The 121112-nt window shown below is 37.0% G+C and overlaps 1 protein-coding gene and 1 long non-coding RNA gene across 9 annotated transcripts; both read right to left on the bottom strand.

The window, feature by feature from the left end:
- Positions 1-30640: 30640 nt before the first annotated feature.
- On the bottom strand, positions 30641-37581 carry LOC135153501 (uncharacterized). The gene is made up of 2 exons (XR_010292879.1): positions 37245-37581; positions 30641-34522 (listed from the first exon to the last, which is right to left on the bottom strand). It is a non-coding gene; the product is annotated as an uncharacterized LOC135153501 (long non-coding RNA).
- A 2587-nt stretch (positions 37582-40168) lies between these two features.
- On the bottom strand, positions 40169-107288 carry LOC129255982 (cilia- and flagella-associated protein 54-like). 8 transcript variants are annotated; one of them, XM_064096206.1, is made up of 65 exons: positions 107219-107288; positions 105886-105935; positions 96808-96913; positions 95933-96076; positions 95099-95270; positions 94121-94179; positions 93115-93258; positions 91129-91242; positions 90577-90675; positions 89955-90059; positions 86029-86230; positions 85217-85428; positions 84622-84781; positions 83729-83802; positions 83118-83252; positions 82438-82579; positions 81903-81971; positions 80372-80583; positions 79653-79985; positions 79055-79207; positions 78366-78545; positions 77689-77781; positions 76474-76656; positions 74866-75008; positions 74177-74324; positions 73248-73403; positions 72602-72802; positions 71646-71838; positions 70727-70819; positions 69546-69672; positions 68830-68944; positions 68317-68469; positions 67124-67228; positions 66482-66579; positions 65896-66113; positions 64952-65142; positions 64205-64432; positions 63731-63951; positions 62825-63078; positions 62348-62503; positions 61300-61488; positions 60799-60886; positions 60342-60521; positions 59695-59962; positions 58952-59038; positions 58315-58437; positions 57959-58012; positions 56159-56310; positions 55690-55808; positions 54739-54807; positions 53854-53945; positions 53236-53299; positions 52301-52481; positions 51619-51830; positions 50635-50804; positions 49539-49730; positions 48858-49036; positions 48097-48345; positions 47410-47554; positions 46631-46907; positions 45837-46078; positions 44447-44963; positions 43689-43966; positions 42998-43078; positions 40169-42442 (listed from the first exon to the last, which is right to left on the bottom strand). In XM_064096206.1, exons 3-65 carry the CDS (start codon positions 96832-96834, stop codon positions 42296-42298), a joined length of 10167 nt encoding a protein of 3388 aa, XP_063952276.1. In that variant the 5' UTR covers positions 96835-96913; positions 105886-105935; positions 107219-107288; the 3' UTR covers positions 40169-42295. The 8 variants fall into 8 exon arrangements, with proteins under 8 accessions (XP_063952276.1, XP_063952275.1, XP_063952273.1 ...); XM_064096205.1 differs by having other exon boundaries at positions 55690-55805; positions 63731-63954; XM_064096203.1 differs by having other exon boundaries at positions 63731-63954.
- Between the last annotated feature and the right edge of the window lie 13824 nt (positions 107289-121112).

A 121112-nucleotide genomic window follows, 5' to 3' on the forward strand; every position in this document is an offset into this window, starting at 1 on the left:
TATTGTTCTTTTATACACCAAACACTCATTATCTAAATTTGAAGACATTTTTTGAGACCTTCTATTGGTGGAAAGTGAAAAATGTAGCCAACAAACTCTAGAAAACTATACTTCAATTTATATTTCAAAATTTATTGTACCCTCATGTAAACAAGGCATTTTATTCCATTTGCAGTTCATAAGGAACATGAGAGTGAAGATGAAGGGAGCAAAAAGGGGATAAGAAGATGAAGAAGTGGAGCACCGCGGTCCGCCCTGGAAGACAAGATATTCAGATGTGGACTGTCTATTCAGAAACGTAAGATGATGGCTCTGGATCAAACCCTGAGACAGTACAAGGTAAAGTGGCTGTCATAGACTGTAGTTCCATGATAGTTACCCTTTGATGGACGTCTTCCTGTGCTCACCAGTGTGCTTAATTATTGATATGTAGATTGACAATAAAGCACACTGGACACCAGGGGCCTGTTGCATAAATCTTTTGCCATAAAAAAAATATGGCAAATATAATTATGCCATTGACACTTTAACACATGAAAAAACTGTGGCGAAAAAATATGCCAGAGGTTCTCATTTAGGCCCAGCACACACTTTGTGACATGATGTGAAGCAATTTGTGAAATTTCCAAGAAGTAAAATGATTTTATTGGAATTCGGCATAATGTTAGGAATAATAAAATTGTAAATTTGCTTTGCAGCACGCCCTGTGGTCAGAGTAATGTCCAAAGGGGCTGCAAGTTGCAGGGGATGATGATGATGATGATGATGACATTACGATTTGGAATTAAATGTTCTTTTATTCCTACAGTGAGGCCCGAAGTAGACTGAATTTCGATTTCAGTATAGTCCTTTCACTATTTTGAACTTTTTATTTTATTGGTTGGAATGTTCATGTCAAATGTAAATGCAATTTCTTTGAAATTGGGATCGCAACGAATTTCATAGTGTGCACTGGGCTTATGCAACTTTCTCCAGGCCAGGATCTAATGATATTTTAGATTTCAGTCATTGTCGAAAGTAAGCCTGCGTGCCCATTGACTTTCATCACACATAGTTTTGAATGTTTTGCTGAAGCTGCCATGTAGTTCAAGAACATCAATTTAAATAGCAAGTGTAGAGATTGAAATTCTATCCAAGGATGATGTAGTTCTCTTCATAGCAATAATTTTGTAGTATGTTTCGAAGGGCATGTCATGAATGATGTTTTTTTCTTTACAGGAGGAATCAGGACATACCAGCTTAGCCCCTTTTTCCTATTGATGAAGAAACCTTCAAATGCTGCAGTCACATTTCCCTTGCGGTGCCCGCACAGGGAGTTGTAAATGGTCGTTTCATGTATTTCTATACGAACCATGTATATGTAAACTGGTATGAAACATATTTAAAAGGCCATTTTCAACTCACTGTACGGCCACCGGAGGGGAAATGTGACTGCGCCATAAGGAGTATCCAGAGTAGACTTCATCACTGAACCAATCGATATGGAGACTATCGATAGCAACATCAAGAATGACAAGGTGAGTACAATAATAATATTGTGAATATATACAAATCTGATCGAATTATCTTTTTTCTGATCATCATCCCAAACTGAAGTAGGGCTGAGTCATTTTGTTTATTTAAAAAAAATGTTTTAATTTAGATAAACAGGCAGTTGCGTTTAACCTTTGTGGAAAAAGGGGGAAGTTCAAAAAATAAATCACTGAAAAACTCCCTTAAAATTGCCCTGGACCCCACGCCATACAAGGCGAGCCGTACGCTCGCTTTGCTCGCCATACTTCACAAAGAATTCAGGATTTTTTTCCTCACCCAGTGGTATATCTGTTAGATATTATATAGTGAAAAAAAATTATAATTTCATTTTTAAAGTAAAGTTTGACATTGAATGGATAGATGTCAGATTCAAGATGGCTGCTCGCATGAAAAAAAAGTTGATTTCATGTGACGTTTTTGGATAATTTTTTTCTTTATTTGGGTAAAACTTAATATGTTCATCAACTGTCAAAAAAATAAGGAAATATTGACAGGTTATCAAATTTATCCCCTTTCATGACAGGATGTAGAGTGCTCCAAGGCCCAAACCATGTTACTTCTATTTTTCCCCTTGTGCTCACATTGTTGTTAGATCTAGACTTGCAAATGCGAGTCTTTCCTCTTTTTGGACAGAAATATTTCATCAATTCACTTCATTTTTCATTAACCCTAACCAGACCAACTTTTTTGGGTGTTAGATGACCAGGTGGGGGTTGAATCACTCCCCCCCCCCCTTGAGATCTTGGCCACCGATCGTGTAAACGCTGTGAAAATTGGCATGATAATAGTATGGGATGTAATATACAAGGCTGCATGGTCAATTTTTCTGAAATCATCTAATTTTTTTATATGAATTAATTATGCGTAAATCATACTTTTTGCTCTAATTCACTATAAAAAGTTCATAGAATGCTAACTTTTGGTGTAAAAATTCTTTTTACCATTGCTAACAATTACAAATGAAAAAAATCCTGGTTTAAAAATGAATTTCTTATTTATTCAATTGTTTTATAATTTTTTTATGTATTTTTTTTGTCTTTCCTTGTTTTTTCACCAAATTTATAGCAGAATCTTTTTGAAGCATAATTATGCTAAAATCAATTAATTCCAGCTGATGAAAGTTAAAATATTCATTATCTTTATGAATAAGATGAGCAAAGTCAAGTTACATTGATTTTGTACACAAAATCACGATTTTGGGTCTGGCATGCACTAAGGTAATGTAGCGAAATTTTCGAACCGCATACCCGGGCATCGTAATTATGGTCTCAATGCGCAAGACTTCAAAGTAAAAAGTCAGCGGGTAGCGTGGTCGAAAATTTCGCGCAGCGGAATGGTCACAGAAAATATCAATGGGGGTGATTCAACCTCCCCCCCCCCCCCCCCCCGGTGGTTTTAGAGTTATAATAGTGAAATATACATTCTTAATTCATTTCAAAGCAGTAAGATATAAATTAAGGGAATATTTGGTCAGTTTTAAGGTAGTTTGGGTCACTTTTTCCAAACAGTTTAAATTGAATAACTTCATAAAAAAATATGTATTCCAATATGAATCTGCAAACTTTTATATTTTGTGTTGATATATTCATTATAGCATCAATCTTAGGAAGCTTTGATGAAGGTTCCGGAAGTTTCCCGTCATTACAGCAAGGAAGGCTTTACGGTCTATGAGGATGCTGATCTGTTTGGAAGTACTTCTGAAAGACGAGTGATGAAATTAGTCTGTCTTCAAAGTTCAGGGCCAGGTAAGGAGAGAAAGTCACTGGCATACATAATTTGGTTTGTTACCTCGTAATGCAGAGTTCAGACTAATAGGGAACCAACCCATCAGGGAAATCAGGCAAAATTATCTTACTTATTTAAGTCAGGGAAATGTAAGAATTTTTTACAGGCCCAAAAACAAAAGTAGTTAGTCAAACTCTGTCATATTTTGTTGCAAATCAAAACATTCATCCGATGACTGGCCATGGTGGGTTTTTTAGCATAGCTTCTTTAGCTGCATTGTAAGTAGCTGTAATGCATGGCCAGGATAAGGCCTCTAAATTTGAAAATAACTGTGTACTCTTAAAAAAAATTAGTTGAAATAATTAGCATGGAATTTTTAGACTTCATCAGGGAATTTTGTTTTTTCTTGAAATCCTTGGAACCCTGTTCAATTTTTCTGTCTTTTTTCTCACTCAAGATTAGAACTCAGGGTTGCCTCAGAGAAGTTTGAGGGCTTCTACATTGTCAAAAAACAAATAGGTTTTTGAATTCCTCTTTAAGATTTTGCACAGGCATAGCTTTTGTGTATGTATTTAATATTATATACATCCGCCTACTCATATCAAAGTCAATTTTGAATAAAATTATAACCAAATGTGCATGGTATTTTAAAGATTCCCTCCCTTATTTTACATTTTTTTGTATAAAATTATAACCAAATGTGCATGGTATTTTAAAGATTCCCTCCCTTATTTTAAATTTTTTTGTATAAAATTATAACCAAATGTGCATGGTATTTTAAAGATTCCCTCCCTTATTCTACATTTGATAAATAGTAGTGTTGATATACTAATTGTTTTCCTTTGTTTCTATGTTATTGAACAGTCGGCGGTGGTTTTGGTACGCCTAAATCACTTGGACAGAAGAGGACCCCAGTGAAACGATCTCCAGCCAAGACGTTGAGTGCTCTATCCCAGAAACTGGATCAGCTCTTTAATGCTATTAAGAGCCACACTGACCAACATGGAAGAGAGCTTTCACCTTAATTTGTCAAACTCCCATCTAAGAATGTGAGTAACTATGATTAGAGATGAAGTCTGATGCTTTAGTTTCATGGTAGGGTACTCAGTAACATGCACTTTTATGACATTCAGTTTGCTGCAGTTGGGTGGGTTTTTTAAAACTGTTTTAAGGACGTTCCACAGTTAAAATGAAGTCCATGTCATTTTCACCAAATTTTGCAGAGAGTTTGGTATCTATGCATTATGACAATGCAAAAAATTATATAGGTTCATGTGCTTATTTTTTTTTCTACGGGACTTCAAAGTCGCTGTATTTGAATGATATGAAATATTGCGCAATCAAGAGAATTATGCCTCTCTTAGACCTCATGAATTCACCAAGTGAGTTTAAATCATCTTTACTCTGTCGATATCGTATCAAACTTCATCAAACTTTCAGGATATGTAACTAAGTGGATACCAAAGTAGGAGAATATCTTTTAATTGGCAAACCTATATCTATTTGGAGTCAGAAGCACCCTCATTTGACAAGAATGGTGCGTAAACTTTCAAAAACAAATCTTCAAAAGACGCGAATCTACTCGAAAATTAAAAAAAGTAAAGTTTAAGCTGCACTTAATTCAAAATCCATGTCATTTTCATCAAATTCGGCATAATTGTAGAGGAATGCATAGCGAAGGTGTAGGGAAGTTAAAGATATGGGGTCCATCTGCTCGATTTTAAACTATCAGTGTCCAAATTGTTGCGAGTTGGCTTGAAAATCGCCTAAAATGCACCAAAAATATGCCAGTATAATAACACCGTCTAAAATGCGAATGGTTCCGTAGTTCCGCTCCCAAACACTCTAAATCCATGTCATTTTCATCCTACTCTCTAGATTTGTAGAGGACTTTATTCTGAAGACGTTAAAACATTAAAAATATGGGTGCCATGTGCTCGTTTTTAAACTCTCAGTGTCTAAATTGTTGCGAGTTGGCTTGAAACAGCCACAAAATCCACCAAAAACGTGCAAAAGTCTGATAATACCATCCAAAATGTCTAAAATATGAATGGTTCCATATTTCTGCTCCCAAACATTCCTACTCCATGTCATTTTCATCCTACTCTCTAGATTTGTAGAGGACTTTATTCTGAAAACATTAAAAATATGGGGTTCATGTGCTCATTTTTGTCTCACCTGCATAGCAGAGTGAGACTATAGGCGCCGCTTTTCCGACGGCGACGGCGACGGCGGCGGCGGCGGCGACGGCGGCGGCGGCGGCGACGGCGGCGGCGGCGGCGGCGTCAACACCAAATCTTAACCTGAGGTTAAGTTTTTGAAATGACAGCATAACTTAGAAAGTATATGGACCTAGTTCATGAAACTTGGCCATAAGGTTAATCAAGTATTACTGAACATCCTGCCTGAGTTTCATGTCACATGATCAAGGTCAAAGGTCATTTAGGGTCAATGAACTTAGACCATGTTGGGGGAATCAACATCAAAATCTTAACCTAAGGTTAAGTTTTTGAAATGTCATCATAACTTAGAAAATATATGGACCTAGTTCATGAAACTTATACATAAGGTTAATCAAGTATCACTGAACATCCTGCATGAGTTTCACATCACATGACCAAGGTCAAAGGTCATTTAGGGTCAATGAACTTTGGCCGAATTGGGGGTATCTGTTGAATTACCATCATAACTTTGAAAGTTTATGGATCTGATTCATGAAACTTGGACATAATAGTAATCAAGTATTACTGAACATCCTGTGCAAGTTTCAGGTCACATGATCAAGGTCAAAGGTCATTTAGGGTCAATGAACTTTGGCCAAATTGGGGTATTTGTTGAATTACAGCCATAAATTTGAAAGTGTGTTGGTCTAGTTCATAAAACTTGAACATAATAGTAATCAAGTATCACTGAACATCCTGTGCGAGTTTCAGGTCACATGATCAAGGTCAAAGGTCATGTAAGGTCAAAGAACTTTGGCCACGTTGGGGGTATTTGTTGAATTGCCATCATATCTCTATAAGTGTATTGGTCTAGTTCATAAAACGTGGAAATAAGAGTAACCAAGTATCACTGAACATCTTGTGCGAGTTATAGTAGTTTTCAAAATCAGCACTGCTGCTATATTGAATCGCGTGATGCAGGTGAGACGGCCAGAGGCATTCCACTTGTTTAACTCTCAGTGTCTAAATTGTTGCGAGTTGGCTTGAAACAGCCACAAAATTACAAATATTACCAAATATGGGTTAATGTGCTTGTTTTCAAACTATCAGCACTTTTATTAGAGCAAATGTGCTTTTTAAAACACCCCCAAAACACGCCAAAAGCTTTATATCTATGTGAGGAAAGTTCCAAACAACTCTACCATTTATTAAGACTCGGGGTCATATTTGTCATACTTTGCAGCACTACAGAGTAAAGTAGTTTTAATTTGTAGAGGAATAAAAAAAATGATCCATGGAATAATTCCAGTTTATTAGGTTCATAAAATAACACATCGGATCTGCAGTTAGTGCAGATAAGGAGAAAAATCAGCTCATACATACAGCTGATTAATGTCCTGTTCATCCATTGTGACGTCAGCGCACAGAGTGTAAAATATGCGCAGATCATGATGGAACATGGTGGAACGTCCTTAAATGATCTTTGCAGATTGTGAACGGGAAGAGTGTAATTTTTATATCATTCACTCTTTTTTTTTACAAAATCGTAATGTATTGAGAAAAATCATCTCTATATGTATCTATTTCATAAATATTACACAAATATGTTTATTAGATCAATGTAATTTCAGGTAACTTGTTTTTTTTTTCAATCATTTTGTTAAGACCGGGGTGAGATATACACAAGTTTCAATGTTTTTTTTTTCATCTGCAAGAGCAGTGTGCATTTTAGCTTGCATGCAGCTTGAGCACCGCGATGAGCGAGTGCGCCACGCATTTTATTATGAAATACAGTTTTTTTTATCACAGAATACAATTTTTCATTTCCAGAGGTTGGCAGGTCTGTATATTGTCTCGCCTGCATAGCAGAGGGAGACTATAGGCGCCGCTTTTCCGACGGCGGCATCGTCAACATTGAAATCTTAACCAAGGTTAAGTTTTTGAAATGTCATTATAACTTAGAAAGTATATGGACCTAGTTCATGAAACTTGGACATAAGGGTAATCAAGTATTACTGAATATCCTGCATGAGTTTCAGGTCACATGACCAAGGTCAAAGGTCATTTATGGTCAATGAACTTAGACCATGTTGGAGGAATCAATATCGAAATCTTAACCAAGGTTAAGTTTTTGAAATGTTGTCATAACTTAGAAAGTATATGGACCTAGTTCATGAAACTTAGACCCAAGGGTAATAGTGTATCGCTGAAGATCCTGCCTGAGTTTCAGGTCACATGATTAAGGTCAAAGGTCACTTAGGGTCAACAAACTTTGGCCATGTTGGGGTAATTTGAGGAATTGTCATCATAACGTTAAAATTGTATGGATCTAGTTCATGAAACTTGGACATAAGAGCAATCAAGTATCCTTGAACATCCTGTGCTAGTTTCAGGTCACATGACCAAGGTCAAAGGTCATTTAAAGGTCAATTAACACTGGCCGTGTTGGGAGTATGCATTGAATTGGCATCACAACTTAAGAAGTTTATGGATCTAGCTCATGAAACATCGTTATAAGGGTAATCAAGTATGAATGGTTGTTTTGCACATGTCTTAAGTCACATGATCATGGTCAAAGATCATTTGGGGGTCAATTGATATAATATTTTATTATCATATTAGTGTTTTCTTCTGTGAATAATTATTCATTGGCTGTTTTCAAAGGAAGCACTACTGCTATATCGAATTGCGTAATGCAGGCGAGACTGCCAGAGGCGTTCCACTTGTATATTGTTGAGTTTGCTAGTTGTGAAGCATTAAGATTACCTCTGACCCATTCAATTTTTCAATATAGAATTGGGCAGTACCTACAAGCTTAACGAAGATCATCAATCGTGATGAACGTTATCTACAGTGAGAGTGGAAGCAGTGTTTGCTGGATCACCACAAGATATTCTCATGATACATTTGGTTCATCAGTAAACATACCAGAATTTGACAAGGAAAGTGGGGTAAGGAAGCTTTTTGATTAATTTGTTCAGGTATCATCAAACAGACTGAAGATTGTATGGTTCCATTTTCAGTTGTAGCCCATTAAAGGAGAATGAAACCCTTGAAACCAGCTGAATCCATATCAAAGAGAAAAATCAAAGAAACATATTGTTGAAAGTTTGAGGAAGATTGAATAAATAATAAGAAAGTTATGAGCATTTGAATATTGAGATCACTAATGCCATGTAGATCCTCCCATTGGCAATGCGACCAAGATCTGTGATGTCACACACGTACAACTCCCTCATTACTTTAGTACTTATTTCACTTATATTCTCACTTTTATAGAGTTTATCACGAGGTGAGGTGTTCTCTTTATGAGAGGACAAGTACAGAGGTTTCACAACATTATATCATTGATGAATCGTTTGTCATATATGATTAGAATGAGCAAAAAGAGATGTTTTGGGGTATATTTTCAGTGTCCAAAAGGGGAGAGTTGTTCATCTGTGACATCATAGATCTTGGTCGCATTGCCAATGGGAGGATCTCCATAGCATTAGTGATCTCGACATTCAAATGCTCATAACTCTTCTATTGCTAGTCCTATTTTACTCAAACTTTTGTTGATCTTATTCTTTGATTTTTCTGCTTTCACAAAAGCTAACTTGCTCCAAGAGTTTCATTCTCCTTTAAAGGTTTTTTTTCAGGCAGTTTCATAACTTTATTTTATACATGTAAATTCATACTAGAGTGGCTGTGATAGTCGTTGATTTCAGAGCCTTATTTATATCACAAATTTTTAGATTGTCGTTTAAACTTACATCTTTGATTGCATAGTAGGCCAACTTTCCTAATTAAATTTTTTCTAAAGTCAAAATAAAGAAATCGTTTAGATTTATTTCAGGGAAGTTAAAAAATAAACTTGTCCCAGTCGGCTGTGATATCTAGTCTTTAGTAAAGTTTATCAAAAACATATGATTGATATTTTGCACCTGTTTTTTAGATGTACTTCGCAATCACCTTCAATGTTCATGCTTGCAGTGTTTGAATTTAATTACTGGCAAGCTGATGTTTACTTGACACACTTAAGTATAGTTTTTACTGTGATTTGTTTGGATACAGGATGTATTACAAGAAGGAGCTGGTGATGGATTCCTGGTGTACTATGAACAGATCTGTTGGAATGGAGTATGGTATAAACTAGGTGATGCTGTCTACATCAAGACTATCAAAGGAAGACCTCATATCTGCAGGATAGATATGGATGATTGCAAGGTATGTAATGTGTGCATCACTCACTTATCAAAAAGATCTCTTGGTTCTTAGCTGTACACTGTACAGAGATGTTCTACTGAAATATTTTTTTTTATTCTCAAATATTTATACAGAGTAGTCTGATCACCATAAAAACAATTAAACATACATATCCAAACAAATATATGAAAACGTAGAAAAGGAGGACTTAATGAATATGTTACGAGATATGAAAGGCATCGGCAAGTTATGCAAGATATATGTATATATACAAAATATGGTGACATTATTAAAAACAAGCTGGTATTCCTCAGGGCCTCTGTCTAGTTCATTAAAGCTTGTAAAAAAATTGAAAATATCTCTAAAATAAAAATCATATGAAAATGGATGAATTATATGTAGGATGAGTTGTTCAAATATTAAGCAATGCACTACTAGGGACAGTGATTTTCCATTTCAAAAAATTGCCTTTTCCGTTTCAGAAAATCTCAAATTCCGTTTCAGCATGTCAGAAAACGGAAATTCCGTTTCCCCATAGACTTTGTACACACGGAAAAGTGACAATTCCGTTTACACATTGAATAGCAAAATCACAACACGTACACTCGCACTGGTCAAAATTTGTATCTGCTACTGTACCAACAACGCAATAGAATCCGTTCTAATCGGATCTACATGTATGCGGGTGCATAAAATATTTTTACAAACCCATTTAGCATGCATACATCCTCACCTTTCACATTATTAGCATTATTTCACGGTGAAATTGATATTTCATCGATAATTTTGGGTTTTTTTGGACATCGTTATCATCAGTCAACGGCTTTTGCCAATCCGCCATCTTGGATTTTAAGACCATGATATCGTGCTGTTACATCTTCAAACGTAGAGGGCAGCAACACACGACCGTGTAGTTGAACGATATGTGTGCATGTGAAGCCCAACCCGGCCGGCAGGGAACGGGTGCGGGGTACAATCGAGTGTGCTGATGTCAAGTGCAGTCACGACGTGTGAATTGTCATGATAGTAGCGAAGTGAGATCGTGTTTTCTGGGGTTTTGTGGCCATTTAATATTCTCATTTTGTTGTGATTTTGGAGTAATTTCTGTTGCTATTCTGTGTATTTTGAGGGAAAATACGTTTTCCGTGATTTTCCGTTTGAAATGCCACTTTCCGTTTCAAAAGGCCCTTTCCGTGAATTCCGTCCGTTTTCCGCGATCGCGGAAAATCACTGTTCCTACACTACACATTGATAATCAATTTAATTTAGATATAAAAATCAAAGCAAAAGACATCGCGTCAGCTGGCATTATTACTAACATACATCAGGATAAAAAGTAGTGAATGATAGTATCATAATAGGCCTAATGATTAAGAGGGATGATCTGATTTGTCTACATGCACTTAAGTAGGTATCTGAAAGAGTGGAGAAATTTTGAAAACCATACATGGTCTGGCAACTGGTTCCGATTTGTTAACGCACTTATTCATTAGAACACAGGAGGCCCTATGAAGAACTTTATTTAGTGAGGGCCAATTCAGTTCTTTAAAAATGATTTCAGACGGTGTCTAGATCTGCCATGTTCGATTTGATACAAAGAACGCTGCCCTTATATGGAATATGTTCAGCGTATCATGATTTCTTTCTGGGGGGCGTTTCATGAAAGGACTTGTCAGACGTTTTATCCGACAAGTCCCATTTTATCCGACAGTTACCATAGGAACAGTGCCTCTCAGCCAATCAAAATCATGGAAAGATGTCAGATCTGACAACTTGTCGGATGAAAATATTGATGAAACACTCCCCTGATCTGCCAAACCATATATTATAAGGATAAAAAAATATGTGCAAATGTTGCATTCCCTATAAAGTTTGGAAAGTTAAGATTTATCGAAGTAATGGTTATTTCTGCTAATAATTCATGCTTACATTTCAAACGGTTTTACATCGAATCGACTAATGACATGTCAATTTTTGTCTTGCCTGCATAGCAGAACGAGACTATAGGCGCCGCTTTTCCGACGGCGACGACAGCATCGTCAACATTGAAATCTTAACCAAGGTTAAGTTTTTGAAATGTCATCATAACTTAAAAGTGTGTGGACCTAGTTCATGAAACTTGGACATAAGGGTAATCAAGTATAACTAAACATCCTGCATGAGTTTCAGGTCACATGACCAAGGTCAAAGGTCATTTAGGGTCAATGAACTTAGACCATGTTGGGGGAATCAATATAAAAATCTTAACCAAGGTTAAGTTTTTGAAATATTGTCATAACTTCGAAAGTATGTGGACCTAGTTCATAAAAATTAGACATAAGGGTAATAGTGTATCGCTGAAGATCCTGCCTGAGTTTCAGGTCACATGATTAAGGTCAAAGGTCACTTAGGGTCAACGAACTTTGGCCATGTTGGGGTAATTTGAAGAATTGTCATCATAACTTTGAAATTTTATGGATCTAGTTCATGAAACTTAGACATAAGAGCAATCATGTATTCCTGAATATTATGTGTGAGTTTCAGGTCAAATGACCAAGGTCAAGGTCACTTAGGGTCAACGAACTTTGGCCATATTGGGGAAATTTGAAGAATTGTCATCATAACTTTGAAATTTTATGGATCTAGTTCATGAAACTTGGACATAAGAGCAATCAAGTATCCTTAAACATTCTGTGCTAGTTTCAGGTCACATGACCAAGGTCAAAGGTCATTTAGGGTCAACGAACTTTGGCCATATTGGGGAAATTTGAAGAATTGTCATCATAACTTTGAAATTTTATGGATCTAGTTCATGAAACTTGGACATAAGAGCAGCAATGTATCCCTGAATACCCTGTGTGCTTTTCAGGAACATGGCCAAGATCAAAGGTCATTTAAAGGTCAATGAACTCTGGCCATGTTGGGAGTATGCTTTGGCATCACAACTTAAGAAATTTATGGATCTAGCTGATCATGGTCAAAGATCATTTTGGGGTCAATGGATATAATATTTTGTTATCATATTTATTGTTTTCTTCTGTGAATAATTATTCATTGGCTGTTTTCAAAGGAAGCACTGCTGCTATATCGAATTGTGTAATGCAGGCGAGACTGCCAGAGGCGTTCCACTTGTTTATTGTTAAAGCTAAATTCAAGTAATGACCGAGGATTCTTTTGAAGAGAAAGACTACTATTGTGATCAAACAATTACATAGACAAAGATAGAGGAATTTCTGTCATAGTTTATGTAAAGTGAATGCTGTAAAATTATGGAATCTAAACTGGAGCCCCACTGAACATGCACACATGCACTGTTATAACCTAAAAAAAGATCTGCCGACCCGACAAAATTCTAAGTTATTTTACTGAGCAAATTATTTTCTTCAAGAACAATATTGTAAATGTATTTTAGATATTTATACAAAAACTTGGGTGATCTTTTGTTCCTTTCTGGTTGAACTACTTTTATGATCGTTAACATAATGTCAAGTTACATTTGATTGATAATATTTGTGTAACAAGTAAAGAAGCTTTGTCACTGTTAAAATTTGTATTCTTGTGGTCCTCGCATGGACTGTAATATAAATTGATAACGTACTTTCAATTATGAAATACAGGATGTGATGTTCATTTGTTTCATTTTTACATTCAATTCGTGATTAGCGAAGGGAGAACTAAAACAAAAATTAAGATGACCTTAGAGAGTAATTATAATTCTTGAACTCATCACATCCTTAATTTATCCTTTCGATTACTTTCAATTAGCCGTTCTCTTTTTCTCCAATACTCTGATAGCGGTGAGATCTCCTACTTTGGACCTGTGTTCATCCCTCCCTCTGAGACTGTTCATCCTCCTACCAAGATGTTTTATCAAAGTGAAGTATTCGTAAGCTGTGTGGGGGAATCTTCTGGCATGGACCGTACCTTTGGAAAATGTCCTCTTTATGCTCTTTAAAGACTACATCTCTGGTGAGTAATAATTGTACTTTTTGTCTCGCCTGCATAGCAGAGCGAGACTATAGGCGCCGCTTTTCCGACGGCGGCGGCGGCGTCAACATCAAATCTTAACCTAAGGTTAAGTTTTTGAAATGACATCATAACTTAGAAAGTATATGGACCTAGTTCATGAAACTTGGACATAAGGTTAATCAAGTATTACTGAACATCCTGCTTGAGTTTCAGGTCACATGACTAAGGTCAAAGGTCATTTAGGGTCAATGAACTTAGACCATGTTGGGAGAATTATTTTCAAAATCTTAACCGAAGGTTAAGTTTTTGAAATGACATCATAACTTAGAAAGTATATAGACCTAGTTCATGAAACTTGGGCATAAGGTTAATCAAGTATTAGTGAACATCCTGCTTGAGTTTCAGGTCACATGACCAAGGTCAAAGGTCATTTAGGGTCAATGAACTTTGGTCAAGTTGGGGGTATTTGTTGAATTACTATCATAACTTTGAAAATTTATGGATCTAGTTCATGAAACTTGGACATAAGGTTAATCAAGTATTAGTGAACATCCTGCCTGAGTTTCAGGTCACATGGCCAAGGTCAAAGGTCATTTAAGGTCAATGAACTTTGGCCAAGTTGGGGGTATTTGTTGAATTACCTTCATAACTTTGAAAATGTATGGATCTTGTTCATGAAACTTGGACATTAGGTTAATCAAGTACCACTGAATATCCTGTGCAAGTTTCAGGTCACATGACCATGGTCAATGGTCATTTAAGGTCAATGAACTTTAGCCGTGTTGGGAGTCTTTGTTAAATTACCATCCTAACTCTGAAGGTTTATGGATCTAGTTCATAAAACTTGGACATAAGAGTAATCGAGTATCACTGAACATCTTGTACGAGTTTCAGGTCACATGACCATGGTCAAAGGTCATTTAAGGTCAATGAACTTTGGCCGTGTTGGGGGTATTTGTTGAATTACCATCCTAACTCTGAAGTTTATGGATCTATTTCATAAAACTTGGGATATAAGAGTAATTAAGTATCACTAAACATCCCCTGTGAGTATCAGGTCACAAAACCAAGGTCAAATGTCAGTTAAGGTCAATAAACTTAGGCCATGTTGGGGTAATTGTTGAATTGACATCATAACTTTGAAAGTTTATGGATAGAGTGAATGAAATGTGGACATGGGTGTATTTGACCATATGAATGGTGTTTTTGTGAATGATTATTTTATAGTTGTTTTCAAAGTTAGCACTGCTGCTATATTAAATTGCGTAATGCAGGCGAGACTGCCAGAGGCGTTCCACTTGTTAGTTATTGCGATTCCTTCGGCAAATAATTAATTTTAAAGGAGAATGAAACCTTTGAAGCAAGTTAGCCCATGCAAAAGCAGAAAAATTCAAAGAATAAGGTCAACAAAAGTTTGGGTGAAATGGCAGTAAGACAGTTATGAACTCTAATGCTATGGACATCCTTCTATTGGCAATGCGAACAAGATCTGGGATGTCACACATGTATGGCTTTCCCCTTTGGAAAAAAATATACCCCAAGACATAACTTTTTTGCTCATTCTAATGATATGACAATCAATTCATTCATGATATATTGTTGTGAAACCTCTGTTACATGTCTTCTCAAAAAGAGGAAAACCTGATCTTGCGATAGACTACATGTAGATAAAAGAGAAAATTAAAGTGAAATATGTACTAAAGTAATGGGGAAGTTGTATGTGTGTGACATCACAGATCTTGATCGCATTGCCGTTGGGAGGATCTACATAGCATTAGTGATCTCAATTTTCAAGTGCTCGTAGCTATCTTACGATTCTTGCAATTTTCCTCAAATTTTCATTGATCTGTTTCTTTGGATTTTCTCTTTTCTATGAATTCAACTGGTTTCAAGGATTCTATTCTCCTTTGAATTCAAGAATTGTCAGAAGGTACATACTTTTTTAAAAGATCATTGGTATTGTGTTTGATTGAAATGTAGAAATTTACACATTTATTTGAATTCCAGAGGTTTGTAAGTGGGACAATTGCCAAGAATTTCAACTGTTTTTCACGTCATCAATCAGATTTATTTACCTTTTATTCTAGTTCATTGATTTAACTTACTGCCCGAACAAAGTATTCAAACTTTTGTGCATAGTGCCCTCATACATTGGCTTCCCATCCATGTGATCAGTGCGAATCTGCCATTCCTCCTCTTCTTTGATTTTGCTCCCGTCAACACGTTGCAATGTTTTGCTGCTAGCACGTATGTACACTAGTACACTACGCGCGCTCATCTAGACCTTGCGCGATCGTCATTATATGTACGAGAATTATTGAGAATGAGTTGAAATTACCCCTTCATTTCGTACTCAAAATAATTCATAACGCGTTATGACCTGTTGGCTGAAACAATCAGTGAAACACAAAAGTTCCATCACGTGAGTGATGATTGATGGGGATCCTACCCTTTATCACATGACTGACTTCTGACCAGTCCTATATGTATTTATTTATTTATTTTTATGTTTTATTTATTTATTAACTTATTGCAACCATGACAATTGGATTATTGACAATGCAAAAATGAAAGTAGTACAATTAAATACACAATTACATATCATATAAATATTTAAAAACTAGTGAGAAATATGTAACAGTATACACTGTACATTAATATCAAAACAAACAGGGAAATAATCAGTATAAAAAGGAAAACGGAATATGAAGAATAAGCAGGGAATGAAAACAAGAATATCTATTCAAAGTTGAGAAAGTACTCACATGAAACAGAGGGGGGGGCAAACAACCTGCACTGCATTTCTTAAATCAGATGCATGAATGTTTTAAATGGTCAAACCAGATCGTTCAGTATAAATTAGTATAGTTAATAGGCAATTCGGATAGGAAGGAGGAAGAGATAGGGGAGAAAGTAATAAGGAATGTGAGGAAGAAAAAAAAGAGAAGAAGAAAAAGATGAAAAGGAATAAGAAAAAAAAACAAAGAAAAGGAAGAAGAAAAAGAAGATGAATATGAAGGAGAAGAAGAAGAAAAAGAAGAGAAAAAAAGGAAGTAGAAAAAAAAGAAGAAGAAAAAGAAAGAGGAGGGGGAGGGAGTATAAAAATGAGTAAGGGGTCAAAAAGGGAGAAGGATAAGGAAAGAAAGAAAGAAAGAAAGAAAAGGAAGAAAGAGAGAGAAGAGGAGGAAAAGGGGAAGGGAGCATAAAGAACGAACCTGGAAGATATTACACAGTGTATCACTTTCAAGTACACAGACTTAACATGATAGCAAATCTGGGAATACGCAATATGTAAATATAAAAATGTATGTATAACATCAAGAGACTGCTCGATCCTTTCAACTGGGTAATAAACAAACTCATTGTCTAAGGCGCTAGAGACTATTCTTGCTATTCAGTTATTGAAGGTTGTACAGACACCAGGGAATAAAACTCTGTTTGTACCTCTTTGTTTTACACATTGGCAAGGGAAATTGTTTTCTGTTCCTAAAATCATACTTATACTCTTTCTTTAATGGAAGGAGGTTATTCAAGATGTGATCTGACTTTTGCAGTTGGAGGAATAACTTTTCACACATGATTTTCCTGCGGAAAGATAACAATTCTAAGTTTAATTCTTTGAGTGCATCAGTATACGATAATTGTAGGATGATTATACGCACTGCTCGTTTTTGTACAGATTCCAGTAATTGTGATTGTTCGTTTGTTAACCCCCCATGAAATACTTGGCAGGCATACTCAAGAACAGAACGTATACAGGCTTTGTAGTACATACATGTAAATAATTCATTACTAGAAAGGCCTGCTCTGCGTAACTGAACCATGAGGAATAGCCGTCTTGCAGCTTTGGAGTAAATTGCATCAGTATGGGTATCCCACTTCAATCGGTCATTTATCCATAATCCTAATAACTTTGTTTCATTTAAACGATCCAGCATTACGCCAACAATAGTTAATGCGTGTGTCAAATCCATCTTAGTAAAGTTGATCACCATTTCTTTAGTTTTCTTTGAGTTTAGATGCATGTCATTCTTATTCAACCATAATACCGATTCATCTAACGCACTCTGGAGTGTATCTTGGTTCCTAACGTTACACACATCATAGATAGTAGTATCATCAACATATTTGACTAGGGGAAAATTCAGATTCAAATCAGACAACATAATAATAAACAGGAGGGGGCCAAGTTTGGTCCCCTGGGGTATACCTCCATTACAGCATGACTAATCAGATGTAATTTGACCTATATTTACTCTTTGTTGTCTTTGACACAAAAATGAACGAATCCATTTGACAATTTTGTGACTTATACCAATGTGAACAAGTTTATCGATAAGAACCTTGTGGTTAATTTGGTCAAAAGCTTTTTGGAAGTCTACTAGTAACACCCTAATGGCTTGTCTCTACGCATCCGTTTCCTGATACCAATGATGACAGAGATCAATAAATGCCAGGGTGGTCGAGGAGCTTGGAACGCTCCCGAACTGGTTCTTATCAAGATTAGGTGAATATTCTTTCCAAAGCCATTTATGAATAAAATTCTTAAGAACTTTTCTTAAAACCGGTGTTAATGAAATAGGCCGTAAATCATTTTCAATTGAGACTGGAGGGTTTACTTTTGGAATAGGTATGATATTAGCCGACTTCCAAATGGGGGGAACATACGCTTGGGCAAACGACGCATTAAAGATAGAACATACTGGACCAGCTAATATACTGGAGAAATCTTTAAGAATCCAGGAAGGAATTTGGTCAGGGCCGGTCGATTTACTCGAATCAATTAACCTTAATTGTTTCTCTACAGCTGATATATTAATAATGTACTTGTGACTAGGCAGATCTTCGTCATCGTTGAAGGGGTTGGTATCAAGATGATTTAATGGTGGCAGATCCGCTGAGACAAAGGCGAAAAAAGTATTAATCATGTCGGCAAGTTTTGACGATTCACCATGTATAATGTAATTGAATGTATTAACCTGTGTCCGACTCCTCTCCTTGTGAGGAAACATGTGCTAGCTCATATTAGTATGGCAAATTTGTGTTGATCACATGGATATAGAGGCAACGTATGAGGTGCTAAGCTCGAAAGTTTCAGTACTTCATATGTCATGGCTGAGTGGTCTGAGGCGCCTGACTATGGAAGTACGCGCTTCGATTCCTTCCCCTGCCTCGAGCAAGGCATTGTATCTACATTGCAATCAAGTAAATGAAAATGCTACATGCATTATTAAAAACCAACGTGTGGAAAAAAAATATTTTGGCAACAAGTTAAATCATTGAACTGGAATAAGAGGTAGATATATCCAATTATTTCAAATAATGAAATCAGTTATGATTGTGGCGGTTTAGTTGAGGTATTTGATATTTTCCTTAAAATTGAATTTACTGGTGCAATTTTTAGTTTAATTCATTCTTACATGTTTTATGTACCCTTGTCAAGACTCAAGTAAAGTCTTAAGGGGGTATAGTATATTTACATCTAGCAGGCTGTTGTCAAAAGGTAACATTTTTGAGAAATTTGTGTCTAAATTCATATATATAGATTTTGTGGAAACAGATATCATACCACAATATTGCAATATTCAGATATGTCTTTTCCAAAACATGTCCAAACTAAATAATCAAGTGAATTTGTTGGATGCTTTTGATGATAGAATTGTGCAAACCTTCCAAATTAGATTTCTTGAAAAGTGTTTTGGTGTATTCATCTGGTACTGCATTTGTCCCATTGCAAATTTGATTTTTTTTTTCCTATGTACATGCAATACAGTCAGATGAATGTTTGGGGTTGTCTTAAAGAAAAGTTGTTGAAAATAATATTTCATTTCTTCTTTTTACACCTGCAGGCATATGACTTAGTGTACAGCATGGATACATCCCCTATCTTGTGAGAACCATCTTCCAGGCATTAATGAGAGAGAATGTCTACTAGAGACAAGGACATGACACCAATCTTGAAATCATATCCATGGAATGTCTGGTAACATCTATTAGTATTTGTGTGGGATATGGGTTGCCCTTCGGAGTGGCATTTGAGACATGGGCACAATACCTTCTAAAAGAATTATTGGTTTGGTGGTACTCTTATCATGATATTTTACAAATCTTGATTAATAGCTGACCAGTTGGCTTATAAACCATTCCTGACTAACTTAAAGGATTGCAATTATGGTTGAATTACAGCTAAATAATTGATTTTGATTGTCAATCCTGGACAAAGTTAATGCCTTTGAATACCTCTGTGCTTTTGTTTAGTTAAGGGCTCTGTCACACAAATGTTTTGCAATCAATTACTAATTGCAATGGCCAATGAAGATCATTTCAGTAGGCATCAGGAACCAATCAGAATAGTTGTTTTATAATTGCAATCCATCTGTGTTACAGAACCCAGGTGTAGCAAACACCATTTTTGAGAAATCAAATTCAGGTTTTCTATTCATTATCAGAGATTTCTGTCATGTAATTCAATGAAGGAAATGTCAGTGTAAACTTGATGTCAAGTTTTCCAAAGTATTTTAGTATCAATCCAAGGAGCAGGTCCAAGCTATCGTTTGTTTTCTAATTTTTTACGCCTAAGAAGATGGGGTGAGTGGGGGGCTGATTCCGCCCCCCTTATTTCTCTGCTGTTGTCCATGTGATCTTGACAAAGATCGGCATGCACCTTATCCCTGGCATAATCTACAAAACACTTAAGTCATATTCTCAAAAAAAATCTCATAATTAATTAATAATGCTAACTTGTGCATTGAAAAAAAATCATGCTAATTTCTGCATAAAATCACAATTTTGCTCGAATCATTATTCACGCTTTGCAGGATTTTCTACAAATGTACTTTTTAAAAAAAAATTGCGATCACAATTTTTTCCTTTGTATTTTAATGTTTTTTAATTGAAATTGCAAGCGGCTTTATTATGATCATAAACAAAATGAAATTATTTGAGTTTATTCAAGAAAAGTAGATTGATACATTAATTACTTTTATCTAAAATTGCAATCTATATTAGCATTGTACACAAATTCATGTTTTTGAGAAATTTCGGGTCTAGCATGCATGTCGCATAAAATGTTGCATAATTTCAGAACGGCGCACTCGGGATAGGGGGTTCAAATTTGGTCTCAAAGTTACATGAGGCTTGAATGAACAAGTCATGGAAAAATGTGGCGCAGGCTTTTCATGTTCCAGATTTATAGGCCTAAGAGTATCCTATTTATAGTATTGTAAGTCTAAGGCTTCATTAGAATTAAGATGGTGTAGAAATTAGGCCATGGAGATATTTGTAGTGTTAACTTAGTTTGTATCTTTATCTTAATGAAGTTTGTATTTGTGTTTACATTGTGCTGACTATTCTGCAAAAGTGGATCCAAAGGTTTTCCAGAGTTTTTCCTTATGAGTTTTATCTCTGGTTTTTTACCCTGGACCTACTTGTCGTAGAATTGTTTAGCACCCCCCCCCCCCCCATTTTTTTAAAAATAATTTTATTGATAAATATTCACATGTAATAATTACATAAAATGTAAACGATATCATACAAAACATGAAGTATTTTCTTCAACAATACTGCTTTTAAAAATACACAAATTTTTACTTTTACAACGCTTCTCTATTTCTAAACGATTACAAATCAACATTTCTACTATCTGTTCGAATAAAAATTGAATAAAAAGCATATCTTGCATACATAATAAGAAGATTCAAAATTCTATTTTTTTTTTAAAACTCATATCATTTTATCAAAGTAGCAACATTTTGTGCATGATACCTATATAATACTTATTTTTCCATGAATTTTATTAATATATTCATGCCAATTTTGTCCATTATTACACCACTTGAGACAATTTGAGGTGAATATTTTCAATTTCATTTATTTATATCCCAATTGCTAAATTAGAGAAAACTGATCATTCATTTGATATTATTTATTTGTACCTTTAACCTATCTATATAGGCCTTTTTAGCAACAAAGTTCATTATAAGGTAATTCAATCAATGCATGTTCATTTTTATGTCTCAAAATAGTATTATCTGCAAACTAAAGGGCAAATATTCAACATCCGTAAGGCCATAGTTCCTAAGCTTGTAAGAGATCTGCTGCCAACTTGGTTGGTGTACATGTATTGGGAGTACAATGATAACATTTTGGGCCAGGATGTCAAAGGCTACATAAGTCATGCTGTATCTGAAATATCTTGTTCTTGTGATTTATAATCAAGGAACTGTTGAGGTTTTAACATTAATCTTGATTTATGCATGTATTTGGGTTATGAGGACAAAGTACAATTTCATATAGATCATTATGTACATTGAAATATCTAGTTCTCTAAATGAAGAACTGTTGGGAGAGATCATCTTCAATCTTGGGTCATGTATGCATATTTGGGAGAGGATGATCTGGTTACATTTAAGAGTCATGAGGTCAAATGTTAAAGGTCACAGGGATAATTATTTAAAAATTTTAGAAGTTGGATGTGTAGTTTATATTTTAGATCCGGCAAGAGCAGAGGCATAAATTTTAACTTTGTTAAAGTTATATATTTTGCCAGTCATGTAGGGGTTTGAAAAACCCACTGTATATAGAAACTGAAAAGTGTTTTCATATTATCAGATCATTTTTATTCCAGGAAAAGTTTAAGATTCCAGCAAAACAACTCTTTGGAGTGTTTCACAAATAGTTCAACCTACTTAAAGACATGCTTGAGTGTAATGGTTATGATATTTGATGCACATCCAGTCTCATTGACTCATACACAGTAGAGCGCATCCGCTGAGCATGATCCAACCAATATGGTGATGCATTATTTTGCCCATGTCACTGGGAATTTTAGACTGATTTTTAGTCACACTTATCTTTGTGAAACACCCCTCTGATTTGTCTCTTATGTTACATGTACATGTATGTCTGATAGCTTGGACCTGCCCTGTAGTGTATAATTGGTTCCATGACATGCTCCAACGACCATTGCTCCAATGGGAAATATGCATGTTAAGCGAAATGTAAAACCAAACCTCCAAAACTAAATTAACCCTAATCCTTTACATTATCTGAACCAAAACTGTATTACAATTTTAACTCTAACCCCATGCCGTCTGAGATATTAAGACAGAGCAAATGTCGCAGGAGCATATGTCTTGTCACTGTATAATTGTCTTTGTACTTTATATATACTTGCTTTGTGTGGATGATCTGATTTTTTTTCTTTCTTGAAAATAAATGTAAGACCGGCAGCCACGAAGATTCATTCAAGTTGAAGGACCATAGCAGCTGACCTCACACTGATCGATGGAGTAGGCCCTGAACCTCACAAACATGGCTTCCTGTCTGGTTTGAGCTGGGATCTTCCTGCCAGAATCACACAATAAGTGACGTCACTGCCAAGAGTTCTATTTTTGAGTGTGCAGAGTAGGGCAATGGACGCTGTTGAGCATGGTATACAGCTTCAATCATGTAAGTGCTTTATTGTCAATTTTAATGATATTTTGTGTAGCCTAGAGTATGCAAGACAATGCACTTGGTTTTCCAGCAATTGTTTTTCTGAGGGTAATAATTATTGTGGAAATATTTCCCCCACATCAGGGTATTCATCCACTTTTAACCTAATTTGCACTCTTCAGATTGATCACATTTTCTTAAACCTTTGGAATGAAATTCTTTTCATGAAAATCTTTCAAAACAATACCATTCCTTTGGGCAATTTTGATAAATTTGCAGGGACAAAATCCCCATCTTTCTTATCTCTCTCTTTTAAATGAGAAATAATCTTCTCTTTACTACTACTGTTCCTTTTCCCAATACCTAAATTCATATCCTTTTGTTTGCTACGTGTCTCAATCTGTTGATCTTTATTGTAGTATCTTTATTCTCCCTGGTAACCATTCCCTGTCTCACGACTCCTCCCTCCTCCCCTCATGTTTTTACATTCCTCTCTCCTCTCACCACAATACTGGCATTACCTGTCGATCCACTGATCTGCTCTGCGTCTTTACCTCCCTGTACTGTCTGCTCTAGCTGTCGCTCTAAATTCATCTTTGTTTCACACTGTTGCAACATGGTATTAAACATGACTGATAATTATAATGTAGTAGGAAGACATAAACAAAGTATTTTACATTATGTTTAGATTAGTTGTAGAGACATTTGAGAAAGTATTATCAGTATTTTGCAATATAGCTATTTACATTTTTGGTATAAGTTTATTTTTCGGACCAACTAATTTGAATGAATGATCATCCCCATTCCCCCTAAACCTCATGGTTGTGCGAGCGTGTATCCATCATGAAATCACTCAATGTGTAGAGATAATGGACTGCGTCAAATTGCAGGTTTTGTGATGGAAGGTGGATTCTCAATATCGGCCTGTCTGCCCAAAAATCTGCTATTCACCAAACTTCAAATATAAAGCTTTAACAAAGTTTTATGAGGATTGTGTGCTTTAATGATTTTTCCACAATGTTTAGCAATAAAAAATGTAAAAAGGCCCCATCAATCATAGCAATGCATGTTAGTCTTGAGTCTAGTTTCAGAAGTGCAATGTCAAATTTAGATTACTGTCTTGCCAGCATTTGGCCATTGTGTTTCTAGTTGATCCTTGAATTCATCAATGTTTGTAGTTGGACTTTTCATGTTGAATTTCATCAATGGAATGGTTTCGCCAAGAAGGCTTTGGGACTCGATGGCATTGATCATGATTGCTAAGAAACAGAGTTGTTTAAAGAGAGTGCTGCCGAATTCCGGAAATTTGTTTCAATTGCATGTGACATCTTTGTATTTGTTAAATGGAAATCTGTTAATGTATAATCCTCAACAGGGGGCGGATCCAGGGTTTTCCAAAAGGGGGGGGGGGCACATTTTCCCAAGGAAAATTTGACAAGAAAAAAAAGATAGGTAAATGAATATCAAAAATAAAAAAAAAGGTTTTCACTCTAAAATTTAAGACATTTCGTCCACACAAAAAATTTGACTAGCTAAAAAAAGAAAAAAGGTTTTCACCCCAAAATTCAGGACATTTTGTCAACAAATATGCAACAAAAAAAAGGTCTTTACTTTCAAGGGGGGTCACACTTTTTACATTACCAATTTTATTTTGCTTCTCTCAAAAGGGGAGCCACAGGCCGGCTGTGCCCCCCCCCCCCCTGGATCCGCCAGTGATCCTCAAGTAATGTCTGACTAAGAGGAGTTGTGTTATTTTCATCTCGTGTTTGATATCCAGCTAACACTATGCAAGTTGCTCATCATCTATTGGATGTTAAAATGCTGAGGTGTTTATGGTGCCATACATTTACAGTTGCAACACTGTCTTAATGGTAATCGTATCATTCTGATATGCATGGCTCTCATCATCTTTAACTTTTTGCCCGCTTGAATTGGCTTTCTCTGCATTTGTGGTGACAGAGGAATTCTCCAAGGATCTAGTTCCAGTTGATCATTTCCAGTCTTCTCCATCCATTTTTTGATGTCTTCCTGTGTTTATTGGGTTTCATCAGTTTCATTCGACTATGGAGACTATTCTATGATCCATCACGAACAGGGAAGCTACATCTGATACGTTTTTCTGGCTAACATGGCAGATTCTTGAAGCCTTTGTCAACATTCTTTTCTTATGGTACCTCTTGTTAGTTGGATTTGGAGAAAGGGGATATGGCCTTCACTCAAGTGATCCAGTTTGCTCGTTTCTGCCAAGTATCGCTGATGGAATGTTTCTTGGTGATTGATTGTTCATGAAGATATTGACTTCCCATGGATATGATCCAGTATGACAATGTTTGTATCGCTTCATCGTGTACCATCGTGATATCTTTCGTGGGAACATGCAGGTTTATCACTGTCCTTGTAACAACGTACAAAGCATCTGAGCAGGTCATCATAGAATGAGTTCCTTTGTTCCATTCATGGTTCCATTGATCATGTCTCAGGGTAATTGTAGTTCCTCAACCAGATCCTTGGGATGGGACGTGTGTTAGTGTCTGGCTGTTCATCCACCTACTGGGGCCCGTTTCACAAAGGACTTGCAACTGTTGTAACTTTGCCATTATGGCAACTACCATGGAAACCTTGATTATGATTGGCTGCTGAGCCCTGTTACCATGGTAGTTGCCATTATGGCAGAGTTACAACAGTTGCAAGTCCTTTATGAAACAGGCCCCTGGTCTTTGGGTCTGGCAGCGATTCACCACAATGTCAGCTTTCTGCAGTCTGCTTTACTTTCCCTCCAATCCCATGTTTTTCCAATCATTCAATTCTCTGCTATATTTTCTCAAGGAACAGTTTACAACATAGCCTGCGTGAATGAGAATTGCATTTATTCACTTGGCTGGTTTTATGCGAGAGGGCTTGATATATTTAGGAAGGCTTTGGTGGCATCCTCACATAGATTGATATTGGCATGGCAGGATTTAAGGGACACTTGAGCGTTTTGAGAGTTTATGTTTGAAGATAAGGAATGTACCTGAGTAATTGGATGTCTGCTTCTCAGAGATTGTTGCAACTGTAAATGACCCTTTGGCTAAAGAAATGGTTTCCTACATCCAGTCTGGAACGTGTTTGGGAGATTTTCCCATGTGCTTTCTGTGAAATTTGACACTGCGCTTCACGACTAGAATACATGCATTGTACTTTTAAGTTTCAAGTTTATTTTATTGATTTCAAATCCAAACAAAAATGGCAAAAGAATTATTAGACCAAATGTAATGATTGATGGAGGATTACAAACGATGGTTGGATATAAAGCGCACTTCTTCAGGACAAGCCTATGTTGAGGGTTTATCCTATTAGATATAGATTCGCAATTCTTGTCATCTGATTTGTCTGACTCCATATCTCTCAGTGTTGGGTGCCAAGAAGTGATGGATACAGTATGCTAACACAAACATTTGGTTCCCCCCTTGACCAAAAAATTTTAAAAAAGAAAAGAAAAAGAAAAACAAATTATTGTTTTCCCTGTTTTTTTTTTTCTTTTCACCAAAATGCAGTGTTTATTGAAAGTAATCGAAACACCAATTGCATTTTGTTCAGAACAGGGTATATATAATTGCAAAATTGTTGTGATATTTTCCACATGCTCATTTGAAAAGAAGCCCCCCCCAAAAAAAAAATATATATATAATAATAATTGATAAATTAGTAAATGAATAAATAATTAGATAAATAAATTATATATAAATGAATTAAAAAATGAATAAATAATAAATGAACAGCAAACAAATAAATGAATAAATAAACAAGTAGATAAATAAATGAATAAAGAAATAAGTGAATAAAGAGATAAGTGAATAAATAAATGAATGAAAAAATGAATATTTAATAAATGTAAAAATGAATAGATAATAAATGAATAAATAAATGAATGTAAATTATTATAATTTATCACTGATAAAACTCTATAAATTCAGAAACATGTTTTTTAATCAATAGATATCAATTTTAAAAAATGTATAATGAAATAATTAGAACATTGTAATATCAGTCATGGAAAGTATGTTGCAAGGGTGTGTAATGAAGACAGGTTGGCAGATATGGATGGATAGTACAGGAAGGTATGGAGAGACAGCATGATTAGTGGATCAACTGGTAAGCATGTAGGAAGGAGAAGAGGAGGAGGATAGCGTATAATCTAGGCAGGGGATGCGGTTATATCTTTGCTGTTACGCTAAACGTTTGCGTCTGATCCGTAAAATATCCCGAGGCCGCCAAATCTTAGTCGATGATAACAAAGTAACGACTAATGCAAAACAAGAGGCTATAGGCGGTGGGTGCTTCGCACGCACCATTTGTAGTCTTCGACATCAGACGTAGCGCATACATTTTGCGTGATCAGCAAAGATGTAGCTGCACTCTCTGCCTAGACTATTAGCTAAGGGGGAGGAGGTCATGAGGAAGATAAAGGAAATCAGGTGGTGGTTTTGTTCAAGGGTGAATAAAGAGATTACAAAGAGATTAACAGATTGATGCATATATTAAGGGGGGATGCACAATGTGGGTAAGTCACTCCCAATTACAATTGTTGCCAAGGGCAACACAACACAATTGCCTGGAAAACCAGTGTATTGTATTGCATACTATAGGCAACCCAAAGTGTCATTGAATTTGAAAATAAAGCACCTACATTAAAGATGCTGTATACCATGCTTGGCAGTGCCCCGTGCCCCGCCCTGGATACTTGAAAATAGGACAATTGGTAGTGGTGTCATATATTGTGTGATTTTGTCAAGAAGACCCCCCAGCTCAGATCAGGCTGCTGGTCATTTTGTGAGGTTTAGGGTCAGCTCCATTGAATCAGAGGTCGGTTGCTATGGTAACCTGTATACTTGAATGAATCTTCTTGGCTGCCGGTCATTTTTTTTTTTTTTCTTTTTTTTTTTGAAAAAAAATATTTAATAAATTACTTGGAAAATTAAAAATTCTTGCTTTTCAGTATGCTTATTTGTTTACTTTGACTAGCCCTCCCCCTTTTCTTTTATGATCCCTCCCCCTGCCCTTTTCTGTTACCCCTCATCCCTCCCCCTGCCCTTTTCTGTTATCCCTCATCCCTCCCCCCTGCCCTTTTCTGTTATCCCTCATCACTCCCCCCTGCCCTTTTCTGTTATCCCTCATCACTCCCCCCTGCCCTTTTCTGTTATCCCTCATCACTCCCCCCTGCCCTTTTCTGTTATCCCTCATCCCTCCCCCCTGCCCTTTTCTGTTATCCCTCATCACTCCCCCCTGCCCTTTTCTGTTATCCCTCATCACTCCCCCCTGCCCTTTTCTGTTATCCCTCATCCCTCCCCCCTGCCCTTTTCTGTTATCCCTCATCACTCCCCCCTGCCCTTTTCTGTTATCCCTCATCCCTCCCCCCTGCCCTTTTCTGTTATCCCTCATCACTCCCCCCTGCCCTTTTCTGTTATCCCTCATCACTCCCCCCTGCCCTTTTCTGTTATCCCTCATCACTCCCCCCTGCCCTTTTCTGTTATCCCTCATCCCTCCCCCTGCCCTTTTCTGTTATGATCCCTCTCCCCTACCCCTTTTTCTGTTATATCCCTTTTTTCAATAATGTGACATTTGCTCTTGCAACGATTACTCCTCTGATAGGATGTTTGGCTCAAAATGCGAGGATGGGAGTTAAATTTGGTTTTGAGGTTAGGGTTCATGTTGATATAATTGTTGCAGGAGCAAATGTCACAGAACCTTGTTTGCAAGCCAAAAATGACATATTTCCTAAAACCACAAGCTTTTATCTTTTTACCATGGGTACTGCACAATGTGCAGAAGGTAATCCAAATTTAGACAGCTTATTTTAATTTTTTCCCTGAAGTTTTGTCAAGTAAGGGATAGATAGAACTTTCACGAATGCCTTGAGTGATTTGTCACTGAATATTTTCTACATAATTTATTCAGTCATATTTTGTGGGGGGCTGGAGTTCGTTGGATTACCTTTTTGCACTTCGTAAACAGATATTTTTATAGAGGTAATTTCTAAGGTGATCGACTCACATAATTGATGAAATCCAAAAGATGGTAATTTCAGCTCATATAGTTCATTCAAGGGACATGTCATATTTTGGCTTGCAGAACGTCAGGTTTCCCCCCCCCCCCCCTCATATTGAGTATTGCACATTATTCACAATCACTTTGAAAGTTAAGCCTTTTGAATGAAATGCCATCAATTCTGTCCACAATATTGACATTTCTTTTGGTTTAGCTGAAAATACTGTTTGATAATGTGCAACTCTCAATAAGCCATCCAGGCAACCCCCACCCCCTTCAACACACACTCCTCACACCCAGATTCTAGACTTGGTTAAATGTTGAAAAGTGGATTGAAATTGATGGACTTTGAATAAAAATTATAGTTTATATATAACACCAAGCCGCCATGGCTCCAATATCTTGTTACGAGATGAATTATTCTAATATCCACCCAAATGTAAGTAAGCTTGAACAACCATCACCCCTCCCCCTTGATTTTTCCATTATCCAAACGAAGTCATGAAGGGTGTAAAAACATTTAGTTATTAGTGAATAGTTACCTCAATAACAATGCATTTTTCAACATTCCAAGTATGATGTCATTTTAAAATAGATGTTTCGTCTGGTTTGATTTTACTAGAGTGAACTTCACCAAAAACGATTTTGTTGAATAGGTTTTTCATTTTTTTATATTATACAGTATTGCAGATTAGTCTGAAGAATATTTTCTTAACATACGCTGCATAGTTTGTCTATTTTATTGCGCTCTCATCGAAAAATTTAACAATGCATTCAAAGATGCCATCCATACAAATTATACCATGGCACTCTCAAATCAAGAAGAAATGCTACTTTAAATAGACAATTCGAACGGTTATTAATCTGTGTTGGATGAATTTAAGTTATCCAAGGATAATTGATAGTTTTTTCCATTCTTTTGCTGAATTTTTGGATCAGGATTATTAATATAAACATGCATTTCATGAAGTTCACTCTATTTCAAAGGGCTGTATGAAAATAAGGTAAGAATAAACATACAGTGCGTCCCGCAAAAAAAGGAAATCTGTCTTTCAAGAATCTTTTCTTTGATTAGAGACCAAATACTTGAATCATAAAATCATTCTTTCAGACAACTGGGCATTTTAAAAAACGACTTGCGCAGAAACTTGGGTCTGAAGTTAAAAATCTAATCTGATTTAGAAAATCTAAAGAAAATTTAACCCCAAAAAACAAAAGATATGCTATGGAGTTATCCCTGTCTTACACAATGTCGATGTATCCTTCATAAAATCATCACACATTTTTCTGATCAACTATCATTTTAGACTGAAAGTTCAAGGTATTGTATGCGTGGACTATTTACAATTCTACGATGCATGAAATCAAAAATTGTGAAACCAATGAAAGACTGTTCAAATCATTTGCCAGGATTTGGATTCTAAAAAAAATGATTTTGTGGGACGCACTGTATAAAAGTTAGGAAAGAGAGGGGGTGAAAGGTAAGAGGGGAAAAAAGAGAGACAGTTTCATAAGAAACTGTTACGAGACAGGGGCCGCAGTTCAGGGGGGGTCCTCATACTTTAAAACCGTTATGCGGCCCCTGTACTGTGAGAATAAATACAAGTAGCCAAACAGAGGTGTAACACGATTATTTCATCCAGGCAACATAATAAATTCCTAAATTTAATCATGTGCCTACTATAATTCATACTTATCCAATGTATAGAGAGATACCAGCAATTAAAAGATTGCAATTATACATTTTCACTTTAAAAATTTATGCATAATTGCTCGATAAAAACTTATTTTGGCGACCATGTCAGATGAGAATTAATGAACTGTGAAACAAGAAATTATACTTGATTAATTCACATGAGAAATTAGACTTGATTAATTCACATGAGAATTCATATATTTAAAAGTTACTTTTTCAGGAAAGAATTCCATAAATGTTTTTAAAAAACCAGGTCTATTAAAAAAATCTTCCTTATGATTATCACATAGTTTTCATAATGCAAATTGCATCTGAGAGGGGGAAGGCCATGGGCTTACTATTGTTATATACTTTTGCACGTACTTCGACTATGTACTTCTACCGTACTTCTGGTTGCGAACCAACCGTGTCTAAATTTATGACTGAAGAGACCCACCACCCCACCCCCAAAAGTAAACTAAACAAATCAAAGCATTAAAAAAACAAAATATTGGTTGAAAAAAGAATCAGCTTTAGTGTATTCATGTATTAAAGGACAAGTCTACCCCATAAAAATGTTGATTTGAATCAATAGAGACAAATCCAACAAGTATTATATATATATATATGAAAATTTCATCAAAATAGGATGTAAAATAAGAAAGTAATGACGTTTTAAACTTTTGCTTATTTTCCACAAAATAGTTCACAACATGTACAAATCAGTGACATGAAAATGAGAGTGTCGATGGTGTCCCTCACTATTTCCTTTGTTTTATCGTTTGAATAACACAATATTTCAATTTTCACAAATATGACAAAGTGGACCAAGTTGACTGAAAGTGTTAAAACAATGGTAATTTCAAATGTTCAGGGCTGAATAAAATGTCCCTTCACATGAGAGGAAAATTATAATATTTCACATAATAATAATTTCACATACAAAAGAAACAGTGAGTGGGTGTCATCATCAGTTCCCTCATTTTACATATAGACCAGTATGTGCACATAACTGTTATGTGAACTTATGCGGAATTTAAAAATGTCATAACTTTCTTATTTCAAATCCGATCTTGATGAAATTTTCAGCTTTATGTTGTTGGATTTTTCACTTTTTATTCAAATCAACTTTTTGTTGGCGTGGACTTGTCCTTTAATATACACATAAAATATATCATTCTATATATCTATTGTTTGCTTATTCATTGCTTTATTTGAATAATTATTTAATTTACACTATTTATTTATTCATTCATTCAGTAGATGGCAAAACATTACAATGACTAAAGCAATAACATAAATAAACCGAAAAATGAAGAGTATTTTAATTTATCCATATGAATTTTGTTATATAATATATTGTGAATAATCCCTTTGCCATGGTTCCAATCAATGAAAAATTTACCAACGGACAAATAAATTGTATAAATCGCTAGACAATCATATACTGTTGTAAATAATAGAGAAACATTTATATGTATTTTTTATTGCAACGTACACCTTGGCATTCAAAATGAAAATTGCCATACAGCTGGTGAGAGTATATAACAGGGTTCCCAGCATGAAGGAAAAACTAATTTCCTTGGTTTTCCCCTCATTTTTCTCTGATGAAGTTTTAAAATTCCACGATAACTATTTTAGCCCATTTCCATTTTCTTATATCGAGAAGCAGTTCTGGATTCAAAGAGGAATCACTAAAATTTAAAAGAAATAACAAGAGCCAGTCATCCAATGGATCTTCGATTTTACGCAAATCGAAATTTCATTACTTTTCCCAATTTGAGGCATTTTTATCAAAACACGAGACTTTTACTGATTTGATTAGAAGAAGAGAAAATTCCTGATTTCCCTAATGGCTTGGGAACCCTGTATACTCAAACTTACTGCACGTAACTATTAAGTATGAAATTGTATTAACAATATCATCAAACAATTGTGTGGAATTATCTTTTGTAAGATAAAAGCGAATATCAAAATGCCTCTATTTAATGATGTAACCATAGAGTGTTCCCCAGCCAAAATTAAAGTGGGGCCACAACGCGTAATGACTCCGCATTCCAAGGGGGAGAAAAGAATGAGGAGATGTGATATATAGCTCATTTGTTGTTTTCATCGCTAGATTCGGTTGAAAGTTGCCATGCAGCATTGCATTTATTCAATTTCACTTTGACTCCTTGCTTTGCGGTTTCTTTTACAAAATATCACGCGTCTAGTCTGCATATGGCCTATAAGGTACTGCCCAAAATTGTGATATGAGTCTCTTGCTCTTTGGCATTAAAAAGTACACCCCTTCCAACATTTGAAGGGAGGGGCTGACACTAAAATACAATTCCAGTTGTAATTCGCCCAAAACGCAATTTCTTGCGCAGTTTTCTTATAGAACGAACAAGAAAAGCTGTTAGAAAATGTGATCAAGACGTTATTTCAATTAACTCCTTTTTTTCGTTTGCACAAGCGCGCGTGTTTTGTCAGTGTTTTGTTATGTTTTGTTTTTGTTTTAGCTTCACAGATTGGGAAGTGATATAATTAAAGCCTGAAACTGTTGGGGCCTTTCTGCGCTCAGATAACATTTCTTTTAAATTAATATTGAACCTTTAAGAATGCTGCAAAAACTGAACCCATGTACGACAAGGTGGTTTTATTTATAACAACTGAATGGGGCGCGAGAATATGATATTTTGAGAAGAATCATGCGAGGAAGCAAAGCGACCGAGATTGACGGAACATTGCCCCTAAAGTATCTGAAGACTAACTTTAATGCATTCACATTTAACAAGAATTCATTAGGGAATCGCCATGGACCAAAATAATGTGGTGTTTTTACCGAAATCCAAAATAAGTCTTAAACAATTAGAAGCTTCACGCGGAACTACAAATATATGATATTCCGCCTCCTTCTACTCCACCTCATCCTCCTTTCTAGTATCATGGTTATGGGACAGGAACATAAACGAGAACAAAAAATACTAAAGCACAATTCAGTCGTGCATCTACGCCGGAAAAGCAAATGGAGATTAACTTATCTCGTTCTTCACCTTTTACCTTATCTGTCTGAATATCCCCCTAAAACGGATCAAAGAGAAGACGGAACGTTAAGTTTCTCGGCATTTTGGGGGCCGGCAGAAGACAAAGTGGATCCTTGATCACTGGCATCACCCCTCATCATGATGAGACTGCATCTGGTCAACTTTCCAACACCATGGTATTACCTTCGTCGATCATTTTCTTGCTCATCGTCCACACCCACCTCCTGATGGTGAAACGGTAGGTCCTCTCGAATTGGTCGCTCAACAATGACGTCAGACCTCGTCTCACCCAGTCGAGTTTGGCTCTTGTGAGATGGAAGCTACTTTCCCCAAAGCCGAGAGGCCGCGGAACGGTTTTGAAAGTGTGTGTGTGTGGGGGGGGGGGGTGCTGATCATGCAATAAAATCAAAATCTGATGGTAATTTTTACGTTTTTGTACACGTTTATGGGAAAGAAAAAAAAAAACCTCCCCTGGTTCCAAGGCCTCTGTAGAGGGCTGCTACTGATGTTGATTTGGGTCTGAGGAGTAGGGGGGAGGGGTAGAGATAATTTGAACTTTGATAGGTTCCCTCTATAGCTTCCCTCTCACAAGGGCCAGACTTGACAACATCTCACCGTAAGATGACCAAGCAGTCACTAGCAAATCTGATCCAACATCACCTCCTCATAAAAATCTGCTCCAATTCTCGCTGACAAGACCGCCTGGATGGTGATGATTGTGTAGTCGACCGGGTAATCGCGGGGGTAATCGATTGTATTCCTTTTGGGTAGAAGTCGTAGTCAACATCGTGTTCATTCTTGTGCTGATGGAGAAAAACAAAAGGTAGTAAAGAACATGCGAAACAGGCATATATGATATAAATCTACATACATGTAGTCCGTAACAGTGTCATCAACAACAACAAAATAACAGACAAAGAGCGGGCCTAGGCCTACAACTATGGCAACTTATTCATTATGGCAACTTCCATGGTAACAGGGTTCCAACTTCCAACATTTGGGGGGGAGTAAAGGCGGACATGATTTGTTTTTCCTGGTTCGCAAAATCGAGTGCGAAGCGCAAGCTAATGTTTTACTTGCTTACTTTGCGTGATATTTTACCAAAGAAATCATTCGAGCGCGAAGCGTGAGCTGAAAATGTTGGATATACTAGATAAGTGGACGTTCAAGCATCTTTGTGACCATGAACAAGATGGGTATTTAACTAAACAATTAATGCGAGCGCGTAGCACGAGCTGAATTTTTTTTACATTCAGCACTTTCTTGTAATTATTAACATGCAGGATGCGTATCTCGCTAAAACAAATAATGGAAAGGATAATCATGAGAAAAATAATTTGTGTATATTGACTTGACAAATTTGTTTGTTATATAATCTAATTGATGTATGTTTATGTACTCATTTACGTTGTGTATATATCTATTTTGATTATGATGTGATGTTTTTGGTTTTGAATAAACTTGAACTTGAACTTGAACATTGGATTTTAAGCCCAATATTAACCTATGGAACAGATCACTTATTCATCTCAATCAACAAACAGTGCGAGCGGGATGCGCAAGCAAAATGTGAATTTTATATAATGACCTCAAAGATTTGTGTTAGTGACTAATATTGTAGGGAGCTAACCATGACTGGATGAGAAAATTTCAAAAGTAAGAAGTGCACTTTAGGATGTTCATGACAGCATTTACATTTTTTTTTTCAGTTTTCAAAAATTCGGGGGTGGGGGGGGGGGGGCAATTGGGTGAGCAACGAGCCAGACAGGGGGGAAATGCCCCCGTGCCCCCACTGGGTGCAGATCCATAAATAGGCCTTGCCCCCCACAAAAAAAAATACGAAGGAAAGAGAGCGAGAGAATAAAAAGGAAGATGTTATAGACAAAAGATAAAGGAAGAAAGAACGGGAAGGAAGATAAACTGAGAGGAAAAAGAAATGAAGGGAGAAAAGAGAGGAATATATAAGCAAAAGGGAAAGGGGTCAGGGAAGGAGGGGGTGGCAAAAAGTTGAAAGCGAATAGAATTAAGGGAGTAGGGAAATTAAATGAAGAGAGAGAGAAAGAGAGGGTAAATGGTAGAAAGGTAAAATGGAAATAGAATAAAGAGAGAAAAAATGAGTTAAGTGAAAGAAGAAAACATAATTGGTCGGAAGACAAAGCGTGTAGTAGGAAAGAAACTGGCAGATCCAAGAGCCGAAGAAAATGAGACTAGTGAGATAATTAGCCAATAGCAAACCTCTTGACCCCTTCAGTCCACTGGGCCTATATCACCATAAAAAAATTCCCCTTGCGCTGAGCGCTTGCATTACCCCCTGTTTAATGAGATAATATCTTATTCATAATAGTTATGGGCTTAAAATGTCTCGTTTTTAAGTCAATATATGAATAGAAATAGTTCTGTTAGCGCTTCGTATTCTTCTTTGTTTGTTCATGAATACTAAAACTAATCATTTAAAATATAACCAAAATTTGAATATAACAAATTTAGATAGCACTTCGCGCGGCGATCATATTTTATCTATTCATCTTTTTAACTGAGCACGAATTTTTGCAATAGTCCTCAAAATTTCCCTTTTTAGGATTGGTCTTTCTTTTTAGTAACAAACGTATCGCATTCTTCTTCTTCTTCTTCGTTGTTCTTCCCCCGGTATTCGAGGATCAGCGGCTATCCGCAGGTTGGCATTCACGAATACACAGGATGTTTAAAATAAATCGTCAGTAAATCAACTGAAATATCAGCGTGCTGTCCACATCTGCATTATAATTTGTTTGGTTACATACATAATACTTTTATGCTTACAATAAACTTTTTTCAAGTCAATGAATATAGTAAATGATTTTAGCATGCGCTTCGCGCTCATGTTACCTGTTTAAAGAGATATGCGCCTTTTTTGTTTAAATATCAACAAAAGCTCGCATCATATTTAGTATCACACTTATCCTCTTCATAATTCTTTTAAAAGAAATATCCTTCTGCCCGTCATATATCTAGGCCTAACCCTAAATCCCGCTGTTATTTTTAGTATTTAAACAATCGCATTTCAATTATCATTTCTGATTGGTTAAACAATGCCAACTGATTTCCAATAATAAAAATGTGTAGGCTCAAAAATTGAGGAGTAACAGGAATAGGACAGTAAATTTGGTCTAAAAATGTCATATGTAGTCAACGTCAACATTTGTGAAGTATGAACATTTATTTCTATTTCATTTTTTCAGTCCCTTTTATGATAGGTTGCATTGACAATGCCAATTATAGCTTGCCATCGAAGATTTGAGATTTCTGGTACAAATGTTTCTTTATTTACTGTGATTGTAAAACAACCCTTCCATGAAAAAATATCCATAATCTTGTGAGAGTTCCCTAAAGTTCGCATAAATTACTGGCATAATTACACTTTGAATTAATCTTAGCAAACACCAATATTTTTACGCTTTGACGTCACTGATACTAAGCTGGAAAACTTAAAGGTTCCAAAAGTCTTTAAAACTTTCATGTAGATAAATTACTTCACTTACGTCTTACCTTGTACCTCGTTCGTAGGATGAGTGGTACACTCATTAGAAATTTGGCTGAAGACACTTTGATACTGAAGTACGTACCTATCTTCTCTCATACGCAGTAATATCAGGAACAAAAAAATCTGTCAGATGTCCAGAAGGTCAAGTGAATCTCAAAATACCATAATAATCAACACGATGTTTATGGGCATTAACGGAAAAACAAGACAAGATTTGAGAACACCAATCCGCTGTTTAAATCAGCCATCTTTTGTTGTCGTTGCCCTATTCATGGCTTGCACTTCCTGTTTTTTGAAAATACATTCACTCTCGCCTGCACCAGATCAGCTATTCAAACCTTCACGCCATTGTGTCATCTTTTCGCCTCAGTGCTTATCACCAAGGTCCTATTGTAATGGGAGGACATTCAACGTTTTTGTGAATGGATTCATAGTGATTGTCTCCGTCAATGTCGTTTCAATAAAATTCCAAGGCTCTGCATGTTCGTTCACTTCGACTTGTCCATACAGGGGCGGTGGCGCGCGCGCTCAGGGGCCCTTTCCCTTCCCCCCCCCCCCCCCAAAAAAAAAAGAGAGAGAGAGAGAGAGACAAAGAAAAAAATCCCATAGGAAAGAATACTCTTTTTTTAATGAAATGTCCCCTTTGTGATATCGCCTTTTTTTAATCTACGCGTTTTCGTCCCTGAAGTGGATTTTTATTATTCACTTTCCCCCTTTTCACCCTTGAAGAGGCACGTATACAATAGTTACACTGAAGCTATAAATGGGAAAAACAAATTCCACTTTGAACAATATATTCAACAAACTTTTTATGCTTTAAAAGGGCATTAGGCATCTCGTGCAAATGACCTCACGGCAGTGGCGGATCCAGATAGGGGCCACTTTATCTGTGCACTATAATATTCAGATCAGCAGATTAGTGGTAGGGGCACATGCGATCCGTGCTCCCCCCCCCCCCCCCCCTTGAGAGGCACACAAAAACAGGGGAATATGTATCATGCGTCCTCAAGTGAGGACCTTTCTTTTTCCTTTTCTTTTTTTTTTACTTGTCAATTTTTTGCTGGAACGAAATGACCTCCATTGTGTAATGAAAACCTTTTCTTATTTTGTTTTTCTATTTTTTCCTGTACAAAAATGTTTCCCCTTTTAGAAAATCCTGGTTCCATCCCTGCCTCACGGGATAGCAAATTAGACCCTCATTCTGTTTGCCCCACTCCACCCCCCCCCCTTCCCTTGCCCCCTCCCTCATGTCACCTAAATTAAAATAATGACATTTTTCTCAGTAATTTCGTCACTGACGGGGATTTTCCTTTATATTTATGTAATATTTTTTAGTACTAGTATTTTCACGAAAGAAAGAAAATATCTTATTTGAATAAAGTTTTAGACGGTCTGTATAGTACAAAAAGTGATTGATAAAAACGGCAAAAATGTCGGAATGTCCATGATATCTTGCACATTTGCTCCAGGTTAGATATATTGAAATAATATGATAAATGAAACAAGTATTCCCATACCTTAGGGTGAAAAGGCATATTTAGGATATGAGGGTGGTTCTCTATCCGCGACTAGGAAACAAATTAATTATTGATCTTGTTTTAAATTGTAATTTGATATGGGGTTACTAAACATGGGACTAACTTTCGTATTATAATAGTGATGTCCACTTAAAAAAAACATATGCTGAAACGATACGCCTAGAAGAAAAATATAGACTTGTACTAAGATATGGAATTGAAAAGTTTGTTACAAAGATCAACGGATTTTGAAAGCTGAAGGAAGAATTGGTAGATAAAGATGATAAAAAGAATAGGAGCCTTTTTGACCGGGTATGAAATAATAAAAATACAAAGAAACAATAAAAAAACAGGCAAAATATAATTTACGAAAAGTGTATTCGTTATTACAAATCTTCTTCGCTCACCTTTTTACCATCAGCATCATGACCAATAACATCATGATGAAACGGGAACTTTAGATTTCTCATTCATGACGCAGTCTCTGGATTTGGTAAAATGAGGGCGTACTGCGCCTGAATAGGAGCTGTGGAGGGGGGTGGGATTAAGATAACGTGTCACGGGTAGGTTGAGTCTAAAGTTCCTTGTTATCACAACCGATTGCCTACATCGATCAACATCATCATCATAACCTTCATCACTGTCACCACCACCCCACCAACACAATCATCACCTTTATCATCTTCATCATTATCGTAATAAAACACATTATCATCTTCGCCATCACCTTCATCGTCATCATCCCCTCATCACATCTGTCAACAGGTCTCCATCACTTTCATCATCACCTCCATACCATCATCATATTGATCATCACCATCATTATCATCATCACCATCACTAACATCGTCATCATCATCATCATACTATCTCTTTTTCCTTTGTGTACTTCCCATCTCCCTTTAAATTTCTCTGCTTCTCTTTCCCTCCATTTTTCTTCCCTCTTCTTCTCCCTCTAATTTTCTATTCGATTGCTTCTTTTCCTACTCTTTTCTCTTCGTTCCTGTCCATTCTTTTCTTTCTCTCTTTCCTTCCTTTCTTTCATCTCTCCCTTTCCCTTCTTGTTTCCTTTTACCTTCTTTTCCTCTTCTTTCTCTTTCTTCATTCTCTCCTCTCTTTCACCTTTTCTATCATTTCCCCTTCCCTTTTTTTACCTCTCCTTTTCCCTTATTTTCCTTCTCTTTGTCTCCCTTTTCTTTTCCCTCTCTGTTTGCCTTGTTTCCTAATCCCTTATTTTTCCCGGGGGGGGGGGGGGCAAGATCCTACTTGCCCTCTCATGGATCCACGCCTGCATACATAAACAGCAGGATCAATTCCTTGAATGCAATGAGCACTGTAAGTGGCAACTCATTCAAAACTTTCAAAAACTTACTAGTGAACCTCGGAATAGATTACTTCTAGATAGATGGTGCTATATGAATGAATGTTTTTATTAGTATTAACACTAAATATACACATTTCTTTGAACTCATTAAAATAAAATTTAGAACACTTCAGATATACTATCACATCCAATAAAATCTCTCAATTCTTACATAGAATTTGTACAGATCTTAAGCAATTATATACATGTTCATGAGAAACTTATCTGGTAACCATTCTAATCTTTACAAAAATCATGTGGTCGCATATTTTGAATGCCATCATGCTGTAAAGAGGGATGAAACCACATGGGAGAACTGCTCCCCAGAAAATCAAGAATGTCCATATAATGCAACACTCCAAGCAGAGTAGTCTGGTAACATAGGTCCACTTGAATAATAACATATTATTTCACAACTCGATACATTCATAACAATAATTGTGTTAGCAAGTATCAACGCAAGAACTAGCTATTTATAAGACACATTCATTGAAAGATAATTCAAAGCGTTGGTCACTTTGTCTCCCTTTTAAGAGCCAAGTGAAAAGAATGAATAGAATGAAACATCATTAATCATTAATATCTATATAGATTGGTGAAGGAAAAATATTACCCCTTTAAGAATCTTGTCAATTTACTATGGTTCAGGGCATCGTAGCATAAAAGTTACTATTATGGTAACTTTGCCTTCCAATTGCCAATCAAAAGAAAGGATTCAATGAAAGTTACCATTGGATGGCAAAGTTACTCTAATAGTGACTCTCATGCAACTGCCCAGATTAAACAAATGCTCACGACAGTAGATGATTGTCATTTTCATATTGAAGGGGTGTATAAATATCAATCTTCAACTGTCTCAGTTGGAGCTGGTAGTAAAGAGAGTAACCGTGTGATAATATTGGTATCACTGATGCAATCGCCATGACTTCGATCAAACAACTGCTTAAGACTGAGAAAGATGGCCACTTTCATATGGAAGTGGTGTATAAACCTTACATGCTAGTTGTGGTAACGATATCAAAATTAGTTCGTACAGAATCCAATGAAATGACCACCAAAGTGTCTCCTTGTATAAATAAAACATATGTGCCAAAGGATTCTGGAAGAAATTGTGTAATTGCTGAGAAATCAGCAAATAAGCCCAGGTACTTCTCTTTAATCTTCACTTGTAAGGAGAGTTACTTCTTAAGATGATTTTGATATCACTGATGATTTTGATATCACTGATGCAGTCACCATGACTAATATCAAACAACCGCTCAAGACAGAGAATGATGGCCACTTTCATATTAATCTTCAACTGTATCAGTTGGAGCTGGTTGTAAGGAGGCTATGATTTTGGTATCACTGATGCAGTCACCGTGACTAATATCAAACAACTGCTCAAGACAGAGAATGATGGCCACTTTCATATTAATCTTCAACTGTATCAGTTGGAGCTGGTTGTAAGGAGGCTATGATTTTGGTATCACTGATGCAGTCACCGTGACTAATATCAAACAACTGCTCAAGACAGAGAATGATGGCCACTTTCATATTAATCTTCAACTGTATCAGTTGGAGCTGGTTGTAAGGAGGCTATGATTTTGGTATCACTGATGCAGTCACCGTGACTAATATCAAACAACTGCTCAAGACAGAGAATGATGGCCACTTTCATATTAATCTTCAACTGTATCAGTTGGAGCTGGTTGTAAGGAGGCTATGATTTTGGTATCACTGATGCAGTCACCGTGACTAATATCAAACAACTGCTCAAGACAGAGAATGATGGCCACTTTCATATTAATCTTCAACTGTATCAGTTGGAGCTGGTTGTAAGGAGGCTATGATTTTGGTATCACTGATGCAGTCACCGTGACTAATATCAAACAACTGCTCAAGACAGAGAATGATGGCCACTTTCATATTAATCTTCAACTGTATCAGTTGGAGCTGGTTGTAAGGAGGCTATGATTTTGGTATCACTGATGCAGTCACCGTGACTAATATCAAACAACTGCTCAAGACAGAGAATGATGGCCACTTTCATATTAATCTTCAACTGTATCAGTTGGAGCTGGTTGTAAGGAGGCTATGATTTTGGTATCACTAATGCAATTTTCCTGGCTTGGATCAAACAACTGCTCATGACAGTAAATGATGACCACTTTCATATTGAATGGGTATCTAAACTTTAATCTTCAACTATATCAGTTGGAGCTGGTTGTAGGAATGAGAGTAACCATGTAATGATTTTGGTATCACTGATGCAGTCGCCGTGACTTGGATCAAATAGCTGCTCAAGACAGTGAATGCTGGCTAGTTTCACATCAAAGGGGATCTAAAAAAGTAAACAAAAATGAAAGGTAAGAATTAGTCAAGTCAGTTGACTACTGGATTTAGAATTTCCATTACTCTATACATGGAAATTAGGCAGAGAGTTTCAATAATTTTATCATCATTATTTTAGAATCAGTATGCACAAATTAAAGATTACAATATCTGCCCCCCCAAAAAAAAAGCACTACATTATATTTGTTTTGTATGTTCCCCTCCTACCTCCCAATCATTAATAAATCATCTGGGGGGGGGGGCGGGGGGGGGGAGGTTCAAGGAGGAGGGGCGGCTAAAGTAGATATGCAAAATGCAAGTGACAGGGGAGAGTGGGTTGAATGCGCTGAATCACTGCCAGAGTGTGAAGTGAATCTGGACAACCCTAGCTTTTTAAAAGGGACCCCAAAAAAAAAATGATTTTAAAACTTTGGACTGATAAACTGATGAGCCTTGTAAGGGTTCTGCCTTTGGAACATTATTAATAGGATGGCGTAAGAGCAAAATAACCTGCCCATTTTTCTTGTCTTTTTTGTTATTATTATTAGAATCATTGTGTACTTACATTATATCCAGGTGTAGGTTCAAAGTCTTCTTTTCCTTGTAGTAGCTGCTCTACAATCAAGGAACATTGCTTCAACAAAGCCTAAAATTGGAAAAAAAATAACGGCCAGTAATAATAAAAACAACTGAATCATGTCGATGTCAAAGCAAAATCATGTGAAATAAATACATATACAACTATCTTGAACAGAAATGGAGCTCATACTACAGTGATTGATTGATATGACAAATCATTCAAACATATATCAGCTTGAAAATCTATTTTTGTCAGTTTCCTCTCATGTTGAAGACTTTACGCTTATATTGAAATAATGTATGAGGGTAAACAATAGAAACAACATTGTACATTTCAACTTAAATTTTGTCTCAAACACCAGATTATTGTTTAATAATGTACTTGTTATGGACTTAATACAATGAAAGGATAAATCGATCAAATGATGGATGGATGGATAGCTTGATCAATCAATGAATGAATGAATGAATACATGAATGAATGAAGACATGAAGAAATGAATGAATGAACGAATAAATGACTGAATGAATGAATGAATGAGTGAGTGAATGAATGAATGAATGCAAGAATGAATGAATGAATGAATGAAAGAACGAACGAACAAACGAACGAATGAACAAATGAATGAATGATGGGTAAAATGAACGACTGTATCAAGTCAAGGCTATATGCTTACCTCCAGGTCTTCATCTTTCTTAACCTTGGCTGAGAGCTGGGCGATGCGATGGGTGCGCTTGGACTTCCTGCTGGTAGGTTTGCTGCTGGAGCCACTGCCCGCCGAAGAAGGGGTGGCAGTGCCCCCATGAGAGCTCGCAGCCGGGGTGCTTGGAGGCTTGGGCTGCTCAGAGAGGGAGATCTCAGCCCGCTGACGAACCACAGCTAGCTTATCATGGAGATCGGTCAGTTGAGAGAGGGATAGAGTTAACTTGCCCAGTGTCGGTGGAGGGGGAGGGTCTGTGATAAACCAACAAAAAAATAAAAATAAATCACACCAAAAGGGTTAATTTACTTGCTATAGTAAATGATTGTAGAAACCCTGCATCATTCATAATTCAGCAAACATTCGTGAACACATTTTAATCATAAGTTGAGGTGAATCTGATTAACTTGTGGATATTATGTTGAATGCTCAGTAATAAGTGACAGTGTCCATCTTGATCAAGGTAATTGTGTCAGACAAAGGGGATACAATTTGCAACAATATTTTTTAACTGCATAGTGAAAGGTTGAATGTTATGAAATTCATACAGTATATCTGTCTTCTATATACAGTAATGATACAAACTCTCCAAGAATGATAATAAATTCGATATCATATATTTTTATAACTATTAAGAAAGAAAAAAGAGAAGATTGTTGAGCTTGTGACCTTATTTCTTTAGGCTTCCGAAGAGTCATGATTTCTCCAACCCTTATCTCCTTTTCATGACTTGCCTTTCTTTGACTTGGCTGATCCAGTAACAGGTGGCTGACTGAGTGCATAGAGAAGGAAGACACCACGTCCCTTTTCCCCACTACTTCCCTCTCCTACAGTGATGTTAACGTAGCTTGGTTGATACCACTGGAAGCAGAGCTCCGTCTCGTCGGCTCCCCCTGCAAGCTTCTCCAGGCTCCGTCCCTGGGCAGCCTGACCTGTGAGCACGCAGACCGGAGCAGTGTAGCTGTTGGCTGGGTAGGTAACCGTGGGTATGACCAACGGGGCATCATCGGAGGTTGGATCGGAGGATGAGGGTGAGGGGAGATGGAGGATGCTTGGAGGGGTGATAGCCAGACAGGATGAAGCGAAGATGGGGAGGTTGGTGGTCAGGAAGCTGACCATGGTCTGCAGGCGAAGGGAGGCATGGCTGTTCAAGAGAGGGGTTCGTACTATCTCATGGTTCACACCTGTGTCCTGTCCGCTGTGGTCCACAAAACCAAGATCAAAGTTGCCTCCAAGATTTCCTCCATTGACCTGCAGAAGTTGGGAAATTCATAGAATGAATATTTCATATGAAACTTGACATGGCAATATTTTCTTCAGGATTCTGTATAAGATCTTTAATCAAACTTTGATGAAGTTTCAAAGTTGTCCTCAAAGTTATGTACAAATATTTCAATTTAAATTCTACTTTTCCATCTTGATTTAATACTTATTTCATATTTAATAGCAGTATAAATAATTATGTAACGAGAAATTCAAACAAATTATATATACCGTTCTTTCGTTATACACTTTCTAAATCTACAATTCGTTATAAAGGACCAAACTTGTGGAATAATTTACCCGATACTTTAAAATTATTTGTTACATTCTTATCATTGAAAAGAAGATTGAAACAAAACCAACTGCCTACTTATAGTTAAGATATAATTCCAACTGCCTATCTAAGGGGGGGGGGGGTTGATGTTGATATGTTCGTGTCTGTTATTTTTTTGCCACTATTCTATTTGTTTTTTTAATCGTACCATAAAGTAGTAATCAAGGGAGTCGGCTTTGACAGGTCAATGGCCTTTCTGACTTCCTACATCTGCTACATTTTTTTTCATTTCTTTTATATTTCTACCATTTTTTATTGCTTATACTGTGATTTAAATTATTTTACTCCTTTGTTGTTGTATCATATTATACTTATGTCTGTATGTTTTTAAAGGATGTCAAGTAAATGAATTGAATTGACTTATCATCATCACCACCACCACCATCCTCATTATCCTCATCACCATCATTGACATCAACATCATCATCATAATTATCACCATTATTACCATCATCACCATCACAATCAGCAGCATCATCATAAATAGCTTGAACAGGTTAAATCACCTGAGAGAAGTTACTACTCACCGGTGACGGAGACCCAGTATCCCCCAGTGCCAAGGTATCCAAGTTGCACATCCTCTGCAGGATGGAGGTATACGCCAGGAGATGGATCCAAGTCAGCGAGACACGTACCTCCCTGCCCGCCGCGCCGGTGTTGCTGAAGCCCGAGACGCTGCGTCTGCCTCCGCTAAGAACCTCCTCAACCGGCTCCAGCTGTTGATTGGCGGTCAGAGCCGTGGGAGGCGGAGTCAGAACGACTAGGTCACCTGGATTCATATAAATGTTACAGAATTTATTTTTTTTCTTTCCAAATTGCAAATCTTATGAATCGATTCTTGATTATATTCAATGAATTTATTGGATTCTTTAGACATTAAGATATAATTTAGCAATAGCACAATAACACTTAAATATGAAACCTAACAGAAACAAAAGAAATATTTTTGGAGGGTGGGGGTGGGAGAGGGTTTTATCACTACTAGAATATCAAGCTAAGGATAATTCATATAATTCTGAACAAGATCAATAATATTCCTTATATATGTTTTTTGCAGGCTGAAAAATCTAGCAAGACAAATTGGTGAAAAACCAAATATAATAAATTAGGTATGAATCAGTTAAATACAGGGTAATAAAACTCTACAGCCAATAAAGGACTTACCATTATGGTAACTCTGTCATGTTTACTACCATGGTAACAGGCCTCAGCAGCCATTCAAAATAATAATTTCCATGGTAGTTACCATAATAGCAGAGTTACAAGAACATTGGGCCCCTAGTCATCAATAAGAAAATATCCAAACAAGTTGAAAGCATACCAATCATATCACCAAACAGATCCTGCTGAATCGGAGCCGACAGTTGATCCTTGACCTTCTCCGTCAGGGTCAAGGAGGTCACACTGGGGTCACCAATCAGCAGGGTCTGGGTACGCTGAGCAAGAGCAATAACTGTGGCACAACGCAGGGCAGTCCAAGCAGCTTGTCTCTCATTCTGTCTATCCCTGATGAAGTTCTGTCGTTCCTCCTCCTTCTTCGTGGGAGCCTTGCCGGATGCTGGAGTGCTGAGGGCAGACTTTTTCGCAGATGACGGAGTCTGGCAAGTGATAGTAAAATGAGTGGTAATAAGAAGTGAAAACACTGTGGTGTTGTAATTCCGAATCTTGCCATGTTGTCAGAGGGTCGTGTGTTCGAATCCCGCCCCGGCCTAGAGCATCCTTTGGCAAGGCATCAATCCACACTTTGCCACTCTCCAGCCAGGGGATAAATGGGTAACCGGTAGGGTGCAAATTTAATATGCCTAGAAATTGAGTCTTTAAACTCTAGTTGGAATGCTCCCCGGGGGTGGAGGAAGTGCACTAAAATAGGGGGTTACGTGTACATCCTTTATGGAATTGCCCCTTAGGAGCATTCCGGCAAGCCAGTATAAGAATTCATGATAACAATCCAGTCTTTACTTGTCCAGAAAAAGGGATTTCCATATAAATGAAAATCCAGCGTTTATGATAAATATACCTTTTTCTATCAAGTCCTATGATTTCCTCAAATGAAAGTATCCACATCATTATGTATTAAGAGATTAAAATAAGCATTCTTACCCTGACTTTCTTCTTGGTGCTTGATGGTTTTGAGAGGCTGACATTCTTCTCTGTAGCAGTGTCTGGCGGAGGCATTGGTGGCTCAGGCTGCTGGCTACTGCTGAAGTACACCACTGCCATCTCAAGATAAGCTTGTCGGATCAATCTATACAGTATGAAGTATGACGTTTGGTTAATGTCAATGTACAATGATGGGTATAAGCGATATGTGACCTTTCACCTGACCACTCACAATGAATTTTGAGATTTTTATTATCAAGTTTTGAAGAAGCATATCCTCAGTTTTAAAATGATATCCAGCTTGTCAAAATTAATCAAGAATTAACCATACAAGTACTTGATTTAACGATGAAGACATTCACCAATAGCTTCAAGGAAAACAAGGTTTGAAGTTTTAGCTCACTCACACATGACATATGCATACTGTGCAAGATTTAACAGACGTTTCAACTCTATATTCCTGTAAGTCACATACCCTGTAGTACACAGAAATGTGGGACTACTTCTAGGTATTTGACATGAACATTCCGGCCGGGATTATTTTGGCCGTTTGAATTTGAATGTTAGGGCATCTAAAGAGAAATCCTTTGAAGCTGAACTTCTTACTGTGTTATTCCTCCTAACCCACATGAAAAGAAATAGAAAGCTTGATGCAATTATTTCCATGTTTCCCATCAGTCCACTCACCCAAGGTCTTGATTAGCTCCGATGCTTGTAACGATGGCCTCCATGAGCGTGTTGCCGACCACCCTAACCTCGCAGGCACGTGGGCCACCCCTCTGGTGAAGCTGGCTCTGAACCTTGCCTAGCTGTAGAAGAACTTCAGCAAGGACTGCAGAATCCTTGATGACACAGACCCTGCAGAGCTCCAGGGCTGTACCTAGGACACCTGCACTTATGGCCCAAACCTTCAGAGGATCAACTTTCTCTGCATTCCTAATGTAAAAGGAGTAACATTGGTTTTTTTTTCTGGTGGTTGGTTTGTTTGTTTGATTTTGTTATAGTTTTTATTTATTTTTTATTTTTTAGTTCTGTTCTGTTCCTAGATAGTCGTTAAGTAAGTCAATGTGGTCATTTATTCCTTCAATCACATACCAAATGTGTTCTGCATATAACTGATGTGTTAAACTGTTTTCCATTCCCTCCTTATGAATAGTGTACATGCAGAATTGTGCTTGTTTAGCTTATCTCTAAAAATCCAATAATCTTGTTGTTGGATTTGACCCTGCCTTAAAGTTTATGTCTTACATACAGAAACTAATTGTGGCAAATTGATCGTCCCTAACTCAAGCAAAACTCTTAATGAATGAACGCAAATTTGTAATTTGCCTTCAATCGCATCTGAACATTCTTGCACTGCCAAATTACGCTCATTTCTGGACTTTATGTTGGATTTGCGATTTAATATAATTTTCTTACGATGCCCCATGAGCAGTAATATGACTCACTTCTTTGGCTTGACTTCCTGAGCCATCGTTGCCTGTCTAGCCAAGGTATGTCCTAGTCTCAGCTTGATCTTAGCCAAGTAGAGTAGGTGCGGTAGGTAGAGGTTCTGAAGTGGGCTGGTAGGGGCTGACAGTTCAGGATGGACGGTGTGCCGGGATGTAGAATCACCAAGCAACTTGATCTATGTCAAAGAGGACAGTGAAGGAGAGAAATTCAGATTTTACACAATGCTCTCATCAATTTATTTCATTTTGAGGAAAACTATGACTAGCAAATTGCAGGTAGCATTGTGTGGATTGAAACTCTGAAATCTTAAATCTCTTCTAATTGTGCTCAAAATGATGTTGTGTTGATAGTTGATAGAAACTCGTTGTGTAACAAGATCTTGCAAAAATCATTTTGGACCTTTTATGACCTTGGTGAAGAAGCACAAGTAATTTTGAGGGATGGCAGTCAGTATTACTCATTGGGCCTGAAAAGAAGCCACAATGTGCTGGACAATGAAAAACCACAAAAAGCTTGAAATGATGAGGTGTGTGGGGCTGAAATCAGGCAAATGCCTGAAGAATGACATCTTTTTTTGCAAAAAGGTTATTGTTTATCAAGAGAAAAATGTTGTTCTGACTAAGGTAGCCTAAACCTGATAATGAAAATAAGTCATGAAATAATAGAGCAGTCTTTACCTGCTGGAGGAGCATATCCTGCGCTTCCTGGTAAGCCTTCAGAAGGTGCTTCGTAACCGGGCAGCCACGCTTCTGCTGGTATGCTGTAGCAGTCAAGGCCTCGAGGTCAGCTAGCTGAACCTTGGCCAGGATGACCAGTAGATTGGCAGGAGGTGACAAGGTCTGCTGACCACTCAGTAAGGTGATAACTTCCTAAAAACCAGGTGGAGAAGAGAATTTCTAATTATATTTTCCACCTACTTTTTTACTTTTTATTCTGCTTCGTCAGAGAGCTGACATTATTTATTTTTCTATCTCAACATAAATATCTGTAGGGTGGCCCGGGGCTAGCATACATGAGTTTCTATGAATAAGATTTACTTTCACTAAAGGCTAACCATTCCGGATAAATCAACCGATCGATGGAATGAAAATGAAAAGAGGGACAATAGAACATTGCAAGTCAGGAAAAGCAGGAGATGAAGAAAGGGGATGGCAAATAGTAATGTAGAGCATGAGATAAGATTGTAAAGCATGTGATAGCTAAAGGAGGCAACTACAGGAGTAGAAGTGAGATCAAAGGATATGTAACATCAAAGGAAATACCAACATTCAATAGTTAAGTGTTCAAAATAAACTCCTACATATCTAAACACATTCTCTATTCACACCCCCCCCCCCCCTCAGTAACTGTTAAAAATCATAACTTGATGTGTCAAATCTGGCTATCCATAGTCGGTCCATAGTACATGTAAAATCCAATAATCCAACACATATTAGAGAATGCAGGGGAGTCTTTTGTAGGACAAAGAGTCATTGTGTGATTTTAAGTTCAGTGTTGACCTTTTGCTGTTGGTGTTAGGTCAATATTTACAAGAGTATAACACCAAACATAAAATGAAGATGGTCCTGAAAACTCAATGACTAGTTGTTGAGATAACAATAATGTGATCTGGATCAGTTTCACAAACTCAGAATAGATTTTGGAGCTAGGAGAAGCAATCCAAATTGTGCTTCCAACACCAATACCAGTGCCAACTTATAACAATAGTCAATGGAAATTCAGTGAATATTTGTTTCATGAAAGAACCCAAAGGCATGAGAATTGTGTTGATACCTTGAAGGTATGTTGAACATCCTCCAAGACTCTCCCATCGTGCATGTCAAGCAGAGCGCCTTGCATGAGGAATTCTGCTTGCATCTCAACGTCCCCGCATGCTTCAGCCTCAGTCAGACCCTGCATGCAGTACTGCCGACACTCACCGACATCTCCAACACCTCCAGCACCTGAAGGATAAACCATGGATACAGTTCAGAGGAAACTTGGAAAACAGTATCTATGGAACATCAACACATGTAACTATGCCTGAACCAAATCTCTTGGTGCCAAAGAAATATGATTGATACATGAGAAACAGGGGCGGATCCAGAATTTTCCGAAAGCGGGGGGCAAATTTTTTGGAGGAAAATTTTGACAAGCCCCCTCAAAAAAAGGTTTTCAACCACAAATTAAGGTTATTTCTTACCCGAAAAAATTTGACAAGCAAAAAAAAAAAAAAAAAAAGGTTTTCAACCACCCCTGGATCCGCGCCTGATGAGAAATATAACTTAGAAGTGGTAAATTAAGCATGACTTGCATGATCTGGTTTCAAAGAGTGCATTAAATGGCAACTATACAACTTATGGTGAGTCATGTTATGCAGACTACTGTAATAATTTGTAATGCATAGATATTGTCCTTGATACTTTTTCAAACAATGATTGGAGCAGAGTCAGAACACATAGATCACTTTGTTGTATACCCCTATTTCTTTTGGTAAGACACACTGTAAAAATCAAGAAACTATCTTACAATTATCTTTTCCAGGACGGATTCCCATTCCCCTACTTTTTTTCTGGGATACACTGTAAAATCAAGAACTATCAAACAGCTATACTTATCCTGGAAAGATCCCAATACCCCTTTTTTCTGGAACACAATGCCAAACCAAGAAACTACCATAAGTTATCTTTACCTGAAACAAATTTCATAACCCTAACATATTTGTTTTCTGGGGCACACTGAAAAAGCAAGAAATTTGTAGAAAACGGTCATCCTTACCTGGAAGGATCCCCATACCCCTGATCTGCATCATGAGACACTTGACCAGTGAGAGGCGACAATCGAGCCAGAGACGGGCGTCAAGTCGGGAGCGGCTCTGGAAGTTCTGGTACTGGTACTGAGGCTGGTTGATGATATCCTCGCTGCTCTCCATGTTTGAAGGAAAGATGTTGGATGAGAGTTTCATGCGACTGCCTTTCATTGACGAGGGTCTGTGGTGTAGAGTGATAGTAGCAAATATTCAATATATATAGTACGACTTGACAATATATGTTTGAATTCATATTTAATTCATAATTTCATTGTGATATATGTTGTGAGCATCTCTTGGGTTCATTGTGTTGCCATTGCCTTTTCCTTCTTTTCCCTCCTTCTCCTTCTTCTTCCTCCTCATTTTCCTCTTCCCTTCTGCTTCTCTTACTTCCCCTTCTTCCTTTTCCTCCTTCATTCCCCTGCTCCTTCTTCTTCTCCTCCCTTCTTCTTTTACTCTTTCCTCTTTTTTATTCCCTCCTCCTTTTCCTCCTTCCCCTACTTCTCCTTCCTCCCCCTTCCTCTGCTCCCTCATCTTCATTTAATATCCCCCTTCACTTTTCCCCTCCCCATCTACAATGTGTACACAAGAAGTTTATACACTGGTCTTGGTCCTGGCCGGACTGACTTTTGACACATCCCTGTCACTGACCTGCGAGGGGAGATGGACTTCCTGGTTTCCTTGAAGAGATCGCTGGCCTGGATGTCATGGAGAGCCGAGACTACCACTGCTGCTCCGGACTGAGACAGATGATACTCTCTCAAGATCGCTGCTTGCTCTAGTTTGGTCAGGGCCACCAGCTCTAGCTCAGATGCAGAAAGATTCTTTGGAGCTACAGAGTTCAAGATACATGAAATAGCTTGACCGTTTGGCTACAGGAACAGGTTAACCACTGCATTAAGCCAGTGAACGTGAGAAAATTCAGCGGTCAAAGTTTATAGCTGTATACTAGAGCCAAACCATTACCATTATACAATGCTATACATTTATCAAAGTTCCATATGTCCCTTTCGAACCTTGGTCTTTTTCAAAGAGGTGGCCTTATTGCAATCACATGCAAATGCACAAGATTAAATTGTACTGGGCCCAAAACACAAATATTTGCAATGATTCATAAAATGGCAACTGAATGGTCAATATTTTATCATTGCATATACTTATTATTAACCAATCGGAACCATTGTTTGAAATCGCAAAAACAAATCACAAGTCTTTGTGTAAAGGGGCCTCAAGGACTTATTTTGATATTCCTTTAGAAAGGATGTTCAATGCAGACCCCATGCAGACCAGTCACTGTTGTATTCAGAGGCTGCTATTCATAAATTAAGCTTAATAGTGTCATCATCAAAGTAACAAACACACACACCATCATAATACAGGGGTGTGAGTGGTCACAAATAAACAGATCTGAAAAAAGCTAGAGTATTGAAAAAGTCTGAAAAGGAAAGAGCTCCCATACTTTTTGTACAGAGGAAAGCCAAATATAAGCTGAATTTCAGCTGAAAATCAAAACAAAAAAATCTGAAATCAGATAAAAATCTGAACTCTCACACCCCTGATAATAACAAGAGCATAAGATTACTTACAATGTTCTTGAAGCACCTCCACCATGAGTTTCAACACCTGATCAGCAGTGTTCAACAGAGTACCCTAGAAAATGAGATGAAATACAAGTAAATCAAAATATACTAATTCTGTTTGAAGGAAAAAGGAAATTTCTTTATGATGGCAAACAATGAAATTGAAATTTCATTTCAAATATATTATTTATCATTATTTATCAAATAGGATACAACAGCCTATGTAGTATGCCTAGCAATTGAGTCTTGGAATTCTTGTTGTAATGCTCCCAGGGAGTGGAGAAGGTGCACACACTGTATGCGGGCATGCCAGGATCCAATGACCGGGGTAATAAAATATTTGTAAATCGCTTAGAGACGTCGTTCCGATGTATTAATGGGATATAAAAGCAGATTATCATTATTTATTATCATATTGTAATTTTGTCAATATAATAACACTTCATCCTGTACATTCTTTTGTTTAATTTGTGAAATCGCCGAGTTATCTAATACAGGTTACTCTCTACTTTTTGTAAAGCATTAAGAAGTATTATTTATCAAGTGCTCTAGAAATACAATAAATTGAGATTTTTATCATTATTTACTACATAGAGATAAGAATACTTTTGACAGAATGCTTACTTTTATCTTCTCGAGGGTGAGTAGATTAGATCCACTTGAAAACTTCTTCACTGTAACCTCGCTCAAGGGGATACTGTGTAACGAGTTTTCATCTGTATAACATCACAAAGAAAAAAAAAATAAAAGTCAACCCATAATAAACAAATTTAATAAAATACCCATACATTATAACATTGGTAAATAGTTATGTGTGCTAAACAGGATTTATGTAGTAATAGTGAGGATTAGATATGTAGTCTGAGGAAAAGGTTTCCCAACATGCAGAACTAGAGGGCCCATTTTATAAACCTTTTTGTTGGTGACATCATTAAAAGACATCAATACTGTTGAAAATGGCAAATAGGGACAAAAAATAATAGTTTTCTCAATTTTTTTGTTTACTTTGCACTGTGGAAACACCCCCCCCCCCCAACATTTTTTAAATTGAAGATCTTACAAAAGAAAGCACAAGTAAAATGAAAGGAAATATCTTTAATCAAATGCCTAACCAGAATAATCAGTAGACCATTCAACATCACGCATTCCCTTCTCTTAAAAAAGGCTACTGTAATAGCTATTAAAAGAAAAAAAATAAAGGTTGAATTTTTAAATACTATAAAGAGACAACTGCAAATCTAACTCTACAACAAGTGTAATATTCAAAATTCAACAAAAATTGGTTTGTATGCAGTAATTATTTTGATTAGGATCCCAATTAAATATTTGTTTATGTAAAATGGCAAAATACATCCACTAAAAACATTTTATTTTGTATCATCCACATCACAACATAGGGCACAGTATGAACACATTCATATCGCAATTAATCTAATGACAAACAATATTAATGACATGGTGAGTACAATTAAAGATAATAAAGAGGAACGGCCATGAGTATATTCCTACCAAATTTAACCCTTGAATCAGTATCAGTCTGAACACTGGGTGCAGGGTCAAAGGAAGTGGTGCGGGTGCCTGAATAGTGTAAACATGGTGCAGGTGAATAAAACAAACAACAGTTGAAGATAATGTTATAGGGTGAAGTGTAGAGGGAAAGTGATAGATAAGGGTTCAATACACAACATAAAAAGATGGTACTCTTGAATAAGATGAATATTTGTTGCATGAAAACAAAATTACAAATATCAATGTAAATGGGTGATAATGGTCATTTCACTGATGTACAAAAGAAGCTGTACAGATGCAGGTGATATTTATATCAATGTGCCTCGAAAACAAGTTCCAATAAAAACAGAAAATAAAAATAATTGTTCTTAATTTTTGTATGAATATATCTTTTTAAGCTAGAAGTGCATAATTTAGTCACATAGTATTTTATAAAAAATAAAAATTTTAAGAGTGAATATCTTCTTATATTGATTCTTTCATTCTATCATTCATCTCTGAATGCATTTTGATACTTTTGATTTTTTTTTATTTGACAAAACTGATCTTATGCATACTGTAGGCATTCAGTTAACCTTACCAATAGAAAGCGAATTTGAAGTAAATATAGCTCACAACACACCAAAACACACAAACAATATTTACACATTCAATTATATCACAAACATGAGCATATGTGAAACTGTCATATGGCTGATAAGAATGGAAAATGCTTTAGCAACAATGGAACTGATAGTTACAAGCACATTTTCAGGAACCATTTCATTAAAAAAATGTAATGATAACTAATAAAATTCCTGTGACAAAACTGCTATCAGATAATTAAATGTCACAATATCACTTAGCTTTTACCTCCGAATGCAATTTTGTTATTTTAAAATAGTTGCAACTGGCATTTTTATTTCAGTATACAAATATCTTTATGAACTGCCCCTGGTAGAGGTTTCTTACCTTCATCCTTAATCAACTTTTGGCCATTCTTGCCATCTTTCTTGGAGATGCTCGTCTTGCTAGGTCTGTTGACTGAGCTGACCGTTACAGGGGAAACACGCTGCGGAGGAGTCTGGCTGCTGAAACAAATCAAAATCTTGATGTTTTACATGTATCTTGACCTTTGTTGTCACCAGGAAATGGTGGCAAATTTATCATCCAACACCTTGTCACAGAGTTAGGAGGGGGCAATTGGTTTTTAGTACTTTATAACAATATCACTTTCTTCCTCAATGAGGTGAATCTAATAGATATTCATGATACTGTTGGTCCCCTCTTTTTTTTGGGGGGGGGATGTGATATTCATTTATTATAATGTGCTTGATAGTATGCACATTTAAACTGATTTAAGTATTTTATTTACTAATGAGGCAAGCCTATTTAGATGAAACATAATAAAATCCTATAATAAATGACTATTGATTCATACCTGGCCGTTTCCCTCTCTGGAATCACGTGTATCGTAGATGCTAGCGCCACCATGAGGTGAGCCTGAGCCAGTGAAAGGTGGCATGTCATATGAGGACCATAGAGAATCGCCAAAGCTGGAGAAACACGCTTGTCCATCAAGTACTCTAACATCTACAGATCAATATAAAAATACAATTAGTTAAACAATGAAGAAAATTACCATTACGAAAATACCCCATTTGAGGCGTCACCGCAATTCAGATCGCAAACTGCGGTTTTAGACCCCATTTTTCATTTGAACATTTCCAAGCCCCGATAAACCCATCTTGGCCAAGTAATCCCCGTTGTTTCAATTTCACCTCCACAGGCCAGTAAAGGACGAAATGATAAACAACAGCTGTGCTATTACGTAAGACTTCTCTGCCTGTAGAAGGACCTTCGGAATGAAATTATTGTATTCGATATTTAATCACGTTTTCAAAGGCATATTGTATTCAGACATCCAATAGAAAGAAAGAAAGAAAGAAAGAAAGAAAGAAAGAAAGAAAGAAAGAAAGAAAGAAAGAAAGAAAGAAAGAAAGAAAGAAAGAAAGAAAGAAAGAAAGAAAGAAAGAAAGAAAGAAAGAAAGAAAGAAAGAAAGAAAGAAAGAAAGAAAGAAAGAAAGAAAGAAAGAAAGAAAGAAAGAAAGAAAGAAAGAAAGAAAGAAAGAAAGAAAGAAAGAAAGAAAGAAAGAAAGAAAGAAAGAAAGAAAGAAAGAAAGAAAGAAAGAAAGAAAGAAAGAAAGAAAGAAAGAAAGAAAGAAAGAAAGAAAGAAAGAAAGAAAGAAAGAAAGAAAGAAAGAAAGAAAGAAAGAAAGAAAGAAAGAAAGAAAGAAAGAAAGAAAGAAAGAAAGAAAGAAAGAAAGAAAGAAAGAAAGAAAGAAAGAAAGAAAGAAAGAAAGAAAGAAAGAAAGAAAGAAAGAAAGAAAGAAAGAAAGAAAGAAAGAAAGAAAGAAAGAAAGAAAGAAAGAAAGAAAGAAAGAAAGAAAGAAAGAAAGAAAGAAAGAAAGAAAGAAAGAAAGAAAGAAAGAAAGAAAGAAAGAAAGAAAGAAAGAAAGAAAGAAAGAAAGAAAGAAAGAAAGAAAGAAAGAAAGAAAGAAAGAAAGAAAGAAAGAAAGAAAGAAAGAAAGAAAGAAAGAAAGAAAGAAAGAAAGAAAGAAAGAAAGAAAGAAAGAAAGAAAGAAAGAAAGAAAGAAAGAAAGAAAGAAAGAAAGAAAGAAAGAAAGAAAGAAAGAAAGAAAGAAAGAAAGAAAGAAAGAAAGAAAGAAAGAAAGAAAGAAAGAAAGAAAGAAAGAAAGAAAGAAGAAAAAAGTTGCACTTCACCACGTGTATACACGGAACTCCATAGCAGGCTCTTAGACACGTTGCAATCCATCGTGTGTGGCCCCCTGCTGTGACTGTATGTGCTGGGCTGTCGTGTTATCTTCGGACCGAGGTCAAGAAACAGGTGTTTTGATACTTAAATTGCTTTCATGCTTGGGGCAGTTCGGGCTTATAGTACTTGGAGAAGAGAATTGGTGAAGAAACTGGGGTATAGTGTTCTCAAATGGAGGTTTTTCGTCATGCCCATTAATGACACAATAATCAACATAATTCAATATTTAGATCATTTTAATGGCAAAAAACAATCAGATATTTCAATGTATATTTTAATATAATGCCATTTTTATATTGGCTTACTTGATCTGCATGACAAATAGGGGGAAGAAAGACATTTAAAATCTTTTTATCTAATCAAGCTACAGAAAGTTATCATCAAGCAATATTGTGTTGGATTTACCTTCAGATTTGATGCCTCTGTCAGTGGTTTTCCAGTGTCAAACCTCTGTGAAAGCTGTGTTAGATAGAAAGAGAAAAATCCCATCAAATAAACAATCTATATGATAAATATACAATTATCTAAGTTACCATATTTGGTTACCTTATAAGGTATGTTTTTGCAAAATAAAATAATAAAAATGGAAAAAGAGGGGGGAGGATTATTATTTTCTCTGATATTCCACCCACAAGGTAGCCAAAAATAGAAAAATACGACAAATTTTTTCTAATTTGAAGAATACAAGTAAAAGCTGATCAAATAGGGTGTCAGGTGATGCAGGGTCTCAAATGAAGATACAAACTGCCCCATTGACTTACCATCTTAGATTCTACTTGTCTGAAGTTCTTGTCAGCAGTCTGAGGAAGTCTCTCTCCATGCAATAACCGTCCAAGGACAATGTATGCTTCATTATACAGGCCAAGATCAGTCAAGATCCTCAACTGAAAGGTCAAAGGAGGTCAACAGATTTTAAGCAATATTATTTTTGAGAGTGTGATTTAAATAATGATGGTAATGATTTGCTCAGTCTCGAAGTGCTGCAGATATGCAGCACAACTACCCTGGCTTCAGCAGAGCAGCTCTCTTACAGGTTTCTGCATTACAGGGAATAAATTTCCTGCTAGGTCCCCATTTACCTCACCTGGGTTTGGCGCAACACAGTATGGATGAATTTTTTGCAGAATGCCTGGGGTAGGATTCAAACCGAAGACCGTCTGATTAAGAGACAAGAGTAAGAACCACTCCAACATGCTTTGCAATTCATATCTCAATTAAATTGAAATTCTCATCATTTCTTCATAAATGAGCACACTTACATCAAGCAAATGATATGTAATTTAAAACACATTTCAAAATTAATCACATCTGATAAGGTTTGGGTTATTATCAAATAAAACAGACGTTTATGCAAATGAGACACAAACATCTGTATCATTGTGATAAAGTAAAAATCACCTTCAAGATTCGGCCATCCACAGCTCTCTGAAGGTCACGGCACAAGAAGGTCACGATGTACTGATAGAGGGTCAGAAGTGGGAGAACCTGTTGAGAGAAAGAGGAGGAGCAAAACAACTATTCAAACACTAGTATCAGACTCAGTCTCAGATGGGGTCTGCTAGGATCTTTATGAATAAGACCAACTGATTACTCTTAAAATTAAGGGGAATATTATTCTAACACATGTTGGCATGAGAAAAGTTGTTCACCTCAAGGTTCTACATTAAACATGAACCTTCAATCAATCACAAACTAGCTAACAATGGTCAATATATTTTTCACATATTTTTCAACATATCCACAATCATTCAGTAAGTATCTTGTATTTTGTGTAAGGAACAGTGGTTGAAATTAGTGATCAATTGCAAAAACTTATCTTTGTTACAGGGACAAGAACTCATAAGAATCTAAATTAAAGACAAACCACTATGTTAGAAATGAAGATCCCGGAAACATCACCTACAACTATTGTAATATTTCACATTCCTATTTGTTTCATTTCTAAACTGCAAGAAACATTTGCTTATAAAATTCATGGCATAGTTAGAGGCCATAGTAATTCAATAACGGAAACATCACCTACAAATATTGTCATATTTTACATTCCCATTTTTTTCATTTCTAAACTGCTAGAAACATTTGCTTAAAAGATTCATGGCATAGTAATTCAATAACGCGAGGATAGAAATGAGACTACTTACCATGAGATTGTGTTTAGCTCTTGATAGTTCTTCTGCAACCCATCTCAAGGTCGCTATCAGGGTCCTTCCCTCGCAGCGGAACCTGTCAGACAGGAGATCCACTCCAGGAACCAGGTACTGGACCTCACATCCCTCGCCTATCTCATAGAGGGCGTAGTCCCGATCTGCGGTGGGGTGAGGCAGGGTGGTACGGAACAGGGCCTTGAAGAGGAACGCAGACAGGAAGCATGCTTCCAGCTTCATACCGAGGTCGGAGGTCAATACGTATCTGCAAAAAACAGTATGAGTTTGTTAATCGTTTTGCTATTTTTTAATGACTTCATGTGATCAAATGGTTGGAGGTAATATATTCCTTCTTTACACATTTATATTTTTGGCCAATATATGTTTATGATATTTTCTTATTAATGAGATGAATCTCTATCTGTTTACTGAGTCATTGAAATAAACCTAAAGCTAAGGAGGATTATAAAATAAAGGTTTTCATCTTTTTAAAGGAAGTGACTTCATTGAGAAAATAGGAGGACCATATATCTCAAATATCTAAACTTCTCAAATTTCATACCTTGTGGAGCAAGCTACATGTTTAAGAACAATTAAGTTTTTAATTTTGACTAAATCAATAGGCTGTGTTCGTTTCTACTCACTGGGCAATCTTAGCTGCCAGCATAGCCCCAAGAAGACATCCCCACATGCCACATCGGTCAAGCAGTTGACTGCTAACATTCTCTGCTTGTTGGTCACTTAGAAGTCTCCTCCACGTGGTCAAAGTGTCATTGGTTCCTAAGATCAGATCTAGAGCCTCACTCCACCACTTGTATGCTGCCCTGGTAACATGAAACACAATGTAGTGGGGTGTAAATATCATACATGAACAATTTATGAAAACTAATTCACATTCTTTCCATTCTTGTTTTGTCAAAAACCCGGCCACAACATATAGATAACCAAAGTATATATGCATTTGTATTTTTCATTCATTTATCTGGGTTTTCAAAAGATATCACTGTACTTTAATAATACATTCTACATTTAGCTTATATGAAAGAATTTGATTTTGGAAATTTGATGAAAATTTGAAAGTTAAACACCGTGGGTACTTACTTGATATTTGATGCGTGATAGTGGATGTTTCCAAGTTCATGCATGGCTTGTGCGGCTAAACCAGACTGCTTACGGGCCATCAACATTTCTTTAGAGAAACATGGGGGTAAAAAATCAGGTTTCGTCAAGAAATTCACATGTCATCTACAATCAAAGTTTATTCCTGACTAAAAAGTATCAACCAATGCCGGACCACCTACAGAATTATGCCTACTGGGAAGCCGCAACAGATTCAGCTCAATAGGCAATATCTCTACCTACATGTAACTTAGCAAAAAAAAAGCCTCAGATCAAAACAAAGAGTCACATTTACATATTCATTTATATAATTGAATTTGATTATGCCCAAAGAGATGTTTTCATTCCATACATGAAATTATTTATTTTTCCTTGCAATGAATCACACAAAGGCTGATTATCAAATAGTGTTGAAAGATTGCAACTTTGATTTTCATTGCAAAAATCCACTAAAATCCATGTCAAGAATATCACAGCCCTTACCTATGGTCTTGTCATAGGAGGACACGACCACTGCAAGTTGGGAGGTCGGCAGGGCAGCAGTCTCGACCTCTGACATTGACTTGAACTCTGACTTCATGAGGTCAGGAGGCGCTGTTGTCTGAGGCTTGTCATCGGTCTCAGAGAAGCCCACTCTACTCTGTTCTGAATGGGGGCTCATGCCTGGTTGTGCTACAAAGTCACACCAACAGATATATTTATTAGATTTCATCATAGATGAACAGTATTTTGCGAAGGTCAAACAAGCAATTGGTTAGTTTGAAAGGAAACTAAGTAGCCTAGAAGTATGAATACCATATGACGATATAACTTCTGAAAAAGGATTGGGGTAAATCAGAAATACCAACTATAAATAGCATTTCAGTATTTTGAGGAATTCACAAACATAATTTTGTGGAATATCTACATTTCAATTTTTGCTGAACATTGTTGGCATTTTTGGTGCAACAAAATTAATCATATTTTTCTTGGAACAAGCAAAATATTTTGAAGAAAACAGTATAATAAACAAATACTAAAATAAAGTAAAAGCCTTGACAAAAGTCAGAACCACAATCAGCTACGGCTCTTAGCAGACTCCAGCTTAACATGCTTTCCTTCCAATCCTTTAATATCTCCATAGACAAATAATGGGGATCTGGAAAGCCACTTTGTATTCCCAAATGCTGTGATGCTGTGGAAACATTTGTTACAAGACCTTTGATATGGAGCATTTATCAATGACCTGTTGTGATGGTAGTGATGAAACAAATGAAGCATGGGTAATGATCAAACAATTGAAGCATGATCATGACATACTTGGATACTCATCATATCTAAGTATTGTAAAGATCATAATAGATAAATCTAGGGATGCATTGCAAATAATTAGTGCAGGGGGCCGTTTCATGAAAGTTCTTAGCACTGACAAGATGTTATTGTCTGTCAGATGATAGTAATTAAACACCTGTACCACTCAGCCAATCAAACCCAAGGAAAACTTTAAGCTCTAACAACTTTTCAGAGAACAAATGTTGATGAAACACCTTACCATTCTGTTGAGCGGCCAGGTAGAGGATCATGAGACGTCTGCTATGCTGCAGGGCCCTGGCGGTATAGTTAGACTTCTCCAGGGCATGACGGAACCCTTCTAGGCTGTCACCTATCTCCAAAGGTACACTGGACACCTTGAAGGCATCCGAAGCTCCTGTTGTAGGTCAGGATATAATAATAGATAACAGTTTAGTATCAAATATTAACCCTAACTCATTACAGAATATCTTGTTTTAGTCTTTGCAAAAGCAATTCAATATCATATATTGTACTCATCTATTTTCACCCTGATTTTTTTTCTTTTTTAGTGCTTTGATTTAGAAATCACGCTTCTGATAATGAAAATGAACTAAATCTGTACATTCATCTATCAATCATTAAGTCCCAAATGCTTTTATTTGCATTTTGTCCATGTACCAAATCCTTGCCAACATTTCATGGAAACTGACCATTGATATACCCATCTTGTACATACCCCCATATACATGGTGTCCCTCAGGGTCGATCCTACCGCCCATGTCAAGTGGTTTCATCATGGTCCTGTCAAAGGCTACCTTCAGCTGTATGTTCATGTAGTTCTCTGCAGTCACCTTGTCCACTCCATGACTCAGGGCAGCAGCCTTGAAGTGGGCCTGGACCGGAGGCTCTCCTCCGTAGGCCGAGACCCTGGATACCAGCTTACGTTGGGCCTGGACCAAGAGAGGACTGACAACCTCGGAGTAACGTTCCCTGGGAGAAAAGAAAAGAACCCATAGTTTTAAAGCAACATATATAGACAGCAAGTCTTTGAAACTTAACTTAGCTATTACTTTTATTCCTGAATTTCCTTTGCGAGCCAATCAAGGACAATTTCGCACCAAAGTTAAGAAATTCGTTCAATAAAATTCACTATGTATACTGGATTGAGACGTTATATTGCATATTGATTATTGCATGACCTAGCAGTCAGTGATAACATTCGCAAGGAGATTCATTTTGATCAGTGTGTCATCACATTCCATTTCTTCAATGCATTCTCTAGGCATTATTTCATCTTGTAAACATTTTTCCAATGCTGGGTGACAGATAGATAATTCACTGCTTTGGTACCTAGGTTGTGAAGCATTCTCCTCAACAAAAGTATCTCTTGTCACTTGTGGTTGACGTATCTCAAGTGTTTAATGTCATAACATGTTATCACTCAAGTCTGTAGATTTGATTAAATCATGTTGCATTGTTTAAATATTCTCTTAGAATTTCATCATTTAAGGCTAAATTCATAGTGAGGCAATGAATGTATAATGAGTAAAATGACTAAAGTCATATCCCTGTACTTTTCAAATATCTATTTCATATTTTTGCAAATGAGTTATATGTGACAAACGAATACTATATAGCTTACTGAGTCAAAACATTGAATCTCATTGCTACATCAGCCAGCTTCTCCCACTTCTGTTCATAATAGAGCATCTCCATGACCCGAAGCACCATGCGTCTGATCCAGCGGGAATCTACACTGCTAACATCATCCAGGGGCGATTCAAACTTGAGACTGGCACCGCCCTTCTCATCTGCTACGGAACCAACCCAGGTGTTGAGAAGGACGTCCGGCTGCGATCCTTTCTTCTAGTAACACAAGGAAAGAGATAGGACTTATGTTCTTGCATACTTGTATAACAGATTGATTTCATATCATTGTCTTAATTTTTATGAGGTTTCATTAGTTTTTCAATTAACAGATTTCAAAATGTTAGTGATGACTACAAACTCACTATCTCAACAACAACAATCTCAACAACAACAATACACACACTCAGCTCCCAATCACTTAAACAGGTTCATCAGATCACTGTACAGGACTAACAGACTGGATTACCTTCTTCTGCTTGTCTGACTCATTCTGTAGATGGACTAGCATGTCAAGCAGACAGTCTACAGCCAGGAAGAAAGGAAACCACACCACTCCTCTCAAGGCATCCACGGTCAGGAGTCCTGCAGAGTGTCCTCCCGAGAAGCAGTAGAGGATGGCCGTGTGAGCACAGTTCCACATGCTACGGCAGGCATTCTGAAGCAGGGACCAGTGGTGACCGCGATGGGCTAGAATCTGAAATGAAAATAATTCCATGCAATACAGACTTAATAGGAATGCAAAAAAAGTATGACAACTTCAGCATTAAAAAACTGTTCTACTTATTCCCAGATGTACTACACTAATTATGTACATTTGGCATACAGCAGAATTCAATTCACCAAATAAAGTGACCATGATGGTGTGAGTGGTTGATTATTAAATCATCAGTATCTTTTACTCAGATATTGAATACATCCCTAACAACAGAGACTGATAATATCCTCATGCATGAAGTAATACAATTTAGGCCAATACTTCAGTAATTTTCCCCTTGAAATATATCGCTTGAAATCAAATCAATACCTTTGCCAGTAGACAATTCTATGGTATTATGGAGCTGTACCTTCATGATATTAAGTTTGAAATAACAGTACCAAAACAAGAATGGTGAATTTGTTTCAATAACTGCAAAGATAGCATAACTTACAACCATCAAAATTACAAAATCGACAAATACATTAATGTAAACACTTTTGATGGAATCTCACTTACCACAGCTTTCCTCAGATGTTCAAATGTTTTCTTGAGACTGTCTATGGTAGCCTGGAGGGTGAATCCGCTGACATCTACCGATGGCTGCTGGACGTTGTGACCACTCCTGTCGGTGTCTGTAGATTGATAGGTCTTCATGGTGTCCGATTCCTTGTCATCGGGAGGAGGAGGAAGCACCGGCACAGGTTCTCCTGTAAACAGAAAAAAATCAGTATGACCCAAGATGTGCTCCTGAAACAATAGCTCCTCTTGATTTTCTTTGAATGCACAAAGAGCGGTTAGGGTTTTGGCAAGACTTTATGCTGTTTATAAAAACACTAAATAGCTGATCCATGGGTTTGGCAGAAGGTCTTATTTTTGCACAAATATGTAGACTTCCCAAAGAATCACAGGAAGCAAATGTCTCTGGAAATCAGTTTATTTTCTCTGTGAAATAGTTGTAGCTAACTGGTGGTGGTGGTGATGGTGATGGAAGAAAGAAAGAGGTTACAACATTACCTGCACTATATGCAAAATGAAATTAAAGATGTATGTTATTGTTAGACTGTCCATTCAGTTCTCATGCTTAGAAACTGATGGTTTAAGTCGATCATATACAATCACTACTCTTCTGTCCTTCAGTATAGCTCTTCATCTATATTGCATTTTCTTAAAACAAATCAACAGTAAAAATTGTTATTTTCTTTCAAGAGGAGGCGCGATAGCTCAGTCGGTAGAGCGGGGGACTCGTATTCCGGTGACCCGGGTTCGATTCCCACTTGGTGCGCTAGTGCCCTTTGGTAAGGCATTAATCCTCAGTACCAGGTCCTTCGGAGGGGACCTTAAGCCGCCGGTCCTCTGGTTGCTTGCTTACAAGCATTCATGCTTTCTTAGCAATCAGGTAAAAAAAATCACCACCACCACCACCACCATATTATGATCATAGTGACAAAAATAATTCTCACCAACTGAAGCGAGAGCAGCAGCCTCAATGCCCGATGGTTGGTTGGTGAGGTAAGGGTTCATGTCATAGCCATCTATCTGCTGCAGTTGCTTGATGATCGGGTCGCTCTGAGATGCATCCCCCTGGCGGGTCACAGCCCGGGAGGCTCCCCCATCCCAACCCACTACAAGGGTGCTTGCAGTCTCAAAGGTGAACCATTCATTGTCCAAGTAGGATGACCTGGAGGGGAAGGTATCATAAATACGAGTGACCAGCCTCAAATTGATCAGTAAAAAAATACTTCACATGCTGGAAGACTCAAATATGAACTGCTCACTTCAAGGAACTGGATGAACAGGGTAATGGTAGATATCCTTGGCGTAATGGATCAAAGAATCAATCTTATAAGTAGCCAATTGTGCAAAAATCTCCAACAACAATTGATTAATTTATCAAAAATTTTGGAACTCAAAGTACTAAAAACTTTCTGGAAATTATAAATACAATGATGTTTATTGTAAAACTACATGTCTTGAAAACTAAGGGGAACAACGGTGTCCCATTGAGCTACCCATTTAACTGTAGAGAGTGAAGAATGTTTGACAAACCTGTAGATATCACCAACTGTTGGACCAAGAAGCTTGTTCCTCTTCTCAACCTTGTCCAGGAACTGACCAAAGTGACACAAACCTTGCAGGATGTTCATCTGCAGATATATCAAATAATAGAATTGAGTAAATCATTGTAAAATAAAAAGGGGGTACTGCAAAGGGAAAAAAAAATCCTCAATACATATTGCAAAAATATGAAGAAGTTAAATGACAATACATCATCTGATAATGGGTAAAAACAAATATATTTAGATAACTTTACCGTACATAGTTATCTCCTGTTCATCAATACTTGAGAAATAATTATTTTCAAATCAGAAAATTCTCAATAAATAAACTGTACAGTCAACAGTGCTTGAATGACCACCTGTTCAAAGAATCCCAGCATTTTCTATGTCCTTTTAATATTGGAGGATGTAACTTGGGGACCTGCACATGGAGTTCTTTCACTGTAAAGATAATTTGTTTCTGTCCCCTTTTAGCATTCATTATAGAGAGTTTTCTCCATAACACTTCTGTTGCAGAAAGCATCAAATTAAAATTGCATTTAAATTATTCTAAACAGGTGCATATAAAATATCAAGCTAAATACTGTTTAATCACTACACTTAGTTCAAATTGGCAACCCTGAAATCCTACCTGTGATCTCCAAGGCATTTCGTCATTAGTGATGCGTCTCAGTCGCATCTTCTTGCGAGCAGTGCGGTAGAACTCTGGGTAGATACACTCCAACTTGTCAAAAGCCTTTGGAATTACACAAAAGTAATTAAAGACAATGTTAGAAGTGAGAACTGAATTGAGTCAATCAGGTAATAAATTGATTCCGTCTTTTAAAGAGAAAGATAGTGGTCTAGTGGTTTTGACTCTTCCCTTTCAATCAGACGGCTGTGGGTTCAACTTCTTCTCAAGGTATTGATTTCCTTCAGCTACAAATTCATCAAAATTTTCCTTAGATAAGTTTTTATTCAAAAATTTACTTCAGATAAGACAAGGCCATATCAGCTACACAAAGTATCTTAGATGTACAAGCTACCAATTGTACTGTCTTGTATACCAATGTTAACAAAGGAGTAATAAATCTTTTCAAATTCAAAATCTTTGAAGATCAGAAGTAGTTGTAAGAAATCCAACATGCAACTTTGTGATGTCATTAACTGTGAAGAATGCATTTCCCACTGATTTCACATTAACTGAGCAATGGTCACAAAAGAAATTCTTGTTGCAAGTGCAACTGTGGCAAACTTGATCCTTTGAAGGTTCCGGAAATATGTTTTTTCATATATTTTTTTCTAGTCAGAGATAAAGACAAAGAGGGAAAATACAGTCAAACCAGATTTAGCGACCAATCAAACCACCTGTCTTGCAAAGACTACAACTTTGGTTTCCCTCGAATCATATATTCCCATTGAAACAAATCTTACAGTAACCCATCTATACAAGACCCCTGTTCATAAAGACCACTTTTCTTGTGGTCTTCATAATACATTCAAGTGTCACATTGTAGTGGTTCTGACTCTCAACTTTTATAATCAGGGGTTTGGATTGTTCAAATCCCAAGGAGGCAGTAGCATCACTAAGCCACTCTCCACCCAAGGGTCCAATGGGTATGTGGTAGGATTTGAATGTCAATGTCGTTGGCTTAGCAATGCAAGTGAATTGACAGTTCATTGCTGGAATACTCCCCAGGGAGTGGAAATGGTGCATAGACTGCACGTGGGTAATAAAATATCTGTTAATTGCTTAGTAATATTGTGAGATAAGCGATATATTAAAAATATATTAAAAGCAGATAAATAATACAGGGTGGATTGTATAAATAACATCAACAATACCAGGAGTTCTTTATCTTCCTGCTGCTGTTTGGCCGAGTCAGACATACGAATGTTGGATCTCATGTGAACTAGGAGCTGGAAACCTTTCTTCCTTCGTCTCGGTGCAGGCTTGGAATCTGGGTGCTTGGCTTGAGCTTGCTTGGCGTTGGCAGTCTAGAATTTCAAAATTACAAAGAAAATTATATACTTCAAAACATAATCACTTGGAACAAACATATAATTTTATAATTACCTGTATACTTTTTTAATGAATGCGACAAAAATACAGTGTAATTAAGTAGACAATACCTACACAGTCCATGGTTTTGTACCATGTATCAATTCACACCACCTCTTTAAATCAGTCCCAAGGGATTACCACATTAAGTTAAAATCCCTATTTCTCTGTCAAAACTGATATAAGTTTCATCAGATTTTCTATTTTACTTCGGGAATGTATTGCAGAATTAGATGTTTAGGACAAAAAAGAATGCTAAGTTTGCATTTTGGAAAATGGAAAAATGGGGAGTTTACCTTTGAGTATTCCAGAACAGCAGCAGCATATTTCTTAGGATCATCCCCAGCCACTGCAGCTCCACCTGGACCCTTGTTAAGGGTAGCTTTCACAGCTGACAGCTGGTCGTTCCGTCTGAAATATTCACATACAATGGGTAGATCTCAATGAATGCATGGTCTACAATTATTATTTTGGTGAAAAAGTTTAATGCACGTCTTTATGGATATGCAAAAGGGCAAGCTGATGTTTTCTCTCACTGATTTTTTGCATTTTATTATGTAAGATTTTAACATAATTTTTTTACTCCACAAAATAGAGGTCTGTATACTGCTTTGCATGCATGAAAATACAAAGTAATTATCATTTCTTTTGATAAGATAAGAAAAAGGAAAGTGGGGACATGATATCATCATGGGGGGGTGGGGGTCTCTATAAGACAAACTCTGGCACCCAATATATAATATTAATGTACATATCAAAACAGACATTGCTCGACATATAAATTTTGGCAGCAGTTCCACCAATAAAGAGAGAACAGTTAGAGTTACAATAAAATGATATAGGGAGTATTATAACATAGTCGTCATAACTTTGTTATATCGTGCCCAATTTGGATGACTTTTTTTTACTGATTTCAGTCTATTTCTTCAAATTATATAATTGCAATGATATAAATTGGCTCTTTTCTACTCCTATGCCTTGAACATCGGGTAAGTTTTATTATTGGCCTTACCTGACAAGCCATGTGATAGTCTCCTCGCACCATTCAATGGCTACATCTACAAGACCTTCACTCAATGCCTTCTGTACAACCTGTACAAAGAACTCCAGGTAACGAGCCCGACGACGGAACTTCACCACTGTTGAGAAAACAAAATAAACAGTCATAGTTTCAAGGACTGCATGGGTCCAGAACAAAGAGGATGGTGATGAATGCTTGATGAGAATATAGTTTACAACTCATCTTAAATGTAGTCAATACAAGAGAGATAAGTTGGCTAACTTGGTATGTCCTGCATGTTTAAAGGCACCTTATCAAAAGTCCACGCTACTTTTGGTTGCATCTTCAGCAGGAATCCCATTCATGATTTTTCACTTGGACAAAAATATGGAGAATCATGTACACCATGTGATGAGTCCTAGATGGACTAAGAAAAAGTGAATAGAAGTAGAAGTGGGATGGGGAAGTGAGAAAGTGGAAGGTGGGAAGGTAGAGTGTTCCTTTCTAAGATGAGTGTAGTCCTTCAATTCAATTTCAATTCTTTTTATTTCATTTCCATTCAAAAAACATAATACAAAGTAATATAAAGTAATACAAATCAAGTACAAGTCAAGTCCTTAAATCAAGTCCTTAAAAGGGTAAATTGCCAATTCATCTATTGCCAACTCGTCCACTCACCACATTGTCTACCTTCATTTAATCTAATGCCATTTCATCCATTAACCATTTGATCCAATCATCACTTTGTCTAATCACCAGTTCGTCTATGACCATTTCGTCTCATAAGCAGCTGGTCTAATACCCACATTATTTTCATTCATTTTGCACAATTATCACTTAGTCCAATTAGATCAAGTGGTATATGGACTAAATGGCTATTGGACCAACTGGTTATTAGACAAAATGGTGAGTGGACGTAATGGCAATTAGACTATGAGGATAGTGGACAAACTGATGTTGATGAGTTGGTAATTGGCATTAGAGCAATTTGGAAATAAACCCTTACAAGGACTGTAAACTAGAAAAGGTAATAGGCTCAAGTAGTTGGAGAGGTGAAAGAAGTCAGCAAGAAGAGTTGTGGAGCGGAAGAGAAAACTCAACGTATTGGGAAGGTTGACTGCCCATCTTCAGGAGTGTTAGTGGTCCACGTATCAACAAAATTGCTTGAAATATGATTAATCACATGTATTTACCTTCTCGATATGCATGTCTGCTTGGGAGGGTGGCTATGAACGCATGAAGGATGTTAGGGTCCTCTGATCCAGTCAACTCATCAGCATTTTGGGCTAAGAAACAGAATGAAAAATTTATAGAAGAGGGTAAATAGTAAAAATATACACTAAATAGAAAACAAAAGAATGAAAATTAGATTAACAGACAAAATTAGTCTAAGTATATATATCATTGCTTTTTTTTTTGGGGGGGGGGGGGGCTAATCTCTCACTCTCTCTCTCTCTATGTAACTTTCTTTATAAGTATTTTATGGCATTTTTAGTTATTTCAAAAGGGACATTTCAAAGACAGAAAAAGATATATCATTTTCTCTTCTAGATCTAATCTACAAATGGGCAATTCCATATAGTATGCACATGTGTATGTCTTAATCCATACAGGTTGCACCCTTTTGAAGTGATTTGTTTGTTTTTGAAATTCATATAAAAACTGGCAATGCTCTCAGATTTAAAAAGCTTGAGTAATGAGAAAGAGGAAAAAATGGAGCGATGTGGCCCAGTGGATTAGTCTCCGGACTTGGAAACAGAGGGTCGTGGGTTCAAATTCCTAGCCATGGCGTAGTTTCCTTCTTCAAGAAAATTATCCACATTGTGCTGCATTCAACCCAGGTGGGGTGAATAGGTACCTGGAAGGAATTTATTCCTTGAAATGCTCTTAGTGCTGGAAGGCTGCTTGAGCTACAACCGGGGTAATAATATCCTGTCCTTTGGAAGCGCATAGAGACGTTATTTATAATGTGATATATGCGCTATACAAGAACTGTCTATTATTATTATTATTATGAAGAGGATATAGAAAAGGCAGAAATTGCCCCTAAATTAAAACTAACATTGAAGTATATAGGGTATATAAACTTTATAGGTATCCTATTAATCCTACCTAGACGAGACAATCTGAGCATGTGGGCTTCGAGTGCACTCAGTTCCTCGTTCTGAATACCTTCCAGAGCTATGGATGGTTGTCCTGACCGCTTAGCTTTGCGTTTCTTCTGGGTGACGTTGGCTCCTACGCCACCCTCACCATCCTCGATGAAGTCCATGTGTCCTCCTTCTGACTTCCCACCCTTCTCATCCTGCGATAAAGATCGGAAATCGTTCATTATCTGGAAAGTGATTTCTGAAGCACCTTGTCAGTGACTTTAGCTAACAAATTTGCTCTGAGACGATCAGATGCATGGAATTCAGTGGCTTATAACAGTTGTCAATGCTCCTCAGTAGTCGTGATATCCTACATATTATACACATGTAAATATGTATCATTTTGTCCTCAACTTAAAATGCAACATCACAGATGTCTATAGGTATAATCCTGTTTGAATTCTTGTTCAAACTTACAAATCTCTGTCAACCACACTTCCTTCTTACGTTTCTTAGCTATTTCAGCAACAAAGATCAACATACTCTCTTCGTTCTTCATCTGCTTCTTTCTATGTCATTCCTAAATCTAGACAACAGGCCAGCTTCAATTTTTTCCAATCTCCTGCCCCCCATCTTCGGAACAAACTTCCATCATCTCTCCGAAACATCTCTCCTCTTGATCTCTTCAAAAAACATCTTAACACATACCTGTATAACTATAAACCTTAAATTGTCTTGTGCCATTAACAGCGCTTTGTATCCTTTGCAAAAAGTGCTATATAAATCCAATTATTATTATTATTATGATCATTATTTATTATTATTGTTTATATATTGTTATTATTATTACTATCATCATCATCATCATCATCATTATACTTCCTTCAGCTCATCAACCTTCACCAAACGTAATCAAGTCAATTTTATTGAAAATTTGTGTGACTTGAAACATTGGATACTGCATTTCTTGGGCCTTACCTTTTCTACAACCAGCATCTTCTTGCCTGCCTCGATGACGTGATTGGCGAGGGATCTCTGCTTCCACGTCCGTAGAACCTTGGCCATGTAGAAAGTGATTGTAGCAACCATGTGATGAAGGCTGTCTGAAACAGACTGCTGCCGACGCTGTCTCATACTGTTGGGGATGTCCTGAAGCACTGCACAGCACTGAGTCAACACCTACAAACATCATAATGGTCATGGTAGTTCAAAATTTGTGACTTTAAGGGCAACTCTTTGAAAAAGATGCACATATTAAGCTATTCAAATCATTTTAATACTATGGACACAAAAAATTAGAACCTGTTTACCCAGAATACACTATTGCTAAGTAAATATAGTTCCAAAGTAAGTGTATTTCTATCTACTACTTTTTTTAAGCTGATAGATTTCTCTGTCACATAACAATTTTTTTGTGGAATTAAACTGAATAGTATTAAGAGAAAGTGTTTGACCAAGAACTCTAGGCAGCATTGATCAATAAAAAGAAACAAAAGACAAATCATGTATTTACTCTACTATCAATAAAGGAGTGTGATTTGGATTCCCACCTCACACCCTCTTCCTCCCCCCCCCCCCAAAAAAAATAAAAATAAAAATAAAAACATAGGTAGAAGTTACTTACCTGTACAACAGGAATCGATGGGATCTTATAATGGATGACCGGGGCCAGAAGTCCATAGCACTGTACAACAGCCTGAAGAGCCATGTTGGTCTCATTCAACCAACCAGCTAACTCAATAGCCACAAGCATTCTCTCACAGTTCAACAATCTTTGTGTCTGAAACATTAGTAAACAAAACATGGTCAATATGTTTGTTAGCCATTGCAGTAGTTCATATTTCTTTTTTCATTAAAGGAGATCGAATGTAAACCTTAAACCCAATCAGTAATACCATTTTAGCATAAAAAATTGAGAATATTTCCCTTTTTACTAGTAGGCGAAATGGAAAAAAAAAAAAAAAAATCTTTAGTTCACTATTAATATTGTTACAGCTATTCACATAGATACTTCAGGGCCCCGTCTTACAAAGAGATGCGATTGATCCTATCAACCACAACTATGGACGGCCAGTAACGTCAACATCTAAAATGCAAAACTGTACAAAATATTTTCCAGATATGATGTATATTCATACATTCATCATTCTCTTGAGCATCCGGTGTGATTCTCTCTTTTTATTAAGGAGATTGTGCAAATTTCCTGTAGAAAAAAATTATGGTACGCATAAATTTCTGGTAGAAAAAATTATGGTATGTATGGATCTCCATACAGTTAAGATTGATTGGATCAATCGTATCTCTTTGTAAGACGGGCCCCTGAAGGAACATGCAATCAATCACAAATCAATTTCTAGTTGAGAAATCAATCACAAGTTATGCAATGAATACCAAAACTGCAAATGATCGCCTGTCTATTTCTTTTGACAGAAAGTAGAAATTGCTTTACGGTAGTTAAAATTGATCCGTCAATTGATAATCTAAAATTCATAATTACAATTGATTGCAAATGAATTTTTAGTGCAACATCACCCTTGTGAGGATATGACTCACCTGTCCTTTATAGTAGGGTCCAGTGTCACAGAGCTTGTTGCAGTAGATGCTTCCATCTCTCATGGAGATATCAACATTGATGAAGATACTACTCAGGAACATTCTCAGTAGAAGGGGTGAGGCTACACTTGCCGTCTGCGGGTTCAACCTGCATGTAAAGAGGCAGTAATAAAATTTGCTCAATATATTCTTATGCAACATAAATTGTAAATATTTCACAGTCAACTCTGTATTATAACTGTTCACTAAAAATAATTAACAGGGAAACATTATGTAAGTATTACTTGCAATGAAGCTATCACAGATCATAAGTAGGGATTATCACCGATATTAGTATAGAAAACAGAAAAGGATAGGGATTTGGATATTTAGAATAATGTTTGAAAACATGATAAAAAGCCTTTACCCAGACTTATTGTAACTATCTAAATAGCCAAGCTATAAATTCAGTGAGCAAGTTGCAGTTCTGTAGCCGTTTTCTCTCTCTCTCTCTCTCTCTCTCTTGTAAATAGCTGTTTTACATCGCTTTGTAGTTATTTGAAAAACAGCTGAAAAATCTTGTCTATGTATATATCTATAAATCAATTAGTGCATGAAACATATTAACAAAATGGCTGCAAAATGGCAATTTTTTTATAGCTTGGTTCACTGTAAAACTAAGGCATAAGACACATCTTTACATAACTTACTTTCTGAGTGTAAGTTGGTAGTCTTCTCTTGCAGTCTCTGTCTGAATCTCAGCAGACGGGGGTGGAATGGGAGCCACAAAGTGATCCCATAGAACCCTACTGGCTGTCAGTCCAATGTCATAACATCCAACCTGGTATGCAGCCTGGTTCATATCGAATGGATGAGAACAAAATTAGTCATCAGTGATTATTTTTTCTCATTATCATTTAAATCCTTACTAATATCTAAACAAGACATGAGTTAAACCAGTCAATCTACTGATGATGACTGAAGCTGGTAGACACTGGGGCTATTTCTTTCAGACCAGTTAACCAATCAGTGATGCCACTAGGTGTCCTCCAAAAATACTGAAACTTATCGCGGGCCGGGATAGTGTCCAAGAAAATTTTTTTAGGGGGGGTCCACCTTTAATTTTGGGATGGACACACGTCACAGGTAAAAAATTGGACAAGCAAAAAAAAAAAAAAAAAAAAAAAAGGAGGGGGGGGGGAGGACCAAGTGGTTTCTTACCTTGTTGTGATCGATGACTTTGAAGTCAATTAGGTTTGAAAAACTGACGGTAGTTAGTTGTGTGTTTCTCATAGAACGCTAGACCAAAAGCTTCAGTCTCTGTATTTTGGTTGTTCAGCTGAACCGCGTTGGCTCCACTCGATCACCAATACATAGACTGAAGAGTTGTTGGCCCATACATAAAGACAACGTATCAGCTAACCCAGGGAGCTCCGGCCCGCTTTCCGGGCCGGAGCTCCCTGGGTTCCGTATCAGCGTATCTAACATTCGGCGGAAACCCGATTTTCGGATCGTTTTTGGTACATAAAATGTCACATTATAAAAAAATAATTACATCCAAACTTACGAGAAAATATATAAAATTCAGAAACATCGTACCTTAGACCGCAGTTACCGCTAATTCCTTTCAAATGATGATAAAAACTTAGTCATCCTCGATTCCTTCATTGGTCATCGTAAGTTGCCATCTTTGATGACGTCATCATCTGTACAGACGTATTTACCAGTCGCTATTATACCGCGATTCGTGCCGCTGCTTTGCGCTTGTCTATGTGCGTGCGTTTGGAACTTGTCGCTCGCATTGATTGGCCACGATATCGATAATTCTAATCAGAAAGCCTTGATAAAAGCATAACTCAATGAACGTAGTAGGCAGTGCGCGCGTTTATAATTTATGTACTGTATAAAAGCAAATATCTCGGGGAAATATCTCTCACTCGGTCGATCGACATGCATCGCAATCGGAAGAAATAGGGGGGAAAAAAGGAGGACTTTCCGGTTTTTTTTAATACACAGAAAACAGGAAAAGTCGGAAATACGGAAATAAGACAGATAGCAGGAAAAAAGCCGGAATTCCGTATAAATACGGAAAAGTGGCATCCCTGACCAATGAAATAAAGAAATACACCAAAAAGTTTCATATAATATTAAAGATCATTCACTCAAGTGGCACTTTGGAAATAACATGGAATTGCGAAACATTTGGATCTCACTAAGTTAAATGTCTAAGTTAAATGGATTTCAAATAATGCCTCTGGCCATCACTTTTAGAGTGCAGAGGCAAGACAAAGAACACAAGAGTAATAAAATATTCTGACCTGTCCAAGGAATGCCCATGTCATGAGTACAGGCAAAGGATGCGAGGCAAGGATGGGTCTACTGGTGTCTCCTATAGCATCCCCTATCAGCTGACCATCATCGGTGTACGCTGCCACGGCAAACACATAACGTTCATTGACCTTTAACCCCGTCACATGGAGCTCGCAGTCGTAGGCAGGGACCTGTCAAAAGAGAATTGCCATAACTAAATGTTGACAACATGAAAAGGATTATCTCCACAGGAGTGTTTCAGGAAAAGTTTTGTGATTTTCACTATCAGCCAATAGTTGGCAAAACTTTTCATAAAATGCTCCAAGGTGAGGAAATGAAAATATTAATGATATAATGAATTGAAAGTGAAATTGTTTTTCTTCTTCATTACATTATTGAGCAAGACATCTCAACAAAAGTCCAAGCTGTATCTTCCTCCAGGGCCCGTCTTACAAAGAATTATGATTGATCTGATCAATCGCAACTATGGACGGCCAGCAACATCAACATCTATTATGCATATTTGTTCAAAAATATTTTCTAGCTGTCATATTTATTCATGCATTCATTGTTTTCTTGAAAATTCACTGCGCTTCTCTTTGCATAAAAAGGACATTGTGCAAATTTTTCGGAGAAAAAAATTATGACACTGATGGATTTCCATAGAGTTACGATTGATCGGATCAATGGTAACTCTTTGTAAGATGGGGCCCAGGAATCCCACTTTAAAGCACATTTTCATTTCTATTTTTTTTCTCCTAATTTCAGCCTAGACAAAACAATACAGAGTGAGGGGAAACTATCTTGTGAAAGAAGCTGATCAGAATTCCTGCTAAGGCATCTGACTGAAATACAGAGACCTGTCTTTCACATAGGAATCCCATATGAGTTTTAATTGCAAATCCTCACATTCATAATAGACGAAAAACAATGGGGATTGCCAGAAAAACTCTTTGAAAGACACCTAGCGGGACTCCTGCAAACAAAACATGGCTCTGACTTTTAAGGAGAATAAAAAACACACCAAGGACATTTATTAAGGTACTTTTTATCTGTTAATCAAACCTTTCTTTTAATTTCTTATTGAATACCCTTATTATCTGCTAAAATAATTTCAATATCAGAGTTGAAATTTCTGCTTATAAGTCCAAAATAATATACCCCTTCAAACTTGTTTGGCAGGTGTATGATAAAGACAGAAATATAAAGGCAGTACGTCTTACCTCTTCTCCAGTTCCAGGTAGAGTGTAGTCATTTAATCTGACCTTAACATTGCTCCCACTTGATTTCCGAGCAAACAGGCGATACCATGCAACCTTGAAGGATACCAAAAGATTATGAACAACCACTTTCTATTCTATTACAATTCACGTCCAATGCAATATGGTACTGTCCTCTATTTTTAGACATATCTAGAAATGAATGAAAATAATGACAATCCCCTACAATGGAGGATATTCATACAATATAATCAACTATTTTACTTTGAAGGAAAGCGTAATTCAATTCTACGAACTCTCCCACTTTGATGGCTTACATCTTCTTTTGAATATTAAGAACAGAAAACTGAAAACAAAGAGTTCTTTTCCTTTTTCTTTTTTTCTCTCATGCTTATCAGTAAATTACCATTTGTTTTGTGTAGTAATTTCAGATTCTTGAAGTTGTGATGAAAGTGGTGTACAATTTTTATGATTATTATTTCAATGACTCAATTTTCCAAATAGCTTTTATAAGAATAAAATGTCACTATCACATGATAAAGTTTTCAACCATAAGGATGCCTGCTATACTGAATTACTCCAATAAGCCAAAAAAAAATGGCCATAAATTGTAAATGTGGGGGGGGTTCATTTACAATTATAAAAAATATGTAGAATAATACATTTTTTTTTAAATTCACCTTCTGAGGAGGGTTGTAAGGAGCAGGTTTAAACACCATGCTATTATCAGTCCGACATACAAGTAATGGTGCTGGTGGAACACCACTTTCTCGTACACTGCCTTCATCCTTTTCCTTGGCATTGTGGTTGAAGAGTTTCAATTCCTGGTCTTGGGCTTTGGTGATATAGTTCATAGCATCCTGAAAAATATGAAGTAAATAACTTTCAACTAACAACTTTCTACTAGAAAATAGTTTTCAAACAGAGGTAGATCTGGAGGGTCAAAAGAAACTGAAAACAATTATGTAAGCTCCTCATCACTTTTCTTACTGGTATAGGTTTACCATAATTAATACCATTATTTTAAATTGGAAACAGTAAACTATTACAACTGTCTCACTGGAAATATTACAATTTTCAAGGTAAATATTATATTACACTGTCATACCAATGGTAAGTAAATGGGATAAACATAATGAATAATCTTACTTATACATATCACAGGAAATAGCAGTGAAAACATAAAAACATGCACTGTTCTGCATGCATTGTCACCAATTTCTGACATTCTGTATTAATCTCTATTCATATCTTAACTGACTTTTTTTTTTTAAAACAAAAATATCACTGTTGCCAATTTGAGGAATAAAAGCTAATCATTTCAGGTGTCACATAATTATGGGTCCAGAATGGAGTATCAAGATCTAACCTGTAGTAGCTGTTTCTGCTGTTGACTTGGTCCAGCGCCCTTATCAGCCTGTAAAGCCTGCTGCATGGCAAAGAGTGCCTTAGAAATAAGGTTCTTATCACAGTAATCCAGTAGCTCCTCAACGGTATCGATAGCCATGCTGTCAAGCTCATTCTGTAAGTGTATATTAAACAATGTTATTCAAGAAGGGATCATTAATCTAACTGTTGATTTAATACATTTCAATATCTTTCAATATTCATCAAAGGGTGTAACAGGTTATGCTGCAGCTGATACTTCACCCCTACAATAAGCACTTTATGTGAATGTATTCAGACACTTTACCTGCAAATCATCACTGGTAGGTGTCTTGAGACATGTCATAGGACAGATATTGTGTGTCATTTGTCTCAAAACTCTCAGTCTCTAATCATTAAAGAGTCTGTGTCTCTGTCTCGTGTGTGTCATTTTCTCAGTCTCAGTAGAGGTCTCAGTCTGAAAATGTCTTGGACTCAACACTGGAAATCAATGACAACCTCATTATCCCCTTATAACTACATGAAGTAAAAGTAGTGTAATAAAACCCATCAATAAAACCTATTACATTCCTAAAGCTTACCCCTCTCATCCTGGTGCTACCAATCCTGCTAGGTACTGCCGTGCTCTTGGCCGATCCTCTGGTTGACGCCTTGACCGACGCTTTGGCCGATCCCTTGGACTCTTTGGGGGACTTCTTCCATGCCCCTGACCCCTGGGTCTGGGCCAGCTTCAGACAGACCCTGTGGTACATGTACAGCAGCTCAAGGTGAAGGTCCATGATGGTGTTGAAGACTCCATCAGCACCTTCCTCGTCCTCCTGAGGGTTTGGAGCTGGTGTGGTCAGAGACGGCTGGGTATCATCGGCTTGAGAAGCTGGTTGGTTATCAGTGGGTGGAGCAGATGTGTTTAAGTCCTGTTTTATGGCCAAATGAGTAATGAAATGTTTAGAATTCATGGAAAACTATCTCTCTGCTACCTTAATATCAGGAAAGTTATAAGATTAAAATACATTGTACAATAACTTCATGACTTTATATCTTTAGAAAATACCGTACAACAATATTTCCAAATACATGTAGCGTAACAAAGAAATGGTACTAACAAGCATAATACATTAAAATGATATGTAATTTAGAAGCATTAATGGTGACATTGACAATGCATATTTTAATATCTAGGAATACTGCTCAAATATAATATTTTAATGCATTTTATTTAAATAAGTTGGATCCTCATCTTTGGCAGTTCTTAACACTCCTGAAGACATCCCTTGAACACATATTCTTCTTCGTGATCTACCTTGACCCAGGTTACATCAGCGATGGACTTGCCATCCGTCAGGGCAACAGCAGACCTGGCAAAGGACACACCCTGTAAGGCTCTCTCCAGGATCTCCCTAGCCAGGAGGAGCTGTTCCTGCGGACCTTGCTGGAGGATAGAAGCAGCATACGTGGTGATACCGCTGGCTCTTCCCAACCCGGTGGTACGGCCTTCACTCCTAAATGGTGATTCTAAAAAATTATAAAGTATAGGACTGTGATACCTTTGGCTTTTTTCCATACCCAATGGTTCAACATTCATTCCAAAACAAGGATTCTGAAAGTGAATGGAAGATTCACAATCATTTAACAGGCTTTTAAAAAAGTAACTTATGGACTTTCCAACATGTATAATTTGAATGAAAACTAGTGTGCTTACATTTACAAACTTCAAGAGTTTTTGACAGTTAATGTATCTCGAGATGTGCCTCTTTAGCTAGCAGATCCTAAATGAGTTTACAGTAGGCCTACATATAAAATAGATCAATGAACTATATCATTATATCATGCTCTACTTAAATTTTTTGATAGAAAGAGTGAATGCAGCATATCAATCATACATGCCATGTGTAGAGGACTTTTAGGGACAGTGATTTTCCGCGATCGCGGAAAACGGACGGAATTCACGGAATCGGCCTTTTGAAACGGAAAGTGGCTTATCAAACGGAAAATCACGGAAAACTTGTTTTTTCTCAAAATGCACAAAATATCAACAGAAATTGATCCCAAATCCTCAACAAAATACGAATATCAACTGAAAAAACACGATCTCACTTTGCAACAACAATCATGACAATCAACACATCGTAACTACACTCGAGCCCCTCCATCACTCGATCGTATCTAAATTAGTTTACACTGACGTCCGCATATAAGACAGAATACGGCCGTGTGTTGCTGCCCTCTGTGTTCGGTCATAATACAATGATCACGGTGTTTCAAGAAATACAAAATGGCGGATAGGCGGAAGTCGTCGACTGCTCAAAACGATATCCAAAAAGTCCCCAAATCAGCAATAAAATCCCATGTAACCATAAAATAATGCTAATAATATGAAAGGTGAGGATGTATTAATGTTGATTATGTTTCTCTAAATAGTTTTTTAGCTCGAATCTCTTCGATTAAAATGGATTTTAAAGCGATGTTAGCACATTGGTAGATGCAAATTTTGACCAACGCTAGCATTTTGACATTGCGCTACTCATTGCGTATTGGTTTTCTATGTAAACGGAATTTCCGTTTTCAGACATGCTGAAACGGAATTCAAGATTTTCTGAAACGGAAAAGGCAATTTTTAGAAACGGAAAATCACTGTCCCTAGACTTTATATACCTAAAAGTATCAGAAGTTGAAAAGATATAACAGAAAATCCATGGTCTTTCTGGGGCTGCATTGGCATCTCAGGAAATACAAGGTTGTGCAAAAATACAAAGAGTGTAAGTTTACCACTTCATTACTTATTCCCAAACTTGGAAAATGATTGTAACAGAGAAATGAGATATGAATCATACCTTTGTAAGGTGGTGATGGAGGTGATTCTTCTTCAACACTCTGATGATCATCCATAGAACGTGTTTTAGCTAAAAGAAGAAGAATCAATATCCCAGACTGAAGATATACAAAAGCCAACAAGATGCAGTCCATCATTAAGATCAAATTTCTTTTACCTATTACTAGTTACATTTGCCTAAGCTGACTTAGTAATATCATGTCTTACAAAAGTCTTAATTGATATGATAGAGAGAGTGGTTGCATTCCATTCTCGTCCTCATCACCATCAGCCTCATCCTCCTCCCCATCATCATCAGCAGTAGCGACAGCACCACCACCACCACCCACATTATCTTCATCACCATCATCATCACCTTCATCATCATCATCATCATCAGTTATCATTGCCATCATAGTCATCATCATCATCTCCATCATCATCATCATTCATCACCACCATCACTCTCTTCATCATCATTATCATCCTCATCATCCTAATCATCATCATCACCACCAACATCCTCATCATCATTATCACCTTCATGTGATACCCACCTGTTTCTTTCATCTCAGTAGTTGCCTGGCTCTCGAGGACTAGAGCAAGTCTGATGCCAATCTCAGCTGTAAGTCCGGGATCTACATTGGCGATACCACACCAATACACTACTTCATGGAGAACACTCAAAATGTGCACCCACTGCAAGAGTAAAGTCAAAATAATGGCCTTAATAACTTTCTTCATGCAATGTTTTATTTGAAAAAAAAATATATTTTAAAATACAATGTCAGAGTGGGAATAGATTGAAAAAGCATAAGTAGTTATGCTCTTGGCAACAGTAACTTGGATAAAATATTCAGGAGAGGGAAATGAAAATGGCAGAAAAAAAACATATTCATATTGCACAAGGTATTAAAGTATCCTTTTGCCTTCAAACTAGAAGCTAGGATTTGGACACATTATCACTTGAACTCAAGTTAGGGATTAAATTAATTCAAGGCCACCAAGGCCATGGCGCTGGATGCCTGCTCATTGGCAATGGATATTTTTGTGACCTATTCAAGATTACTCATTTGTGCTGTACTATAGAAATTTGCCCTGCAGAAAAGTGACCTTTCCCTAAAAATATTTTTTTAAATAAGGCCTGAATCTTGTCCATCTCATAAAATTGAGATACATGTACTGAGTGCATCTTGTCTACATGGAGTTACAGGAGTTACAACACTTTCATTCTCACCTTATTGGGATTGTCCATTTTCTGCAGGTACTTGCCACTGTCGGATGCTCCAGTCTGAACTCGTTGGAAGACAGTCTTTACCTTAGCCCAAAGGAAAAGGGTGGCATCTACAACCATGTCCAAGTCAACAGAATCCTGGAGAGACATAAAGATGTGTGGTGTATGAATTCTTCATTGTCAGGACACAATTGTTAAAGGTCATGGAGGACATAACCAAAATTAGTCTCCTTAATCCAGCAGATTTTGTAAGCCCTTGGAAGACTCTAACATGAATTGTGAGGAAGATTTTTTTAAAGCGTAAGTGCCAATTTATTTATTACTGAATTCTGTAACTCCCATACGCTTTGTACAGGGATTATTCAGTTACAGAATTTACGATAATATAACATGTAAAGCACACATACATTAATCTTTTTCAGGATAAATCTATATGGTCTTCAGAAAAGGATATATGAAATCCATTAAAATATAGAATTACCATGTAATTGGACACAAAACTGGAGTTAACGTCACAATACCAACAAAAAGTTCCTAGCAAGGAGTAAATTCAATACCTAAATATCAACTTCTACTATACAAAATATCAAATCATCATAATTCCACAGACTTACAGCTGAGAGATCCTTGGAGCAAGATGAAAGGACTTCTGCTAGATAAACCCAATGATCCTGAGATGATATGGAGCCTTGACAAAGAATCGAAATGATTATATTATAGTAATTACTTATAATATACTTGTATACTTATAATATTCCTGCTTCAGAGTCCTGTAATATAAAAGATGACATTTCTCTGTGGCTAAATGTGATTAATGAGTTAAATCTGATCATTGGGTTAACTAAATCTCTTTGCAATTACAGCATTTATCTACTCCCATGGATAGCAAAAAGATTTGGTAGTACTATATTTGTTGTATAATATTCAGTAGTAAAATATTTGGTAACAAAATAATCAGTAGTTTGATATTTGGTATTACCGGTATAATCTTTGGTAGTATACTATTTGGTAGTACACTATTTGGTAGTATAATATTTGGTAGCACAATATTTGGTAGTAGAACATCTGGTATCATAATTCTTTTGTATTACAATATTTGGTAATATAACATCTGGGGCCCGTAATACAAAGCTTAGCAATGATTGTAGAACATTTTTCTCGAAATGATTCCATTAACTACAATGTACAATCAATCGTGAAAATCAAGTGTACGATTAATCGCTAACCTTTGTGTTACGGGACCCAGGCAGGTGTTTCATAAAGCTGTTCGTAAGTTACAAGCGATTTTACGATCGACTGGTAATCCTTTCTTGTGGTTAATGATGTACACTGAATATACATTGGTGTTGAATTAACACCTAAGAAAGGATCACCGGGTGTTTGTAATGAAAGTCGCTCTTAACTTACAAACATCTTTATGAAACACCCGCCTGGTATCATAATATTTTGGTAGTATAATATTCTGTAGTATAACAGTTTGAATCATGATATTTGTATATACATATACCTGGAGGAGCCAAAGGGAGAGGGAGGGAAGCAATCTCGTTGATCTGCTCCTCAACCTGAGTATGAGACTTCTTAGATTTCCTGTTTGGATTGAGTGGTTCCATCGCTTGCATGATCTCCACAGAGAGCAGCTCATGGGTGTATCGGTTGTCCGGTTGATTCTAATTGACAACGAATAGAAATAAAATGAAAAATATGGACTTCATGACTGTCTCTCCTCAAACATTAAATAGCTAGAGATATAATAACATGACATTTAACTTATCTTATATCGCAAGTATAGGAACAAATGTTCAATAAATTTGAATCGTACTTGTAATAGTGACATGCATTTTACTGTTGTTTCTTTTAATAAAAAAAAATTGGATATGTCAGCGAGAAGACAGTTTTAATAAAACCCCTTTTCAATGTCTCTAATATAAGCATTGGTAAACAATGTGAGTACATTAATATGCATTAATCTTGTACATTTTCTGACATCAATACTAATTGTTTTTCCTTTCCTTACGATGATATCTACTTAATTCAAACTGGATGCAGAATCACAGTCAAAATCAGCATTCATCATGAATGAAAAGAGAATAAGAGAGCCTTACTTTGAGAAAATCGATGGTAGGATAGACCAGTGTTTCATACACCTCCCATTGCTCATAGTTGTAGGCTGACTTCAGGAATTTGACAACAGCCGAGATGGGGATGCCATCTTCTGCTAGCGAGGCCATTTCTATCAAGGATTTATCCAGGACGACACCTGATAGATTGATGTCGTTGACTGACTGAGGATTACGAGGTTGGTTCCCTCCTCCACCTGAAATCAAATAGAAAAATATCAGTATTCAAATGTGTTATCTAAAAAAAGGTGCTATCAATATTAAAATGCATTCATCCTATATTTTTCCATCAAATAAATGTCATCTATACAAAATCTGAATCAGCTAAAATGTGTTATCTTTAATATGCTATCAATTTTAAAATACATCCATTCTAATCATTTATTTTTTATTAAATAATTGGCATCCATTCACCTATGGAGACATTTAGATATAGTGAACTATTGTAATAGTTGATAAATTTTACTTGCACAGATACACAGATAATTTTATATGAATTATTCATATTCTAAGATTGAATCTTAAAGAAAATGACTCTTACGTCAAACCTTTTGTTTCCTAAATTGTAAACAAGATACAATACAAACATGATAGGGTTATTGAGATATCGACAACCCTAACTAAAAATATTTACCCAAATCTGTATGAGAGTCTCAACAAGGACATCTTTAAATTAAATTTTTTAAGTCTTTAAGAATTTGATTTTTCTTAGCAAAATAACCTCCTGACAATAAATGTTTATGAAAGTCTCTCTAGCTCTGCAATATTTATAATCAAACAAGTCATAAATGTCTTACCTGAAATGATCTCCATGCCAGCAAAGAAGAGCTCAGAGAAAGTATCCAAGATATAATCCTCAGTGTCCGGTGCAGCTGGACTGGTCAGCAACGTCCTGCGAGTACTGTCAGTCAGCGTCTCAAGAATGGCCAAGAACTGAGCAGCACTGCCTTCAAACATATCTGAGAGTAGTTTCTCTACAGGTGTGCGAGGCCATGTGATCTAATAAAGATATGAAGAAAGTACTCTTCAGTTTACATGGTGAAGCAAATAAACGGATATAACTCTAGACGAGTTCCAGTACAATGGATTTTATGTGAATAGACCTTCTGCATTGACGTCATCACGCCGCCATCTTAAAGGCTGAAGCCGTTGGCTTGCATGCATCTGCCGCTGGCAATTACTGACAACTGTGGTAAAGGGGGTTGGCCTAACTTGGCCAATTCAGTTTCATTTTTTGGGGAAAACAATAGATATATACACAATAGCATCGCTACATGTAAGTTGGCAAAGGTCTGTAACAAATTGCTCTTTCCTTATGTACATATTCAATAGTGAAAAACTGAAATGACAACATGATTAAAATCATAAATGACAAATAAAAATCATATACAGACAAATTAAAATCATGCAGAGACAATCTCAAATCATATGATGACAAATTAAAATAAGATAATGAAAAATATATAATTGGATCATTAAGCCTGCTCACACAAGTTGATTGATACAAATGACAGCCCTTTTTGTAGAGCAACACAACAGAATACTTCGCATATGTTTGGAATCAAATGGCTTTTTTTTTATTGTTCTGAGAATTCTGAATTGGAAAAAGTTATATCTTCTTGTAATGCTGCTTGATTGAAATGAAACAGAATATATATATATATCTCTGAAAACAATATTCAGAGGTACAAATTTGTGAAAGAAGATTCCAACTGTTAATGGGTGAATGATGATTGTGAATGTAAGAATGTGTTGCCAATTTAATGATAAAATTCACAAAAATTCTGAGGCTAGAACACATTAAATTGAAACAAAAATAGATGCAATAAGTACAATGACAATGGGTTCTTCATGACAATCTCTTCATTACTTTGATCATACTTCAAAATTAAATCCTTTTTTTAACAAAAAAGGTGTTGTTGTTTTTCTCATTTAAAAGCTGTAACTAGTTACTTGAGAAGCAAAATTAATAAATCTCACACTGTAAAACATGAAGTGCTAATTAGTGCTAATTTAGCACTTACAGTGCTTATAAAGTGACTGCACTACAAGTGCTGATTTTCTAGTTCAAATTTAAACTAGAAAATCAGCACTCGTAGTGCAGTCACTATACAAGCACTGTAAGCGCTAAATTAGCACTTCATTTTTTACAGTGCATGGTATACTGGAAGAAATATACGTTCAATTGTAAATCAAGTGTAAGTCTCACAATCGAGCATAACTGATCATTGCAAGAAAGTTGAGTTGCCAAAATATGCAAATCAACTAGAAAATTGTATCTAAACAAAGGACTTATGCTTAAATTTGGGATTTACACTTGATTTGGAATTGAATGCAAGTTTATTGCAATGCCCCATATGAATGTGTTACCAATCCAAGGATGAAATTTGCTTGGCATTCATGGGAAACACAATGAAGCCATAAAAAAACAATGGTTGAAGTGTGTACATTGACAATGGTTTCTTTATAATCAAGTCTCTCATTTCTCTTTAAACATGTGCAAACAATTTTGTTTAAAAAAAATACTGATCATTTTTCCTTTGGGTTCATAAAAATATACAGAACAACATTTAATGCATATGCATGACATGAAGAAATATGCCAATTGCTGATAAATAAATTGTTTTGCTCATCTTAGAAAAAGTAATGAATTTTATCATTTTCAAATCATTATTTGAATATCACGAGCAATGAAGACCACAGGTAATTCCAAATATATCACTAGAAAATGTAGTTTTCCATGGTTACCTTAAATGTCTTGCAAAGGTAAAAGTTTTGAGAGATGTTACTTAGCTTTCAAAGTTGATCTAAAATAAAAGCTACCAAACAACAGTGAGAGTCTGAACTTTAAGTTTGCTATTCACAACATCTTAGAAATAAGTGTCGGGTTAGTATTAAAGTCATATTAATGTATGGCTGTTATTATTGCACAATTGTTAAACACACTTATTATTAGTAGCTATTTGCTCAACGACATATGGAGCATTAGCCTAGAATGCCCCAACAGGCCCCACCCACCCCCACCGTGATACTTGGATACTACATCCCAATACAAACAACTCTCATATTTTTTTCCCCTTTAAATACACCGTACAAGCCCATTGATTGGTTTAAGCCTTTATGAAACTAGCAGTGCTTCAAGATTCTAACCATCAAATTTCATATTTTTCCAATGCCCATCACAGATTTGACCTCAAAAATCGGTCTGCCCGCTGAGGCAAATGGCTCATTACGGCAATCACAGTAATACTGGACTGGCAGTGCACTATAAACAGAGCGTGAAGCCTAGTCCCATAAAATGTTACATTTTTAAAAACAAAGTTTGAAGGTTGTATTTTAATCAAGCATTTTGTATGAAGTATTGAGCAAAAGGGGAATAACTCTGATTTCACAGTACATGTACATTCAGGAACAGCATCTTGCTATAATAATATAACTTCTTTATTCAAGATGTGAGGTATGGGGATAAAATTCACACAAGTGAATACATCAAGGGTTGCAAAGAGATAGAAACAAACCTGTCAAAAATTTATTTAGAATGCATCGTGCCTCCAATTTAGAAGTTAACTAAGAAGATATACAAACCTTTTCAGGCTATGCAAGAACACAAATTATTTGATTTATTTTTTTTGCTTTAACAGTGGATCCCCGGTAATTTTTTTTTCATCATTTTTCAAATCATAATTCTTCTTTTTGAACTTTAAAACACCAGCTACTAATAGTCCTATGAACAGTCAAGACCAAAAGGTTCCCTTTTTCCCTTTTCTTTTTCATTTGTTTCTTCTTTGCCATTGATACTGGTAGGGAAGTATGGGATAGTTTGAACAAAGAGACTCATCCAGAGATGTAGAAATAAACTGAGGTCGAATATGGAACAACAATTATTGAAAAAATTATTCAATTCATTCTCCATCCGATTTGCATACATTTTCAAACAATTGATTTGGTTAAATGAACAACTATAATTATTACAAAAAGAATAATAAATACACTTGACAATAACAAAAACTTCATGTATGAAATGAATATGCCAGAACACTTGATGTACAAATGCAATCCATTTTTTTCATAATCAACCACTAACATATTTCTAACATGCAAATCAAAATGATGACATTTACAACATTCACTGAAATGACAATTTCTGAAGTTGTTTTAAGATGTAAACCTTATGCCTTCATCATGTGCATTCATGACCCTAACAATAACATTTAGCTTTGCAATAATGCAAACCCCAATCCTTGTATATAATCTGAATCTAAAAAACAAGTACAGTAGATCAACAGTTCAAAGTTCATCAAGAAGAGACTATATATCATCAGACCGTGTTGAATTGGATGCTAAAAAGACAAGACTTGAGTTGTACATTATACATATTAAATGCATTAAAATCCTACTTTACCATGTATAGCTAATCTGAATCTGTGAAAGCAGACAGAATTGGCCTGCAAAAGCAAAAGAACAGCCAATTCAAATGCAATTTTCATGGCTACAAAGTAGCAAAAGTAAGCAAAGCAATAATCAAATCCTTACGAAGTCAATGCTGAGCCTCATCGCTTGTTAGTTGTTTGCATCACAAACCGTTATAAACATTCTTGTTTGATATGGATGGAATTAGTGCACAGCAAACTTGATTATGTATTCAGATTTTATTTTAGTTAGATGTATAGACACACTGGATGGATGAGAAACTTGGATGCATGGACCACACACTCGTACTCACATTTCCTTGTTTCTTAACAAGGTCATCTAGTCGTTGTTTGGTGGTTTTATGCCAGATGAGGCGGCCATCACTGGCTACTAGAGTGACCGTTCGGACTTCGGTAGGCTAGGGTGTGGCATTATTTTTCAAATCAAATCAGGTAAATTCACTGCCTTACAGTTTACTTAATATCCCAAATGATTCCATAAAGGAAGGGAATGTCATTTGTAATAAAGACAGTAAAATAAGTACATATACAAATACATCAATAGTAAAATATTTTCTGTCAATTGCTTTTTTTATAATAGGCACCTTACAGCCCATTTTATGCGCCTAGTTAGCCCTAGTAAGTAAGGAATAAACAAATGAATAAAAGGATAAACGAATGAAGAGATTAATAAAAAGACAATAAATAAATCAATGAATAAATAGATAAAAGAAATATAGAAATAAATAACTCTTTTTTAGAGTTAGATCCATATACTACACTAGCTACTATAAGGCTATTCATACATTATTTTTAAAGAACTCTTCAATCTTTTAAGTAAATTCTAGTGGATATGGTATGAACTAAGCCCATTAACTGATGAAATATCCCCTAACTATGTTACAAATAAATCTGCTACATAATAATGATACTCACCGATTGTGAGTCCTTCACGTTGCTTCTTGTCTTAGGACGCAGAAGTCCCTTGGGTCGTTTCCGGTCAAACACTGAACGTCTGTACACCATGATGCCAAGCTATGAATATGGAAATAATAACACAGACCAATATTATGTTAAAACACAACAAACATTGAAGTGCCAAGAATATTTAACAACTTAAACCAGTTTGTTTGTTTGTTTGTTTACATACTGTCTCTAGCATATCTATGGAAAATATTTAGGACTATAAAATGCACTTATTTGCAGTTTCCAACATGTTTTCTCCAAGCCTCAAGAAGAAGTGCATCTTTTCAAATTTGATTTATACTCTGTATATCAAAAGCCACAAATAGTCATTCAAGTTCTTGACTATCAATATCTATCTTCAAAATTAGAGCAAAAAGACAAATTTGGGGATGTTCTACATCATTTTCTTTCCAATTGTGCATAAGATTTCATTTGGAAAAACGGAAATAAACTGTAATTTTGCTCTTAAGTCAGACTCATGTGACAAAAGTGTTTAAATCAATCTTCTCTAGATTAATTTACCTTCACGGTTGCCTGTCTGAAAACTGCTTCAACCTCCAGGCTAGGTGGGGCAGAACTGATTTGTTCTAGTTGACTCAATTCATTCACCTTTCCGAGAGCACGCCTTGCGAAACCCTGAATGATGAATCATGGAGAAAAGACACCTTAAAGGGCAAGTTCACCCTGAAGAAAACTTTGTTGTAAAAATAGCAGAAAAAAATAGTAAAAAATATTGGTGAAGGTTTGAGGAAAATCCGTTAGAGAGTAAGAAAATTATTAGAGTTCAAAGCTTTGGATTTGTGACGTCATAAATGAGCAGCTGCCCCATGTGTTATGTAATATAAAATGCATGAATTTCAAATTTTGTATGGTTCCTGATGACTTAATTTTGTTTTCTATTCATGATCGGGTGTGAAATGATTTATCTATTGATATACAAAAGGTACAGTGAAAACCATTTTCAATTTTCTGAGAAAATGACATTTCATTGATTTTTTACCATTCGCTATGTGGGAATGCTGCTCGCATATGACGTCACAAATCAAATAATTGAAATTCTAATAACTTTTTAATTATTTTATGAATTTTTCTCAAACCTTCGGCAATTTTTTATTATTTTTTCTGCTATTTTTACAATAAACTTTTTGTCAGGGTGAACTTCCCCTTTAAAGATAGGTATTGTTTAATCAATATTGTACAGTCCCATAGAATATAATAAGAATTATCATAGACATTCTGGTGAACAAGATGTAGTAGGTTCTTGATCTAACTAAAAGTGAATAAATAAAGAGGCTGTAATAGGAAGAAATTGTAAACAAATTTTCAGCATTACTCCTATGTGTTAAAGATCGCATGCATGATCTGTAATGAAAATCATAAGTCTGAAAAAATTGGAACCAGTGGGATTCGAACCTGCCATCTACTGCTTTCCGGGCAGCGACTTAACCACCAGGCTATTCTGGTTCATGGCTAAATCACGATGAACTGGAATCTAAATACCCTCGATCCTCTTCTTTGGATTCATTCTTTCTGAGTCAGAAAGAAGAGGATCAAGGGTATTTGAATTCCAGTTCATCGTGATTTAGCCATGAACCAGAATAGCCTGGTGGTTAAGTCGCTGCCCGGAAAGCAGTAGATGGCAGGTTCGAATCCCACTGGTTCCATTTTTTTCAGACTTATGATTTTCATTACAGATCGAGCATGCGATCTTTAACACATAGGAGTAATGCTGAAAATTTGTTTACAAATTGAAAGTGAATAATTCATGCATGTGGTAAATTGCAGTAGTATTACATTCATGTAGTTTTCCATCAACAGTTTTCAAAGTCTAAAATTGTAAAATTCAAAATCAATTGAACTCAATTGGGGGATAATAATATGATTTCAATATGTTGGTTCTTGTAATTATTCCATAAATGTTGCTTAACTATTCCAGTCATTTGCTGGTGCCTCCAATAGAGGGGGAGGAAAATTAAACCAATCATTAGATTGGTTATTTCATGTTTGGTGTTGACCTATTGGTATTGGTGTTAGGCCAATTAGTATAAGCACAGCACTAGAATACAAATAAGACTGAAACTGGGACAGATCTCACTTGGCATTGAACTGGCAATAATATGATTTGGACCATATTTTTTAACTTAGATAAGGTGTTGGAACTATGGAAGGCCATCAAATTAGTGCTTCCAACACCAACACTACAACACCAGGGGGTGTTTCACAAAGATTTATGTATGACTTAGAGTCGCACTTAAATACCGAGTTGCGTACCGTATGACAGGCTTGACCGCATTGGCCAGATCGTGTCATGAGGACGCGCACTACTGTGTATCTATCAATAAGATCGCACATTGCATATCATGTACGCGTCTAAATTTAAGTGCGACTTAAGTCATACTTAAATCTTTGTGAAACACCCCCCAGCACTAATACTAAACTTGAAATCCCCCACTACAGTAATGTACAGTTTTGTAACATTCACAGGCAAAGGATTGATTCAATTTATACCTCAGCTTGTTGATGAGCCTTGCAGTCAAAGTAGCTCTGGCACACCGCAGTGTACAGCGTGGTTCTCCATTGCAAATAGCGTACAGACATCAGAGGTACAGAGTTTTCCATGCACATACAGGCCCATAGAAGGAACTCCAATACCTGACAGGGAAAACACAAACAAATTTCATTTCAGAGACATTAAAAATGCATCACAGATAAATATAAGAAAGTTTCAATACAAATAATTGTTACATAATATAGGGATACAATATACCTATTCATGTAGATTTCAAAAAAATAGCTCATTACATCATAATAGCAGCAGGTAAACTGTCACTTGGACACCGTTCTCATTACCTTCCTAAAACTAGTTTAGTGGAAACTAGTTTAACGTGTAGTGAGGACGGTCGAAGCAATCTTGGAAGCGATCTTCCAAACCGGTTCAGAAAAACCACCTCGCAATGTAGTTTTCAAGATCGCTTTGCCTCGTTAAACTGGTTTTAGCGTGAAGACACAACCGTTCTCCGTGAAGCGTTCTTCGCACATTTTGAGCGCACTACTCCACACGACAGGTGTACAATGCCTATGCTGCGGTTTCAAATTTCGCGCGAAACGTGTCACCCCACTGAGAGCGTTCCCATAGCAACAAGATCGCTTTACGTGAAGTGATTTTAAAAAACCACTTTCGTGTGATCACGAGGGAACGCTAGCAAAGCGATTTTCCAAACTGGTTTCCAGTAAACTAGTTTTAGAAAGCGTAATGAGAATGGTGTCTTGGTCTACACATGCTTTATCTACTTTCTGTTTGGTCTCATTCCACATGGTCTAATCATATTTTGTCTATAACCAGTTTGTCTACTAACCACTGGGTTGAACTGACATTTAGCCTATTTAAAATTTTGCCTAATTTCAAGCCAGGCTTTCTATTTCATCTACCATCCACTCGTTCTGACACCACTATGATTGGATGAAATGTTTATGAACTAAAATCTTATATGACAAATCTGGGCATTAGACTCACCTTTGCAGAATGACCCAAAGTCATCATGTGTCTTGATACACTGTAGATGTGAATTGTGCCTGGAGGAGTGAAGAAATAGAGAAGTTGATTTTTCAAAGATTAATCTAATATTTTTTTTAAACTCATCCTATCACTTACTCAGAAATAATATTAACACTGTGAAGTCAAGGAAAAAAAATAACCATAAGAAAATTAGGCTTTACTTCAACATCTAGTTATTGCTTGATTTCTTTCAAGCTGATCAACATAACTGTGAGTGAACATTATCTAGTAGAAGCTGAAGTATTAGTACTATACAATCAATGGCTGCTAAATAAGAGGTGGGGTTGATCTGTGCTTCTATTACTCCTGAGAGATTGGTCGACAACAAAGTACTCAAAACCAAGCATTAATCACTATGTTCCTCTTTAAATGTGCTTACAGACCTGACCTCATAATTTAAACACCATCATTTTTTCGGGATCACACTTTTAATCAATCCATATTCTTTCATTATTTGAGATTCATCATTCAGTCATCAATTTTTTTGGGGGGGGCAAATTTTTGGGAGGGTATTTTGTCCGCGAAAAAATTTGACAAGCCAAAAAAAAAAAAAAAAAAAGGTCTTCAACCAGAAATGAAGGATTTCTTACCACAAAAAAAATTTGACAAGCCAAAAAAAGAAAAAAAAAGAAAAAGAAAAAAAAAGGTCTTCAAATTCAAGAGGGGGTACACGTCTGTTTTTATTGCATTTTTACATTACAAATTATTAATTTGGCTTCTCAAAAAGGAGGGGTACGTCCCCTGTATCAGTTGTGTCTCGTCAGGGGGGGCAGGGATACGTCCCCTGCATGAGTTGTGACTCGTCAGGGGGGGCAGTCTGCCCCCCTGCCCCCCATTAGGTACGCTAGTGCCTCTCATTAGAATATACGTTGATGGAGCAGTGAAATGCACAATTGTTCCTTTTGACTGAGAAGAAAATCAAAGAAATTGTCCTACCATTGTAGACCAACCAGCAAAGCGATTCTCTGGGTAGGATCACTTGCGTAATGAGCCGGAGAAAGGCTAGGATCTTCAAACACTGGCCAACAGACTGGGTGTTCTGAAGCTTGGGGTCCGTCATCAATACCAGCTGGTAGTTACAGATACTCTTCCCATACAATGCTCGGAACTAGACAAGAAAACAGACAGGAAAGAAAACATGCACTGATTTCATATCTTCTCAAGATAGCTTATCAAACCCAATAAAAACAAAAGGAGTGTCACTAGTCAATTATCAGAATAACAATTAATCAATTATCAGAATAACAAAAAGTGATGCACTTGCATGTGTTAAAACTTTACACCAAGCATATTTAAGAGATGAATAATGAAAACTAACATCAATTTGAAAAAACTCAAGGCAAATCGTCACTACGCATACATTTTGCAAGCTTCCTATGGTGAATTGGATAACAACCTTACAATGGTCTGTGCTACCTGTTTGAAGACCATTATCTACGCTGAATCTATATACTGTATACACAATGACAACAATATCATTATTTCACTCCCACAAGCTCAATAGTCCCATTTGATCAAGGCTCTCATCACAGAAAATTTATCATTAACTGCATACATCAGTAAAAATCCTGTTTCAGTTGGCTGAGAAGTACTGTCACTAATACACTTTCGATGAAATAACAAACTTGTCAATGATTGATGCCCTTTGGAAGAAATTATGCCCATGTTTCATTTAATTAGCCATGATATAGCCAACTGTGATAGTCCAAACTTTGCCACAAATATGTTCTATCAAATATTAATATAAAGATGTGAAAATATATTTCTTACTGTCAAACTTGCATTGTCGGTTTCTAGCCCATCTGGGAAGAATATAGCCTTGACAGTCTTGATGTCCACGATGTCTTCAATGTGCCGATCACCAAACTGATCAAGGTAGCGTCCATAGCATTGCCACACTGCCAAGTTGTACTCCTGTTAATTCAAGTGATAACAAGCTCATTTAATTACCAGATTACAAAAGGGTTGAAGGGCTGTCAAGTGCACCGCTGATAACTAAGATGGTCCAGAAACAAAGAGTTTTATCCTAATGGACAAACATGTATACTCCTAATAATAAGGCAACAGTCTTTATAACTTTTTCATATCTTCAGCTGATCAGCTAAATGTACCTTTCCAATTAAATTCTTCTTTTTTTTCAAATGATCTTCTTAATACATTTTTTAAATCAAAGACAAGGCAACCAGAAATTAAACTAGAAAAATTTAAAAACTGAAAGGAAATGATCAAAATTGATTTCCAGAAATTGAAATAAATGTTTTAAAAATAAAAATTGATAACAATAGCAGGTTTTTTGACAGCCAAATTTCTCCATACTCTTATTTTGAGCTACTGACAGTCAAAAACCTATCACACACAGTTTAGCATGGCTTCCAGGCACCAATTTTCCTCACCTGGGTTGAGAGTAGAAAATGCTGACAATGCCTTGACAAAGGACAGTGATGCAGTAACCTCCCAACTCCAAACCTTGTGATTCATAGTCGTAAGACTGATCCAGTAGAACAAAACACTAGTAAATCAATAAATTTCACTTATAAATCTGCTACATGTACATGACTAAAATAAGATTCCTAAAAATCATAATTTTCTTGGTTACTAACAAACCAAGACATGACATACTTTATAGGCAAAATCTAATTGCTAACCTTCATCGAAACCAAGAAGTCTCCCATCTCAATGACTTTCTTCTGGTAGTAGGTGGAAGGTAGTCGAGCTTCATAATTGTTCCACAAGTTGAACAAGGTGTTGGGTCTGTAAAACAAATCAAATATATTCATCATTGAAGAATAGCAACTAAAACATTACAGTGACTGGCTTAAATAATCAACAGCAATCATGAAAAATAGTAGGCTAGACGTCAATCTTTTAGGTCTCCTTCATGGTCATAACTGTCCCTACAGAGTTCGAGGTGAGGTGCCTCTCCTGACAATACAATGACTAAAGAAACGTTGTAAATCTACACAAGCTGAAATGGGTAACCAATGTAGTACTATAGCTGGTCAGCTTTTTTATTTTTCCCAGATTTGGGTGAGATTTCTAAGTAAAACCATGAGAATGACTGTTAGTTGCAAATTGTTGAATCTGCTTAACGTACCGTATGCAAAGTGTGCTTTTGAATGCTTTCGTTGCCCGTAAGCACTTGCGGCAGGGCTGCTAGGCTGGTGTACAGTTGCTGTAGCAATGCTTGTGCTTTATTCCTTCAGGCGATGTACCGTTGCAAATGTGCACTTTGTGGTCGCAATTCACTGACAAATTTATTGATAAATTGCAACAAGTAGTCTTTTTTTTTAATATTTATACAATATTCAACATGTGTACCACAGAAATACACATGATTTTTATTTGATTCAATGATTGCATTTTTTTTGGGGGGTCCAACTATGCTTAAGTGTCCGATATTTGGGCACTTTGCTCTAGAAGTAATTTATTTTACCAAGTTGATGTAGAATCTAGATTAATCATGTGCAAGGAACATTCAACACTAGATCTAAATTAAAACTTAAAGTTCCGCCTGGCTAGGGCTAGGCTTTGCCTTTGCTGCTTTTCAGAAATTGGATTAGGAAAATCACCTGTCAAATCTTGAGAACACCCCCCCCCCACCTTTTAATTTCTCAATTCTTATTCTCACTCAGGCTCAGCTCATTCACTGTCAAACTAAAGTTTAATTGTTAAGTCAGATTGTCTGAGTCTCACTCTCTCAGTCTCACTCCTGACCTCAGTTCACTCTATGGTAGTGAGTCCAAACTTTGCGGATGTCCATATTTCGCGCATTAATTAGCAAAAATACACGATAAAATGAACACTATACGCGCTGCTATTTGAGGGACTGCAGAAAGACGTTCGAAAACACAGAAGCACCCACTAAAAGGTCAAAATGCGACACATAAACGTAAGTAATTTCATTTTAAGCACAACTTATGAAAGTAAATCATGATAGTTTACAATATTTTTGCTTTATTTGAAAAAATCTAGAAAAATAACCATCAAATTATCGAATTCTTATCAATAATTTAGCGTTGGTTTTGCCGCTGTCAGATACCGTCCGTGAGATTAGTGTTGTGAATAGGGTGCGAGAAGTTTAGTAATTGAAAATGAAATTACGGAGAGAGAAGAAGAAAAGATTACAGATAATTGACGTTTAAAGAGAGAATGAAAATAAGATTATTTATAGCGACGTGGTTGTGGGTCTGAGTCAAGGTGGATGGTGGCATGTATTTCGTCTTCATGTGAATGGGGGTGAATATGAAAGGAAAAGGGCTTACCATGAGATTAATGAACAGAAGGCGAAAAATACAATTAGTAACAGAGATAAAGAGTGAATCGATTCAAGAAACATAAAATTAAATATACCCTTTTAATGTTTATTTTAATACAGAAAAATCCAAAGAGGCTGGCTAAATACTGCCAAAGCTATGATCAAAAATGCTTAGAGGATACTTTGAAATTGTAGAGCTCTGGAAAACAAAAGGTGTCCATCAGAAGATGTCAGACATCCCTAGGATTTTGAAGCGAAGTGAGGTGAACACTAGTCCCAAGGTGCAGACAGGCAATGAAGGGGTCACTGCTAATACCCCACAGACTGGAAAAGGACATGCAACCCTAAACGAAACTGAACTAAATAGCAACATGGATTCAGTTAACTTACCACTTGGCAATGAGCAGCGTCAGTTAAATGTAACTACAGATTTCGACCATGACACTGATCCTTCAGAAGAGAAGCAGAGTGAGCAGTTGAAAACAGTTAGGAATTCTAACCTCAACTACGAAGGTTCAGATGATCCCAAGACTCAGAATTCCACAGATACTGATAAAAATGTGGAGCTGTGACTAGACCTTACACCACTTTACAACAGCAGTGAAGATGTTAGTAACTGTAATGAAACTGATGATTTTGATGATGAAAATGGAATGTATTATCTTTTAAGTAACAATGGATCAGTTAATAGAATTGATGAAGATGATGGATGTACAGTAAACAATGTAGCTAGAGATGGTAACATTGGATTGAACACTGAGCGGAATGAAAGTGATATTGAAGTTGATAGGAGAAGAACGTCACATGAATACAATAGCAGAATGGAAGTATTGTCATACGAAGTGACTAACAAAGAACTTGCCACAAATGGAGATAACCAGTCTACTATCACCAATAATAGAAGGAACCTACATGAATGCATTCAAACAGATGGTGCGTGTTCATACAGAGGAAGGAGGGAACAACTCGCCACAGATGGGAACAAAGGTGCCACAAGAACATGTACTTGGAAATCCAATGTAAGCAACAACATATCCTTATTCACACTGGATAGTGAATTTGATAAATATACCGATGATGCGACTAGAGATATGGATGAAACTGTGACATCTATCACAAGTGGTGGTGACAGTGACTGCTCTACTTTGACCTCAACTGTTGATGATGATGAGTGGCAGGTAAACTCTGATAATGAAACTCAGCAAGAACAAACAATACCAAATAACAGGAAAAGAGGTACACTGAAGGCATACTACACAAATTGTGATTCTCTTTTAAATAAGCGGAATGAACTGTTAATGCTTCTTGAAGTACACAAAGTGGACTTGGTCTTTCTGACTGAGATCTGCCCAAAGAATGCCAAGAATCCACTTAATGAACAGGACTTATATTTAGATGGATATGACATACACTCCAATCTACCAAATGGAAAGAGGGGTGTTGCTATTTATGTTTCTCATGAACTACGCCATCTCATACGAGACTGTGATATCCAAACAGGATTTGAGGAGTCCGTGTGGATAACTCTGCGGCTGTCTGGTTCAAAGAAACTTCTTGCTGGATGTATATACAGAAGTCCATCTGTCAGCAATCACAACCAGCTACGTGATCTCATGCTTGAAGTCTCCAATAAGAACTCAGCCCACCTTTTGATTGCCGGGGATTTCAACTATCCTCACATAGACTGGGAATCCTGCACTGGAAGAAGCAACACAGATATAGAGTTCATAGACACCATTGCCGACTGCTTCCTACACCAACATGTCCATTTCCCAACAAGACATAGAGTAGGACAAAATGACAGCACCCTGGATTTGGTGTTCACTAATAATGACCATTTGATTGATGATATTGAATCACTGCCTCCTCTTGGATTGAGCGACCATCTTGGGCTTATTTTGACCATTACGCTCTCAGCCCCTGAAAAAGAAACACAGTTTCCCAAACTTCAGTTCAGTCTTGGACAATACCATGACATATGTGAGGAGCTTGATAAAGTTGAGTGGGAACAGTCAATGAAGGACATGGATACCGAACAGTCCTGGTCATTCTTCCATACAATCTTGACAGACATTATGAAGAAACACATACCGTGTTCTTCATCACGGCGACGTAAGAAAAAGCATAGATGGATGAACAATCAAGCACTCAGACTGCATGGACAAAAGCATCGTGCATGGCAACAAGCCCAAGTCACTAAACACCCAACTGACATTGCTAGAGCTAGGAGACTAGCAAAGGCTCTTCAATGCCTCACAAGAGATCTGCGAAGTAACTTCGAAAAGGACCTTGCGAAGAATGTGAAGACAGATCCAAAAGCATTCTGGAGATATGCATCTGATAATCTAAAGACCAGAAAGGGGCTTCCTGATCTCAAAAAGACGGATGGTACCTTCACTTCAACAGATGAAGAGAAAGCCGAAATCTTGAATGCTTTCTTTGAGACAACATTTACTGAAGAGGACACTTCTTCCATCCCACAGCTTGAACGCAGACAGTCAGCTGGATGCGTATCTGCTCTAGACATAACCCCAGAGGATGTACATCGCAAACTTGATCTGCTTTCCAAATTTAAGAGTGCTGGACCGGATGGTATCCATCCTTGCATTTTACGGGAAACGGCACCTTCAGTGTGTACACCATTGGCCATCATCTACACTAAGTCGTTCAAAGAAGGCAAGCTTCCTTCAGCATGGAAAGCAAGTCACGTTGTTCCAGTTTACAAGAAGGGAAACAAGTCTGAAGCCACTAATTATCGACCAATAAGTTTGACTTCAGTACCCTGTAAGATCATGGAGTCGCTGATCAGAGACAAGATCGTTGATCATCTGATGGAGAATGAACTAATCAGCGATTCCCAACATGGATTTGTCCCAGGTAGATCAACTGTTACACAGCTGCTCCAGACACTAGAGGACTGGACGTCCTTACTGGATAAAGGTGAAAAGGTCGATGTTGTCTACCTAGATTTTAGAAAGGCCTTTGACAGTGTACCCCATCAACGTCTTGTGGCAAAACTAGATGCATACAACATTCAAGGGAGCTTCAAAACTTGGATTGCTGATTTTCTCAGTGGCCGAACCCAGAGGGTAGTTGTAAACAATGCCAGATCTCAGTGGTGCACGGTAAAGAGCGGGGTGCCCCAGGGTAGCGTGCTCGGCCCGACATTGTTTGTGTTGTACATCAATGATCTTTCTGATGTTATGGAATCCACTGTAAGGATCTATGCAGACGACACTAAGGCCTTCTCTTCTGTCTCCTCTCCAAATCAATGTGAAGTTTTTCAAGCAAGTTTGCACTCACTGATGGACTGGTCCTCAAAGTGGCAACTTCAATTCAACACTGACAAGTGCAGTGTTTTGCATCTTGGATCAGGTGACCAAAGAGAGCACTACAACATCGGGAGTACAGCACTGAATGCAGTTAGAGAAGAAAAGGATTTAGGGATCATCATTGACGACGATCTAAAATTCCACAAGCAAGTGTCAAATGCTGTCAATAAGGCAAACAGGGTACTAATCAGCATCAGACGTACTTTCCAGTGTCTTGATTCGACCACTATCCCCAAACTATTTAAAGGGTTAGTGCGGCCACTCCTGGAATATGGAAATGTCATCTGGTCACCACAGTACATTGCTGATGCTAAGGCTGTCGAGAGAGTTCAGAAGAGAGCAACGAAAGTAATCTCCAGGATCAAACATCTTCCATACAAGGAAAGGCTTAAACACCTGAACTTACCATCCTTGGAGTACAGAAGAAAGAGAGGTGACATGATTCAAGTGTATAAGATCACTCATGAAGTCGACAGGCTTAACCCAGACAACTTTTTTCAGCTAGCTGACAGTACTACAAGAGGTCATAGGTTCAAACTTGTAAAGCCAAGATGCAGAACAAATGTGAGAAAGCAAGCTTTTAGTCACCGAGTAGTCAATGATTGGAACTCTCTCCCAGCTGAGGTAGTTGAAGCTCCCACAGTAGACACCTTCAAAATCAGGCTAGACCGACACTGGAAAGATAAGCACTATGATTCCCACTACTCTTAACTGGATATGAGAAGTCAATTTTCACCAACTTGCCCCACTGCCTCCTTAAACTTATTGAAACTTATTGAAGCATGAAGGAAGCTGACAAAATTAGAAGATAGACCTGGAAGCTCGACTGCTAATTCAGCATTCTTCCAGTATTTGCGGTAAGGTAAGGTAAGGTAAGAAGAGCAGCATTGAGGTAGGCATATCTATAAACTAATATAGTTACATATAATTATGTCTATTATATTTTTTATTTATTTCAACCCAACACCATTGAGATAAGTATGATAAAAGAATAAAAACTTAACAAAGAAATAACCAAATGAAAGTTAACATTAATGTGTTATTGACAACGCAATTGGAACTAACAAAATCGTAAAAATTATTACCTAGATAATCATTTCAATTACCTGTATACTTTTCTTATTATAGGTATGGAATTCCGGAAAAAAATTTGAGGGATGAGGTCTTCAAACGTCACCAAAAGAAGGTGGGAAAACCTCCACTCTTGTCTAAGGAAAATGAAGCAGCCTTTGTGAAAGAAACATCTCATCTTTATGGCAGAATGTGGATCGGTATGAACCAATCTCCGGTACATGCACTCCTTTTCTCTTTTTTTTTAGGGGGGGGGCAATTTTTTATTTACGGATGAAGGCTTGTAAACTTTGACTTGCAAATGAAACAACTCAGCAACAAGTAAAACTGGACAGGTGTAAAATACTATGTTTAACAATGCATCATAATATTATGGACTTATCTACTATACATTCTTTCTTTCTTATTTCGCCAGGTTTTGAAACTGGCTACAGATTTGGTCAAAGAGACTGTGATGAGTAACCAGCCCTCAGAACAAGATGATTCTATGGTTTCATGCGGAGATGGCCAGATCTACGAGTCATTAGACCAAGGGCTCTTGCTATAAACAGGGCATTTCAACAACCCCATCAAAGATAGAGAATTACTATCTCAACCTGCACGAGATTCTCGTCAAGTATCAGCTGGAAGACAAACCAGAATTCATCTATAATGTAGACGTAACTGGATTTAACCATGAGCACACCCCTCTTCGAGTTGTTAGTGGAAGGGAAGTGGAAGGGCTCAATCTTACGTCAGAGTTAAGAAGGCGATGTCTTCCAGGCACAAGATTTAAGATGACAGATAGTGGATGGAGCGATGGAGATGATTGTATTCCAGGAGTTCCTGACGAACCACTTCATTCCTTCTCTCCCAACTAGAGATGCTGAGCAGAGGGTGTTGCTGCTTCATGATGGTCACAAACGTCATATTTCGATCCCACTCATTGAAGAAGCACACCGCCATAACATCATACTCTTCCTTTTGCCACCCCATTCAAGCCATATTCTGCAACCTCTTGACATTGGCTGTTATGGACCCATGAAAGCGCACTATTACAGAGTCTGCACAGACTTCCTTATCTCTCATCCCGCGCAGTCCATCACAAGGTATGATATGGCATCGCTCATCTGCCAGTCCTTCCTTCAGTCAATCAAGGAGGACAATCTAAAAGCTGCATTCAAAAAGCCCAGAATCTACCCATTCAATGTGGCAGCAGTTGATGTCGAGAGGGTCATCAGACCAAGTTCTGTGACAGCAGTTCATGAAGAAGCACCATTCATCCCAGGTGCCTCTTCATCGGCATCTTCAAATATCGGCGGAGCTTTCTTGGAGAGGAAGAAGCCTACTCCACCATCCAAGTTGGAAAAAAAAGCGTCTTTCATCCCCAGTCTACGAATCAGGAGGGGTGGCTATTACTGAAAATGGTATTTTCCTCAGGATTTACAGGGCAGAAACATCAGGAGTCAATGTGAACGAAGACAACAGTAGCCAGTGTGAGAATTAACTATTGACTGGGCTCAATTGAGAACATTGGCTGCAATAATGAACCTTAATTGAATATTGATGTAAATATATCTATATGTTAATATGTGTATATATTGACTGGGCTCAATTGAGAACATTGGCTGCAATAATGAACCTTAATTGAATATTGATGTAAATATATCTATATGTTAATATGTGTATATATATATATGAATATGTGAATATATAAATATTTAATTATGTAAATATTCCACACACCAGACTCAACATACTCAATCTCCTTGGATGTCAGCTGGCAGCTATTAGTGTCTTCTGTATTTACGTAAGTATATCTAAGTTTCCTTCTTCTTCTTTCCTGTCTCTTTATCCAACTCACTTTCTGACTTTCTTCTGCGTTCTTACTTTCTATGTTTTTCACTTTTTGTTCACATGAAGAGCCCACAAACTCTTCATATATATATGCATACATCCTACGAAAGGGCGAAGTCTATGAATGGGTTTATTCCGTCATAATACACATATAGACGTAAAGACGAAGGTAGAGGGCGTTAAGGCGCATTACGAACATTGAAAGAAGACAAAAAAATTTGCTTTAAACACAGATGTAGAGAAATATATATATATATATATATTTATATATACATAAATATATATACATTTATTTATATTTACATAATACATATGTGAATACATATGACATCATTATCTGCACCTGCAGATATGCAACTTTGAATTAAAGAAATGAGAATTAAGATACATATTTTTGGGGTTTGCACTCATCTTATTATAATTTTATTACAATTTATAAAGATATGAATTAAGTTTTGTGCAAAAGGAATATTGGATTTTTTTATAAAAAGAGAAACTAAATAAGACAAACGATGGAGAGGGGAGCTGGATCGGGGGGGGGGGAGTAGATTGAGAGAGAGAGAGAGGGGGGTAGCATCATATTCATGAACTTAAAATGCAGTGATACATAACATAAGAGAATGAAGAAGTCTGAAAATGAGTAATATTTATAAAGTAAAATAATTGTCAAAAGATATAAAATATCATGTAAAATGGCGGCAATATGTTGAAAGGAAATGCAAAACAAAATTAACTTTATACGCGATTGAGTTCTACTTATATTGAATTCCTCTTCTTCAAAATAAATCATTCATGAATATAAGAAAGATATATTATGTAAAAATTAAATCAATTCATAAGATTATTCAAAATAAATCATTAAAGCAAAATCAATCGATTATAATCAATCAGCCTCGGGAATCAGCCAAATTAATCAATCACTCATGCACTCACCCTGCCAACATATATGACCAATGGCATGCACATTAATAACAAGCTTATTCAATTGAAAGAAAATAGAAACAGGCCTCCATTTGACCATAATACCAATCCAACAATAATTAGTCAGTCTCAGACTGCGACTGTCGACTGAATAAAATTGATACACATCTGTAATGTAAATAAAACTCAATAGACAATAAACGTAAACACACACTGAAACGTGAGTGAATGCTTTTTACTCTCTAGGAGCCCGATTCATTGTCATTGATGACATTAGACCAAACGTTAGATCTAGTAACGTTACTTACATGGCATCGATTGCGCTAGTAAGTTAGTCTTGAGGACTCCATGATGATGTCTTTTAAAACAAATTTGACATATACTTCTGACATATATGTCAAATTTGGGCAAAATCGTGATATAGGCCCCGCTCGAGTAAAACTTGTAATCGATCATACCTCAATATATAGGTTGCTAACTTCAGCTCACTATATATACTCGTGATATAGGCCCCGCTGCTGTGTTGAATGGCTCAGAATGTCCGTTCGCGGGGCCTGTTTCACGAGTATAATACTATAATCGTTATATAGGCCCCGCACTACGGCACTTCAGACACTCCAACACAGTAGCGGGGCCTGTATCACGAGTATATTATTAAGCTTGCATCCTAAGATAATCGCGAAACTGGCCCCGTAAGCCCCAGGACCACGTTATTTTCCATGATATAACAGTGCAAGGGGCCTCGATAACGAGTATACTAATAGCTAGCCGTCATCCGAGCCCCACGCACGTGCGAATGCTGGGGAAAAGCGCATTGGACGGGGCCAGTTTCGTGATTATCTTAGGATGCAAACTTAATAATATACTCGTGATACAGGCCCCGCTACTGTGTTGGAGTGTCTGAAGTGCCGTAGTGCGGGGCCTATATAACGATTATAGTATTATACTCGTGAAACAGGCCCCGCGAACGGACATTCTGAGCCATTCAACACAGCAGCGGGGCCTATATCACGAGTATATATAGTGAGCTGAAGTTAGCAACCTAGATATTGAGGTATGATCGATTACAATTTTTTTCTCGAGCGGGGCCTATATCACGAGTATGCCAATAATATACTCGTGATACAGGCCCCGCTACTGTGTTGGAGTGTCTGAAGTGCCGTAGTGCGGGGCCTATATAACGATTATAGTATTATACTCGTGAAACAGGCCCCGCGAACGGACATTCTGAGCCATTCAACACAGCAGCGGGGCCTATATCACGAGTATGATGGGGTGTCCAAACTTCGCGCACTTTTCAAAAATATTCATCAGGCTTAATTTTGTTCACAAAATATTCATAATTTATACAAAAACAATTCAAGAAATAGTTACCACATTGACGGCAAGATCGTGAACTATAAAATCATGGACGAAAATGTAAAGTAGGTCAAGGGGTTTCGCCGGTATCGCGATCTCAAAATTCTATTCCGATCGGCGAATGCGGGCTGTGCTGGAAAACCGTTCAGAAAAGTGTGACCTAACTTCGCGCACCAAATCTTTTGTGGAGATTTAAACAAAAACTCAAGTTCAAAAAGTGAAAAATTAAATCAGATTGATGGCAAAATGCTATGGAATCGGTTAGTACCACATTTAACTCACATTTTTGATGATTTCTGCTTGCAAAATGGTGATATCGTGATGCTTGTGATTTCTTCAAAACGGGCGCTAGCGGTGACAAATTTGCCGATCTTTTGCCAATATTTTCATGAATACTGAACTCATCCTAAAAAAAATTTCATTATACGGTAATTTTAGGTCGCTTTTCACGTTGATGATGTCAGATTTTAAGGATATTGGCTAGTTTTTTAGATAAGGACCGTCCGCGAAGTATGGACACGCGCGAAGTTTGGACACACTGCCATATAATAGTGAGCTGAAGTTAGCAACCTAGAATAGATATTGAGGTATGATCGATTACAATTTTTTTCTCGAGCGGGGCCTATATCACGAGTATGCCCAAATTTGTTTTAAAAGACGGCAAAATCGTGATATAGGCCCCGCTCGAGAAACACTTGTAATCGATCACATACCTCAATATCTAGGTTGCTAACTTCAGCTCACTATATATACTCGTGATATAGGCCCCGCTGCTGTGTTGAATGGCTTAGGATGTCCGTTCGCGGGGCCTGTTTCACGAGTATAATATTATAACCGTTATATAGGCCCCGCACTACCGCACTTCAGACACTCCAACACAGTAGCGGGGCCTCTATCACGAGTATATATTAAGGCTTGCATCCTAAGATAGTCGCGAAACCGGCCCCGTCCAATGCGCTTGTCCCAGCATTCGCACGTGTGTGGGGCTCGGATGACGGCTATTAGTATACTCGTTATCGAGGCCCCTTGCACTGTTATATCATGGAAAATAGCGTGGTCGTGGGGCTTGTTTCCCCGGTGAGAGATATCATGGGCGGCGCTGTAGGGGGCCGGGGGGGGGGGGGGGTGGGGGGGGGCTCCAATTTATTTTTCAAATAAACAAGGAGAGAGAATAATAGAATAATAAACATTTATTTGTGGATTTATTTATATATTGATGTAGTTATTTATTTATCAATCTATTTGAATTGATTAATTGATGATCGTTCGTTTTTATTCTTTTTATAAGTGGAAGTTCATTTATTTATATATTTATCAATTTGCCCCTTGCACTGTTATATCATGGAAAATAGCGTGGTCGTGGGGCTTGTTTCCCCGGTGAGAGATATCATGGGCGGCGCTGTAGGGGGCCGGGGGGGGGGCTCCAATTTATTTTTCAAATAAACAAGGAGAGAGAATAATAGAATAATAAACATTTATTTGTGGATTTATTTATATATTGATGTAGTTATTTATTTATCAATCTATTTGAATTGATTAATTGATGATCGTTCGTTTTTATTCTTTTTATAAGTGGAAGTTCATTTATTTATTTATCAATTTATTTTGATTAATTAATATATTTATATTCATTCATTATTCGTTCAATTTTTTTGTTTTCATTTTTTTTCTTTTGTGATATAGAGAGTCAGAGGTATCATTCGTTTTTAATTCTTTTTATGTGTGAAAGTTCATTTATTTATTCATTTATTTATTATCTATTTAATGATTTAGTTATTATATTTTCAATTTTATTTGTTTGTTATCTGAGTGGCGTGCGTAGGCCTAGGTCTTATGTTGATACAGGGTCGTACATGTCATTTATTTTTCATTTAGTTTTATTCATTCTGTAAGTTATAGTGGCTATACAAAATGATGACGGCAACCATTGTAAAGCTTAGAATATTACTCTTTCATCTGGTATAACTCAGAAGATTCCTCGATCATTCAGGCATGAATGACTTTAACAATTTGAAGAAAGTATAGATATATAATCTGAATTGAAAAATAATAATTTACCTTTTTTTAATTAGGAAATGAATTAGTCGTAGTTGAATGGTGTTATCATTATTTTCGTTACATAAATGGAATTTATATTATTTTTGTTTAAGGTCATATCCACCCCAGAAAAATGTTGATTTGAATAAATATAGAAAAATCAAACTAGCATAACGCTGGAAAATTTCATCAAAATCCGATGTAAAATAAGAAAGTTGTGATATTTTAAAGTTCGCTTATTTTTCACAAAACAGTGATATGCACAATCATTTGCATGCAAATGATACAGTCGATGATGTCCCTCGCAATTTCTTTTGTTTTTTCTTTTCTTTTTACAGAATTGACAATAAGGGCCCACGTGAATGAACCATATAACAATTCTAATTTCCGCATGTTCAGGAAAGAATTAATCATTGTTTCACTTTACAACAAGGAGAAAATTGGAAAACACTAAAGAAATAGTGACTGGATGGCGTCATCAGTTTCCTCATTTGCATACTGACCTGGATGTGCATATATAACTATTATTTTAAATTAAACTAAACTTCAAAATGTCATAACTTTCTTATTTTACATCCGATTTTGATGGAATGTTTAGCGTTATGATAATTGGATTTTTGTCCTTTTTAGCGTTATGATAATTGGATTTTTCTCTTTTTATTCAAATCAACTTTTTGTTGGGGTGGACTTGTCCATTAAATTCAACAATTGATGTATTTGTTTTTATTAAATTTTTTGTTTTATTTGATGTTAGGCCAACCATTATCGTTAATTATTTTCTCTTTTTTGTTTATGGATAGATTTGATCTCTCTCTCTCTCTCTCTCTCTATCGTATATGTATGTATATATATATATATATATATATATATATATATATATATATATATATATATATATATATACATAATTATAAAGAGGCCTAATGCATTACTATTTCAAGTTCTCCGTATTGTTTCACTTATTGATTTCCTGGTTTATTCATATATTCATTTATTCGTTCATATTTGCACTGTTTTGGGGGGAAAAATGTGGTGTATTTATTGACACGATATGCCTACCCTTAAAGGGGTAGTTTACCATGACGTAGTTGGCGAAAATTAAAGCAGAAACATTAAAAAAATATTCTTAAAGGTTTGATGAAAATACGTCAAGGAATAAAATAATAATAAAATTATTTTTGATGACACAGACGAGAATATTTTCCAAAATTTGTGCAGACCTATGATACGTACAAGTAATGAATGTTTATGAGTGCAATGGACAGAATAATTCATGAGGTGAAAGATGAAATGATCCATTCAGATCCATTCAACGAGGCGTAGCCGAGTTGAATGGATCCTTATTTAATTATAACTATTATAAGTAATTCTGATTGTATAGTATTATTTGTTTTAGGAACATTCATTCTTGCATGAGAAACTAGAATCGTCAGAAAATTGGAAAACAATAGTAAAGAAATATTACATTATATTTATCACTTTTCACAATACGATAAGAGATGTATAGCGTGTCAAGAGTCGCGATTGTGACTTATTTTAGTATTGGTAAATTTTTTTTTTGATTAACAGGACAGCGACCCCTTTTTTTTTTAATAGCATGCTTCATTTCTTTAGTATTATTCAGGAGCCACAGAAGGGAATGGATATAAATTTTGACAAGTAAAATCAACGAAATTTCAAGCTGTCCATATTTTTGCGTATTATTATATTATATTGTTTAGTCGATAAGTAATTTCATAGAAAAGACTGGTTCACAAATCATAAAACATAACTGCCCGCCACCCTCCTCTCTCGGAGGTCTGAAGAGGATGTGTTAATTTAATTGACTAAACACCCCGTGCCCTACCCGGTTGTCTCGAAAGGGCGTGGCCACTATTTCCGCGAACGCAGACTGTTTTCTTAAGCCGTTATATCATATTGAAATATATTATATTATATCATATCATATCATATCATATTATATATTTGTTTATGCATAACTTTGATATTTTTATTCTTATGATAGTTTTATTAGTTTGCTCCATAGAGATATATATACTATTATGTCTCTATGGTTCGCTCCTTGCTGTAACTTAATTGTATTTTAATAGCAGTATATTTGGGCTTTCTCGACCGGGGTAAAATCTTGCCAAATCATAATATTCAACTTCATGATCTATTCCTATGATATTACCAACGGGTTATTGTTCTTAATCTTTTTTCTTCTCCCCTACAACTCCTTCTTATTGCTGAAGTTTTTTTTTCTCTTCTTTTTCTTCTTCTCCTACTTCTTCCCCCATGCATGCACCTTCACCCTTTTTTCTTATTTTCTTTTTATTCTTCCTCTCCTCCTCTTCTTCTCCATCTTCTGCTTCCCCTCCTTTTCCTTCTCCTTCCTCACCCTCTTCAGCGGTGGATTCAGCTTTCGCCCGAAAAAAAAAGGGGGGGGGGGCGGCGGCGATTTTCTTTTCCAGCTGACATATTTTTCCAAAAAGTCGCTCAAAGTTATACTAATGAAAAACAACATGATATAATCTCATAAGCTCTATTTCCAAAATGCGAGCGCGAAGCGCGAGCAAATTTTGTTGAAAATTTCTTGTATTTTGTCCCGAAAATTGAATACTAATATTCTGGGTAATGTTCGTGATTCTGAACAAGATGCTATATAACTAGAAAATAACTGCGAGCGCGATTACGTTCTGGCCTGATGGAAAAGGGACCTGTTACTGAGGACTGTTTGCAGTTAGCCATGAAGACGATACATATTTTTTAAGTTAAAAAATGCGAGCGCGAACTTAAAAATTAAAACATTCCGACCTTAAAAAAGTGGACATTCTTTGCACTTTTTTTTGTACATTTTTGTTTGGGTATATAAGTAAACAATTGATGCAAGGGAGAAATTTTAGATATCGAGACCTAAAAAACGGGAAACGCTATTCTTGTTTTTAAATCATGAAAGGATGGATAATTGGGTATCTTCCTACATCAATAATGCGAGCACGGAGCACAAAGCGCGAGCATAAAATTTTTGAAAATCTAAATCTGAAACTACTAATTTAAGTATGATTTGAATAAAGAACGAGCTGTGTATCTCATTTAACCTGCGTCTGCGTGTTTTTATACCTATAATCTTGGCATTCTGAATACATTTATTAATCACGAAAATCACTAATGCGAGCGCGAGGTGAAAATATTTGATATTCCAATCTGAAAAGGGTCAATTTAAGCACTATGTAGGGAAATTTTGATGTGGATCGCACTTAATAAAGGATGCAAGTGCGACCTATAATATTTTTATTACTATTTTGACCGAGGATCGGGACATTCTAAAGACATAAATTGTCATCATGTGAAAATGATGACTATCTTCCTTTCTCTCGACCTAAGCGCGAGATAAAACTGGTTGATATTCATTTCTAAAAATGGGGACAATTTTGTTATTAGGAATTAATGAAAATGTTTTCTTATCAATCTCATTTGTCCTAGTGAGATCGTGAAAATTATTTATATTAAGACCTAAAAACTGCACATTTTAAGCATTTGTGTAGTTATGAATAGGATGCATGTGCTAATATATTTCGAAGAATTAATGCGAATCGCGAGCCGAAATATTTGATATTAAAACCGTCATGAAAATTGTATTTTTTGTAGTTTGTTATAGAATTAATATAGAGGTATAACTCACCAATCAAAATGCAAGCGCGCAGCGCTAGCTGATATTATTGTACGTGATATTGATATTATACGTTCTGACTATCACACATGAACAGGGATATTTTGAGAGTTTTGTGGAATATACGAAAATAATAGGTACTTGCCAAATTAATAATACGAGCGCGCAGCGCGTGCTGAAAATCTTGATATTCAGACCATAATACGGACATTCTTGTACAAAAGACTTATAACAATCGATTTGTAACTCAAAGCGTGAAAAATTAAGCTCCATATCAACATATTGAGCAAGATATGTATCTATCGAACAGGCAATCCGAGCTCAAAGCGCGAGCGAAAATTTTGTATGGTGACATGAAATATTTTTTTCCAAATCTTCCTGTCACCTTATTTTATTCACTCGTCAACCTCCTCTTATTCTTCCTTTTTTCCTCTTCTCTTTCCCTTTTTTCTTTAATTCCCCTTTTTTGCGGTTTTTGCTCCGCCAATAGGGAGCCAGGGGCCCCTGGATGCGCCTATGCTCTTCTATTGTCTCTTCTTCTCCTTCTTCTGATTCTTCTTCCTATCCTTCTTCCTTATCCTCTTCTGCCTCTTCATTTTCTTCTTCGTCTTTTTCTGCTTCTTCTTATCCTTCTCTTTCTTCTTCTGCTTCTTTTTCTTATCCTTCTTCTTCTCGCCCCTTTCCTTCTCCTTTCTCAACTTCTTCAACAAAAACAAGTGAGGGAGAGAGTGTGTGTGATCAAGAGAGAGGGAGAGAAAATGTAATGAGAAATGAATCGAAAAGAATATGACAGCGACGACCCTGGCCGCTCGCACCAAAATGAGAACCGAGCTACCGGATCTCAAACATCCTTCTTCGCCCATTTAAATATCCCTCTCCCTTTAAGAGTTTCTTGAGAAAATTAGATGGAAAGTGGATTGCGTTAATGAAAGAAGAGTGTATTTTGCAGCTCTTGATTTTGTTTATATGTTAGGTGCTGCTATTAAAACATTTTTTAATAACAAATTGGTATCTTAAAGGTCGCAAATAATAAGATCATCCCCCTTCAAACCTGGAGATCTCAAACAGAGCGATTAGTGGATTGTTTATTTATATTATATTCATATCTTTACAATATCTTGTATTTATACAGTAAGGTTTATAAGTCAATAGTCCAGTCTATCATTCTTATTATATTTGGGGGACTATTTCTGGTGATTCCTCTCAATATTTAATCAATCGTGAATTATCACTTCACTGTTCATTAATATTTTCGGGGGGGGGGGGGGGTTACGGCCACTGTTTCTCATGTTGAGGGATTCATTTCCTTACTTTTTATTAGGGGTGCATAGAGGTTTATCCCTGTCTTTATATTTTTATTATTTATTTATATTCTTTTATTAGAACAAATTGTCAATTATATATTTTATTTGAAAATCGCATCTGTTGATACTTTTTTTTTTTAGTTTAAAAATCAATTGCTTAACCATAATAATTCATTGACGAAAATAGTGCTTTTTATTAGGGGTGTTTTGAGGTTTATCCCTGTCTTTATATTTTCATTATTAATTTTTTTTCTTTTATTAGAACAAATTGCCAATTATGTATTTTATTTGAAAATCGCATCTGTTGATACTGTATTTTTTCTGTGTTAAAAATCAATTGCCTAACCATAATTATTCATTGACGAAAATAGTGCAGGGTGTTTTTCAATTTGTTTAAGAGGGAAATAGAGACATATCTATTCAGTTTCTTTCTTGGTAATTTGGTGGCTCTGAAAAGAGCCGTTGTGTTTAGAGGCGAGATTAAATCTCAAGCCAAAATGACTCATGAGAGTCATTCGAAGTCGCTGTCGTCGCCTTCGCCCCAGGTGAAGGCGCTCCTTGAGTAGTTGTTTGCCGTGGCTGGTTGACGGCTGCTTGGACCGGCACCCTCCTCTTCACCTCCGCTTCCTTCCTTCCTAATCTCGATGTAGTCAGCTGGGCAGATGACCCTCCTCGCTGGCATCTTTTTCCGCTTCCTCGGCATGTTGGATGTCATGTCGGGCCTGTTCGTCGGCGTGGAGGTAGCTGCAGGGACGTCGTCGACTTCCTGGTCACCGTCGTCATCGTCGTCCTCATCGTCACTCATTCTCGAGAGCGACATGTCTGCCAAGTCTGCCTTTTCACCTGTCCACGTGTCAAAGAGAGGCGATTCGGCGTCGAGGAGGTTGGCCGTAGTCAGGGGGTAGAATCGGCGCATCAGGGCAAAGAAGGCGTCGAAGATGTTTTGCCCGGAAGTGTGGTTGCGCCAGATGACTTCGGCGAGATGCGCCTCGAAATTGCTCATGGTGGTCCCGTTGATCCGTCTGAAGTGATCCTTGGCATGCTTCCAGGCGCCCTCGATGCGGTTGGTACACACCTCCTTGATCACCCCCGTAGTCGCATGTCGGTAGCGGGCTTTGAACGTCTCTTTATGAATGACGTTGAAATGCTCGTAGCCGAGATCGTTCAGTGAGGCGTAGCCAGCCCAGCCGTCGGTCAGGATTGTCGACCCCACCTCGACGTGGCGGGTAATGATGTGGACCAGTGTGTCTTCCTTCCTATCCTCTACGGGGTAGAGAATGATTTTGTTCGTCGACCTCTCCACCATGCCGACGATCCACACCTTCATGCCGACGTTTGGGTTGCCTTTATGGTATTTGCAACGTCTGCCGAACAGTGACTCATCTATCTCGACTTCACCAGACAGCTTCATGGGGGCGTCAGGGCTGTAGACCTCGGACACATATTGTCGAAACAGATCCCTTATGTAGTTGGCCCAGTCGACCGCCGTCTTCTTGTAGTCCAGTCCCGCCTGGGTAGCCATACATCGGAGGGAGTTCTTCAGGAGAAAATCACGGATAAACTCCATGATGTCCTGGAAGCTGAAGTGGCTTCTCCTGAAGAATGAATTCTCCGTGATTGAGAACTCCACATCCTTGTGGACGTCGTTCTTACGGCAACGCCACCGGAACCCATGATGTTTGCCTTTGCGCTGAACCAGACGGCAGTCTCTCTGGCATCGGGGGCACACCTTCTTCTCGCAGAGCAGCCCTTGCCCCATCATCCACTCCACCACATCTCTTGGAGGACTAAGAAACAGGCTATAGAAACTCCAAGGATTGTAAAAATGGGAAACCCTGCATGTTGAAGGATCGACGCGCTTACGAAAGTTGCCAGCCATCTTGAAGGATACTGATGGTCAACCTCAAATTTTCACACAATTTATACCTTTTTGGAGGACCGTATGCCTCCATCTTGTGAAACGTGTGATTGGACCCCTACTTTCCCCCCCTTTTCTGCCAGCGAAATCGACAATATGCAAATCTCGTCCGTGTGACGGTATTATGCAAATCAGGCCCGCATGTACCTGATTTAATTATTCATGACTGATACAAACATACACGGTGCGAATACAGGTGGTTCATGACATATGAAGCTCATAATTGACTGCTATCTTCTATTTCATCCATTTATCAAGTCATCCACTAACCACAACGACTGTTGGGATTGCAACATCAACAGATTTAACCCGAAAATTAGTTCAAAATAAGAGACATGCCGTCCGTAGGCCTATAGGCTATATATGGACAGGTAATCTTTATGCACATTAATTGAGCCAATCGAGGGAGTAGAGGCTAGCTGCCAAACGTGGGATAGGTTAGCCCGGCCCTGAAGAAGCGATTTGCATTTTGCGCCTTCTACCCGGGTCGATGTCCCATTGGCTGATAAAATTAGTGCCTTCATCTCATGAGCACCTTGTGTATCATTACATAATGTGTGTTACCCGAAGCAGGGAAGACTTCCCTGCCCGAAGGTTGTCAACCAGGGAGATCCCCCTCGCCCGAATCAAACACACTGCCCAGCGCTGTGTAGTCTATATTCTGCAGACACTTTTTCTTCTGGATATCACTCATAAATAGGCACGTGATGCTACTTCAGTATGCTCTGTTTTTAAGGACAGACTAGATATATATATATATATATATATATATATATACATATATATATATATATATATATATACATATATATATATATATATATATATATATATATATATATATATACATATGTATACTTCTATATGTATTATCATTACCTAGTAAATTGTTCCTCATCTTGGAAAGAAGCTAATGCTAATTCATATATGTGGATATATACTGAATTATAGGGCAGCATCCTTATGATCAGGTGCGTATTTAGGGGTGATTTTCAGAAGAAAATGCCAAAGTGTGTGTATATATATATATATATATATATATAAAGTGTCTGCAGAATATAGACTACATCGTCACAGCGCTGGGCAGTGTGTTTGATTCGGGCGAGGGGGATCTCCCTGGTTGACAACCTTCGGGTAACACACATTATGTAATGATACACAAGGTGCTCATGAGATGAAGGCACTAATTTTATCAGCCAATGGGACATCGACCCGGGTAGAAGGCGCAAAATGCAAATCGCTTCTTCAGGGCCGGGCTAACCTATCCCACGTTTGGCAGCTAGCCTCTACTCCCTCGATTGGCTCAATTAATGTGCATAAAGATTACCTGTCCATATATAGCCTATAGGCCTACGGACGGCATGTCTCTTATTTTGAACTAATTTTCGGGTTAAATCTGTTGATGTTGCAATCCCAACAGTCGTTGTGGTTAGTGGATGACTTGATAAATGGATGAAATAGAAGATAGCAGTCAATTATGAGCTTCATATGTCATGAACCACCTGTATTCGCACCGTGTATGTTTGTATCAGTCATGAATAATTAAATCAGGTACATGCGGGCCTGATTTGCATAATACCGTCACACGGACGAGATTTGCATATTGTCGATTTCGCTGGCAGAAAAGGGGGGGAAAGTAGGGGTCCAATCACACGTTTCACAAGATGGAGGCATACGGTCCTCCAAAAAGGTATAAATTGTGTGAAAATTTGAGGTTGACCATCAGTATCCTTCAAGATGGCTGGCAACTTTCGTAAGCGCGTCGATCCTTCAACATGCAGGGTTTCCCATTTTTACAATCCTTGGAGTTTCTATAGCCTGTTTCTTAGTCCTCCAAGAGATGTGGTGGAGTGGATGATGGGGCAAGGGCTGCTCTGCGAGAAGAAGGTGTGCCCCCGATGCCAGAGAGACTGCCGTCTGGTTCAGCGCAAAGGCAAACATCATGGGTTCCGGTGGCGTTGCCGTAAGAACGACGTCCACAAGGATGTGGAGTTCTCAATCACGGAGAATTCATTCTTCAGGAGAAGCCACTTCAGCTTCCAGGACATCATGGAGTTTATCCGTGATTTTCTCCTGAAGAACTCCCTCCGATGTATGGCTACCCAGGCGGGACTGGACTACAAGAAGACGGCGGTCGACTGGGCCAACTACATAAGGGATCTGTTTCGACAATATGTGTCCGAGGTCTACAGCCCTGACGCCCCCATGAAGCTGTCTGGTGAAGTCGAGATAGATGAGTCACTGTTCGGCAGACGTTGCAAATACCATAAAGGCAACCCAAACGTCGGCATGAAGGTGTGGATCGTCGGCATGGTGGAGAGGTCGACGAACAAAATCATTCTCTACCCCGTAGAGGATAGGAAGGAAGACACACTGGTCCACATCATTACCCGCCACGTCGAGGTGGGGTCGACAATCCTGACCGACGGCTGGGCTGGCTACGCCTCACTGAACGATCTCGGCTACGAGCATTTCAACGTCATTCATAAAGAGACGTTCAAAGCCCGCTACCGACATGCGACTACGGGGGTGATCAAGGAGGTGTGTACCAACCGCATCGAGGGCGCCTGGAAGCATGCCAAGGATCACTTCAGACGGATCAACGGGACCACCATGAGCAATTTCGAGGCGCATCTCGCCGAAGTCATCTGGCGCAACCACACTTCCGGGCAAAACATCTTCGACGCCTTCTTTGCCCTGATGCGCCGATTCTACCCCCTGACTACGGCCAACCTCCTCGACGCCGAATCGCCTCTCTTTGACACGTGGACAGGTGAAAAGGCAGACTTGGCAGACATGTCGCTCTCGAGAATGAGTGACGATGAGGACGACGATGACGACGGTGACCAGGAAGTCGACGACGTCCCTGCAGCTACCTCCACGCCGACGAACAGGCCCGACATGACATCCAACATGCCGAGGAAGCGGAAAAAGATGCCAGCGAGGAGGGTCATCTGCCCAGCTGACTACATCGAGATTAGGAAGGAAGGAAGCGGAGGTGAAGAGGAGGGTGCCGGTCCAAGCAGCCGTCAACCAGCCACGGCAAACAACTACTCAAGGAGCGCCTTCACCTGGGGCGAAGGCGACGACAGCGACTTCGAATGACTCTCATGAGTCATTTTGGCTTGAGATTTAATCTCGCCTCTAAACACAACGGCTCTTTTCAGAGCCACCAAATTACCAAGAAAGAAACTGAATAGATATGTCTCTATTTCCCTCTTAAACAAATTGAAAAACACCCTGCACTATTTTCGTCAATGAATAATTATGGTTAGGCAATTGATTTTTAACACAGAAAAAATACAGTATCAACAGATGCGATTTTCAAATAAAATACATAATTGGCAATTTGTTCTAATAAAAGAAAAAAAATTAATAATGAAAATATAAAGACAGGGATAAACCTCAAAACACCCCTAATAAAAAGCACTATTTTCGTCAATGAATTATTATGGTTAAGCAATTGATTTTTAAACTAGAAAAAAAAATAGTATCAACAGATGCGATTTTCAAATAAAATATATAATTGACAATTTGTTCTAATAAAAGAATATAAATAAATAATAAAAATATAAAGACAGGGATAAACCTCTATGCACCCCTAATAAAAAGTAAGGAAATGAATCCCTCAACATGAGAAACAGTGGCCGTAATCCCCCCCCCCCCCCACCCGAAAATATTAATGAACAGTGAAGTGATAATTCACGATTGATTAAATATTGAGAGAAATCACCCGAAATAGTCCCCCAAATATAATAAGAATGACAGACTGGACTTAGAAAGTGGATAATGGAAAGAATCTCGTATAAACATATTGACTAATAAACCTTTGGCTGAAAATAGTATGATTTATATGCCTACAAATAAAGAAAATCAGATAAACAAAACACTGAACATTTGATCAAAATCGGACAAGGAATAACAAAGTTATGGCATTTTGAAAATTTGCATTATTCCGATGAAACAATTATGGGTATGTCATCATGAATATTCAATGATTATGAGCAAATTGGTGATGTCATATCCCTACTTGTTCTTCTGTATTATGAAAATTAGGTTGATTCAAAAAAATTTCTACGAAGAACTTAAAACATTGGATTGACAACTGATTTAGTGCATTAGATATTCATTGCTGCAACTTATTTCATTATAAAGGAGACACATTATTCACACATATATTATGAAAAAATGAAACAATGATTTCGTGTAATAACATAAGAAAAAGGAAAGTGGGGATGTGACATCATCAGCCCACCTAATGAATATTCATGATGACGTACGTATAATCATTTTCACAAAATATTGCTTTACTAAAAATTCAATAACTTTTTTATCTGTAATACGATTTTGATGAATTTTTCAGCATTTTGCTATATGAATTTTACTCTATTTATTCACATATAAATATTTTCAACCGGGAGTATCCTTTTAATGTATAAATACAAGAGATATGGAAATATATATAAACAATTCACCAATCGCTCCGTTTTAAATCTCCAGGTTTTCGGGGAGGGGGTTGATGCGACAGCCCCATGAAATCTTGAAATGTAATCTTTTTCCTTTTTTTTTTTCAATTTTTCTAAACAAAACCCACAGCACCCCCTACTTAAAAATCGTTCCCAGTGCCCTGCTTGATCGTTTATCGAACATGATTTGCATGGATATTTGTATTAATTTCTTTGTATTTGAGATTTACATAATTCTTGGTAGATAATCAGATCATGCTTCATAACTTTTTGGTTTGTATAATAATATTTCTTGAAGACGAAATGATGGGATTGTTGGGTTTAAGTGACATTTGTTACCTTGTATGGTATATATCAGTTTCGTCTAATAGTTTCTGGTACTTTCTGGAGGGTAACCCCCAATTACCTTTATTTGATTAGAATTATATTTAGGACATCCATCCAAAATGATATTGCTTGGTCATGTTTGAGTCATCTGTAAATATATATATTTTACATTGATTTATATGTAGTTTGATTACCACTAACATAGTATCCTGTTGCTAGGCGAAATCCAACAATTCTACAGGCGCTGTTGGTCATGCAGTTACATCATACTAGTTGGCAGTGACGTCACGAATCATGGCACACGCCACAGAAGTCATGAATAATTAATGAGGAGTGATCGATCCGGGAAGTCAGCAATTCAGTTTTATTGTCTAAGGATTAACCCTGTTCACACTGAAACAACGTCTTATTTAGTTTTAGTTACACTTTATTTGGGAAGTACTAGGGTCTATTCATACTATAAAGTCTTAAT

The sequence above is a fragment of the Lytechinus pictus genome, chromosome 3, assembly GCF_037042905.1.
Source record: "Lytechinus pictus isolate F3 Inbred chromosome 3, Lp3.0, whole genome shotgun sequence".
Lineage (NCBI taxonomy): Eukaryota > Metazoa > Echinodermata > Echinoidea > Temnopleuroida > Toxopneustidae > Lytechinus > Lytechinus pictus.

Bases quoted from the DNA above. Each gene is read 5' to 3' on its own strand.
- LOC129255982 (XM_064096203.1), bottom strand. From the start codon at position 96,834: ATGGGAGACTTCTTGGTTTCGATGAAG. The intron at 84,782-85,216 runs GTAAGGCTCTCT...GTTGTCAATTAG, and splicing joins CTACCATCGATTTTCTCAAA to AATCAACCGGACAACCGATA. The intron at 42,443-42,997 runs GTAAGTACACAA...TTACTTTTTTAG, and splicing joins AACCTACACCTGGATATAAT to ATCCCCTTTGATGTGAAACT.